This window comes from Microtus oregoni, unplaced genomic scaffold (genome assembly GCF_018167655.1).
Source record: "Microtus oregoni isolate MIOR12 unplaced genomic scaffold, Mior012 000020F_ref0000438, whole genome shotgun sequence".
Classification (NCBI taxonomy): domain Eukaryota; kingdom Metazoa; phylum Chordata; class Mammalia; order Rodentia; family Cricetidae; genus Microtus; species Microtus oregoni.
Genome location: NW_024543079.1, coordinates 18,417,131 through 18,560,477, shown reverse-complemented (window position 1 = coordinate 18,560,477; position 143,347 = coordinate 18,417,131). Strand labels below are relative to the sequence as shown.

The 143,347-nt window shown below is 47.0% G+C and overlaps 4 protein-coding genes across 4 annotated transcripts; 1 reads left to right on the top strand and 3 right to left on the bottom strand.

Annotated features, from left to right (window-relative positions):
- Window positions 1–21,848: 21,848 nt before the first annotated feature.
- On the top strand, window positions 21,849–29,893 carry Cst7 (cystatin F). The gene is made up of 4 exons (XM_041670978.1): window positions 21,849–21,915; window positions 26,958–27,130; window positions 28,579–28,695; window positions 29,442–29,893. The coding sequence occupies exons 1-4, from the start codon at window positions 21,849–21,851 to the stop codon at window positions 29,517–29,519; spliced, it is 435 nt and encodes a 144-aa protein (XP_041526912.1). The 3' UTR covers window positions 29,520–29,893.
- A 3,437-nt stretch (window positions 29,894–33,330) lies between these two features.
- Window positions 33,331–52,550, bottom strand: LOC121460533 (adipocyte plasma membrane associated protein). The gene is made up of 9 exons (XM_041670991.1): window positions 52,393–52,550; window positions 48,578–48,694; window positions 43,917–44,032; window positions 40,053–40,145; window positions 38,801–38,917; window positions 37,554–37,728; window positions 36,935–37,069; window positions 36,338–36,530; window positions 33,331–34,419 (listed from the first exon to the last, which is right to left on the bottom strand). The coding sequence occupies exons 1-9, from the start codon at window positions 52,482–52,484 to the stop codon at window positions 34,210–34,212; spliced, it is 1,248 nt and encodes a 415-aa protein (XP_041526925.1). The 5' UTR covers window positions 52,485–52,550; the 3' UTR covers window positions 33,331–34,209.
- A 15,870-nt stretch (window positions 52,551–68,420) lies between these two features.
- On the bottom strand, window positions 68,421–115,573 carry Acss1 (acyl-CoA synthetase short chain family member 1). The gene is made up of 14 exons (XM_041670667.1): window positions 115,207–115,573; window positions 106,522–106,618; window positions 89,710–89,909; window positions 87,621–87,796; window positions 87,148–87,300; window positions 81,321–81,468; window positions 80,166–80,303; window positions 79,017–79,109; window positions 77,852–77,964; window positions 77,369–77,495; window positions 76,506–76,633; window positions 76,329–76,392; window positions 71,611–71,729; window positions 68,421–70,101 (listed from the first exon to the last, which is right to left on the bottom strand). Exons 1-14 carry the CDS (start codon window positions 115,517–115,519, stop codon window positions 69,922–69,924), a joined length of 2,049 nt encoding a protein of 682 aa, XP_041526601.1. The 5' UTR covers window positions 115,520–115,573; the 3' UTR covers window positions 68,421–69,921.
- An 18,513-nt stretch (window positions 115,574–134,086) lies between these two features.
- On the bottom strand, window positions 134,087–139,489 carry Vsx1 (visual system homeobox 1). Its single transcript, XM_041670024.1, has 5 exons — window positions 139,057–139,489; window positions 136,944–137,022; window positions 136,564–136,687; window positions 135,498–135,675; window positions 134,087–134,379 (listed from the first exon to the last, which is right to left on the bottom strand). Exons 1-5 carry the CDS (start codon window positions 139,487–139,489, stop codon window positions 134,087–134,089), a joined length of 1,107 nt encoding a protein of 368 aa, XP_041525958.1.
- Window positions 139,490–143,347: the final 3,858 nt, after the last annotated feature.

The following is a 143,347-nucleotide window of genomic DNA, read 5'->3' as shown; positions in this document are numbered from 1 at the left end:
GTCACTCATATTAGTTTAATAAAATGCTGATTGGCCAGTAGACAGGCACGAAGTATAGAAGGGGCAACCAGACCAGGAGAATCCTGGGAAGAGAAAAGGCAGAGAGAGTCAATCACCAGCTAGCTGCAAAGGAAGGAAGATGAGAATGCCTTAGTGAGAAAGGGTAGCAAGCCATGTGGCTAAACACAGGCAAGAATTATGGGTTAATTTAAGTTATAAGAACTAGTTAATAAGTCTAGCTAATAGGCCAAATATAAGCTTCTGTATGTTTGTTTCTTTGGGACTGAACGTCTGCGGGACTGGGTGAGACAGAAACTTCTGTCTGCATTTTTTGAACTTAGCTTCTAAATTATAGATGAAAAGTTTAATCCCTCCCTGTAAATAAAGCATTGGAAAGTTCAAAAGAAAGCCCTATACTATTCAATTAGTCCACAAAATTGCTATTCTGAGCTGGTCAGTGGTAGTGCATGCCTCTAATCCCAGCACTCAGAAGGCAGAGTCTGGTCTACAGACTCCAAAGCTACAGAGAAAAGTCTGTCTCAAAAAATGCTATTCCAATTAAATTTACACACTTAACTTCATATTGTTTTGATAATTCAGCAATTTGTTCAGAGGTTGTGAGTTCTGGAGGCTATGATATCCTTTTGATTATTTTGGTTTGTATTTACTTAAAGCAATAAAAATTATATCAAGTTATTTAAATCTAAGAATAATAAGCAGAATAGTGAAAGATCCATCTATTTTAATCTAAATATGTCCTTTTATATATTCACATCTTATATCTATTTTAATCTAAATATGCCCTTTTATATATTCACATCTTATGTGTGATTAAATCACATCTACAGAAGTCAGGCAGCCAGTTAGTAATGATTAAGGTTAAAGTTGGAACTTTAAAACACTTACAAATCTTATTTTTATCACACTTTTTTCCCAAGTGTTGATACATTTACTATAGAAAATGCACAAACTTTGTCTATGTGAGAGGGAGAAATAATGAAAAAGACTTCAGATCAAAATTATGGATGAATTATTGCTGTGAAGATGGTGACCCCAAAATTAACTCTGGAGGAATTTCACCATGAAGAAAACATTATTGGTGACAACTAAAAACACCTTTAAGCAATAGACCAGAGGACCAAGTTGACCACATGAACCTCAACCCTGGGGATCAATTTACAGCTAACAGCGGCTAGGAGATGGAAACTCAGTTTTCTTTAGGAGCGTGCTCCAGGGGACGGTCCCACACTCATGTGTATGTGGGAAGCACTAATTACACTCAATGATTATCTAAAATAGGGGCAATACTCAGCAGCAGTTAGGAGCATTTGCTCTTGCAGAGGACTGGGGTTCAGTTCTCAGCACCCACACAGTGACTCATAACCATCTGTGACTCCCGTTCCAGTGGATCTGCCCTCTGCAGGCACTAGGCACTTGTGGTGCGCATATGTACACTCAGGCAAAACACACACACATTGTTTTCAAAAAGTAAATACATCAGCTTGGGGTTGGGGTGGAAGGAGAGAGCACTGAAAGAGACTACTGGAAAGTGGGGGCATTTCAGGGTTAAGGTAAAAATTTGGTACAAGGGAATGTCCCAGGAATCTACAAGGATGACCCCAGCTAAGACTCCTAGCAATAGTGGGTATGGAGCCTGATCTGCCATCTCCTGGGACCAGGCAAGACTTCAAGTGGAAGGAGTGGAAAATCAACCCAGACACATAACTTTCGATTTACATTCTGTCCCAACTATGGGATGTGCTGGGATAATGGTGGCCTAAAGATTAAGGGAATGGCAAACCAATGACTTGTCTAGACAAAAACCCATACCAGGAGAGTAAGTCTACCCATGAACGGCCTGAAACACCGAGACCTACAGGTTGGCTGATGCAGAGACCTAGGGTAGAACCAACCATGACTAGAGGATAAAATGACAATGTAATGATACCTAACAATATTCTGCTATACACACAGATTGGTGCCTAGGTCAACTGTCATCAGACAGGCTTCATCCAGCAACTTATGGAAACAGATGCAGACCTACAGCCAAATATTAGGTAGAGCTTGAGGAATCCTGCAGAAGAGGGGGAGAAAGGATTATAGGGACCAGAAGGATCAAGGCCACCACAAGAAAACTTACAGAATCAACTAACCTGAGCCCATAGGGGCTCACAGAGACTGAACCAACAACCAGGAAGCCACTTGGGACTGACCTAGGGACTCTGCATATATGTTAACATTGTGTTAAGATTGTTCCTCTTGTGGGCCTCCCGACAGTGGGGTCAGGGGCTGTCTCTAACTCTTTTACTGGCTTTTGGAATCTATTTATACTGGATCGTCCTGCCCAGCCTTAATACATGAAGAGGTACTTAGTCTGACTGCACCTTGATATGCCATGTTTCATTGCTACTCATGGGAGACCTGCCCTTTCCTGAAAAGAAACGGAGAAGGAATGGTTGTGAGGGGCAACAGGGAAAAGGGGAGGGACTGGGTGGAGAAGAGCAAGGGAAATCTACTGCCAGGATGTAAAATAAATTTATTTAATTTAAAAAATAAAAATAAATACATCATATTTAAAGTCAGGTGTGAGCTGAGCATAAAAGGAGGCAGGAAGTTTGCAGGCAGGTGCGTGGGCAAAGACCAAAGGTCAACCTGAGGTGTTGTTTTTCAGAAGCCACTCAGCTTGCCATTGTCCACCTTGTCCTCTGTGGCAGTCTCTCACTGGCACCTGGGTCACCAACTCAGCTAGACTGGCTAGCCAGCTAGCTCCAGAGAAGACTGTCTCCCTCTTCCGAGGGCAAGGACAACCAGCACAAACTACCACACCCAGGCTTTACGTAGTTTCTGGGGATCACATTCAGGGCTTCATTCTCAAAACCAAGAACATTTTACCAACTACCACAGCTCCTCAGGTCCAAGGTATTCTTCATAAGAAAAGCTATTAAGATTGTGTGTTCTTGTAGGGTGAGTTACATGCTCCTGGAACTGTGTTAAACTCTAACTCCAGAACTTAGGGTTGTGTAGTTATTCAGCATAACTGGGATAAGTCCCTGATAAAAGTAACAAGAGAGATGAGTTAGTTAATTATTTCAGCTTCCTAAGCCAGTGTTCGCACTTACTTGGCCATGTGAGCTGAGCGCAGGACGCAGTGGCGGCAGAGAGCAGAGCGTAGCAGACACCGCTGCACACACATTGCAGAGGCCAAGGAGCAGAGGCCATCTATGAGGTATGTCCATGGGTTAGAGCCATTAAGAGCCACTGTCCTATGTCCAGAAGTTTCCAGAAAAAACCAAGGCTGGAGAGAAGAGCAAACAAGAATTCAAAACATGAGTCTGTGTGGGACATTTCAGATTCAAAGCATAATACGGATTTTTGCAGATGTAACAAAGATGAGTTCACGAGATTAGCGTGGGCTCTAAACTGGTGACTTTCCTATGCAAAGTGGAAAAAGACACCCAGGAGGGTTTGACGGGAAGACCGGCTGATGACGCTGTGATGGTGAGTCCACAAACCAAGGGACATCTGGGATTGCCACCCAGCATCTGACGCTAAGAGGAAGGTGCATACTCTCTAAGAGTTCATTTTACCCAACCCTGACAGGACCTGGATTTTAGACTCTTACAACCCCAGTCTGTGAGACAGTACATTTGTTTTACTCCACCACGTTTGTTCCAGCAGCCCTAGGAAACTCAGTCTCTTGCTTCCTCCCCTCTGCCCACTCCACCCCACTTCCGCCATGGAAATGAGCCCTGGGAAAGCAACAGGACTGCTAGAGATTAAACTGCCCGATATCCTTCAGTAATAAAGAAGAGGAAAACACGAGTTAACCTGCTTCAGATGTGCACAGATGGAACAGGCAGGCAAGGCTGTTAGCTGCTTTACAGAACAAGTAAGTGAAGGAGGCAGATCTACACTGTCTCCCACACCTAGCTTAAGAAACTAAGGAGCGAATACAGGAAGTTCACCAAAAGGGGGAGGGCTCCCCTGAAGCGAATACTTGTGTTAAGTAGAAAACAAAGATTTCAGACATCCACTGCATTACCCCCTTTTCACCTAAAATAACAACGGCCCAATGCCCATGCCTCGAATTTCACCAAAGTCTTCCACGCCAAGCAGGAGCACCAACTGCTTCACCCAGAGACCTTTGTGCCGAAGCAGCCGCTCGTCAACGGCTTCACCCAGAGGCCTTTGCGCTGGAATGTAACGTCCACCAACTGCTTTACGCAGAGACCGACTGTTGCTGCCTTGTGCAATGCCCGCCCACTTCTTTACCCAGAGGCCTTTGGGCCCCAGTCAGCAGCAGGAACAGAAGCATGTTGTGCCTATTTCTCCCAGATGCCATTGCAGAGAAAGACTAACGTTATCACTTCCGCCAGAAATGCACTCCAACTTGAGGTGGCAGCGAGCACACAGCGAGCATGCAGCGAGCACACAGCGAGCAAGAGGAATTGCAGTGATGGCTTCCTGAAAACCTTCAGTGACTTGGAATAAAGTTCATGCCCCATCAAGAGCTGTGTGTTCCGATGTTCTCCAGAATTCCAGATGTGCCAACTGCACAGCTGTTTAGGTTCTAGGAAGGAGAGAATTCGCTCATTTGTGGTAGAAAGTGAAATGTCGGCAATCTAGCACAGCAAATGAAGTCTAAAGTTCCAACAGCGTCGCTGAATAAGTGCTGGGCACAGATAAACAGTTGAACACATGCGCTATGCCCAGTCAGCGCTTTCTTCAGAAGAAAACCTAGTTTATCGAAAGCGGAGTTCCCAAACTGTTCAGTATAGTCATTATTCTCAGAAAGGTTCGGAAGATCCAGACACCATGGTTCTCGATTATCACCATAAATAAATCATGGTTTGGAATACAAACACTTGGAGATAAAGGCTGCTGTCACAGCATATTCTCCGACATCTGTGGGGCCTGAATCCTGGGGTGACATTCTGGGTTGTCCACTAAGCAGCTATATGGGCACGGACAAGGTAACTTCCCTGTATTGCCTGGTTCTTCTTTATAATGTCTAAATGTAACCTACCTCCAGTGACATTACCATATGCACAGTGCTTAGAATAATGCCTCATGCCTGTACGGTAGGCCCTGGGAATGCTAACTCATTTTTTTCTTTTTCCTTTAAATAAATAAATAAATCTTTATTAAATAGATTTTTTATTGATTTTTATTGAACTCTACATTTTTCTCTGCTCCCCTCCCTGCCTCTCCCTCCCCCCTTCAACCCTCCCTCAAGGTCCTCATGCTCCCATTTTACTCAGGAGATCTTGTCTTTTTCTACTTCCCATGTAGATTAGATCTATGTAAGTCTCTCTTAGTGTCCTCATTGTTGTCTAAGTTCTCTGAGATTGTGGTTTGTAGGCTGGTTTTTCTTTGCTTTATGTTTAAAAACCACCTATGAGTGAGTACATGTGAAAATTGTCTTTCTGTGTCTAGGTTATCTCACTCAAAATAATGTTTTCTAGCTCCATCCATTTTTCTGCAAAATTCAAGATGTCCTGAGTGGGTATGTCTGGAGCCCTCACTGCTCCAGGCCCTACATAGGCCTGAGGGGGCATTGCATGGCACAAGGAAGGGCTTCGGCACCTGGAGGTTAGAGAAAGTGTGCGCTTTCAGGAAACCTGACATAGCACCTGACATAGTCACTGCCTTTAATTTTTAATTTCCTCAGTGTAAACATCTCAAGTGCCTGAGTTGTCCTCTTTCGTGTGTTCCCAAATGTCGTGACTTTAGAACAACGAACAGTAAGGTCCCTCAGTCTCCTCTGAAACGGTTCAGTAGATAGGCTAGCTGAAGGCCAGCTGTCCATGTTTTATGCAGCAGTTCCCATGGTTTGGAGATAGGTTGAGATTAAAGCTTGCCAAGGAAGGTCCAAGTGCCGGAAACCTAGACCCCAGAGCATGGCAATGCAGAGAGAGATGGAACCCACTGGGGCAGGACGAGGCCAAGCAGTGCCATCTTCAGGAAGGATTGATGTAGGTCCCTTGTTAACCATGAAGTCTTTACCTGAAAGGCTGCTGTGGCTCTGGCTTTATAAGATGGCATCCTTATGGGCTGTGAGAGTAAGTTCTCGGGAAAGGTCACATCTGCTTTGAAGATTCGGCACACAGACTAACTGATTAAATTTGATGATTCTAGAGAAGTGCCTTTGGCCAACATCAGTCCTTTTTATGGACATGGATGACCTTCCTTTGTGTGTGCCCAGGCATCTTTGCGACAATTAGGTCAAATATTTGCAGTGGACGGAGAAGTCACTAGCTGCCACCAACCCTAAGCTCGACTAGCTGTTAAAACAGCATTTGAAACCTCTAGCAGAGTTGTCGCCGCCCTGCTATACCCCATTTGCCTGATGTAGCTGATAACTGCATTGACTTTGGGCCCCTTTTTTTTTTTTTGTAACCATAAATGTTATATAGCCACAGGGGAGTCTTGATCACTTGGGGCAACCTGAACCCATATTCCCTGGGATAATCACTCACATTTGCTTCAAATAAAAGGCTGTTCCTTGTGGAGTAAGACCTGTGTTTTGCTGTGACAACCACAGCCACTAGATGTCAGAGCTGGCCTGAAAATGGCCACTCAGCTCTTGCCGAGACACAGAAGGCCAGACACGTATGAGCAAGCATCCCAAAGCTCTGTCTAATTGATGAAGAGAAAAAGCCACTAGGTGTGTGCTGTCTTGCACTGCTCCTGGGGAGACCTGAGCAAAGGCTGACTCCCCACAGAGAGGGAACAGGCAGCAGATCATAGTAAGGAAACCACCAAAGTCCAATGTGTTCAACCCATGACTTCAATTGGGATGGCAGGGAGGACAGAACCCTCCCATGGAGCAAAAGAGCAAAGGCTCACTTGATCTTGATTTTCTGTAGGAACAGAGCCGGGGAATGTGGGAACCAGCTCTCCTTTGGTACAGGACTTGCATCTGCAGAAGAAGTAAACAGCAATGTGAATGGGGTTCTCTGAGCTCTCTCATCCACATGGGAGTGTTCATTACCCAGGAAGGAGGGATGGACATGTGACACCTGACCAGGCAGAGATAACCCAGGTGACTTCCTAATGGCCGCCACCCTGGGGAGCTTATCTGCATAGTGAGATCCTCTTTCCTTCTCTATTCCTCAGGCCTCTCTAGAGGAACAGACTTTAAACAATGAATATATGTGGGATTTATTAGAATGACTCACAAGCTGGATATTATGCCAGGATCCAAAATAAGTAGATTCTAATGACATGAAGAAATGAACTCGCCAGGAAGAGCAAACAGGCAAAGAAAGAGTAAGTTTCCTTCTTCCTGTCCTTTAAGTAGGCTGCCAGCAAAAGGTGTGGCCCAAATTAAAGGTTGATCTTCTGAAGCACGATTAATAAAAGCTCAGAGACTAATATTGAGGTTCAACCTGAAGACCAGAAAAGCAAAACAGCCAGTAGGTGGCTCTCACCCCTGCCTCAATCCGAAATGGTGATCCTGCCTCCAGGAATCTCAAAATGAGACTGTGTCTGAGAGCTGTCTCCTCCCTTTTTATAATCCTCTCTAGGGTTGGGATTTAAGGCATGTACCACCCGGTTTCTATGACAGTGTGGTTATCAGGATTAAAGATGTGTGTTACCACTGCCTGGTCTGTAAGGCTGACAAGTGGGGCTGTTTAACTCTCTGATCTTCAGGCAAGCTTTATTTATTAAAATACAAATGAAATGCCCTACAATCTTCCCACATCCAAAGATCTGGACTAAAAGTAGATCTTTCCACTTCAAATGATTTAATTAAGAAATAAACTCCTGGCACTGGGATTCATCTCTACTGCATGTACTGGCATTTGGGGATCCTATTCTCTTTGGATGCACACCTTCCTAAGCCTGGAGGTGGGGGGAGGGCCTTAGACTTCCCACAGGGCAGGGTACCTTGTCCTCTCTTAGGACTGGAGGGGGGTGAGGAGGAGGGTGTGGTGGGGGGAGCGGGAGGGAAGTGGGAGGAGGGGAGGAAATGGAAATTTTGATTGGTATATTTATAAAGTATTAAAAAAAGAAATAAACTCCTCACAGGTGTCCCCAGTGACTTGGGTTTTAGTTAACTCTAGATATAGTCAAGTTGAGTGCCAAGAATAGTCATCGCCCCTTCTTATCCCCTCTCCAGCAGCACCAATTTTGAGTTTCTTTGCAGCCATGAATTGCTCTTTTGAATCCCGTGACATATTTATATGACTCTGAAGGTGAGCATATCAGCCTAGACAGAAACCAAGGAGTTGTAACTAGGGTTTTAACCATGGAGACACTGATTTAAGCATCTTTGAACTGTGTTTCGGGGCTGAAAGAAAATGGCAGCTCTCTATAAACTCTAAAACAGGAGTTTGTTCTTGGTATTAAATAAATTAAAGTTAGCATGGGAATCTTATTTTTACCCACAACATAAACCGTTTTCTGGGATTTTATTTATTTTTTTTGTTACTGCATGTTCATGCATGTACCTGTGTGTGTGAGAGAGTATATGTGTGTTATGTTTCTATGTGATTAGTTAACAAAAAAATTAGATTTATTATACCTCGTATGGTAAAATAAAACCTTTATTCCATAAATCCTTTTCATTATGAAACAAACAACCAAATTTTGGACCTGTGAGAAGGCTTAGCTGGTAAAAATGATGTTATCAGGCCATGTGACCTGAGTTCCATCCCCAGAACCCATGCTGTAGAAGGAAAGAACAGAATCTCACAGTGTTTTCCAGCTTCAATATGTGTTCATTGGTCTGGTTGCACATATATTAGTAAACACACACACACACACAAGAAATGATCAATGTGGGCTGGAGAGAGGGCTCAGTGGCTGAGAGAACATACTGCTCTTGCAGAAAGGACATGGGCTTAGTTCCCAGCACTCACATTAGACAGTTCACAGTGACAGGTAACCGACAGTCCCCAGGGAAGTGACACCCTCTTCTGGCCTCCAAGGACACCTGCATGGACAGGCACACAAGAACGCACACATACATTCAGAGACACACAAAATAAAAATACATATTTTAAAAACGCACACTTTAGAGAAAACATTGTGGTTTCCTGTAGCCTTCTTGCCTCCCTTGGTTGTCTCTGGCGCATCCCACCTGAGGAACATTGCTGGAGACACCGGCGTGTGCCGCGCAGCCTCGGAGGTGAGCAGACGAGCAGACTGCCACTGCGGAGCTTTGTGGAGAGCAACAGGTGACGCAGTGAGCGTTCACGGGAAGTGTTTTACATCATCTTGACAACATGCCCTCCGCAAAGACATGGCTGTTAGCGGTCCAGATCACACAAGTTTCAAAAGCAAAGCTGGCAGTCAGGTTGTGGGTAAGCACTGTAAGCACAGCCGACTGTGTGCCCACCGAAAGTATCTTTTCTAATCCTCTCGCCTCGAGTGGAAGGATCCTGGAGGACCCTTCTTAACTCCCTCAGTTGTCTCTGGTGGTCATTCAGGCTGGCAGTCTCACAGTTTGCTATGCTTTGGTTATTTTGTTTTACTTGATGTTTAGGTCTCTGAGGCTGAAATTCCATCTGTTTCTTTCACAAGTTGTATGTGGGCAGAGCCGTGGCATTCCTGAGCAAGGCCTCATCTATGCAGGTACAGGTTATGATCAGGACGTCTTTCCTACCTGGAAGCTTATAGCCAAGGTCACCATAACCTTCAGAATCTGGGATGTCAGCTAGTGAGCCCCCTGGTCCCACTGGGGATGGTGCCTGGAATAGGCCACCAAGTTCTTCTGAACACACCCCAAAGCAGGAGAGAGAAGAGAACAGGGTGCGGGAGGAGAGGAGAGAAGCACTCCCAGCATATTTGACAGCCAAAAGCATGCAATCAGAAGACACCTTGCAGACTGGATGGGTACTTGGGATTTGGACCCTGCTCTGTCTCTCACCAAACTATGCAGCTGAAAGCCAGACTCCCTCCTCCTGAGGGAAGTCCCTGCTCAGATAGCTGACCCTCTGAAGTCTCTCTGAGACGTGTGGGCCCATTTGACGTCACTAGTTTTGTTCTTTGTGAGTTCATGTGGATGTTATCTACAGAGTCACTTTGTTATTTGTAGAATGGGTCCCTTTACTTGAGTCAAGAACTGTTCCTACCAGTAGGTGACGATGAACCTGGCCTTGTCATGCGTCCTTTCAGATCTTTTGTTGTTGCTATTGTCACACACTGGAGTGATTCATTTGGGAAGTGGGACTCTCAATTGAGAAAATGACTCCAAAAGACAGGGCTGTAGACTAGCCCATAAGGTACCTTCCTAGTCAGTAAAGGAGGCCCCAGCCCATGTGGCTGGTGACAACCCTAGACTGGTGGTCTTAGGTTCTATGACAAAGTAGGCTGAGCCATCCATAAGGAACGAGCCAGTACGCAGCCCTCCTCCAAGGCCTGTGAACCAGCTTCTGCCTCCAGGGTCTCTCCCTGCTGGAGCTCCTGCCCTGACTTTCTTTAACGATGAACAGCCTGGAGCCCCCTTGTCCTTATCACACTTCACTCCTCTTTGGGAGAAGGGGTAAGTAGCAACAGCAAAGAAAAGAAAGTAGAATCCCCTCTCGGAACGTTTATAGCTAAAACTCTAACATTAAAAAGCAGAGGTGGCTGAGAAATAGGATACACTTCAAGGGCACAGAAAAGCAAGAACAAACGCATTGGGTGCAAAGAATGAAGGATCAGAGAAGAAAAGAAAGAAAGGGAATGGAAAGGCAAAAAGTCAGGGAAAGGAAGATCTTTATTTCAAAGGACAAAACATTGACACAGCTACTAAGGAGCCCATCAGCAAAGGTGGACTCTAAGTTCAATCAAATCAGAAGAAAGGGTGATGTTCCATCAGATGTCACTCTGACCCAGAGGCTCCTTACGTGTAGGCATATTTCTATATGGTATGGCAGTTGTTGTTTTCTATAATGGTCTCTGCTGCGAAAGGAAGTTCTCTTGAGGAGGGATTATGTGCACTTATCTGTGCACATAAGAACAAATATTTAGAATGTTAGGGACTATGTAGGTTCACCTCCAAGACCTATGACAGCACTAGCCCTGCGCTTTTGGCTAGGTTTGCAGTCCCAGTGTGGTTTCCTCTAGTTGAGCAGGTCTTAAGCCCAATTAGAGAGCTGTTGGCAACTACCAAAGTATGCATGGTACTCCTGCACCTTAGGGCTGGCATGCCATGCGATTGTTGTTATGGTCCATAGGTACCATAGTCGGGAAGAACTGTTGGCTCCTTCCCTTTTTAGGAAGCTTGCATGGAACCTTCTGGTACTGCGCAAGTTAGTGTTGTGGAATATTATTTTAAGATGTGTTACATTCATTTATGCTGTGAGATATTTATCTAATGATACAAAGATGTGTTGCATTTGTTTAACTCTGTGAAGCTGGGTTACTTTTCCTGTCTAAAACACATGGTTAGTCTAATACAGAGCTGAATGGTCAATAGCTAGCCAGGAGATAGATAGGTAGGGCTGCTGCTGGGAAGAGAAAATAAAAAAGAAGGAGAAAAAGCAAAGAGAGGAGCCGGGGAGAGGGGGGCAGAGGAGAGAGGATGCCAGGAGTCAGCCACACAGCCACACAGCCAGCTATAGAGTAAGAAGTAAAAAAAGGTATATAGAATAGAGAAAGGTAAACACCCAGAGACAAAAGGCAGAGTTAAGTTAAGAAAATTTAAGTTAAGAGAAACTGACTAGAAATAAGCCAAGCTAAGGTCAGGCATTTATAAGTTTCCATGTATTATTTGGGAGCTGACTGGTGGGCTCTCAAAAAGCAAAGAATAAAAAAAAAGGAACAAGCTAGTCCTAAAGGAAGAGGTATTCAGGTCAGTTCTAGCTTAGGGTTCTCTGGGCCCTAAGTCTGATGTCTATGGTCTCTTCAGCAACAAGAATCTTCTATCTCCAGGGGTGGGGCATTAGTCTATAATGTTTTGGAAGTCACTTAAACAACCCTGACCAATAACTCAAAAGGGAGCTTATGCTAGTGTTGGGTTTTTTGTTACATGGTCTATTACTCTTGTGGGGAGCATTGTCAGCCCAAATGGAAATTTTTCATTTAAAGTATGTATGTGTACTTATACAATGACTTGTGTGTATTACAGAAAATTTTAGGTAGATAGTTAATGGTATATTCCCTATGACTTTTTCAGTCATTGTTTTTTTACCCTCTTCTCTCCTTCTCTTCTTCTCTCCTTCTCTTCTCTCTTTTGGAGCCTCGTCCCCATTTTTCCCATTTCATTTCTTTTTAAAAAATACAGATTGCTATCAAAAGGATGGCAGCCCTTCACCAGCATTGTGAGGCTGTAACCACACATTTTATTTCCCAAGACAGTAACCAACAGGCACAGGACTATTAGGAAGAGATCTTCACTCCAACCCTTCGCAAAGGCCTCATTAGCTTTCTCATCAGAAACCTGGGGCATTAGAAGTCTGTCGATCTTGGCCGGGTGGTGGTGCAGGTGGGGTGGTAGTGGTGGCGCACGCCTTTAATCCCAGCACTGGGGAGGCAGACGTAGGCAGATCTCAGTGAGTTCAAGACCAGCCTGATCTACACAATGAGGTCCAGGACAGACTCCAAAGCTAAGCAGAGAAAACCCCGTCTCGAAAAACCACACAAAAAAAGAAAAGTCTGCGGGTCTTACATTCAAACTGATCCAGAAGAAACAAAAAAAACAATCTGTCATCCCAGAATCCTACAGATAGCAAACGCATCCTTTCCACGAATATAAGAGGTGGAGTATTTGAAGATGCCCTAGCCCTTCCTTTTCTGAGGCCCAATGTCTGACTCTGGGACAATGTATAAACAACAGAAATTGCTGTATTGTGCTGGGAAGTCAAGATCCGAGATACAGGAAGAGCCAAAGTGGAACAAGGGCTGCTTTCTAGACCTATCATGGCACTGGGTTGTGAGTTGGAACATGGTATTGAGAAGAACTGAACCCTGTCTCTCAGGCTGTGACAAAGAGCCCAGGGGGCAGGGTAAGATATTTACCATACCTGATTAAAAGAGAAAAAAAGCATCTGAGTAAATAATAGGCACAACTGACAGAAAGAAGCTGGCAAATTCTGTGGGAGAATCATACCCGAGAAAGAATGGAGTGCTTTTACAGGTGGATAAGATATATTGTATGCATATATGACATTTTCAAAGAATAACTTTAAAAAATGTAAGAGATGATATCTGACCTTGTCTCTTGTGCCACTTTCGGAGGGTCATGTTTGAACAGAGCTGAGGAGCCCACCACGTTGAAGTAATAATTTCCTACCGCCATGATCCTCTCTGTAACTGACTGGGATGAGACCTCAAGCAGCAACGGGACCTAGGGTCCAACTCTTCATTAAGGCATCACTAAGGTCTGATGGTTACAGAGGGGGAGCTTTGTTCTGTTTGGTTTTTTTCTTTGTGTCTTTTCCCTCTCTATGAAGGTAAGTACTAGGACTGGTGGACACCCACAAGCTTGCCTGGTCTGCTTGGGCAGGGCGGGTAGAAGACAATCACCAGCCCGTTTTTGTGAGTGAATACATGGTTGGGAAATAGGAGAGAGAGAGGCGGAGTGGTTTGTGCGTGGTGGAGAATGAGGGGTCTAAAGAGAAGACGGGCTGATGTGGATGGCCTGCTTGCCTTTCAGGGCCATAGTGATGCTCAGGTCCAGCTGCTTCCAAGGGCCACATATGGGTCTGCTGCCCTGCTCCAGCCAGGGTCTGTATTGATGTCCATGGATCCCGCTACTACTGAAGGCTGCATGGATGCTCAGGATCTGGGCCACCACTGGTGGCCATGTTAGTGTCCAAGGACCGTTGCCAGGGCCATGCAACTCTGAGTGACCTGTGCCGCCACTGGAGATCTGGGCCCCAGCTGCTGCCAAGGGCCATGTCTGGGTTCATGGCCCTGCTTCAGCTTTCAAACATTTGGCAACACCCAAATCCAGCCAAGGAGGATCTCAGGCTGGCACGGGAAAAGGCAAATGCTCTGTCAGTTTGATGCTCCTTGGTCATGTCCTTTCAAGATTTTTTAGCTAGGTCCATTGAGGGGTATCCCAACTGTCATACCCAACTGCTGGTGGCCGTGTCAGAGGAGCAGCAGGGGGCAATTAAATTTCAGATCAGCCCACTCGGAAGAAAAGCACTGATGGGTGGATCTCAGATAGGCAAGGCCCCAAAGGCTTTGGCTCCAGAATGTCTCTTGCTACTGCTGTGATTTACTGCTGCTTTTTTCTCTGGTGTCTGGCATGGTGTGGGTCGGGGGGAGGATCCCCACTACCTTTAATGTAGTGTGATTTTCTCATGGAAATATCCCCATCTACCTACGGGTTATTATGAAGATGATTTCCTCCTAAGTTGTACTATTTAAGTGAAGTAATGATTTTATACATTATAATAGTGTTAGTTTAAGTCGAATTTTTGATGTTTAAGGGTTTCTAACAAATGCAGTAAGGGATTATGATATAGATTAGTTTAGTCAGAAAATTAATATAGGTAAATCCTATATAAGATATATATAGTATTGCCCCCCCCACCCCTGATAAAGCAAGGGCTACAGAGGGTAGAAAAAAAGAAAACAGAAGAAGTACCATGAAGCTAGAAGTTATGAGTTTCTCTTGAAGAGCCATCTGGGTAGGCAGAGTTTTTGTCAGGACCACCAGCTCCAAAATAAAGATATGGAGACTTAATATTAATTACAAATGTTTGGCCAATAGTTCAGTGCGTTACTAGCTAACTCTTATAACTTAATCTACATTCATCACGTGGAATTACCTCTCTTTTATCTTGTATCTCCTGTTTCCTCTGTGTCTCGCTGGGCATTCCTCTGACTCCTTCCTTCTTCTTCCCAGTGTCCTTAGTCTGGTTCTCCCTGGACAGCTACTAGCCAGTCAGCTTCTTTAGTAACCCAATCACAGTGACTTAAGTTCACAGAGTGTGAAGGAATATTCCACAGTATAGATTATGGCTTGGGTTAATGGTTAAGGAAAACAATTGAGCCCCAGAATCTAGGCTAGGTCAAGTTCTTTTAATCTTAATGTTCAGAGATGTGTTCATGGGCTTCAGTGTGTACCATAGCTAAAACAACGCTTTAAATATGATTTAAGTTTAGGTTAAGATGTTTTTGTTAGTGGATTTGAGATAGAAAACCTTGGGGGATAATTTAAAGTTTAGAAAGATACACTTTCAATAGTTGAGAGAGGAACTTGTTAAGGTCAGGGAACAAAAACAATGGCAGCCTGGCTATACACCTTTCTTGCTAGGATAGGTTGATGATCAAAAGCGATGACAAATTCCTTGTACCCATTTCTGCCCTCAGCTTCCCGATATGATTTAATTTAAAAACATGTTAATAAGTGGATATGTGCCCTTGGGACTTCAAATAGAACTGACTGTTTTTCATATGTAAAAGTTTAGATTTGTGACTCTTTCAAGATTTCTTATAAGATTACCTTTTGAGATAAAAAATAAAATGATTGTTCCTTTCTTTGTAACTGCAAAATGCAGCCTGCCAGTAAAAGAACTGGCTAAGGAGAATATCTTGCTTGCTTAAACTTTGTTAATCAATAATGAGTTGCTTGGACATGAATGGATGTGGGTTCTTGGGGATAATTTGTTTTTCACCTGTCATCCATAAAATGTTTAATTGTGTAAGAGATATGGAAAACATGCTGCTTGTTACTTGTATTCATTGTAATCATTCAATTGAAAAAATAGAATGGAGCCACATTGTAATTCTTATATTGCTTGAAAGATTCTGCTGGGGGAAAATAAAGAAGCTAGAAAGAAGACATCAGACTGTGGTGGAGAAGGAAGACATCAGATGGTGGTGGAGAAGGAAGACATCAGACGGTGGTGGAGAAGGAAGACATCGGACAGTTGTAGAGAAGGAAGACATCAGACAGTGGTGGAGAAGGAAGACATCAGACAGTGGTGAAGGAAGACATCAGATGGTGGTGGAGAAGGAAGACATCAGACGGTGGTGGAGAAGGAAGACATCGGACAGTTGTAGAGAAGGAAGACATTGGGAAATAGAAGAAGGAAAATATCAGGGTAGAAGAACAGAATAGAAAAAGTGAGTGGATCAAACCCCAAAAAGAATAATAAAATGAATAGCTAAGCTCGGGCCCTCAGAAAAGTCCTCGTGTGTCTGTTTGTCTGTCTAGTCGCCCCCCACTCTGCATCTCCTCTTCAGTTTCTCTGGCCTGCTGAAGACTTGTATTCATCAGCACCCCAGAGAATTAAGTTTTACTCCCTCAGATAAAAAAGTCACTTGTGTGACTGACCCCTGACTCCACGGCTCCTCTTCAGTTCCTGAGCTGCTGAAGGACGGTCCTCATAGCTACATTCCAATCCTCTGGGATCAGCAAAAAAAGGGGAACACACACACACGCAAGTCTATATGGCTCATCAAGAAAAACCTCGTAAGTCCCAGCTGCATGATACTTCCTTATTCCTATTTTTTACCCTCTGCAGCCCTTGCTTTATCAGGGATGGGGGCAATACTATACCCTTCCTTTACCTATATTAATTTTCTGACTAAATAACCTCTATCATAATCCTTTACTGCATTTGTTAAAAACCCTTATTCATCAACCAGGCGGTGATGGCACATGCAAGCCTTTAATCCCGGCACATGGGTGGCAGAGGTAGATGGATCTCTGTGAGTTTGAGGCCAGCCTGGTCTATAAGAGTTAGTTCTAGGACAGGCTCCAAAGCTACAGAGAAACCCTGTCTCAAAAAAAAAAATGAATTAGTTAAAAATAAAAATATTTAAAAATCTTAATCATCAAAATTCTATTTAAACTCTATTACTGTATAAAATCATTACTTCAATGAAACAGTACATCTTAAAAGGAAATCATCTTCATAATAGCCCACAGGTAAAAATGCCCAGTAGGATGGGATATTTCCATGAGATGATCACACTAGATTAAAGGCAGTGGGGATCCTCCACACCCATTCACATCTTGCCAGGCACCAGAGAAAAATGGCTGCAAGCATGTAAAGTCACAGCAGTAGCAAGAGCCATTCTGGGGACGAGGCTCTCAGAGCCTTGCCTACCCGAGATTCACCCACAGGAGCCTTATTTCCTGGTGGCCCATTCTTACAAAGCTCACTTGCCACCTGCTGCACCTCTGACATGGCCACCACCACCCAGCAATTGCTTCCAAGCAGGAAACAGTAAGGTCAGCCATCATCCAAATTCTCCTTCAGAAGGCTGGTCTGAAAGAAGATGAGAACATGACGTAAAAACTGGCAAGACCCCAAAAACAGCAGTTCCAAGAAGGTCTATGAGCTCATTAGCACTTCTGTTCTTGCCAGAAATGTCAGAAGGAAGTCTGGGTTTCCTGGCCCCTCCACTGTTCCCGGTGTGACCAGGCATTTTACAGGTATGCCAGCTGTGTGAATTCCCCATGCCTCATCCCAGTTCCTTCTATTGGTGCTAAAAAAAAGCAGATGCTTGACGGAACGACTTCTCGGAACCCGCTCCTACCATCTAGGAGGTCTGCCTTCTTTCTCCTAAGCACCCAGTAACAAACCTACTTTCTTAAACCCACCCTCATGTCCATGAGTTTCATTCCTCAGATTCACACGAGAACTTGGAGTTGTCTATGGAAGCTTTAAAGGACCATGAGCTTGCAGCGCTCCTGAGTTAAAGTCCACCTGAATGGAGAGAGAAAGCCTCTGTCAAACTCAAAGAAATCACCACCACTTGTGTCCACTTCAGGACCACGCGACAAGTCAAAATTAAAAGAGAAACAACAGCTAAAATCAAGCAATACAACCTGAAAAGCCCAGTGACCCATCCCAGAAGGTCCACAGTGCAGTGGAGGATAACCTGGGTATCTAGACTACCACAGAGGAACCTGAGTGTGCTGGACAGGGGTCTAGGCTCCTCACCCACCATAGAAACACCTCTGAGGTTGCTGGATAGTGTCAGAGTCATACCCACGTGGCATCTCTCTTGCTGTCCTAAATACAGGAACAGTACCAAAGCAGCTGCCTACAATGATACCTCAAGTGAAGGTGGATTTTTCTTTCCTGCCAGCCAGCTCCCAAATAATACCACACAGAGACTTTTTATTAATTATAAAAGCTCAGTCAATAGCTTAGGCTTGTTCCCAACTAGATCTTATAACTTAAATAAGCCTATATTTTTATTACTCTTCGTTCTACCACATAGCATTTACCTCTGTCCCATTTTGTGTGTCTGACTCGTTCTGCATCAGTCTGACTTCTCCACCCTTCTTCCCAGCATGATGTCTGCCACAAAAATCCTGCCTAACTATTGGCTGTTTAGCTTTTTATTAAATCAGTCACAGTGATACATCTCCACAGAGTTTAAAGGAATATTCCAAAACATTTCCCTCTTTTTGTCTAAAGAAAAAGGAAAGATTTTAACTCTAACATAATAAAACTATAAACAATAAGAACAAGTATCAGGTAAGAATTGCATTTACAATGCCCAGCCCTCTGTATTTGGCACATTTGGAGAAAATACTCCATTATTTATTCAATCTTGATGAGTCCAAAGCTCTGTACCTAATTTACCTTTTCTTACAACCATGCAAAGGCATAACTATATAGTCTTTAACTTCATCAAGGACCTCAGAAGTATATAATACTACTTGAGTAAACAGGAAGTAAAGTACAAGTCATTCCAAAACTATAGAAATGACAGAGACATCTTGCTGCCTGGACAGTCACCCAAAGTTCCTCTGTAATTTGGGGCCATTTAATCTTTGGCTTACAGGCCTAGAATATCTGACAGACTTTTCTATAAAGCGGAAATTTCAAAGGACTGTCTTACATTATCTTGGCAAAGTTTGTCATTTTTCTTTCTGTCTTGCATGTCCAGTTTGTACAGCAAACTGTCAGCATTCAAGGCAAGAGCAATTTCTTGTTCAAATGACTAGTTTTGCCTCATTGAAAGTAAACTCCATATGGAGTTTCTTCAATGCTCATCCTTTTATGAAGTAGATCAGTGATGACAGGAACAAACAATCTCATTGTCGTGAAAAGCCCTATGTTAACAAAAGATTTTAAATATCATATTCTGTAGGTCTTTAAAGTGTTTGAAGACCATCTATCTAAAATATATCTTTGTATGGTCTAGAAGATATATCTAACATGACTCTAAATTTGACTGTTATAGATGATATTTCTTTATTATCCTCAATATCTTTAGAGGACTAACTAATACTTTACATTTTTAAATGAGCTGCATAGGTAGAATATCTTAAACAAGTACCAGTCAGTACTCTGGTGGTCAGTTTGCAGCTTGACCCCTGAATACTGGGCCTAACATAGGGTTCGGTTTCTAGTGACTCTCAGAATAAGATACCTGCTCTGAATTCAGCAAGGAAGCTGACTCCATAGGTACTGGACTTGCCTTAAGGGCATGCTTTTCAGTTTAAAGTCAATACCCAGGTGCCCATGTGCACACTGCCTCCAACTGAAGGCCCAGGATCCAGTAATTACAGGCTGGTCTACTTAAAGCCCAGAACCAAGAGGTACCCTCACACTTTGGCCTACTCCAGGCCCTGTGCCACAAGACCTGAACCTACAGGGTCACTTGTACTATGCAACCTATGCATGTGTAGATCCAGTAACTAGGGGATGACCCACACTGACCAGAATATGAGCTTAGTACCCAGGATGCTATCTGCATGCTGACCTAAGGACAGGCCCAGTACCTCAGGGACTTCACAGAGGCTGACCTTAATTCAGGCTCAGTACCCAGTGTTGGCCCACTGAGAATACCACCTCTTTCACTGGCAAAGAAGACCCATCAGAATTCATGGACTCACTATCCCTGCTCCACTGGACTCTTCCCATATCCTCCATCCCAACCCACAGGATCCCATTCTTTCACATCAGTGTTCTCATTTCAAAAGCTTCCTGCAGGACTGGAACTTCAATCCAGACAACTAGAGAATGAGATTGTGTATTTGATTTTTTAGCAATCTTAGCTTTGCAGCTACAGGAGACAGTTCTCCTCTACGACTCCACAGAAGCTTTCTGGTCCTTTATGTAGCACATGAGCTGGGAACTCAAATCCCTGGATATGTCCTTTTTACTGCATCACACTGTCCAGCAATGTGAAGACCAAGCAGCCAGTCTTGCTTGATCTACTGCCAGCTCCCACTTAGACCACTGATGCTCTGGTTACTACTAGAAATACAAAAGCCCTCTCCTATCCTTTGGGACTATGCTCTGATATACAACCCCACAGTGGATGTTTGAAACTGAGATTAGCACTAGCAGTGAATCCCATATACATTGGAGATCTTGTGTCCCAGACCCTAGCAGCCAAAACTGAGGATCTCAAAGCCATTCAGGGAAGTGGTGTGGGAAGTCCTTCTGTATATGTGTTGTCTTTATTGGTTAATGAATAAAGCTGTTTCAGCCAGTGACTTAGCAGAATAGAGCTAGGTGGGGAAACTAAACTGAATGCTGGGACAAAGAAGGTGGAGTTAGGGAGACGCACTGCAGCCGCCAGAGGAGAAAGACGTGAATTGCCAATCAGAACCTTGCCTGTAGGCCACGAGCTTCATGGTAAAATATAATAGAAATCGGTTAATATAAGATGTAAGAGCTAGCTAAAAATATGCTTAAGCTATTAGCCAAAGAGTAGTGCATATGATATAGTTTCTGTGTGATTATTTCAGGTCTGAGTGGCCAGGAACGAACAAACAGTATCCAACAACAGGGAAGGGCCACGGGGGCTGCCATTACAGCCACCACTTACTGAACATCACCCACTACGCATAGCATGAAATACCAAACTCCCCAAACAAACCTCAATGCACCCAGAAACCTATTGGGACCTCAGACTATATAGCTTGTCCATGTCCCACAGACCCTGGCTGCTCTGTTTGGAATTCAGTAGAACCCAGCAGGACTCCCCTGGAGCAGAGTTTCCCCCTGAGCTCCCGGGATTTGATTACATCTGTATGTCAGGCCGTCTAAGAGGCCCATGGGCCTCCTCAGGAGTGAGACCCAGGCATCCTTCCAAGCTACCTTTCTCACCTAGCTCTAAGAGGTGAATGTGCCTCCACACACTAAGACCAGTTAGAGCTTGCTCCGCTCCTGCTTATACTAAGAAGGCTCCCAATACTCCAGCAGTTTCCTGGGAGGTAACTGAGGCACATGAGTTCCTAGTCTAGTGACAGCAGGTGTCACGAAGCAAAGCTTGGGTTTAGATTTAGACAGTTGGCTACAGGCACCTACACCAAACCACGGGCTGGGCAGGAAGTAGAGTCATGGCCAGAATAAGACCTTTGTCCACACAATTTCCTCTCCTTGCCTGGTTTTGAGCCTACAGTGGGCCGTGATCTCTAACTCAGCTCACTCGGTGCAGGGTTTCTGTCAGAGGTACAGAAGCTACATGCCAATGCTCTCCCTAGGGAACTCCAGGAAGTATGAACAGCTTCCCTGCAGGTGAAGCCGCTCAAACCAAGGGCAACAGGGTTTCTTGTTTCTCGAGGAGGGCTACTCAGGACAGGATGCAGGGGACAGGGGTGGCTGTAAATTTAGAGGAGAGTCAAATGATTCTGCTTCCAAAAATCCCCTGGGTTCTTCACACCAGCATCTCCTGCATGTGGTAGGCGGTGGAAAACTCCCTCTCCCCCTCAGCAGGAGGGAGGGTGCTTTGCTCATGGGTCTCACTTCTCTTCCTCCTCCCCCTGCAAACGATCACAACTTGGCAACTTCTCTATAGGAAGTGGTTGTTCTTGTGGCCCCAAGTCCTGGAGATGAAGTGCTTCTGGTTAAAATGATTCAACAAGAAACCACGCCCCCATCAAGTATATCCCACCCTGCCTTGGTCCTAGGGCTCTGCTTGCCAAGCACGTCTACCCCGTCAGCCTTGGCCACCACATGCTGCCGTTCACCCAGTCAACCATGTGGCTGGCCATTCTGCTTGCCCTCTGCTGCCTGACTTCCGACTCCCACGGGACACACTCCCCAGGTAAGAGAGAGGTCATCTGGTCCTACCTCAGGGTGCTGTCTTGACCATCGCGTAGTAGTGGAGGCATGGGGACCCTAGCCTGCCAGTCTCGCAACTTTTCCAGGACACTAGGCAAGAGGCTGTGGATCCCAGCAGTAGCTACTTCCAAGCTGAGTAGATATGAGAGATTAAACATAGCAGCAGCCGCAGGAATCGGAAGAACAACTTCTGTTCTGTTCTGGGCTGGGGCCCACCAGAGAGACAGACAGAGGCAGAGGTAAGGGGTCTCGGTCAAACAGCCTGTATCTGAAAGCTTTTCTCTCCGTCTGTGACTTTCCTACAGGGACCCCAATAAGACACTCATCCTTCCCGCAGTCAGCATGATGGTGGCCAGTGAGGGTGGAGGCCGCCTGTGTTGTGAAGCTGAGGCACAGGCAAGTTAGCTGACTTGCTAGCCCGGCCATGAATGTCTGTTTGCCCACAGAGAGCTGGATAGTATCTACCCCTGCAAGCAGATTCAGCACATAGATTAAGTTTGGGGGCCCTGCCTCTAATGCACAAGAAGACTGATAGCTGACCATCTCCCGCCAAAGGAGGACAGCACACACATAGGCCTAAGATTTCTGTTATTCTTCCTGTCTGAAGTAGGCTAGGTCTAGTCATAGGGGATCAGGCGGAGGGTTCTGGGAACACACAGTGAAAGGGAATCCCTAAGAGACACCAGGAATGTGGGATCCCCCCTTCATAGCAAATCAGATGTCAAGAAGTCAGTGGAGTGTCTGTAGAGCACACAGCCTCAGAATTCAAGACCCGATGTGTTTGCTGTGAATCGGTCTCTGTGGAAATAGCACAAGAATGGGAGGGGGCAGCTTCTGCTCTGAGACAGGGACACGCATGGCAGGCAAGGGGTGGTTGACAAACAGGTAGTTAACAGCACTGGTGGGAGAGACAGAGGAAGCATAGGTCAGGCCGCAGACCCTGCCTCCCTGTGCCCTGCTCCCTGCAGCCTTCACGCTTGCTAGGAAGCCCTTCCTGCCACCCCGTTCCTTTGTCCCAGTTGTTCAGGGAGAGACATAGACAGAATCTGGGCGTTCATTCTACAAAGCCCTCTTAGCCTATGAGCAAGGTCTGGGGAGGACACTGGCGCCAGCTGTCTCGCCTGTCCCCGGTTTCATTATTCATACTCAGTGTTTGGAAAATGCTGTGCTTGCCTCCTCTGGGACCTCACCGAACGGAGCCGCCACATCTACAGTGTGATCGGTAATACCGGTGGGCAGCCTTTGGGGGAGAGATCTGAGAGCTGCCAGTTCCCCGTCTCTACCAGTTACTTTCCCACTGGTGTGAGGCAGAGAGGAGTCCTCCCCACTCCTCCTGCCCACAGCAGCTTCTCTGGGCTATCCGCTTCTGTCCTCTCCGCTCCAGACCCAAATGAACACCACCCTCACACTGGAAGCTGAGAACACCACCACAGGCCCCCTACATACCAGCTGGGGATTCTTGAACATCCAGCCTGCCCTTTGAAGTGACCAGTAAACTGGTTCTGACCTGAGAGTCTTAGAAAAAAATGGCTCCGTGATAACATTCAAAAGTGCTCAGAGGCCTGGGGTACTCCCAACCATACCCACCCTTGCTTGCAAGTCTGTGGTCAGGCCTTGCCTCTGCTGTGTTAATGAACACCACCTTCACCCACGGGTACCACCCTTCCTGACACTTCCAGTAAGGGCCTCAGCCACAACATGGGGTACACTCAGGCCCCTCTCTCAGGACTCAACAGCTGGGAACCTTGGCTGATGGTCATCGCACATAGATGGGCACACGCGCGCGCACACACACACCACCTTCCCTACTTCCTGTGAAATTCTAGAGCCTTCTATGAGCCCAAGGCAAGGGCAACAGGGAGGCTGATTATGTCTGATCTGAGCACATGGCTTCGTTCTGTGCCCAGGAGTTAAACTGTCCATACCCACATGCAGGGCCCAGGGAGGTATCCCCAGTCTTGAGAATTTAGGAAATTGCCACATTCACTGGCTGTTGGTGAGAATGGAGAGCCTTCTTTCTCAATGTGTCACCGCTTCCAAGAAGTAGGTTCCCTGCTGCTGCTCACCCTCTCCCTCATCCCATGGCTCGCTCCAGCAGGAGGTTTGTTTGCGTAGGCAAGAAACTCAGAGTCATGCCGCCACCTGCTCCGCAGAGCAAGGACTATGGGCATAACTAGGCCTTGGGATGACAGATTCCCCCAGAAGGCTCTAGAAGCTGGTGCAGGCTGGGTCTAGGCCTGAGCAGACTACTGGCCCAGCCTATGTGCTAGGATTTTCAGTGACTACCTTTGTCCTCAGAAATCCCTGCTGTGGCCATATTGTACCTGACATGGTACTGAATAACACTGGCACTATTGCTTCATACCAACTGCCTCGTTTATTCTTACCCTGAGGTCAGTGTTGTCATCAGCCTTATTACAGGTGGAACATGGAGGCTCAAAAAGGTTGCTTGCACACGTCAGCAGAGCCAATAAGAACAGCCGGGATTCTAACACTGGTTGTGTCCCCATTAATAAAGACAAAATTAATCCTATGAAGTTCCAGTGTCCATGCATGAGGCGGCAATACTGCCCCAAAGAAGCCCACCCCACCCTCACAGCTCAGGGTTTCGAAGCATAAGAATGAGCCACAGAACTCATAGCAAAGACACAGACTTGAGGGGGTTTGCTGGTACAGGTGGGGGACCCTAAGAGGTACATTACATGGGTGACTCACCTGCAGCTAGGCAGAGCCCTCCCAGTCCTCAGACTTCCTTTGGCCACTCTATGAACATCATAAACAGCCAGAGAGCATGCTGGGACAGTCCAGAGGACACTGCAGGATCCAGCTATGGGCAATCTACAGACTTGATCCAGTCGCAAAAGCCCTACTGGACGAGCACACTAACACATGCTCCTTTCTTAAGGATAAAGGGCTTTAATGGCCCATGCCTAGAAAGCCTGGCAGCAACAAGCTGTAACTGAATCTTGTGTCTCTAGCTTGGGAGCCTTTTCCTGGAAACCCTGCCTGCTCACAAAATGGGATGCCCCAAAGTCCTGTGTCCCACAGGCCACAACTCTTCTGCTTTTCCACCCTCCCCTCCACCTGTAGTGGGCTGCACAGAGCGGGCTGCAGGTGACGCTTGCCGTACTGTCCCTGCTCCCCCCATTCGGCTCCTAATAAGCAATGGGAACAGCTGTCTCTAGTGCTTCACTCGAGGTTCTGACAGATCGCTGACATCTGAAGGACCTCCCTGCTGACATGAGCTACCTCCACCTCTCATATTCGGTGTGACTGGAGAAGGACCAACAGGCCTGACCAGCTCCCTCTCCCCACACCCTGGGCATCAAGATTCTAGCGGCCACATGAACAGCCTGCTTCAAAGACCATGTTTAATATTAAGCCCGGCTTCTTCCCTGGCCTCAGATCCTGAAACCTTCCCCTAAAGCTCCACAGAGCTTCCAGTGAGGCCCAGACCCTCCTGCCTTCTGATCCTGAGCTGTCATTGACCTATAGTATTAATTCCTAACCCACCGTCCAAGGTAAAAGGCATTTCTCCCTCCACTTCCACTAGGCCTCCGCATCCACCTACTCAATCACTGGGATGGAGGAGCATCTTGTCTTCAAAGGGAACCTGGGATCTACAGTTGCTATAACAACAGCCACGACAGCCAGCACCTTCATCTTGGTGTATCCAGCTGTAGCCACCCACACACTAGTATCTCAGCAAAGTCTTAAAAAGATAAGTTTACCTATGAAGGCCCTCTATCCCATCCCCCGCTAGCTTTGGGCTTTTTGTTTGTATCGCGTTTCAATTGCATTCATGTATTTATTTACGTGTGGGTACATGTGGACGACTACTGGGGTCGGAGAACGACCCGAGTGTCGGTTCTCTCCTGCCAGGATCAAATGTAGCTTAGCAGGCTCCGCAGCAAGCGCCTTGACCCACTGAGCCATCTCAGCAGCCCTTTTTGATTTTCATGGGCAACTCACCCCTGGCCCCTGAAGAAAAAGAAACTCAAAAATCTTTAATAAATAAATAAATTTTAAAAAAAAGAAAGGCAACACACACACACACACACACAAAAAGAGAAACTCAAATTCAAGACGTTAAGAACCACAAGCCACTTTTTGTTGTGGGGAGTCAACTGGTTCACTGATTCTTTTCCTGATGTTAAACCCCAGACTCTGAAGCTAAGTGGGCGAATGCAAACACCTGGCCAAGCCCTGCCCCCGTGACTTGGGCCACCCTGGCAGCTGGGATCCTGGGAACTGATCCTATGAGTGAGCTAGGCAAGGGATGAGTCAGGGTCTCCAGTGAGGTGGGTCTTCAGAACCCGTTAGCTCCATGCCTCTGGGAACTGGGATTCCAGTTGCTCCTGGCCATAACATAGACATCCCTTATACCATTCTCCAGTTTTTTACACACAAATATGGACTCCTTGGTGCAGGAAAACAGGTCTAGGTAGAAAGCAGCTGACCACCCATCACACCCACAGCAAACCAGACTCTAGACCCAAAACTCAAGGGATACGGTTTCCTCAACAGGAGGGAGATCTGTATACCAGTACCCCGGGAGCCAGTGCACAAGAGGCAATGGGGTCACAGGTGTGTCTAAGCAAAACGCAGGCCACTCTGAGAAGGTGGAAGAGTGCAGAGGGTCACCAGGGGAAGTACAGCCAGCCTCAAAACCCAGTCTGGGCATATCAACACATTTCCTGTCTGGAGTTCTACTGCCTGGGGACCCACGTCGAGAATAAACCTGGGTTCTGGAAAAAGCCATGTAAGCAGGGACTAGGAGACAGGAACTATATATGCTATTGCACAGTCCATGGCGTCTGTCCTCAGCATCAGGTAAAGAACATAATGAGTATACACAATATTCTGGTGGCGGAGTAAACAGGAGGCAGGCACCAGGTGAAGGTGGAGGAGGAGCGAGGGCTAAAACGCTGAGAGGAGTGGGTACCACCAGGGGATGAGACATGACCCATGATCTAGTGTTTCACTGACATCAATGTCTTTTCCTGGTTCGTTTGTTTCTTTCAGATTTTTGTTGCAAAGATTTGAACACCAGTGTGAAGCCAGGATTTCCCAAAATAATAAAGACCAATGACTCAGAAGTGCTTAAGGCAGCCAGGCACAGTGTGGAAAAGTTCAACAACTCCACAAACGACATCTTCTTGTTCAAGGAGTCCCGGGTCAGCAAGGCCCTGGTACAGGTGCGGAGGACCAAGAGCTGCCACCTCAGGACTGCTCTGGCAAACTGGGTCACATAACACATTACCTACAGCATCAGGGCAGTGTCCCTCAGAGCTGAGCATTGGGGACCTTTTCTTAGAAAAACCACCAGAGTCCATCAATAGCAACATGAAATGGCAGCAGAGTAATAAGGGCCCTACAAGGGTATGCAGAGGCCGACAGCCCAGCAGGGAGGGCACAGCAGGACGAATAGGAGCTGCCCTACCAAGGTCCAGGGGCTGGGCCATCTCCTGTCTTTATCCCTCATTCATAGTCCACAAAGCCTTTGTACTGTTTTCCCACTGGATCCATTCATTTTCCTCCTAGAGCTGGGCCAACTCCCTTCTCAGACCCACAAACTCACTCTTCCTCCGGCCTGCTCAAGACTCACCACTCAAAGTCAGCCTTCCTAGTAACTGATTATATCCACTCCGAACTTTCCTCCCCTGGGTACCCCAAAGGGGACAGCCCGCCTTGCTAATCCTTGTGTCCCAAAACCAAGTGTTAACGTCAGGAGGGAGATGCCTGGCAACCTCTCATTGGCTGTACATAAAGGCCCCGTGCAGACCCTGCTGACATGTCAAGCTGGCTTTAGAAGACCGTGCTGCAGCTGCAGGGAAAAGGCTACAGAAAGACGCTGCTCTGAGGAGGAGGATGGCTTTACAGCATTCCTTCTTGATCTGGGTTACGGCATCAGGGTGGCTTCTATACTCTTCTTTTGGCAACTATAAACTTTTTAAGAGTGCAATGTTCTATTAGAAAGGGATTATCAGCAATCCAAGGACCAGCCTCAGACAATGAGATCTCTGGGCCCAAGAGCCCAAGGTCCCCCACAAGGGACAAGAGCATTCTCCTTCGTATTCTCGTGATGTTGGAGGCTATTTCACAAACTACTTGCTTAAGACTGGGACTAAAAGTTCAGGGACTTTCCTCCAACCATACAGAAACCACAAACAACAAAAGCACTAAGTCATGGCTGTGTCCAAGAGGAGAAGGTCAAAATAATTAGTTCCCACAGGAGTGGAGAAGTGAGCAGGCTTGACACCCATTTAAACACCACGGCAGGTGACTAGGGGCTGTTACATAGGTTGAGATAACAGAAAAGAGGGAGAGGGCAGGTCTTTCCCTGTGGCTGTGGCAACCCCATCCTCGCGTTTCTCCAGAACGCAGAGTTCCAGGCAGAAAGCAGCCACCTAAGACAGGGCTCTAAGGCACTGCCAGCAGGCAAGGAAGGGGGATGGCTGAAGTCTGGATCTGCTCATCTACAGCCTTCCTCTGGCAAGTCCTGAGCGTGCCTCCCCCGTGCCCAGCTCCACAGCACTCTCCTGACCTCACCCCTCAGCAGCTGGAGAGGCAGTGACCCCCTCCCACCCACACCCCTTGCACTCTAAGCTAACTAATCTAGTTCTTGGGTATTCGGTTTCTTCAGGTGGTGAAAGGCTTGAAATATATGCTGAACATGGAAATCGGGAGAACTACATGCAGGAAGACTGTGCACCCCCATCTGGACAACTGTGACTTCCAAACCAATCCTGCCTTAAAGCGGGTAAGACAGAAGAGCCTGTGTACTGAGTCCTGGTCCCCATCACCCAACTCACCTTTCAGGGCTGTGGTCCCTTCACTAGCAGCGCACCTCCGCACCTCATTCCCAAGAAGATGCTCCCTCCCAGCCATGAACACACGATAGCAGGGGCAGGTACTCTCTCAAGGGGCACAGGGCTGACAGGCAGTATCCTCCTGCCACTCACATGACCTAATCCACCTGGCTTTCACTTCCTGAGGCCTCTGCAAAGAAATACTCTGAATAGGGATAGGGAGATTACAGAAAGTAAGGTTTTCAAATAATTCAGAAATCATATATAACACCTACATACATAGAACATTATATATGATATATACATATATATTAATCATATATACGTACAATTCATGTGCTATATTACTACGTGTGATCTCTACAGAGAAAAAGCAAGAGCTGTGTTGGAAACTTCAACACAGCGATAGATAGATAGATAGATAGATAGATAGATAGATAGATAGATAGACAGAATATTTCATAACTATAGGTGAGAAACATACACTCTTGAATCACTCCAACTTTTAGTAGGTTTGGAGATTTTTAAGATAAAAACTGAAGGTAGGGATGGAGGAAGCTGCCTGAGCACAGAATATGTGTGCACACACAGTCACAGTTCCCAGTTGTCTGACATGCACAAGGGGTACCAAAAGAGCTGCCCTGGGCAGGCAGAGTCTCTGGCAGCTGTTCTCAGATAAGCCCTTTGTTTGTTTCAGGTTCTACACTGCTACTCAGAAGTCTGGGTCATCCCCTGGCTCCACAGTTTCAAGGTCCCTGTTCTCCACTGCCACTGACGTCTGCAAGATCAGGGCTGTGATAAACTTACACACATGTGCCCCCTCCTCCTCACTTTCCACCCCAGCCTGGCCATCCTAAATCCGCAGGGCCTTCTTCCCAATGAGCAGATGGAAGAGCCGGCTGGTCACCAGGTGACCAGGATGGGAGAATGCAGTGCCCTCCTGGCCAGATTAACTGTATTCACATTTTCTTCTAAAATCAACTCTGCTGGTGCTGCACACCCAGAGTCAGGATGTGGGCATGGACAGGCTCCTTTGAGGGCATCACTGGAGCATGGGTAGAGCAAAGGAGACCGTCAACAAGGCAGAAGTCTGGGGGCTTCCTGACACCTGACTGAACAGATTCAGTAGCCATCTCTTGTCTACCATTAGCATCAGACCACTGCTGATGAGAATGGTTTGTCATAAATAAAAAGCTGATCATCTCCAAGCAATGCTGTGTATGCCACCGTTTATAGGAACCCAGGAATGTGGGCGGCCTGTGAATTTAGCCTCGGGAGGCTTCACATACTGATAAGCTGTAAACACAAGTATGCTGAAGACCTAAGCGCCTGGCCCAGACCTGGTCATCAACAGGGTAACAGCACCCAGAGAACAGAGAGGAGGCATTTGTGAAGGAACAGAGCCTCCACCCATGTTCTCTGCTGCCATGAAGGCTAATAGTTGGGGAGTGTTCAACACATGGGGCTCAACACAGAGTAGGGTAAATGTTGGGACCCCTCAAAGCCGTGCACTGGAGACAGATGGAGCCTAGATGAGGGGGGTCTGGGTGGGGATAGACAGGCTGTGTGGGGCCCTGGGAGAAGGAGGAGGCAACCAAGAGCTGCAGGACACTGGCAACTTGGGAAAGCCACCAGCAGAGCTTGATGAGGGGCGTCTGGGTGGGGATAGACAGGCTGTGTGGGGCCCTGGGAGGAGAAGGAGGCAACCAAGAGCTGCAGGACACTGGCAACTTGGGAAAGCCACCAGCGGAGCTTGAGCTGCAAGGTGCACAGGGACAGGGCAGAGGGCAGACCCAGAATGGACTGGCAGCCGGGTCTCAGAGCCTTCATTCCCAGGGAACCCTGACTGAGTACCAAGGAGCTCCAGGGTAGACAGAGGGGCCACTCACTGGACTTCTTCTCTGGGCTCTCCTCAAACTATAAATGCAAAGTAGAAAGATGGAAGCAATACAGACTGGACAGCAACTGGGAAAGCAAATCTGCCTCCAATGCGCTTAGCAATGTAACCACTGTAGCCCTAAGGCAGGACAGCTGTCGTCTGTCCCGTGTCCTCCAAATTCCACCTCCAGGCTATGTTATCTCAGGACAGTGACAACAGCAACGCCACAAGGCTGTGACTTCACTTGGCATTGTGGAGTCACTAAAGCCAATTCTTGAGAAAGGTCCTTGACCCCACATAGGAGAGTCACAGGGCACACAGCCAGAGGCCTTGGGACACAGCTGTGTGATGTCCACGGTAAAGCCATAGGGGAAGGGTCTCACGGACACAGCTGTGTGATGTCCACGGTAAAGCAATAGGGGAAGGGTCTCACGGACACAGCTGTGTGATATCCATGGTAAAGCCATAGGGGAAGGGTCTCACGGACATAGCTGTGTGATGTCCACGGTAAAGCCATAGGGGAAGGGTCTCATGGACACAGCTGTGTGATGTCCATGGTAAAGCCATAGGGGAAGGGTCTCATGTTCTGGTTTTCCCAAGTATCAAGGACAGCACATCAAGGTCTGGAGAATCCTGACAGAGTTCAACTCTGATGTTCCAGAGCTTTCTCCAGCCTTATGATTGCCACACGTTCCTCACCAGATTACACTGTCCAGCTCCTTGCCTGCATGCTTCAAATATCTGCTCAGCTTAGCATCCCTTGCAGGTGGCAGAGGGAGCTGACCTACAATTATTGCTCCATAAAACACCCCTCTCACCCCTGCCCATGGGAACTCCTTGTACCACTGCTGCCAGGCCACCATATGTTATATGATATTTTGTTTGTGTTCTGATAAAGGGCGGAGCTAGCCACAGAAGCCAGATGGTGGTGGCACACACCTTTAATCCCAGCATTCGGGAGGTGGAGACAGGAAGTGAAAAGGAGGGGTGCAGACAGGATCTCAGCCCTTTTGGACTGAGGAATGAGACAGGGAGGAAGCAAGTGGCATCTGCTCCCAGTTCTCTGATCTGTCAGGTTCTTCCCCCCAATATTTGACACTCAACTTTTTATTGATTAAAATTAATTAGATTAACACCTCAACCACATACACTCTAAAGCATCTTAAGGGACTCTGCTATCCATCCCACCAAGGCCCTGGCTCAAGCCTAAAAACTACAGCAGCCACTGCCTCCAAAGCCTTGGGAAAGCCACCTGCCTCCTGTCCAGCCTTCCAGAACACTTTTCAATTAGAACAAGGACTCCAGCTTAGTCATGTCCTGGTTGCGACCCTGAGCGGTCACCAACCCTTGAGCCTCAGCTCTCATCCATACAAGGCCATCCATCCCTGCATCACTGATTCAACATATACAAACTGGGTATGTGCTGCACACAGTTTTAGCTACATAGGAGCTGAGGTAGAAGAATGGCTCGAGCCCATGAATCCAAGACCAGCCTGTACAACATAGCAAGACCATGTCTCGAAAAAAATCGGTAAGACAGTGTATGTGGAAAACTCTTAAAGTTATACACAACCACTCTGTAAGGATGGATAGGTTGACCATAAAAATCTCAAAAGGCATTCATTACAACGTCAGGCAAAAAACTGACTCTTGACAGAGTTTTGAAACAGTATTGAGGCAAATTATTAATTACCTGATTAATCTGAGCATATTAATAACTCTATGAGAAGATGCCCTTTACGTTCACAAGAAAAGCATGCCACATATTTAAACCTCCTAAGACAACCCTCTTTAGCACCTCGTCATGTCAAATAACCAGATGAACACAGGAAATGACACTTGGGAGCTGAGAGAAACAGCTGAGTCAAAATCAAAAGTCCTTTGCTAAAAGTACAATAAAAAAATTATACCTTCACCAGGGAAAATTTAGTCTTAAAGGTAAAATTCTCTTCTCAAACCAACTGAGTCAACTTACAGGGCCAGGGCATGCAGAGTTCTTACAGACTCGGCTATTCATGCATACCTGATGGAGGGGACACATCATTGCTATTAAAAGTATTCATATGATGTTCAACTTTCTCTCCTATAATGTTCTGTGAACAGTACTGACAGTTGTTTAGCTGGTGAGACACAGTTTGCAGTCACTGCTCTGAAGTCCATCTTACCACAAACCTACTGCTGCTTTACTTCTACAAAGCCAGTCCTGGAGAGGTGACGTACGATTAGGAAAGCCTCCAGCCGCTTCTCCAACTGAACATACGCAGTGTGGGGAGGGAAGGCGCCAGCCAATGGTTTTCATTTACTGCAGCTACTGACTCTTTTTCAATTTTTCTATCATTAACTATTCAAACTACCTTCCTATCAAATGATTTCCAACACTTCAGAGAGCCAGTCTCTTGAGCGTTCGCACGCAGGGAGAAAAGAAATGTGTGCTGACAGCAGAGGGTGCCGACAGGAGAGAAGGCCAACACCAACTTACCTGGGATGAATCAAAAGGGGGAGGGGCCACTTGAGGACCCTGGGAGCCCTGAGGGGTCCCCTAGCTTCAAGTCTAAGGAAATCAGAAGACTGTTTGGCCCTAAAACAATACCCTTACCAAAACAGTTTTCATACTGACACTGTTAAACAATTAAAGCAGAAAAATAGAAAATTAAAGTGAGAAAAAACTCCCAGGCCACTTCATCAAAAGGAATAACCAGCAGCAAAGTGAGATTTATATTATTTATTCTTATCAAAATTAAGACCAGTGTATAAACATACTTGCCAAGAAATAAATAACTCTGAGCTTATGACATTAGCACAAACATCACATCAACAGGCCGCTCCTCACATTTGTAGGTCTAAAGGTAAGCGTCAAACTATAAAAAGGACATTTTGTAAGCACCCTGTGCAGGGATAGGCTCGCTGGGTCACCCAATTCCAGTGGAGGAGGCAGTCACAGAAAGAAGCCCAATCCTCTCGGCCACTGAAACAGGAGTCTTGAAAACGCTCTGGCATGAGAAGAGGCTGAGTCACAGCATGCAGAGGCTCGGAGGGAACCCCTTTACTGTGGAGGAAGATCCAAGCATTCTCACACATCTCACATGGCCCTGAGAACAAAGTTTCAGCTTGCGTGACCCCAGCCAGCAACCTCAACACACCTGCACCGGCACTTCCATGCCACCCCCAAAAGCATGACCCCACTTCAGAATGAAGACACTGAATGTGGCAGCCAGAGCCAATTGCAGCAGAAAGGTCCCTGCATAGTTGATCCCCTACTCTTATCACCAAACCCTGAGCCCTGGGACAAGTGTCTGAAATCTTCCAAGCCCTAGAGAATTTGTGTACTTAGCATTATTTTTGTAGAGGAATGGCTTTCCATGAATTGTCTTCTCCGCAACAGATACACTTTCCCTCAAAAAGTGACATCAAGTCCAGGTGAGAGGCACTCTTGGAGACCCACACCTTCTCCAGGTTGCAGCAGCTACCCCCACACGTCCAAGGACTAGCAGGAACACAGGGACAAAGCTATGTCCATGGTGCCCTCCAGGCCGATGGAGGCTGATGTGATTCCTGGCATGCACAGCGGGAGCAGCTGCTGGGCTGGCTAAACGGACTGGAGGCTGAGTCTGCAGATGAAGGGGGATCCAAAGGAACCCAAGTACAGGTGTCCGTCATGTTCATGGGCCTCACTCACATAGGTGACCACCAGTCCGTCAGGATCATGTAGGCTTCTCCGGAAGGCACCGCTGTCACTGACTTCTAAGACCAGGCTATACCGTGGCACAAACTTCATCACCGTCTCCTGACTGAAGAGCTGGAAGAGAAATATCAGGGAGAAGAGCGTATCTTCTGACTGCGAGCAACTTACCACACAACTTCCCATTACCTAAGAGTAGCCGGCATCTGGGGATAGGGAGGTCACACAGGGCAGGGGCAAACTCCCATGCGGATCAGACTAAGAAGTCAAACCTGCATAGGGACAGCAAAGGCTTAGCTAACCACAGAGATGCAAGATCACATTTCAAGAGATCACCACACTGAAGTCAAGCTGAGAACCATCTTTGCTCACCAGAATACTGGGTCAAAATCAGTACAGCTTAACCCCAAATCCTCTAGTTGGGCTTAAAATACTCAAAGAGTATAAGAGGCACTAAATGGGAGTTTTTTGTTTTTGTTTGTTTGTTTGTTTTGTTTTTTAGTTTGGTGCCTGTCCTAGAACTAGTTCTTGTAGTCCAGGCTGGCCTCGAACTCACAGAGATCTGCCTGCCTCTGCCTCCTGAGTGCTAGGATTAAAGGTGCGCACCACCACCGCCCAGCTGAGATGGGAGTTTTAACAGCCTTTCACAGTCACAAAAACGCTGGGAGGTTTAAGCGAGCAAGTCCATCCTATGATATCACCTCTTCCTTAAAGCCTGGTCTGCAGTCCTGTGGGCATGCCCCTGCACAGTGACGGGCTGAGCACCTCTGAGCACAGCTACAAACATTTGCAGCCTTGTGGAGCTCAGGAAAAGCTTAAGCAGAGAGAAAGACCCTGGAGAGGAGCAACCTGTGTAGAGTTAGGACTGGGCTGAGTCTCTCAGGGAGGACAACAGCTATAGCATGGCTGTACTGTGGGGAACTGGTTAAACAGTAAACACATCTATCCATGGCAGCAAGCACCTGTAGCCCCAGCACTTAAGAGACACAGGCTGGTAAAAATGAGTTCTAGTCGAATCTAGGCAATTATGTAGTAAATCCTGTCTCAAAAACAAAAATAAATACATGCAAGATAAGGGGACCCAAGCATCTCACTAGAAGACAAGGAAGGTACAAAGATGGGGGGAACTAAGAAAACTAGAATAAAGCCCACAGGGCTCAGTTATACTACAAGTAATCTGCATGAACTATGGCTTCAAAATTTAAACTAGTAGGATAAATGAATGTAGGTGCAAACATACGCTTGTTTCCTAGCTTGGCCCTGAAGAACCTACAAACAGTGTTGACCAAAAGGATAAACACTTGGCACCCAGAAGCCCAAGTACTCCCCCAGAGAAATGGCCAATTCCAGGACAGAGAAAAATGCAATATAGGTATGTTCATTCCTCAGAATTCAAACATTCCCTTCTGGAGGGGAGAGAGGGGCTCCTAAGATCTGAGAAGCCAAGGAAAGTCACGAGGCTCACAGGGTAGGAGGAGGGCAGAAGCAGGTTGAAACAGCCATTGTAGACGGACAGAAGCAGGACTAACAGGCAGGGGGTGGCTCTGAAGTCAGGAAGGTGAAGAGACAAAAACACTCAGAAGCAAGGAAAACGGAAGAGAGGACGGAGACTCAAATGTTTCACCTTGTATTCTAGGCTAAGGAATAAAACCTGTTTATAGTACTAGGGGAGTCCTTCTGTCAGTAAAGTGCTTACCACTCAAGCACCCAAGTAAAAAGCCAGAAGTGGCAGCACACACCCAATGCTGGGGACATGGAAACAGGAAGAGCCCTGAAGCTCAAAGGCTCGACAGCCCTGCCTACCCGATGAACCCCAAATGAGAGACCCTGTTTCACAAAATACAGTAGACAGTTCCAAAGGACTGACCCGTATGGTTCATATCTAGCCTTCACACACATACATGTACTTAAAGTAGGTATGACAGATACCAAATATTCTGACTACAACTGTAAGTTTGAGTGCTATTCAGGCCAAGGGAAAGAGACCATCAGACTCATCTCCATCTTGCTTTCTGGAATCAGTTTTCATAATTACCTTAAAAATCATTCTCTTAATAAAAGGCTTCTCGGATAAGAAATCCAACATGGAAAATCCAGGGTTAGCACGAATTGTCGCAGCAGCAACCCAGTACCCGCCTGAGCTGCTGGGCCGGATATTGTCAGGAAATCCAGGCATGTTCTCCACAAACATATCTGCCCCTCCTTTCATCAGGCCAGACACATAGACTCTGAAAAACATGCCCAAGTAGGCAATATACAATAGAAAAAAATTTAAGGAAAAAATTTTAGGCAAGCACAAAACTGGTCTTAGTTCAAATATTCATACGGGAAATACTATCCATGCATCTGTCGTGAATGCAAGCAGAGCGGCTGGCACACATCTTGAGGACCACACAGGCAGGAAGAACCAAAGCCCACCGTATAGGGAAATAGACTGCAGGCTACACAGACGCCATGACATCCAGACACACTCTGGACTGTGAGCCTCTCAAAGGCTGGGGCATGAGGAAGGAAGCCCACCAGAGAAGGGACCCGACGCATTCCAGACACTTATTCACCTCGCTCCTATCCCGCCACAGCCACAACAAGCTCTGGAGAAGAAGCAACAGCTCTGTTGATACCACACACACACCTTCGTATCCTGGCCATGGTTGTCTCGGCAACCAGAACGAAGTCTTCCTCAGGAGACAGCTGAACGCCATTAGGGAACCGCAGCTGGTCCAACAAAACCTTGACTTCTTTTGTCACGGTATCATACTCCAGCAGGCTGGGGAAGGCCCGACACCGCAGTCACAAAAGGGAAGACCTGAGACCTCCCATGGGCTTGGGGAAGGGGAGAGTGACTCAGCCTCCCACTGGAGTGATAAAACCCAAGTCAGGGGTCTGTATGGACCTGATCCCAAACTGGCTAGTAAGGGCTCTTCCTGTCCACACTAGATCCTGTATCCCTTTACTGACCAGAGAATTAGGTCAACACAGTGAGGGTCAACACACCAACCTTTAGGGGCATGACCTGAAGCTTAGGCCTGCTGGGGGGCCTCAGCCACTCTGTCCGGAACCCCTATGGACAGACTTCACTGTACTTGCTCTAGAGAAGGGAGATCACCTGACTCCAGAGCCACCACGGTCTTCTTCCTAGACGCTGACACTGTGCTGAGACCCTACTATGGCTTCCAGCAGAAACAGGGTCTGTTGCCCGCCACCCGTGGCTAATCTACTAGCTGAGGGGAAGGCCTGAAAGAAAGACTTGCCGCCCGTCATCAGTGCCCTCCATCACCAGGAACAGGTAGTCCCGCCTCTGCCACTTGCTGCTGGAGTCGGTGAAATAGATCTTCCTCCCATCCCGAGTGACGGTGAGATCATTCACAAAGGACATTTTCTTGCCCTCGATGGGAGTCTCAGAGGACAGCAGCAGTTTCACCGCACCTCAAGTTACAGAAACAAAAAAAAAAAATCAAAGATGTGCTGTTATTTTAGGAACTTGTTCCTTGATAATGTCACAATGTTAATCAACCCAACCAATGTCAAGAGAAAAAACTAAAATGAGCCTTTCTAGTCCCCAGTAAGAACAGTTATCAGCCATTACACGGAAATCTTATTTTTTAAGATGAAACTTTACCAAAGGCAGATTATAAAGATGAAGACACATTTTTAATTGATAACAATAAACTTTTTTAAAAAACTATTAAGAGTAATATGTAAAAAAATCTAGTACTAGGTCAGTTGGAGAGAAAAAAAGTCAAAATATTCTATTCATCTGCTTTTACATTAAGCAGCAACAAAAGTGAGTTTTTCAAACTAGCTAGGAATGAGGGATACAGTGCAGTCCTAGGCAGGAGAGGAAGAGATTGGAGGAGGGTTTAAACTCAGTAACTGGAGGCCAGCTAGGGCAATACAATGAAATCCCCCCGTTAAAAACTCAAATAGCAGAAGGGACATATATTGAGTGACAAACTTCCTAACTACACTATTAGTTAACCTTGTGTAAGAATCCACAGGCAAGGTCCACTTCCCTACGATGTGGAAAAGCAGGACGAGAGGCCATATAACCTCCCCAGTCTTAACCACCAGAAAGTAGAGACCAGCCCCAAGCGCAGATCCTCCATGCTGTCCTCCATGGAGAGAGTACAAAGCACATATTATAATACCAGTTCTGGTAATATCATGTCCAGTGTGGGAGAGAAAGGAGAAGGAACTGTCTAAGGGGGGGAAAGATTCTCAAACAGGAGGCTGAGGAGTAAAAGTTGTCAACTGAACCCTTCTGAAAGGCAGTGGCTGAAACAGATGCCGAGAAAAACTGTTCAGGGATCAAGGCAGGCTCAGAAAGGGAGCTCTCTGCTGGCCAACACAAGTATCTGTAGGCAATACTCATGCTGTTAATGTAGTAAGAAAACATGGCAGTTGTCTGTAGACTATATTTAACAGCCTTATTAAACATGCTTTATGTGTACACTGTTTGAAAGAGTTGAAAATATCAAAGAAACAAGTTGTCACATACGTTTCTGAGGATTCACTTCGAATAATCCCTTGTATGCATCAACCACAAAAAGAGTCCCATTGGGCCCTGCCCGGATGCCCAGGGGTCTTCCACAGGTAGGTTCATCATCTCGGGTTTCTAGGAAGATAAACAATAGGAATCGGCGGCCGCTCCAAGATTCTACCTGTGCCCTCTTCAGTGTCCAAGAATCTCTTCCATACCTCCCTAAACAGACACCATGCTCTACAGAGCAAAAAGACCACAGCGTTAGAAATGGACCTGCCCCTGCAGCAGCTCACTGCAAGATGTTTGGCATGGGTGCTTACTGTAGGTGCTACCACGGCGTGTACTTACAGAATGAGCACACTATAAGGTGCAAAACCCACTGCACCACAAGGGGTGCTCACGGTCCAGTGCTCGATGGAGGCGCTGAGTGCGGGTGTTATGTGTGCGGTGGAAAGGAGAGACGGAAGAAGTAAATACAGAGTGTGAGCATGGGTGTCCATGGACACAACGCTTTCTAAAAAGGTCCCCGTTGAAACGGTAGACAGTACTTCTCAGAGGACCCTAACTGACTTTTATTTTGATTTCATATGCTTATGCTTCTTTTATTTTGAAACGAAAATGCATCATTTTTATAAAACATCCCAGCTATCAAAAATAATAACTAGGCTATAAATTGTAGTGGTAGAACACTTGTCTGGTAAACAGGAAGTCCTGGATTCCACCAGGATACCACAAAAAAAAAAAAAGAAAGAAAAATTTACAGTAATTAAAAAAAAAAAAACAATGGTAAGAAACCTGTGGACCAGTTTTTAAACAATGTGATTGTCTGCTCATCCTTTCCAAGTGTAAATGATTTAAGGGTTCTCAGACTTGACTAACACAATTGAAATCCCTGAGGAGCTACTAAGGAATCACATGTAAGCCCCCGACAGTCACAAAGCCCCTGCCTTTATAGAAAGCAGCACCCACACCCACAGCAATGAACAGCTGAAGTTCCCACAGGGCAACCAGAGACTGAATGGAAAGAGGAGGGGGTACAGCACCAGGAAATACACAGCAGGTTCGTAACCAAAGCCCAACTGGAAAGCTAGGACACCAGAGTCACTACCATGGACTCCACTGGACACTCTGAGGTCAAATGACCACCTGGCAATAAAAAATGGAGGCAAGACCAGTGTGTCCTATCTGCCAAATGGTCAGCAGTTTTCCATGAAAGTGACATCCAGGAGAAAGGGACAACCTTCTGAATGATGTGTCACCAACTTACTGCAAGGGCCTGAACCAAATCGAGCGATGGTCTCCACTTCCCCATTTTCAAGTTTTACAACTCTGCCGTCTGCTGTGCCAGTAAACATCACATCTGTTTAAGAAAACAGAGAGGAAGATCATGAAAGGGCTGGCTGAGAGCTACGGCCACACTCTCTTCTGTACAGCAAGCAATTTGGTTGTATTTCAACAGCCAGAAAGGAAACAGCAATTCTGAAGATGAAGGAGAAATGATGTATGGGAAATTTTTAAATCCTTAAAACTTAAAATAACAAGCCAGCAGTGGTGGCGCACGCCTTTAATCCCAGCACTCCCAAGGGTGTGGCAGGCTGATCTCTGAGTTCAAGGCCACCCTGATTTACAGAGTGAGTTCCAGGACAGCCCAGCTAGGGATACACAGAGAAACCCTATCTTGAAAAAACAAAATAAACAAACAAATAAATAAATAAATGAAGTAACAAAACTCTGGAGGCTCCCTCAAAGGATACAACTGCCCAAAGCTGTACAAAGGCTGTATGAACAGACCTATGTGTGTTATAGAAACTGAATAAATAATTAACAACCTTGCAAGACAGAAGTATCAGTCCCCAATCAGCTGGCTCAATGATGAATTCTCCCGTAAGAAATTACAGCCAAATCTCTAAAATTTGCTTCAGAGGACCAAAGTTGAAATAATACATCTTAACTCATTCTCTGAATTACAACTTCTGCACTGCCCTAAAGACATTAAGAGAAACTACAGAGCAGTATCTCACAAACATAGATCCAAGAGGTTTAGAGAGACTGTATGTTTCTGATGCTGCAACATTCTGAAAGGCAAACAATGCAGAAATTCAAGTCACTAGTAGATGAGAGTTAAAGAGGGAAGGAGAACACAGGTGATTTTAGGATGGTGAAAATATCTTCTACGATGGCATTATACAAGTGTCCAAATCCACAGAGCTAACAATGCTAAGAGTGAACCCTAATTTAAAAAGACAGTGGGAATAATCACCCATTATGGTGGGAGATAGCAACAGTAGAAAGGCTAAACCTGTGTGCTGAACCTAACACCATTCTGATAAAATCTCTACTTTCTGTTCCGTTACTGTAAGTCTAAAACAGATCTTAAAAATAGTTTGCTCTGGTCAAAAGCCCAAGGCTGGGGAGCTACTCACAGGTTCTAGAGGGGAACCTACTATTGTTTTAATAAATAGAAATTGTGTCAAACTGCCTTCTAAGTATGTATGTTTATACACACAGATTAGCGCTGCCCTCAGCCTTGGCCAGACCTTTCCTTTGCAGCGGATGACGGCTAATGCTGTACTAGTGTTAGGAGTCTCAACTGTTCAGACTGCAGAGTGCTCAGCCCTCAAAAGTCATCCTATTACATCCTAAACATCCCAGAAGAGGGGACAGAAAGAATGTAAAGCCACAGGATGAAGGAGAATGCTGTGAAATGCTTTCTTCTGCACGCGGCACGGCTGCTGCATTCATGAACTACAGTCACCTTCACAATCACGGACGAGGGAGGGACTCAGAGTAATTCCTTGCGGAGATACTGCAATTGGTGGCTGCTGAGGGGGGGAGACATTTTCTTCAGTGATGCAGTTATGCCGCCTACACTCTCTCTAGGAAATAACTCCGCCAAACTCTTTAGGAAGCCACCCTAGTTAAGCTCAGTGTATCATTTAAAAAATAAATAATAAAAACACTATCAAAAATATGTGAAAACATCTTCCCAACTCACTGGGAAGAACAAGGCATTCAGTGGGAGTGAAAACAGGAGAAAGAGGGTGAAGGCGTAAAAATGGCATATATACATGTGTGTGTGTGTGTGTGTGTGTGTTTGCAATTATTAAAGAATAGTAACAATAAATATACAAAACTGGAACCATTTTGAGCATCTTTGACAGAGAGTAAACAAAGTAGGTTTTACAAATGTTGGGAGCCTGCAGTCTAGTCTTAGATCAGCATATGAATGCCTATCCAATGGGTTTCCTTGAGGTAAGACCCATGGAGATAGTTTCTCACTTCGCAAGGACCAGTTGACCTGGGGCAGCACAGAACACTGCTGGATTTGCACGGATTGAAGGCTCTTTTCTCTTTCATTATGTTGTTAATTCTTTTGGCAGTTTTTAGTTTCACTTCGTCACATGAAAACGAATGTGACAGCTGTAATTTTCCCTGGAAATTCTGTCCTTTCTTGAATGTTTTCCCCTAAGACTTAGCAAGGGCTAATGCTTCTCAAATTCTTATCTGCAATTATTAATTGCAAGTCCTAATCCAGAGAACTTTTCTAACTCAATAGAGGCAGTTAGGACGATTGGGTCATGCTTTCATAATTGTTCTAAGGAAAGGCAGATAACACCACCTTGTGGAGAAAGGGATTCAGAACAGTACTGGCAGGAAACAATGGTACATATGAGGACACAGCACCTGGAACATTAGCCCCGCCTCACAATCTGGGAAGGTTAAGGCGATGCATACACAGAAAAGGGCAAAGGCCTCGGGGACACACAGTGCCCACTGTTGAGGTTAGGGGCCCTGGATACCAAGCATATGGAATCAATGGTGGGACGTAGTATGTGGCAAGAGGAAAAACTTCAATGCAAACTGTGGAATGAGCAGACCTACCGTTACCATATACAGGAGCTTACACTGGTGGAAGAATAATGGTATGGTGGGATGGGAAAAAAAGCCTTGTCAAAGTCTGCCCTTTATAACTTATGCCAACTGGCACAAGAGCTGCAAGAACAGGATGTGCCTAGTTTGATATTTAGTTAAGCTTGAAAAAATGTTAAACTCTCTATCTGGAATGAGGCTATGTAGGAGGTGAGAAAATGTGTTTAATAAATAAACTTTGAGGTTAAACAAACTCTCAAGGTTCATCCTGGACTCCTACCTGCAAGAATTCAAAATTCACTGTCTAGAAAGAATTTCTGCACTATTTCTGCTACAGAAGTCGATATCAAAGAAGTAACAACTGCTGAAAAACATTTTTAAAAACAGATAAAATAAGGTACGCTAATTGATGGCTATTCTCCTTGAGCGCCTTCCTGAGGTAGTCAGCACCTGCCAGTCTCCCCCAGGATACTCTCCAAACAAAGCTGCACCAACAGCAGCAGCAGGTGTTCTGGGTGCCAACTTGTAGTTCACAACCACAAGAATAGAAGCAGAGAGGTCCCCTTGGGTTCACACCAAAAATGGCACCCAGTACACCCAGCTCCTCAATATGGAGAAAGGGAGAGAGCAGAACAGGTGCACTCACTAATGCAGTGAACAAAGACCACCAAGCAACACTTCCTAAAACAGATGGGTTCCGTTCAGTGAAAACAGTGAGAACCACTCCTCTTCACTTCGAAATAAAACCTATGCAAAACAAAGACAAGGTAAGCAAAGACCTAGGGTGCTGCCAAGTAACACCTATCTAACTAAATAAATGAACTCGATGGCAGTGTCTGCATTGGCCTTTTGCCTCCTCACAACACTGAGCACAAGAAAACATTCTGTGGAAACTTAACTCAAAATTACTCCCAAGTAGCCCAGCATGGTGGTATGCACCTTTAATCCTAGCACTCAGGAGGCAGAGGCAGACAGATCTCTGAGTTTGAGGCCTGGTCTACAGATAGAGTTCCAAGAGTCAGAGCTACTCAGAGACACTGTGTCTTAAAAAACAAAACAAACAAATAAAACATACAAAAATGGAATGCAAACCAGACAGAGAGAAGAAAGTGAGTTGCTCCCTTGAGATGTTCACAATTGAGACACAGCCCAGAGCTCCCCTACCTGGGAGCTGTGTGCAGCTGCAGCTGATCCCACTCACCCTGAGTAACAGCAGCCTGGAAACCAGCCAAGTGCATTCCACAGATCTCTGTTTACTTACCCCCAATATTTACCAAGGACTCTGGCCCACTAAGTTGGTTCTCAAATAGCCTTTCTGCTTGTCGCAACTTTGTATTTGGTTGCAGAACACCAAACAATAAAGGGGGTTCTTTGAAGCTGTAAAACAATACAATTGCAAGGATTGAAGCTGTAAAACAATACAATTGCAAGGATTTGTGTGTTAAAATAGTCATGAAAGAAAACATTTCCTGAGGACCCATGGCATGTCTATCTCCCTGTTCTGACACACAGATTCCTATAACACCCTTGAATATCAGAAAAATAAAGGTTAAGGGGGAAAATTCAAGAATATCAGGAAAGATTATAGTAGGAAATAATTGTGAAAATACAAATATTGCATGCCCCCATACCTCAGACACCCTGAGGATCTCAGGACAGATAGACCTCCTCACACCCTCTGATACAGAGAGCCCTCTAGCGAGTACCTATAGCGTGTGCTGTCTGCCTGACACAGGGAGGGCTCTGCCGACCTTCCACAGCTGATCACCTTCTTGCTTCACGTGTAAGGGAAGAGAGGGAGCAAGCCACAGAACAACATCCAGAGCTTGTGACCTCACACAGGTACATTCTGCTGAGCCCTGGACCATCCTCCCCTCCCACAGAGCAACTCCAGCAACTTTCCTCCAAACCTATCCCATCCACAGGCAAAAGTGCCATAGTTCCCAGTTACTGCTCAGGCCACTTTTAAAGAGAGAGGACTGCACCGTCCTCCCAGGTCCTCTGCTGCCTCTCCCGGCCAGTGTCTTCTCCCCTCTGCTTCCCATCTCTACAGTCTATTCTCAATCAGGCAGTTCACAGCACAGCGCCTGCCTGCTGATCCCTGCGAATGTCCCTTCTCAGAACCAGAGTCCTTGGAGTGGCTTCTTATGCTGCCCAGGCTGGCCCTGTCACCTCTGCTACCTTGTTTCTTCTGTTCCCCATGCCAGCCCCCTTTGTAGGGTCTTGAGCACCAGATATCTTTAGTCCTTAACTCTCCCATAAACTTCTTTCTTCCTTTGTGAAGGCTACTCTTAGCACCCAACTTAAAGTTTGCCCTCCCTTGCCCTGGCCCCACTCCTGCTCTTATCTTCCCATCACACTTATTGCCTTCTCATGTACTTTTGGATTCAGTTTTCTGGTGTTTGCCTCTCTGGCCCACTAGAAAGGATGCTGTGTGGACCAGGGATTCCTTCCTGCTTCCCTCTGCTACATCTCAAGAACCTGGCAGACACGGAGTTCCCAATGCACACTGCTAAGGAGGAGGAAGAGTAGTATCCCCATCCTCCCCACAGCCTTGCCATTCAGCAAAGAGAGGCAGCTGCGAATGTGGGGGATAAAGCACTCTCTACTCTGCCTGCCTCTCAGTTCACAACAATGTACTTTACTCTCTGTTGCCACTTCTCACACCCCCACACCCAGATTAAACTGTCTCTTCTTTCTCCCTTTGCTCAGGCTCTCAACCATGGCTTTCTACCAGCAAAAAAAGACAAACCCTTTCAGCTGTTTAACTAGGAAGTTTCAGTGCCTGCCTGCTTTGGCCAAGGAGTTCAGTTCGGACCCTGACAGGCCCAACCACCAAGCTGAGCTCGCAAGGCAAACCACGTTTGAGCATAAACCCTCCCCCACCTTGGCTTAAGTCCTTCCACTCAGGAAGTTCTCAAGAAGCATTTGCATGTTTATCCCTGTCCACAGGCAGCCTGAGGGCAGTCCCAGTAGGGAAATAATAAGAAAATTTAAAGCCAGGCATAGTGAGTGCCTCATGCCTCTCATCCCAGCACTCGGGAGGCCAATGCTGGAAGATTGCCACAAGCCTGAGGTCAACCTGGGCTAGCTACAAAAGGAGACTTGGTTCAAGGCTTGAGGGCAACAAGGACAGGAACAGGCAGACTTGGATACAAAAAGGCAAAAAGCAAGCAAGTAAGCAAGGTCCTCATAGCAGTAGTTGGCAGCAGAGGACAACCACCAGGAAGCCCAAATAAGACGTCTTGGGGCCTCACCTGGCTAGCCAGGCCACAGGCATCAGTTAAAATCAGACACTAGGTCATCCTTGAGTCTACAGCTGTACTGTTCCTGTCGTGATTTATCTTTCTGTTGGTGGTGGTGTAGTTTCTCACCAAAACCGTGTGTGCTCTCTCCTCTGGGATCAAGCTTACGGAACCCCTTCGCGGCTCTGTCAGCTCTGCGCTGAGTCTGTACTACACAAATGTCCACGTTCAGGACAGTCCTGCGCCATGCCATCTTAGATCTTTGCTCCACAGCCTCCACTGCAGTTTACAGCCCAGGGCCTGGGAAAGCAGATGGGTTTCTGCTCAGAAAGGAAGGAAAGGAATGCTTCCCATAGAGAATACGAGTGGCTCTAGCTATCGAAAAGATAAACTTAGCCCTTCTTGCCTCACCAGGCTCCCCTACAGCACTACCAGTGCTCACCTTGAACACCTTCAAATCCTCACTGAGCTGTTTCTCTGCCTGCCACGGCCACACACCCCTTCTCAGCTAAGTTTCACCGCCATTCTTCCCACACACAAACTGGCCTTCCCTGAGAGCAAAGGATTTCAGTCACCTGCTGTGTGCCGCTCCCCTTCACAAGGCTGGCTCTAACCCAGCTTCTGATCACCATTGCGTGCACTGCTAACTCCTCTGTCTTAGTCAAGGAGGCCTAGGTCAGTTCTGCTGAGAGCAGAATGACATAGTTTTCTACTTGTCAGGGCCTCTGGTTGGGCGGTGGCTGCGCACACCTTTAATCCCAGCGCTCTGGAAGTAGAGGCAGTCAGATATCTGTGAGTTCGAGGCGTGCCTGGTCTACAGAGCTAGCTCCAGGACAGCTAGGACTATTATACAGTGAAACCCTGTATCAAAAACTAAAAGAAAAAATGAAAACTAAAAACAACAAAAAACAAAGGGCCTCTGACCTCTGAGAAGACTACCGTAAGTCCTTAAGCCTGAGGCTCAGACAGGAAGTGTGAAAGAGTACCCACTAGTAACAGATAATTAGAACCAACCCTGCAAGCTGGCTAGGCCAGCATTCCCTCTGGATCTAAGATGCAAGCTAATCCTATGCTCACGGCACTATACACCTTTGTTTGTGGTCAGTGAGTATTTGGGTTTTGGTTTTACAGTGTTCAGGATCAGACTGAAGGTCTTTGCATTTGCTAGGCAAGTACTCTATCCACATCTCCCAGATCCTTCAGTTACTAAAGTTTAGTCATTCTTTCTTTTTAAGATTTATTTATTTATTATGTATACAACATTCTGCCTCCATGTATGCCTGCAGGCCAGAGGAGGGCACCAGATCTCATTACAGATGGTTGTGAGCCACCATGTGGTTGCTGGGAATTGAACTCAGGACCTCTGGAAGAGCAGCCAGTGCTCTTAACCACTGAGCCATCTCTCCAGCCCCAGTTTAGTCATTCTAAATCCAACAAACAGGTGACTCTTGCCCTCATGTCCACCTCACATCAGAACTGAGTCCTCCCTTAGCTGCTGAACATGTTTTAAGTAAACTGATTCCAGTTTAAAAAATCTTAATAAAACCCAACACATTATTCAGTTGTGTTTATTGTCTTTGCTCCATAGTTAGACAAAGCTCTGTATGATGTTCTGAACGTTTTACATGGAGAACTAACTCATCTAAACTAAACTTCAGACTTTACTGCCAGGAGTATCTCCAGGGGGAACCAGGAGTCTTCAAAGGCTTTTGGCATGATGACTTGGAATTTCACTATTGCAGAATCTATGTGAATTCCCTAGGTGAATTTGTCAAACTTACTCAACCAAATGGAAGAGCTAGGATTTCCTTTGATTTCTAAAGGTGGGAGATACAAAAATATTAAGAAATTAGAGGTTAAGGAATTGAAAGAGCTCCTTCACAAAAACCTCAACCTACCTTGTTCCCTTACTCTCCAGGCCAAACCACACAACCCTTCTACAAGCTCCAAGTTCAGTGTCAGCAAACACCACACAAGCCTGACTGCCCCCTGTGATCACAAACATGACTACATGGTAAGGGGTTTTCACCTCACAGACCTCCACTGGTGAATTATAACTCAGCAAAAACAGATACTAATTACACATCTTAAAAATTAATTATTTATAAAAGTTACATAAGGTGATTTAAATCACTGCAGTGTGCTTCTGATGCTTCAAATGAGCTAAAATCAGTTACTTCTAACGCTTACGCTTCTTTAATTCTGATTTTCGTAGCTGGTTTCTGTCACAATGACAGAGACGATTTCACACATATTGAGTTTGTTATTATTCAGGCATCTGTACTGGCTCCCCTTGGGGTCCTGGCAGGATCCGTCCTCAGCTGCAGCCACTAGGAGCACCTCCTGTGAACATTCACTATGTTCCTTTTTAAAAGGTGGGCCTTGCCCACCTCCCATTTCCCTCCCTCTCTCCCCCTCTCACCCATTACTCTTGTCCCCAGAGACCGATCTCTGCGCCCCCTTCTCTGCCCCTCTTCCAATAAACTTCCTGTTGCACAGTGAGACTCCTTCCCACCGTTTCTTTTTTAAATCATAGCAGAGTTATAACTAATTCAACATGAAACTCAAATGCTAAAGAAATAGAGTTCTATACATAACCAAGTTCCAAACCACAATGATTCTATTGCACACTCCTACTTGACGGGGGGACCCTTTCCCAACACTGCTGAGCACTTACCTGAGAATCTGGGGATCTATGGGGGACTCCAATAGCATCATAGCTCCAAGCAGGGGAATGACAAGGGAAACAGCCAGCATCAAGAACGTCATTCGGAAAACTCTGCCACTAAAGGAGCTGCCAGAAACAAAACAGAGTGAAATTCAGCACAGCCACACAGTGACAAACCTGTCTGCTCTGGAGGCCTGCTCTGAAGCACAACCGCTCACCCAGTTTCCCCACTGCAAGGTCACTGGCCTTGTGATTCATGGCTTAACTTTAGTGGTTTGTCAATCTTGGCAGATAAGACTATTTCTTTGTGTACAATCTTGCAGCTGTGTGCAATACTCTGGTCAGTAATACTCCACATATTCTTTCTTTTAACAAAATTTCAAAAGAAAATCTCAAAGAATTGATGAATACAAAATGCAATGGGAAAGCCAGGCACAGCTCACAATCTGTAACACCAGGACTTAGAAGCCCAACAAGGGAGGATTTAAGTGTAAGGCCAGCCAGGACTACATCCCAAGATTCTGACTCAAGAAAGACAGGACAGACTTGCAATGATGCAATGAACATAGTCACATATTCACCTACAGAGAAGATGAGCAAGAGGGGGTATGTAAATTTTTCCTAAGGAAACAGGAGTCCTGCCAACAGAGCCCCTAATTTCTCAAACTTTTATACCTGCCCATTTTAGGAAACAAAGGAAATCCTTGTGCTTCCTTTGGTGGAGCTCAGCATGTGTTCCTAGAGAATGCACATAGATTCTACAGCTAAAATTCCAAAAAGCTTTATCAGCCTAAGAGGTACCTCTGGAATCTGGGCAGCTTCCAGACAAATGACGGGAATGACCAGACCTCCTCACACGCAGTATCAATCTTTCCTGAATTCTAAAAAGCAACAATCTTTAGCTTCTTGCTACAGAAACTTCATAGAATCATTATCTGCTTATATAAATTGTATTGTAAGTTTACTAGCCACTTAATATCCAGATTAACTGAAGAGGGAGGGCAACAGAGGATAAAGGCTCTTGCTGCCAAGGCTGATAACCTGAGTTCAATCCCCAGAACCCACATGGCAGAAAGAGAGAACAACATGCACACTGTGGCACGGATGCCTAACACCTACACATTCACACATTTACACACATATACACACATACACACACACACACACACACAGACTTTTTTAAAACCAGGTTAACTTAAGCAAAAAAAAAAAAAAACAAAACCCTAAAATCATAAACTTCCAAGAAAGTTTCTGTCTGTGAAATTTAAATGTAAACTTAACTTCAAATTTCAAAACCCTTAACCTGGTGATTGAGAGCGTGTGATGCTCTACTTGAGTCACTGTCCCTTCACATCATGGTAAAAGGTCCAATTGTGTCCAAAATAAGTTGAGCCAGGACTCAACACAACAGTGCTTATAGTTGCAAAAGTAGCCAAATTCCAGAAATGGCAAGGAATGGGTGTCCCACGTCTCCCATCTTGTCAAGATCTGGGCAAGCACCTTCTATTATTTTCTTTCTGTGGTCCTGGTGATAGAAGCCAGGGCTTCTTACATGTCAGGCCAACACTCTTATCACTGAAGGACATCACTGGCCCCTTGAAAAAGACTTGCTGGGATCTAACACTACTAGTTTCTTACAGTTAACAGGATCAAAGCTGGAGAAGAATTTAGAAGCCCCCTGTTGGGTGCTCCCAACTGAACACTGTTCACAGTTTTGTTTGTTTGGTTTGGTTTGGGATTGGGGTGTTTGTTTAAATACTTTAAACAATGCCTGGAGATTCTGGTCTATGGGTCCAGAGTGGGCCTGGAAACATATTTTCCCATCAGTGTTCTTATGAGGAGCTGGACATGGTTAATCTTATTCAACTTCCGCCTGGACTTCATTATCCAGCTTCTACGAGTATTTTTGTTGGTCAAGTTTTAAGAAAACTCGGAGCACCATTGTCCAGTCTAATCTGCCACGATGATGAAAATAAAGCAGGCACTGACTAGGCATAGCTACTAAGCACTTGAGATGGAGAGGGTGTGTCACATAAATGGGGCAAACTGTTCTTGCACACTTATTCTGCACTCACTTATTTTGGCCTAAGATTAACATTTTGACCAGCCCTCCTCACTACTAATCCTGGGAATTCAGAGTCCACTTCAAGCCCTCCATGTTTTCTCCAGGTGTCTTTCCTCCGAGCCTGTGCACCTGCATAAGTTCAGCTTAAAGAAAGAACACCTCCAACTCTGCTCTCACTCACAGAACACCACACACTCCTAGCCTATACTCACATAGTCAGGAAAGCTGGCAACTTGTTTTCCAGGTGCCGCTTGAGCAACCTACTTGTTTGTCCAAATTTCTTAAGAAGGGCCTAGAGCAATACTTGCTCCCTTGAGGGGATGGGTATACTGAATTGCCTGCAGTCCCTATGAAAAGGTCACAGTCAAGTGATGCAACCTGTTTTGACAACTTACAAAATCCTCGGCCATTTCACCAGCCAAATCTAAAGGGCATTCTCCAACTCTCTCTGTATTTGCACACCAGACCACAGGGCCTTGAATCAGAGAAAAAGACACCAAGAATCCAAGAAGGAACTGTGAACTCGGTAGGAAAAAAAATCTATAGGCTCCAAATCCAAGGGGTACAAGCAACCTTGGGTGTCAAGAAGCACAAAAGCCCAAGAGCAACAAGTCCCATGGTTTAAAGGAGGAAACCACAAATGCGCTCCTTTTCACACTCCTTCCTCCTAGGATCACTTCTCCTTCTTCACTGCACCTGAGCAGGGCACTCAACTGCTCTATCCCTTTTCCTGGTTCTAGTTTCCACAGCCAGGCTTGGTCGCTCCTTGCTTGGTTACACCGTTAATAAGTAATTAATTCGCAATATCTACAACTAGCAGGGTGAGCAATCTGTCCCCAAATCTACCCACATTTAGCAAGGGGAATCCTAGAAAATGGGACCTCAAAGCAACCTAAAAGGCTGGTCTCCCTAGTCAAGAACCACGCTAGCACTTCCCCGTTCTTTCACAAACGTCTTTCCAAAGCCAAAGCATGGTCTGTGTTTATCTTATCATCATTAGTCAATAGAACCGACCATCAGCAGCAGAAACTGTCTCTCACCCAGTACGTACCACACGCCTCATCACACTGCTAGTGACCAAGTAAATACTTCCAGCATTTCTATCACATAAGCTAACTGCACAACTTCGAGGCTGATATAGAAATTCACAACATGAAATTCACGTCACAAAACTGGAAAGTGATTTTTAAATGTCTTATATTAAGGTTTAAGGAGCATGCTTCAGCTTTTAGCTAATAGAACATTCTTTAAAAAAAAAAAAACTGAAGGCTGGGGCAAAAAGGAAATAATCATCAGTAACTACTGTCCCTATCAGAAAAACTGCTAACAACGTCATGTCGGTTCTCTACTTCGCAGCGTGGAATACACACTATACACACTACGTGGCGGCAGTAGGTGCAGAAGAGGAGCTCCGCAGGAGGGAGACATCCGTAGCTTTTCTGACTTCCCTTCAAGGAAAGTGAAAAATGGGAACACAAAAGCGGCAGGCAGGGCAGTGGCCAGGTGGCTGTCCCGGGAGTACCAGAGGATCCGACAAGGGCAAGTCGGGAAAATGCCAAATGGCGATGGCTCCAGCAGCTGGGGTGCGAGGAGGGACAGGGAAAGGCCGCAGCAACGCGAGGGCGGACAGCCCGGGTGCGCGAGACCTCGCCCCGCAGATGCGTCGCGGAGGTCAGAGCCCTGGTCCTCGGTCAAAGTGGGGTTAATACAGGGGGTTCTTGTCCACAGAGAGGATGGTCCCAGTCCAGTTCCGGCCTACCTGCCCTCCTTGACCTCCGGGGCCTGGCCATCATCCGTGACGACCTGCGGCCGCGGGGGCCGGCGCTGCCGCAGCCCGTCTGCCTCGCTCATTCTGCAGGTGTACCACGGACTCCGCCGCCTGTGCCCGCAATGAGCGGAGCGGCGCGGTGGCCAGAACCGCCCCCACCGGACGCGCGGAAATGACGTAGCGCCTAGCGACAGAGCTGCATGCCGGCCCCGCCCCTGTCGGGAGATTAGCACGGTCGGGCGGCCCAACCTTGGCGGATGGGGAAGGGGGATTTCTTCACCCCACCAAGTCTGGGTGCCGAAGCCGCAACCAGGGTCTCCCGCACCTCTGAGTGTTGGCCTTGAGGTCCGCAGTAACACGCATGCCACTGATTTTTAACGAGTTGTGTGAAAAATTACGCGTACGTCTTCTTGGAGTGCAATAGTCCCCACCTAAAATCGTTCTTTCCTGAAACGATTTCCAGTATTACGAGTCAAAAATACTCCAGGAGTTGGGGTGCGCAGACCACAGGTAAAGCCCCCCCCCCTTTTCTGGAACTAATGGGAGTCTGACTTCAATCAATATACATTTTAATACAGTGATGAGTTTAAAAGAAGAACTTGACCTTGTGGACGGGGATATGGTAGTAAGATCGGGAGGAAAAGGCAAGAAGGAGAAATGTCTTCCAGGCAGCAGAAACCAAGTCCTGTTACTTAGGCCACTGGGAATGATCTCTAGGATACACGTGTTCAAAGTGCAGCAGCTGAAGTTTCCTTGTTGCACGTGGTTTTGCAGAAACAGGCATGACGTTATCTTTTCAACACTAGATGGCGCTAGAATGCCATCTTAGTCGTCTATTTTCCTTCTAGGTTGAGGAAGTGGAGATTCTTACACTTAGTAAGTGTAAGAGTTATATAATTCAGGCCTAGGCACCATCATTGAAGGCAGACAGTATAAAAATCGTATCGTGGGTAATTTTAACAAATGCTGTGTGGTCTGGAACCTTCCTGCTTGCCTGGATGGTTTACCATTTCTGATTCCAAGTCTCTGACCTTGTCATATTCTTTTTCCTTATGATACATTTTTCTTTCACCTCCACCTAAGCCACTTGTTTCTCGAATTCTAATTGTTCTTAATAATAAAAACCAGGAGTCAGATAATTGGAGGGGGAGGGGTTGAAAGACCAGAGAACAGAGCAGCCAGCCACTAGTTCTTACCTCTACAAAATTCTCAGACCAAATAGGGTATCCCGTCTCAGACTGAATGCCTCTCTACGAAACCTCAGACCGAATCCTGAGCTCCTGTCTCCTCTGGCCTTATATTCCTCTCTCCACCCAGCAATATCATTTCCCATCTTCACCTTCCTAGTGCAGGAATTTGTGTCTGTTTCTTTTTTTGACTGGTTCAGGCTCACATTGCCCAGGGTGGCCTTGAACTCACAGAGATCCATCTGCCTCTGTCTCCAGAGTGCTAGGATTAGAGGTGTGTGCCACCACTGCCTGGGTTTTGTGGCTAATTCGTGTGGCTAGTTCTGCACTGTGACCTTCAGGCAAGCTTTATGTGTTCAAACACAAACAAAACATCACCACAGCCATTTTTATCTTCCAGAATTCACTTCAAGTATTGTTGCTGAAAATCTCTTCTTCAGTCCCCGGAGGATCTTCCTCTCTGGAGGCTCTTTGAACATTCCTGAACTGTCACCAGAAGCCTATTGCATCCTTGATGTGTATCTCTGCCCGGAGTGAAATAAGAGCACATGGACCAAAGCAGCCAGGACCATGCACTCTAGAAATAATAAAAGAGTTAAGCATAGTGAACTTGCTACATAACGGAATTCACCAGAGAGTCCGTGTGAGCCCTTCTGAAAAGGGTAGCTATGGAAGGCCGCTCATAAAATTTGGGGCTAAAGTTAGAGATGGTCTTGAAAGAGATTGGTTAGAATATATAAACCAGGAGGGCACCTGGAAGAACCAGCTGTCTGTACAAGCCTTCGTTTCAGTGGACATGGGCTTCATCTTAAGTCCCAGGATAGGAAGTGGTCTCAGCCAGTGTTTCCCAACCAAGGGCTATTTTGTCCCTTAGAGGACATTTGGCAAGGTCTAAAGATGTTTTTTAAAAAAAAAAAAAAATCATGTGTTTGCAAGCTCTTATTAGAGTTCTAGGTTGTAAGAGCCAGAAGCTCCTGTTTGTAAGAGCCTGTGGCCATATCTCTGAAACACAAAAGTCCCCAGAGCGTTACTGGGGGACACACTCCCGGGCTTATCTTGGAGCACACGAGCTGACTGAGCCAGGGTTAGAATAGGCTGAGCTTCACTCATTTGTGTTATGCAACACAGCCTAGGAGGTTTTCTGTTTGCCAGTCACGAGAAAGTCCGTTTTACTTGGGGCTTGTTTTCGTACTCTGTTGTCCCCTATCACCCCCCAGCCCTGCAGCCAATCAGCTTCACTGTCTCGCTTTGTAACAGTTATCTGCAGAAAGAGGAATGGAACCGCCATGCCTGCTTAGGTCAGCTCTCTCAACATTTTGGACTGGATAATCCTCTGCTTTAGAGGTGAAGTGGAGGTTTCCTACACAGCATAGGATGCTTAGCACCACCCATAGCCTTTCCCCTTTCGATGCCAGTAGCGCCCCACCTAGTTTTGTGCTAAGATTTATCCTGGGACTCCAATGTTGTCAACGTTTGGCCCTCGGCCTGGGTGATCCCGGGAGGTAATCACTGTACTGAGATTGGGAGGCCTTAGGGTCACTGGGCGCATGCCCATGATGAGACGTATGGGACCTTTCCCTCTTCTCTCTCACTTTCTCATGTCTCCACGCTGGAGTAGCAATTGCTCCACCACAAACCACAACCATAATGTACCACCACAGATCCAAAGCAATTGTGGCCAACTGCTGATCGGCTGGAATCTCCAAACTCTGAGCCAAAGTAAACCTTTTCTCTTGTCTCCGTGTATGTTATAGTGACAAGAGCTTACAAATATGTAATCATCTTTTTTGACGTTTTTAAATCTTGCCAAATGTAGCCCTTGGTTGAGAAACACCGGGTGAGAGCACTCTCCATCCTGGGACTTAAGATGCAGCTTGCTTCCCCGGAAACACTGGCCTACATAGCATTTATCACAACAAAAGGGGTCTATCCCAGCATGGAAGAAGAAGCCCATGGTATGGAAGCCGTCGCCCAGTGTGCTAAACTAGAAAAAAAAAAAAGCTAAAATAAACAAACCTGAATTTCAGTCCTAGGCTTTACCCTCTAATCCCTTGCTATTTCAATTCCTTATACAGATACTTCCCGAGCCTGCCCCGTCCCAAGTGCTGTTACAAAACAAAGGGTCTAAGATGAGCCAAAACTCATTGATGTGAACAGGGAGGAAAGATAGAAAGCATGATAACTATTGTAAAGGATTATAAATATTATAAAGGGCTGCCACCTTCAGGGAGAAGCCGTGCTGACAGACAGGAATAACCAGAGGTGCTTGTACACCAACTCCACATAAGTGAGATTCCAGTTGGTGAACTGGGAGGATAGAGAAGGGCAGGAGACAAAGTTGGAGGCTTTGTGGAGCCCTGGAATTAGTGACCAAGGGAATGATGACCAAGGGTAGGCTTCAGGATACTAACTGATCAAAGAAAAATGATCTGAAATGTACAAATGTTTATAAAGTGGAAAGAGAGGCCAGAGAGATGATTCAATGGTTAAGCACACTGGCTGCTCTTGCAGAGGACCCAGGTTCAGTTCCCAACAGCCTCATGGCAGCTCACAACTGTCTGTAACTCCAGTTCCAGAAGATCCAAAGCACTTTTCTAGTCTCTGTGAGCACTAGGCACACATATGCCTACATACATATATGAAGACAAAATATTCACATTAAATACATAAATAAAAGGGTTTTTTTTTTTTTTTGGCTTTTCAAGACAGGGTTTCCTGGCTATTCTGGAACTCACTTTGTAGGCCAGGCTGGCCTTGAACTCATAGAGATACATCTGTCTCTGCCTCCCAAGTGTTTGCATTAAGGCACGTGCCACCATAGTCCCTCTTAAATAAGTATTTTTTAAATAGAATAGCAGTGGCCTACTGAGAAAGAGCTTCCAGGAAAGTTGCCATGTCTTAATAGAAAGTTCTGGTTTTAATGCAGGAAGGGCAGAAGAGAGTATGAGGCTAAAGAACATAGAAGTTGTGCCCAGTTGACTGAAACAGACAGTCATACAAACCAGCTTAAGATGAAGTTAGGCTAGGCCTGATGATGCACTAATGTATTCCCAACTAGTCAGGAGGCTGAAGCAGGAGAGTCACTGAAGTCTTGAGTTTGAGTCCAGCTTGAGCAACACATTAAAGTCCATGTCAAACATAAATAGAAAAGGACAATTAGTAAAGTTTTATTAGCAGTACAAGGGGAGATGTTATAGAACCTGGGCATAAAAAGAATAGCCAGGTCTCTTGGAACTGGAAGGGGATATTAAGGGAAGAAGGATGAGGAAGAGGAGAGGGAAAGAGAAGGAGGAGGAGGAGGAGGAGGAGGAGAGAAGAAGAAGAAAAAGAAGAAGAAGAAGAAGAAGAAGGAGAAGAAAGACTACAAAGAGCCAAGTTCCTCCTAACAACTCAACCACCAAGCCCCAACAGGTCTGGCCTCTACATTTTCCCCATGCTTCCTACTTCCTTGGCAAAGCCTGCAGCTTGGCTCCTCTCCTTCTATTGTGAAGCAGTAAAATCTCAACTGCTGCCATTCTAGTTTGTGAAAGTAAGGTGGCCACAGGTATTCATCTTGCCTTAAAGTAAATACAGAGGTGTGGGAGTCCTTTTGAAAAGCAATGTTTTTACTTTGTTGATTTAAAAAAAAAAAGGCAAATGGGACCAATATACCATTGAGAACAGAAAGACCCATGGAATACCAACCCAGTGCCTGCATCACCAACTCTAAGTTCCTTGCCAACTGAGGAAAACAGTTCCTGATGTCTAAGCCAGGCAATAGAGAAATTCATGCTGCCCCTGAGAACACAGCATCCGATACACCAACACCCTTTATGTGGCTTCAAATCTAGCTTTCCATGGCTCTCCATTTCATGTCTCCCACAAGTTTCTACACGAGTCCATATTACTGGGCAGAACATCTTGTTTCGCAGCATCCACAGAATTCTGTGACCCAAGGAACATGCAGTGAAAAACCCATAGAGCAGACAAGATGCTGCCAGTGCAGGCAGGGCTAGGCTGGCAGGCCAAGTGATGAGTGATCCCCCAAGCAACAGGGAGGAGACAAGATGACAATGAAAATGGACTACCAGGGAAAACTGCTACAATTGTCCCATCTATTCTTTAAGTCCGTCCAGTCTCAGCAGCCAGATGCTTAGTTCATTCAGCAGGCGATGTCTCCCAGGGCAGCGGATATTTATGTTTGTTACCTTGTGGAGAAGTGAACTTTCCCAGCCCCGTTTTCTTAGCACTGACATTTTTCTGAATGGCACCACGTCCTCATTACTTGGGTTTAATTACACCAAGAAACCTTTTTGGTTCTGTGTTTTACGGTTTGTTTTCCACAGTGCTGGGAAAACAAGCTGTACCCCTGAGCTACATCCATGGGCCCTGGAAGCCATGTTCTGATTTGTTTTGGAACAGAATCTTTCTGTATAGCCTTGGCTATCCTGGAGCTCACTACGTAGACCACCCTGGGCTTGAACTCACAGAGATCCACCTGCCTCTGCCTCCTGAGTGCTGGGATTAAAAGTGTGTGCCACCACCATCCGTCTTAGAAACTTCTTACAAGCAAGTTACCACTTTTATTTCGATGTTTACTATCCTGCCTTTGATTCTTTCGTTGAACCAATTGATTGACGTCTGTAAGAGTTCAGTGTTTCTGTGATTCCCGGTGATAAAGAGATAGATGGTTTAGGTTAAGTAATGCCTATCTTTAGAAAAGGAAACAGTCCAAGGTGTGTTTGCTCATTCGCAAAACTGCCACAAATTTATAGGAGCAGAGGAAGAGAACCCAACATCACTCAACTGGTGACATTTTATCAAGAAATTCCACCCAGCAGTAGAAGTTGGTGATGCCTGTTCTCAGCAGGGTTCCAGACTCCTCCGCTCCTCACTGGCTCATAGATCTGTAATCTAGGCGGACAGCTAACACCTGGCTCTCTAGCCTTTCCTGCTTATGGGCTTATTGAAGGAGGATTCCTGGCTTGTCACCTCCTTGTCCAGCGTTGACACCTATGGCCAAAGTTCCAGAGTCACAACTCGGTGCTTTCGCTAGCAACTATATGGCAGAGAAAGAGTATGCCAGTGTGACAAACCCAATCACAGACTCGGAGATCTGATCTGCGCCTGGCCAGTGTAAAGGGTGACAGCATGCCTCCAGCAGACTCACTGGGGAGCAAACCTGGGGTTCCCTGAATCTCCCCACATTCTTAGTAAAGGGAGAAGGGGAAGCCCAACACCTATCAATGTGGTGGTCCTTGTCCCTACCCTAGAGAGAGAAACTGAGGCTTCTTCCTTGTTTCCTCCCCCTCTTTGCCCTCCAGAGAACAAGGCAGGTGAAGACAATAGGTTCCCCTTTTGAGCTGATGAAGCAGACAAGAAGGTTTTGGTGTTAAGCAGCTAGCTACCGGGCTTTGGTCCAATCCTTATGTCCTTCACATGCCCGCCCTGTTCTCTCGTACAGTCATTCCCCTTGTATTGTCATATGATCCCAGTTCTCCGTACTAGGGTCATTATCTTAAAATAGAAGCAAACGGACTTCTTGTTGAGCTTGATAGGTGGTCATCAAAAGCTGGTTCCCAGCTGTGTGGTTCACTGAGGAGTTGTTAAAAACACAAACTTAGAGACCCCAGCCTTGTGAGATTCGGTCTCAGTGACTACGATAAACCAAGGAACTGTGTTCTCTTAGACAGACAGGGGCCTCATATGATCCCTAAAGATATCTACAAGCTCCAAAGACATCTGTACTTCAGGACCAACTAAAGGACTTTGGCCTTGGCAAGCCCATGGACCCTAAATGCCTATAACTCCAAGAGCAGTAATCACTGAATAGCTGAGTTAGAGCTAGTTTGGGAAGGAAATGGAACTAACTGTCATCAGTGTCTTAGTGACTTAAAGCAGAAGTCCCCATCCAAAGGTTCAGAGGACGAAATGGAGAGAAAAGTCATGGGCTAGAGACTGATCCTCTTACATATTCTCACCTCCTGTACAGCTGATGGCTGGTTTACAATGAGCCTAACTTTGGGGAGGTTGAGGCTGGATAAGCCCTGCAAATTTGAGGCCAGTCTCAGCTACGTTAGTAAATTTCAGGCCTGCCTGAGCTACAGCATAAAACCTCAAAAGAAATCAAAAGTCCAGGTTACGTAACCCCTTCTCCTTAGATGACAGAGAACAGATAATCCAGAGTCATGTGATGGACAAAATATTTTAATCATTCACTTAAAGATGCCAGAAAAGCTGTAGGGTGGCCTTGATCAGAGTAGGACCTGGGACAGGCCTGTTGTTTGGAGCCACCTTTGCCCTGAGGGTCCAACAGCTAGTTCTGAGAGAGTTGGTTTGAGATATAGTTGATAAGATCAGGAGTCTAGCAAAATGGAGCCTTGGCTAGGTTTTCCCTCCCTATCGACAAGCCCTCCCCTACTCAGTCCTCTCCTATTCCGCTTCTGCTGTGTGTCATGCTTGTGCCTGGAATTGTATTCTTTTGTTTTCTTTTTTTTTTTTTAGGGGGGAGGGGTGTGGTTGAGACAGGGTTTCTCTGTAGCTTTGGAGTTTGCCAAGCCTGTCCAGAAACTAGCTCTTATAGACCAGGCATGCCTTCAACTCATAGATCCACCTGCCTCTGCCTCCTGAGTGCTGGAATTAAAGGTGTGAGCCACCACCGCCTGGCCTGGAACGATATTCTTAAATTGCTTACCTACATTCAAGCCTTTATCGCAGCATCTGTTTTCAGGGCAGAAAGAGATAGAGAAAATAGAATGTGATACTTTCCAACTACTGGAAATCAGGGGTCCTAAAAACAGCAGGAGAGAATAACAATAACAGTATTCAAAGAAGTGACGTTTAAGGCATTTCCAAAACTGACATACATAGATATCAAGCGAGAGGTCCAAGAAGCCCAAAGCCTAAGCAGGATAAATAAAAATGAATCAAACGAGCTGTAGAGATGGGTCGGTGGTTAAGAGCATTGTTCTTTCAGAGACCCTGGCTTTAAGTCCCAGCACTCAGGAGGCAGAGGTAGAAGAATCTCTGTGAACTCAAGCCTAGCCTGGGCTATATTATATAGTGAGCTCAAGGGCTACATAGGGAGACCCTGTCTCAAACAAATAAACTAACAAATAAATAAATAAAAGGACAAAGAGGAACACCTCTTAAAAAGAAATAGTGTTTTTTATCAAGATTTTAATAATGGTTTAAAATAGCACATAATATACAATAAACTATATATATATACATAAATAATAAAAGGAAACAGACAAATCCACATTCACGGTGAGAGGTTTTGATTGTGTTTCATTCAGAAACTGCAAATGAAAAAACCACAGGCAATATGATTGGCAAAACTCACCTAGTAGATGTGTACAGAATATTTTCCCCAGTGGTTACAGAATATACTACTTCCTTTTCATCTCAGCTATGACTGTTATTTAAAATATTGTCAGTAGAGATTGCATATGGTAATGTGATATGGGAGAGAAAGAAAAAGAATTTAGAAAAAATTTACTTTTCTTCATACCTATTTTTGTCTCTATCATACCTTCATTGCATATATATGTCTGTATATGTCTATACAATTAACGTTTAAGTTTTCCACAATGAACAATGAATTTTCCTGTGTTAATCTTTGAAGTTTCCAGGAAGAACATGGAGCCCCACAACAACTCCACCTGGTTGATAAGATGTCATGGTTCTGATAGCACTACTATAAGACCTGTTTTGAGTACCAGCTGCTTAAGATGGTTCCAACTTGATTAGCTGAAACGGTGCACTTTTTTACAACGTTCTGGTCAGAACTCTAAATAGGAACCTCAGAAAAGCCCTACTGAATACTCAGAGACTATTTGCAATTATACAAGACAGTAATCTTGAAACTTAACCATCATTTTACTTTCACCGGATCCCACAGAAAGAACATCGCCCCCTTGACACCTGGAAGTAATTCTAGAAGACGACGTCCCCTCTCCCAACAAAGTTTGTACTCAGGGTTAGGGACATCATTTAGGGGTTGATTATAATTGTTATAGGATTGGAAGTTGAAGAAAAATTAGGTAAGCTCAGGGATCTCTTTTTTAAAAAAGGGAAATTGGATGGGATAATAGATTAGTGTGAGCTCACACACACTAATAATAGTGAGTAATAGAGTGAATACTTTTGAGCTATTATTTATAGGCAATTTACATTGGTATAGATTCTTGTATATTGATACAAACTTAAGTTATATTGAATATATTCCTATTTTTGTCTACAATATTTGTATACTTAGGCAAAGTTATTTTGTCATATTGTATGCATGCATACCTTTGCTTAAGACATTTTGTATATTCATACAATTTTAAGATATATTTATCATATTGCAATATACATTTCTACATCTGATCAAGATACTTATACACTGTTTACATTTTGAGGTCATTGTCCTCATTTGTTGCACAGTTGCTTAAAGACTGTTTAAGATTCTAAAATGAAGTCTGAATCTTTAAGTTATATAGGTATTAAGAATTATAGGTCAATAGTCATACCTATAGTAAGACTAATCAGGTTCTTTAGATACATAGAGATTGTATTCTGCATAGATAGGTAATCTTCAGCCACTTAAAAGAGCTGTAGTATATGGCATTTAAATAGCTTAGTGTTCTGTTGATGTGATACACAATTGCTCCTGGCAGCACAGCTATTCCCCAGAGAATGTTGAGCACTGAAGACACTCCACTTGGAGCTTGTTTTCTTCTTAACAAACCTGGCCTTTGGGCAAGGAACTGCCCATGCATCGACCACTGACAAAATGCATTGATATCCGGACAGGACAAGAAAAAAAGACTGTCAAATCTTGCCAAGACAGGGTAAGACAGTTTTGAAAACTTTTCTGCCTCTGAAAATGATCTGTCAGTTAATCTAGGCCTTCCTTAGCCAAAGTTGGTTGTTTTAACGTTGCAAATGAGACTTTGGGTGATTGCCCAGGTAGCCAGTTGTCTCTGTCATTTGTTGCACATTTTGGAAGTTGCTTGATTGTACTTCCTGCTTACTCAAGTAATATTATTTCCCTTGTTGGGTCTTCGATGGACTTGAAGACTAGATAGTTGTAGTAACTTTCCTCTCATGACTTTGCCAAGTTATTTATTATACAAGACTTAAACTCGTTAGGACAGGATAACTATTGAAACATTTATCACATGTTTCTTGCTTGATATTGTTTATGCTGGTTGTAATTCTAATGTTTATGCCTGATATTTGTTCTTTTTGTATATAATTTTGTATTATTAGGCTTAGAACTCTCTTATCTAAACAAAAGGGGGAGGTGCTGTAGGAATTCCTACAGCCAACAGCCTTTAAGTTACCACCTACTTGGTATACTATATATGCCGATGTAATGCACACATCCGATCTCTCTTCTGGTGGCATGATTCGGTTCCTGTTCCCCATTTGTGCAGAGGACTATAATCTGTGAGTACACACCTAGATAAATAACCCTCTATTATACTCAGTTCTGAGCTAGTGTGGGATTTCTTTTAAACGTCCATCTTCAGTAATGTGTACCTGTAATCTCCAAAATAGTAGCGCATGCTTGTAATCCCAATACTTGGGAGATGGAAGTACAAGGATCAGAAGTTCGAGGTCTTTCTACACAGTATACACAGTATAAACAGTAAAATCAAGCCCAGTCTCGGCTATATCAGACCCTGTGAAGCACACACACACACATAACGCACACATGTGCACACATGCACGTGTATATACATACACACATGCACACACATATTCACACGCATACAGACACAAACACACACATAAATGCATGCACACACACAAAGAAAGGGAGGGAAGTAAGAGATGGTTGTCGGCTGACACATAAAGGAAGCCCCTACCAGCTTCAGAGGACTGAAACCCTGACACTGTATTGTCAGGACAACATGTAAATGAGCTAAACCACTGTGACAAAGGCTGGAAAATAGTCAGAGCTAGTTACACGCGTCCGAGGCAGAGGTGAGAGGGTCACGGGTTCCAGGAAAACTTATGCTGCATATCAAGATCTTGTCTCAAACAACAACAGAGCCCTGAAAAATGTACACACTTAGAAATTTAGATGCTCTCCACCTGGTGATCACACCTATCTTAGCACTTGGGAGGCTGAGGCAGGCTGAACAGGAATTCAAGACCAACCTGGGCTACCCAGCAATTCCACACCAATCTAGGTTAAAAAGCTTAAAAAGTCAAAAAAAAAAAAAAGAGAGAGAGAAAATGTTGTTTGGGTTTTTCCCCTTAGAATAGTCACCATATTAGTTACGTTTGTGTTGCTGTGAGAAAATGCCCCCCACAAAAAAAAAATGGGAGAAAAGAATTTATTATGGACTTAAGGTTCCAGAAGGATAAGAACCCATCACAGCAGGAAGGCACAGCAAAAAGCAGGTGTGGCAACAGGAGTGGGGAACTGAGAGCCACAGACTCAACCTCAGACACACAGGAACTGGGAAAGGGTGAGGGAGACTATGGAATCTCAATGATGGCCTTAAAGGATGACCTTCCTCCATCAAGGTTACAACCTCCTAAGCCTCCCTGAACAGCGCCGCCAACTGGGGCCAAGTGTTCAAGTACATGAGCTTCCAGGGGATATTTTCATTTTGACCCCCATAATCGCCTTCTAAACAGCCGGTGGGGCCAAGAAATCGCAATGCCAGTAGAAATTTCAGAAAGGCCAGGTGCCTCTGCTGGCTGGGGAGGCTGGAGACCAAGCAGCTCCTCTGTAGAAGGGCAGAAGAAGGGCATCAATACCAAATAAACACAGACAAGGAATCCTGGGCACTAGAAGGTGGAACCATGCCCAGAAGCCCAGAGCCTCTGTTGATTAACTCCATGGTAACCAAAGGAGCCCTGTTGCAGACCCCCGGAATGTAAACAGTCATCCAAGTGTACATGCAGTTTGCCCGATAACTTCCACAACGTCTTTGTATTGAAGTCCTTATCTATTTAGAGGGAGGCAGCTAGCTTATCCTCAGAATTTGAACAGTCTGGAAGCCATCTCTCTTTCCAGCAGCCCCCCTTTATTCCCAGTACGGTATGAAGTAAAAACATTGGGTTGCTATAACAGAATGCTGTACACTGGGTGGCTCAAATGGTGGTCATCTCAAACAGTTCTAGAGACACTGGCAGACTGCATGTTTGGTAAGGAACTACTCCCTGGCTGGCCTGTATCAGTGTCTCTGCTGTGTCCTGCGCAGGGAGGAAGTAGGTGCTTTTTATAATGGCACCGCTCATGAAGGTGTCACCCTCCTGACCCCATCAACTTCCTCCTAAGACCACCCCTTTAGGTGTAGGGCTTCAGCGTGAGCATGGAGTGGTGTCACAGACACTTGGTTCTTAGTCAAAGTTGTTTATACCTATGTTTGATACCAGAATTAAAACTGAATTGGCAGGGGACCAGGGCTGTTATTCACTAACGGAGGCTTAGTGAACCAGGGACCCTGGGTTCCATTCCCAGCACCAAAAAAGGAAAGGAAGATAGGAAGAAAAAAGAAAGTATCAACAGACTCAAAAATATCATTTAATCGGTTTAATCCTGTTACCCAACAAAATATTTGAACAAGATGACAGTGGGGATTCTATACATCAGATTAGAGGTAGCTGATGCTCACTGGCACATTTTCTCAAAAAATAATTAATTAATTAAGAGAAAAATCACCACGTGTGGGAGGCATCCTCTTGGCCTACATCTCTAATGTGGCCTTTTGTTCTAGAGCTAGACTGCATTCCTTTGGTCCAGAGATAAAGGACAGCCCCTCAGTCTAGACCTAGAAAATACTCCCTCCAGTCTAGACCTAGAAAATACTCCCTCGGTCTGGACCTAAAAACTGTTCCCTTTCGTCTAGATCTAGGCTACTTTCCTATCCAAATTAACCCATTCAGAAAGAACCTCAAAGTTCATAACAAGATACCTTTAAAAATCAAGCTATTACTAGGGAGAACTGGCCCTGCCCCCCACCAACTGCGCCACTCTGGAGAGTGGGCCCTGCACCTCCCCCAGGGCAGCCCAGTGGAACTGTCCCTGCTGGTAGGGGTGTGAGTGAGCCAGCCCGGAATACACAAGAGTGGGAGAGCTAAGCCCACAGACTGTCACAGGGTGGTATGGGAGAGGGAGAGCGATACCACCCTTCTCCTCCTGGCTCACCCCTTGCCACCTACCACAGGCGGGAAAAGCTGGTCGCCGGAGTCACGAGAGTGGGAGAGCTGATCCTGTCCCTCACCAGCTGTGGGAGAGTGGGCGCTGCACCTAGCGCAGGCAGCATCAAAGAGCTGACCCTGCTGGCACAGGTGAGCGCGAGTGGGCAATCCGGCCCCACCCTTCATCTACCATAAGGGGGGAGTAGAAGAGGGAGAGGTGGCCTCCCCCGCCCCGCCCCTCGCTGCCTGCAGTGGGTGGGAGAGCTGGCCCTGAGGTTATGAGAGTGGAAGAATTGGCACTGCCCGCTCCTGGCATCAGCACTAAGGAGAGCAGGCCCTGCCCCTCGCCTGGGCAGCAAAATAGAGCTGAATCTGTTGTCGAGGGGGAGACAGGTGCGGGGGTGGCCATGAGAGCAGGAGGACTGACCCTGCCTACCCCTCATCTGCCACGTGGTGCCATGGGTAAGGAAACAATGACCCCTCCCCTGGGCCCTCATCACCTGTGGCAAGGTGAGAGAGCTGGCCACCAGGGTGGGAGAACTGGCTCTGCTCCCTCACCTCCCCCCAGTTTCAGCACATGGGGGAGAAGGCATGGCACCTCGCTTGGGTAGCACATTAAAAATGACCCTGTTGGCAGGGGTGCAGGTGAGCCAGGCCTGTGGGTGTGAGAGCAGGAGAGCTCCCCTGCCCCCTCCCTGGTATGCCATGAGATGACAAGGGTCAGGGACCCTGCCTGGGCAAAACAGTAGAGCTGGCCCTGGTGGTGAGTGCTGTGAGCTGGCCCTGAAGGCAAGAGAGCAGGAGCACTGGCCCTGCTCCTTGCTGTCTGCTACACTGGGTGCTGGAGAGCTCGCCTGGGTGCTGAGGACGAGGGAAAGCTGGCAGGCTGACCACCTCGGCTGCCATGCAGGCCCAGAACCAGGACTACAAGGTAGCCCACTCTCTATGTTTTATGGCCAATAGAATCTTCAAGGGAGTAACTGCAGGAACCACAAACCTCTTTTTCACCATGACTTCAGCTGCTGTGAATATGCCAGGGATGGAGGCGCCCCGGCATTTCCTGTAATTTCCTTTCGTGTACCTCTGGCAGTCAAGGCATAAGTGATAGCCATTTTATCGCCATATACTTTTGACTTTTCTGTCCATTTGCATATGTGTGTCTCTGTGTGTGCACCACAGTGCGCATGTGGAGGTCAGAGGACAACCCGCAGAGGTCTGTTTTCTTCTTCCACCATATGGGCCCTGGGACTTGAGCTCAGGTCATCAGGGTTGATAGCAAGCACCTTGCCTACTAAGCCATCTCTTCAGCCTCCTTTATTAAATAAAGCCATACATTATTAAAGATTAACTAGAATTGTTAGTCATGTTTAAAAAGCTGTATTTCCTGAGTGTAGTAGCTTTCGTTTTAGTGACTTTAAATGAAACATCTCAGAAGGCACAGCTGCTTCCTGGGTCTGACTTTTTTTTTTTTTTTTTTTTTTTTTGAGACAGGGTTTTCATGTGTAGCTTTGGAGCCTGTCCTGGAACTTGCTCTGTAGACCAGGATGGCCTCGAACTCACAGAGATCCACCTACCTCCAGAATGTTGGGATTAAAGGCATGCACCACCACTACCCAACCCGAGTCTGACTTTAATTTGCCTTTATCGGTATGAACATCAAACACATGCTCTTTTACACTTCTGAGAGAACCTGTTGAGACTGACCAATATCAGTGTACCCACCTCTACCAGCTGCCTGCTCGTCTCTCTGCACCGCAGTACCAGGAACTTGGATCTTTGTTGGGAATTTCAAGGAGACAAAAACCCAAGAGAGGGAGTTCTCAGAGAAATAGGCAGGTAGCTTTCTAAGGTCTTCGCTAATCCCTGGGTCTTTATTCTCCTTCACACAGGCCACATCCTTTCTTGTCAAGCAAGTGGTAGATAACAGGCAGCTTCCATGCTGTCTTTATGCGTTTCTTGGTGGCCCTGACAGTGTCACACGGCCATACTTGAGCTTGTCCCTAAGGCTGGGTCCCGTGATACTCGGGAATGAGCATTATAACCTCACTCCTACAGACAGATTTGGCCACTTAACAAAGTCAGAGGGTGGTTTCCCCGCAGAAATGGTGGCTTTTCCAGAAGCAGCGTGATGATAGCTTGACTTCCTAAATTGTTTGCCTTGCAAGCATGGGGACATGAGTTCAAGCCCCAGAACCCATAGTAAATAGGCAGGCATGAATAGAATAGATAGTTTTCACTTGTAACACCAGCAGTGAGGGAGTGGAAACAGATTCTCTAGGGTTCACTGCCCAGCCAGACTAGTCACTTGGTGAGTCCTGGCCCCAATGAAAGACGCTGTCTTAAAAACAAAAGGTAGATGGTATTACAAGGTTGTTTTCCGGCCTCCAGGTGCATCCACACGTGCACGTTTGCACATCCACACACACAAGTGCACCTGCACACACGTAAACAAACACACACCCACATGAACACACTTAACCAACCCACACTTTTTTGTGTGCTATCTTTTGAGTGAATAGACCCCTTATAGTTTTTCCCTTAGGATTGTATTCAGGGAGGAAAAGAGACATGGAAGTCTGAGGTGAGTGCTGGCCTAACAGTCACTAATGTCCATCTCCAACATCAGGAAGAAACAAAATAGAACAGCGTCAGCTAAAAAAAACAAAACAAAAACAGCAACAACAAAAGAAGTCCCTATAAAAAGAGAGTGAACAAAATAAAGCTTTATTTGAGTGTTTCTGTAGATCATTCTGACAGCTTGTATCAGTCACCTGGAAACCTAGGCCATTTCCCAAAGGGTATAGTAACTACAGCCAACCAAGTCCATCACAAGACATTTTTTATTGCTGATTGTAACAGAGGTCTATTTATTTGATATTTATACATACTACAATCTCTCCACCTCCCGGAAGTGTCAGCGTATTTACCCCGTTACCCAAGTCAACACAGGTTAAACTCACAGTAGGTGTGCAGTAACTAAAATACCCCTGAAATACCCACAGAGCTAAGTGCTATGGACCAGATAGAATAGTCTTCCTCCACCCCCAGGGGCCCTGCTCACAGAGCTGTCACACACTCAGGCCTCCCACGCTTAGCCACACCTAGCTACAGAATAAGCTTTCCATGACTTCACAATCTGGATCACCCACCAACGTCCAGGGGACGTAAGGCACATTGGGAGAGGACTTGCTAGGGAGCATCAAGTGTCGTCATTGGACCACAGTGGTTCTTGCTGCCCCAACCATAAAAGATAGTGGACAGGCAGAGTCTTCAGGAGCCCAGAACCTTAGTAAGACACCTGAGTTTTAGCTGACTCCCACGAACAACCTCACCTAGTTGAAGCAAAGGCAATCTCCTACTAAGAGGCACCTTGGGGAAAGAAGCTCCTTCCAGATCACAGCTTAGAGAAACAAACCCAAATGATTTCACAAGTGAAAGGGAGGACATTCGCCCTGTCGCTTGGGAGTGAGAGGAGCTGGTGTGTGGCTCAGAGGTAGAGTGCTTGCCTAGTGTGCAGAAGGCCCTGAGTGCAAACCCTAACATGCGAAACAGAAGAACTGTCGAGTTTGTTCTATGGCATAAACCAAACGAACCGAATATGAAACAGACACCGGAAGCGAACGTGGCAACTAGGACTAGCAATTGTGTGTAAGACAGAGGCACAAACATCTCCGATTTGGACTTCAAGCACACCAAATTCTAATAAAAAGTACACTCTGTTATCTTCATGTTTCCCTGGGGAGACAAGAAGGGAGAATTTTCCTAATTCCTCTGTGTGTGTATGAGATAGAGAAAGAGAGAAAGACTAAATGTTAATGTTCACATTACACTCGAGTGTTCTGCTATTCTCCCCAAATAGAAAAGTACAAAAAAATAAAACATCTGCATTTTATATCTCAACACATCTGGAGAAGGCATAAGAGCTTTGGAGCTAAGCGGTGAATAGTCCTCTGGCGGCCCTGTGCTGGCTCACTGCCCGTTGTGACTTCACTCTGGAAACCAGATGTAGAACAAAGGCCTCCCCTACAGAAGTGGCCCTCTGGGCTGCAAAAGGAAAACAGGGGCTTTGGCCCCACATAGGGACAGCAGAGGGATCATAGAGAGGTCATGTGCTCAGATGGAACAAGACACCTTCACAGGTCCTTTCCCTGAGGACTGCCAGGGATCTGGCGCAGCCTTGTCTGAGCAGAGACACAGGCACACCTCACTTGGTGGCAGCCCGCTTGTCTTCATACTTCTGGAAGGCGCTCAGGATTTCTGAGATAACACTGGGGTCCTCCAGGGTGGTGGTGTCACCTAGATCCTGCCCCTTGCTGGTGATGATCTTCCTTAGCAGCCTCCTCATCACCTTCCCAGATCTGGTTTTGGGGAGACGCTTCACCACCTGGCAAAGATAGGTGGTGTTATTAGGATTTGGACAGCGTCCCCTGTGCCGGTGTCTCCCTGTACAGAGATAAGAGTTCTCCCGCGGAGGCTGACACTTCTCAATGAGAACTCCGCAGCAGCTGCCTGATATATGAGCCAAACAAGGTCTTAATCCCCCTGCAACCTGATGCTGAAGCGGAAATAAACCCAAAGGACATGATCTAACCTGTGACAAAGCTTTGCTGACCCGCCCCCCACTCCAGGTCTGACTGCTGGACCTCCTTTGCCTACCACTATACTTGAGTGGGTTCCTCCTCATCCCGAGCCTGGGACTTAGTTTGGGTAAAAGCCACTAAGTAGTAAATTTTGTCTTACAGTTTGATGCAAATGGTAATACTTCAAGAGCTGTGTTTGGGAGGGGGTGTGTGTGGTGATGGCAGTACTAGAGGAGACTAAATCCAGGGCTTCGAGTATGTAAGATTTTTAATAATGACTGTCTTTGAAGATAGTCCATGTCACAAGTCCAGCTGGTAGGCCAGCAGTGTGGGCAATATGAAGGGGAGCCTCACTCTTCCTGCCTCGGAGGATCCCAAACCCAGAAATCACTATGGAGAGGTGTCAGGGAAGGAAGGAAAAACCTGAAGAGACTAAGGGGTGGCCTGGGCCTTCCTGCAGGAACTGACCTCTTGCTGGGAAAAGGAAACCACATGGGGTTGGGGGACTCTGGTGCTTCCCATGTCTCTGGAATCTTTCGAATCTGGAAATCGGGTGAGCATAGCTCAGCAGTGGAGCACATGCTCAGCATTCGTAAGTTTCTGGGCTCAATACTCTCAGGATTTGAATCTCAAGTGCCCTCCAAAGAATATGTTAAAGGTATGATTGCCAGTTCATGCTGTTATTGGGAGACAGTGGAACTTTTAGCAGGTGGGGCCTAATGAAAGAAAGTTAGCTCATTCAGGAGAGAGCCTTTGAAGGACACGTTAGTACCACAGCTCCTCCCTCCCTCTCAGCTGCCCTGATTTAAGCAGCTTCGTTTTGCCCCATGTTTCACACCAAAACAAGCAATGTGGGCACAGGCCAAAACACAGCCCAACCAACCAACCACAAGCTGTCACTGTGAACCAAAATAAAACCTTCTACCATTTAAGTAAATTATCCCAGGCATTCTGTCATAGAGATAGAAAGGAAATACACACCTAGCCCCACGAAAAGAAAAAAGGAATAAAATTCAATTCTCCTTACCTTTAAGCCCTGTACCTGAAGCCAGCCTTCAAAGGCTGACATACAAAAAGAATCTAGCCTTGCTTAGGGCTGTGCCCTAAACAGGTGTGTGCTGTAAACTTCAAATGCTATGACCCTTTTCAGTCTCGGGAAAAACATGCAGGAAACCCGAACCACTGGGGACAGTTTTGACATTGGTGGAAAAGGAGCCCTAGGCTTGTAAAAGTTCAGCATTGTTTGCCATTTGTGGAAAGCAGAGGAGACTTGAAGAGAGCCATGCTATCCCCCCCCCAGGGGGTTGACTCACCAGGATCTGGTCAGGCACTGCATACTTGGCGATCTTGGTGGCCACCGCCAACTTGAGTTCGTTTACTACCACGTTTGTGTCACTGGTGTCGTCTTTCAGCACGATGAAGGCAAACGCAGCTGGAAAGAGAGCAAAGACTCAGTGTGCTAGGTCCTGAGTCCGCTTTGAATCCGTGCTCACAGCTGCTGTAACCTAGAGGGTTGCCAAGTCCTGAGACCGTTACAGAGCAGCAACGGCTTCCCTTCCTGCAACCCTGAAGAAGCATGCCACAGCACAGCAAGTGAAAGCAGCCCCAAGAGTAGCTCCGCCTGCGTCCTGCATGGGTAGTCATGCATGCTTGAGAGTGTGACACAGCAACAGAGCTGATGGCTATGTGTGACCTCAAACATGTGACCTAACGTTCTTTCCTCCACTGTGAAAGAAGGCATGGTGTTCCGAATGGGGACCCGGATATTAATCCACACATCTTCAAACACCTGATTTTTGTTTTTTTTTATTATTATTTATTTATTTATTATGTATGCAATAGTCTGTCTGTATGTCTGCAGGTCAGAAGAGGGCACCAGACCTCATTACAGATGGTTGTGAGCCACCATGTGGTTGCTGGGAATTGAACTCAGGACCTTTGGAAGAGCAGGCAATGCTCTTATCCACTGAGCCATCTCTCCAGCCCCCCAAACACCTGATTTTTGACAAAGAAGCAAAAACTATCAAATGGAAAAAAAGAAAGCATATTTAACAAGTGGTGCTGGCAAAACTGGATATCAACATGTAGAAGAATGAAAACAGATCCCTATCTATCACCATGCACAAAACTCAAGTCCAAATGGTTCAAAGACCTCGACATAAAGCCAGCCACACTGAACCTTATAAAAGAGAAAATGGGAAGTACACTTGAATGCATTGGCACAGGAGACCACTTCCAAAATACGACCTCAGCAGCAGAGACACTGAGAGAAACAACTAATAAATGGGACCTCCTGAAACTGAAAAGCTTCTGTAAAGCAAAGGACATGGCCGACAAGACAAAATGATAGCCTACAGAATGGGAAAAGATCTTCACCAACCCCACATCAGACAGAGGGCTGATCTCCAAAATATACAAAGAACTCAAGAAATTGGTAATGAAAAGAAAAAATAATCCAATAAAAAAATGGAGTACAAACCTAAACAGAGAACTCTCAACAGAGGAATCTAAAATGGCTGAAAGACACTTAAGGAAATGTTCAACATCCTTAGTCATCAGAGAAATGCAAATCAAAACAACTGTGAGGTTCCATCTTACACCTTTAAAAATGGTCAAGATCAAAAACACTGGTGACAACTTATCCTGGAGAGGTTGTGGGGAAAAGGGAACAACTTAAAAGTGTGTTCCCTGAGGCAGGGGAAAATGGCTCACTCAGTAAAATAGGTGCCACACAAGGATAATACCCTGAATTCAAATCCACAGCACCTGGATAAAAAGGCTGAACAGGCAAGGTGGGGCATGCCTATGGTTCCAGCCCTGGGGAAACAGAGATGGTGGCTCCCTGGAGCTTGCTGGCCAGCCAGCCTACCCAATCAGTGAGCTCCAGGTTCAGTGAAAGACCATGTCTCAAAAACTTCAGTGGAAGACAACTGAGCAAGACATTTGACTCTGACCTCTGGCCTCACATGCATGTGCACTGTACAAACATGCACGAGCATGGCACGCACACGTGCACACACACACACACATTCCCCCGTTGCACCTCTTGTTGAGCATGCTGGGGCTACTGTGTTAGACAGTATCAAACGTCAAGCTTGAAAGACCCCATCATGGAAGAAAGTTCTGCCAGGCTGCAAGGCGAACGCATGTGTCAGCACACACACTAGACAACACTTTTCAGGGTCCTGGAGAGGTCTAGAAAGGATGCACCCTGGGTCCTACTGCCACACAAAGATCTAACTTTACTGTTTCCCCTCGCCTGTCCTCCTGCTGCCCTGCAATGCCCCTCCCCTCACTAAGTGTTTGCATACTGTGCAGCTCTTCCAGCCACTCATTTGTCAGCTCTGCACCGGGTCCCATCTCCCAAACATTTCCTTCCCCTGGGCTTCTTGAACATGCTGCACTGTGGAAAGTCCTTAGTGACCGTGCTTACGGTTCAGTGCTTGTCTCTCCTTTCTGTTCCCTGCCCGTCCCATCCGGTGAGCCCATGATGGCAGAGGCCTCACCTTCTTCACATTCACTGGTGTGTCTTCAGCACCGGAAATCACGCCTGGAGTATGTTAGCTGTGTGTTAAGTATGTTGACTAAAGGTTGCTTCCTGCACACACTATGTTTGATCTCCATGTAGAGAACTAAGCTGCTACTAGAGAGGCTCCCCGTCTCCACCTGAAAAGCTCTTATTCATCCCTCAAAGCCCTGCTTGGTTAATTTAAACTCTGTGACCCTTTTCCTGACTCTGCCCATCAGTTAGAGTCTTTGGTCTCTGAGAATGGCTGATAGCTTCACTATCCCCACCCTTTCAGGTTGTGATGTCTTCAGAGGAAAGAATTGCATTGTTTCATCTTGGCAGTTGACGTGACATTGGAGAGAGACCTGGATTATTGATTCCAGAGGAGGGATAAAAGGTGGTGGAGGAGCAAATTAAGACCCAGACAGAACTGTGCAAGGTCCAAGCAGTCATAAGCCAGCAAGGCAAGAGACTGGCCAAAGCCCACAATGTTCAGGCCCTAGGCAAACTAGACCGAAGGGCTTCATCGTTCAGAGGGAGTCGGTACAAGCATGCAAGTATATTCAAGCAGTTTGACATTAACTTCAAACTGTGAATGGGTTACCTGTGAATTCCAAATCTGTTAGAAGCCAATGAAACACCTACCTAGCATCACACATACTATATGTAAATTTTCCTCACAGCCCTGTAAGCACTGAAGGACCGATACTACCTATGCTGAGAGCGGCTGCCAGAGCAGGAAGAGGCCAGAGGACCCCGGGAGCGTGTCAAGCATCAGGCACCACACTGGAAATGCCCCTGAAGAGCCCACATGTAGGTGGAGCAGCTGAGGCAGAGCACAGCCCAGCATAGCCTGCCCAATCTAAAGCTCTCCCTCTGCAATGCAGTTTCTTTGACCTTGTTCATATTTTCTAGGGTTCATCCGGGTACTACTGATAAGTCCCCAAAGGCAAGGCAGAAGGTGTCTGGGTCACGGGCTGCTTTCAGCAGTTCCGTGCCCTCTCAAGTTCAAGACTTAATCATTGACTCTGTCTGGAAATGCAAACTGAACCTTCACAGTTTCCTAATGCTGGGAGCACGCCAGTGCACTACAGATCCCTATACCACAGAGATGTAAAATGCTAGGGCCCCAAAAGTGGTCCAGGTCCCTATCCAAGTAAGGTACCTTCCCAGCCACACATGAGGAACCGTTCTCACTGCTAACCACCTCCCACCCTGCTGATATCTAGACACTGCCTCTGCTGGAGGCTGTCCCAACAGCTCTCCCACATGCCTGAGTCCCCCTAACAGAGCCACGGTCACATCAGCGATTGGTTCTCTGGGAATGAAGGACACTGTACTTAAAGCACTTAATTGGCTTTTAAATTTTGTGAGATGCCAATTCAAAGAAAGTATTTGATGGGGCTAGAGATGCGTCTTATCTCGGCAGTTAAGAACACCAGCCACTCTTCCAGAGGACCTAGATCCTATTCCCTATGGCAGCTAATAACCATTTGTAAGTCCAGGCCCAGGAACTCCAATGTCCCACCCCAGTGCATCCCTATCCCCTGTGGGCACTGCACACACATGGTGCACAGACACACACGCAGGTAAAACATCCATAGATGTAAAATAAAAATATAAAAAGAAAAGAAAAGGCAATGTCTGAGGGGATATGGCACAGTAGAAGACTGCAAACTTGGCACGGCTGAGGGCTTGGGTTCCGGCCAGGACATGAAAAGAGAGAGTTCAAATGTTTGAGTGAATACTGGGACAGCAGCACACACGTGTAGACAAGAAGCAGGTGACAGTTGGAGCAAGCTGTAACATGGAATGTCCCCAAGAGGAGAGAGAACATTCAATCCCAGGCCAATGGGCAGGGCAGACAAGGTCATTTTGTGGGGAAATGACTTTACACAGGCTTAGGATGTGGCCAGGTCACACCAGCGTGAGTGCTGAGGGCCTACCGTTGCAACACTCAAGTGTCCTTTCCAGACACAGCCCCTTAGGAACTGGCTGGCTCCAGAGAGAGGGGAATTGAAAAGGGGAGGGGTATCACTAGTTTAAGACCATTCTCATGCCTATTTTGCCCTCCCTCGTTACGTCAAAATGCACTACAGTCACAGGACAAGTTTCCCCAGTGTCGCAGGGCAGCGGGGCAGCACACAGCCTGCTGTAGCCCAGTGCACAGGTACAGCTGCAGCAGAGCTGACATTAGTGCCAAAACCAAGCAGGGAGGTAGGCAGGAAAACGTGCATGTGGCTTAGAAAGTGCCCCGAGATATCAGGAACAGAGGTAACTTTCCAGGCTTAGTCGGGGGCAGAATAGGTCATGACTTCTTGGGGTCTAGTATCCTTAAAGGTCAGCAAATCTGGGCATTTCATAGCTCAGACCCTTAATCCTTACCTTGCTCAGTTTTCTCACCAGGAAGGCAAGAGTGTGGCCCCTAGGGCCTGTCACTGCATCCTCAGAGACCTGTTGTTCCTACTACTGGGGCATCCTGCTAAGAATGAACCTCCACAGGAGGGAGAAGGGGACACTTACCTTCTCCCTTGATGTCATGTGGGTACCCAATGACAGCCGTTTCTGGAACAGCAGGGTGGTCAGCCTGTGCAAAACAGAGGGCAAACGGCCCTGGGGTGACTTGGGGTGTATAATCTCGCCCTGACTCTGAGTGTATCCTTAGAGTACCAGGCAAAGTAAAAGGCAAGTTGAGTTTACCATTGCATCCTCAATCTCGGCAGTCCCCAGGCGGTGACCACTGATGTTGATGACATCATCCATGCGCCCTGTGATCTGGTAATAGCCACCCTCAGTCCGGTGAGCTCCATCTCCAGTGAAGTAATAGCCTATACCATAGTAGGGCATTCAGTGCCAGGGACTCTGACCCTGCCCCAGCACAGTCCAGGTCCCAGCCCCACTCTGGAAGCTAACTCTGAAGGTGACTGAGTTATTCTTGGTCTGTGAGCTCCCTCCAGCAACTAATGTAAAAACACCTCTCTAGGGGATGCCAGGCTGTGCTCTAATGAGAGGGCAAGTGGCGCTGAGACTACGTCCCACAAATGATACCAAGGTGGCAGTGTCCAGAGAGCCGAAAACAGACAGCAGCACAGCTGGGATGCCCCTCAAGATGAGTGTCCGCTGTAACCTGGAGACTGGAAGCTGCTAGCTCCCGCTAGGCAGAGATGATAGCGGTCACACCAACCTCCAACCCAGGACCCAAGAGAAAACTGAGAACAGGGATATATACCGTGAGAGCACCCAGCCTGTGTGACCGTTTCCAAGTGTGTTTCTTCCCTCGACTCTCCCAGTGTACACCAACATGTCCACCCCAGACTAGACCCATGAGTGAACAAATGTACTCATGTCCACCGAGGTCCCTACAGAGGCTCGGCATGGTCACCCTGCCCCCCAGTCAAGCTAAGGAAGGTTTGGGAAGTGGAGGGGGGCTCAGAGCCAGGCTCGCTTCCATAGAATCATCACATTACACTCAGTTGCCATGAATTTAACGGGCTCCCCTATTTATGGAAACATGATTCCAGGAATCCATGGAGAAGGTATGGGGGTCCGCCCTAGCTTCTCACCTGGATATGCTCTGAAGTAGGCATCTATGAATCTCTGGTGGTCACCATAGATGGTCCTTGCCATGCCTGGCCAAGCTTGAGAAATGCACAGGGCCCCGGAGACATCACCACCCTCCACAACATTGCCCTAAGGATGAAGGGAGACATTCGTTAGAGACCTGGCTAGCTCTGGGAGAAAAGCAAAGAACTGACCATCAACACAGTCCTAACTGCTTGGCCTGAGGCAGAAACTAGGAAGCACTGACTGGAACTGGCCAGAACTTTCCTTCTGGCAAAGTCCGATGAGGGCCCTGACTTGCAGCAGACATCAGCAGTGCTGCTTGAGAAGGGGCTCCAGAGAGCATGCGAGGACCTGGCCTTTACGCTAGGAACCAGACCCTGCATCTTACTTAGCAAAGGACAGAAGGCATGGCATGTGGAAGGCTTGTCAGATGAGTAGCAAGGCAGATGTGCAGGAGACAACCTCTGCAGGATCCCACACACCTTCTCATCCATGAGTGCTGGGACGATGCCGAAAAAGGGCCTCATGGCCATACCCGGGAGGATCTCCGCCCCATCTTCCGAGGGCCGTGGTGCGATGCAGATGCCGCCGGTTTCTGCAGAAAGGATGAAGAAACACCAGTTGACGCGAGAACCAGGGACGGGTAGGTTCCAGAATATGTCTATCTAGGCTTGGACTGCAGTCTCCTCCAGTGTGGGCACAAGCAGAGACCCTCGGCTGTGCATTCTGCAGACGGGCGAGGGGATACCCTCAGTTTAACAGACCCTCACTGGGTCAGGCCTGTGTTTAAGATAGGGAAGGGGGGAAAGCCACCAGCTTGCCTAGGAAGGCGGAAGAAATGAACTGCTTGAAGCCAGGACTATTTGACACACAACAATGAATAGTGAATCCCGTGGGGCATTTCTCTGGGACCTGCATCTATCTGTATGTATGGTGGCATCTCATGAGGTCCACTGTGAAAAGATCTCTGTCCCAAGTCTTCCAGCACAGGCAAGAGCTACTCTTTGAGCCTGTCTCCTGATGGCTACTTGCAACACAAGACTAACGATGACGGTGTTACTGTGTAGTGGTGGCCTCTTCCCCTGAACATCCCAAGCAGCCAAATACTCAAAAGATGACAAATTAAAACAAAACAACTACAGGAAAACTTCCTTTTCCTGCTAACATTTAAATTCAGACTCTGAATCCCTCGAACGAAAGGACTTGTCCCCCTCAGAAATGGCTGAGCTCAGTGGCAGGAAACTATCGAGCGTCTATGAGATCCTGGGCTTGACTCCCAGTCCTGCACCAAAATTAAAAAGGACGGAAGCAAGCCAGGAAAGGGCCCCCACCTGCAAAGGAGAGCGAACTCCAAGAACTTGTCAGTCCACTGGCCTTAGGCCACTTGGCCTAGTGTGTCACCACACAGTGTCCTCACTCTGGGGCTCACACAGAGGCTGTAAGATGCACTTGAAACCAAGGCCCAGGAAAGCATCACATGTCCCCTAGAGCCTGGTTGCACCTCCGAGCCTTCTCCTCTCCAGCTGCGTGCTGAAGGGGCACAGGCCTGGTGAGTGCCAAGACAGTCCCCTGAGAACATGAAGAGCCCCTCCTCCAGCCCCTGGCTGGTCCCCAGGCCTGTTCCAACCACCCCTCAGGGACACTCACCAGTCTGCCACCAAGTGTCCACCAGCGTACATCTCCCATCACCCACAACCTTGTGGAGCCACTCCCAGGCCTCATGGTTGATTGGCTCTCCCACTGAAACCACACAAAAGCAAAAATTACTTTAAAATTAAAAACTAACAGTCTTCAGGAAAACCTGAAGCCAAAAGGGATAAATTATTAGAGAGGAAAAGCTCTGTGACCTTGCTAAAGGTTACATCAAAAGACCTGGAAAAGCTTGTGTTCCTGTGTCCATAGTCATCAGAGTAATGTACACTATGATAAGGTAGTCACCATGACAGCCCATGAGGCAAAGAAAAAAAAAAACAAAATTTAAGAGTGTGGTAAACAGAATATCACCCACAGTGCAGGACTGAAATCTGGCACAGGGCTTCTGAGGAGCAACTGGCACTTTTGCTGTGTTATTTAAGGGAGTAGATATCTCGTACAACCACTCTTAACAATTGTCAGGGGCAGAACCTATTAAAGCTAAAGATGTTTTTACCCCACTGCCTGAATTTTGTCTCCTGACATTTATTCCATAGAACTGAGAGTAGACACCAAAAAAAAAAAAAAAAAAAAAGCACATGTAGCAAGGATCCATCTGTGCCAGTCTTGCTCATCACAGCCAGAGAGAGGCTGCCTTTAAGGGCAGAATGGATAAGGTGTGATATATCTATACAGTGGAATATCTTACAGCCATGACATTAGCAAGCCATTGCTACCCGTGACAACACACTGTGCGGCCCCATCCACATGAAGCTCAGAACATAAGAATGCATACTGCGAGAACTCCTACAGAGGGAGCCGTCATATTCTCTCCTACCATCTAGTCTATATTCTTCTCTAGTTGATCTAGGTAGTGCTTGGCTGTGCTATGTATGGAAGGAAGTCTTTATCACCCTGGCCCCTTGGCATCTGTACATTTGAGTAGATATCTGTTAAGCCTCTGAAAAGAGGTACCCTGCCCTTGCATCCTGTAGCCTGATTTCTCAGTGTCCATCTGGAAAGCTCCCAGGCCTAGCACGCAAGCCTTGCCCATCAGGTTAGAGCCACCACTGCTGAGACAACGGGGTGTTCCTCCTCCCCAGCCAGCACAGCCTGGCCCTCTGAGCCCCAGGCCCATGCTGAGCCACACAGCGCTATGCTCACCTGACCCCAGTGTGCGCAGGGAGGAGCGGTCATACTTTTTTACCCAGGCATCCCCATACTTCAGTAGCAGCCGGACAGCTGTTGGGGCACCATAGAACTGGTTGATCTTTAACCTCTGCACTGTCTCCCAGTAGCGACCTACAAAAGGGTTACAGTCAGTCAAAGATCCCACTAAGCACGGCCTATTTTACACACATTCATGCTAAGCTCAGAGTAACTAAGTGCTGGGTCTCTGTGTGTGATCACAGAAAGGGAAGCTTCTAGACCCAACTGTGGATGACAGCCTCATATAAGGTGTTTGTTCCACGTGAGCCAGCCAGAGATCAGCTTGAGACGTATTTGCTGCAAGTTTCAAAAACTGACATGGAACTTTGATTGGTGGTATTTAAATGGACCCTAAAGAAATGACTCATCTTCCCTGGGTAAAAACATAGCCACTCGAATGTGTGCGGCCATGTCTCCAGAAAACACACACCTAATACTCATAACTCCAAAGCTCACACCATTCCCTGAATCTGCATTTAGGCAATGACCCTCAATCCCTGCTATCACCCCGTTATGCTCCCTTGAGTGCTGCTGGCAGGATCAAGAGGCATCAAAGAGGAAGTTCATGCCCCAACACTGGAGCGAGAGCCAGCTGCAGAGCTGCTGCAATTTGACTACATTAAAGCAAACATTTGGGGATAGTGTGCTGTGTGAGAGAAATACCAAAGAGAGCAGCATGAGGCCATATCCTCAAAGTGAATGAAACCTAACAAGGGTGGCTGCAAGTCATGTATGGTCCGAGGCTTGGGCAGTGAGACTGAGGAGGGTGGGAAAGACGGGAGCTGGCCTGAGCTTCAAGGAAAGGCTAGATGTAGCCAAGTGGGGTGGTCCAGATATGAGACGGAGAATGTTAGAGTGAAATAGGTGGTTTTGAGATAAAACTGTTCTGTGACCAACTCCTTCTGATCTTTCTGCACACTGCCCTAGGCTCCAGTTCCCCTAGTGGGGCTCAAGACCTGGAATCTCTAATGTCCGCTTGGCATCTGGTCAATGGAACCCAAGAACAGTTAGTTCCCTTGCCAGATCCAGGCTTCCGTGACTCTTTCCTCCAGCCTTGAGATCCCTCCCACACTACCCAGAGCAGGTCTCACCAGAGTTCTTGGTCCTCACCAGCATCAGGGTAAACTGGGGTGCTCTCAAAAAGCACCGTGGTAGCTCCGTTGCAGAGGGGTCCATACACCACATAGCTGTGTCCTGTGATCCAACCGATGTCAGCCACACAGCCAAAGACATCACCTGGCTGGTAGTCAAACACGAGCTACGGACACAGGAAAGGACGGACCCTCAAGGACTTGCCTGACCCAAGTCACCTTTTTCCTACCCACCACCAAGACATGGTCATTTGCACAGCCGTCTGTAACTGTGACACAGCCACCACAGATGCCAGGAGTGCAGTGTGTGATGGCTGCAGGGTTTTCCCACAGAGCCCAGCAGGAGACAGAACCACCAACACAGACAGCAATATGGCCATCCCAAGTACCAAACAGTACATGGAACATGTGCCTAGAAAATATACTCCAAACCAAATAATGCTGAGCTACAGAAGAAATTTGCTCAGGAGTTTATCTGTGAGCTAAAGATGGCCCATGTCCTGAAACAAGCATGTACCCGGTGGTGACATTTCATCCCATTAGGTAGTTAAGGGGTGGCAACTTGAAGTGGGAACGTACGTTGGCAGTTGTGTACAGGCTTGTCATAGACCTCAAGAGAAGAAAAAAAAATATGGCATATTTCTGAACAACCTTATACCACTGTTTTTTTAAAAAAAAAAAAACATTTAAAAATTTTTAAAAAGTCAAATGCAAGCACCCACTGAACACCATCAACTTCCCTCACTGATCTTGGGCTCCTGTTGACCATTTGAGGAAAATAAAGCTTAGAGGGACCCGGCGACAAATGGCTAGCAGCCATAGACAGACTCCAAGGAAATGAAAGGGAGGAAGGGGATAAAAGAGAGCCCACGGGTAAAGAAAACATCCATAGTGGTTATCACGTTCGCCTCACACGCGAAAGGTCCCCGGTTCGAAACCGGGCGGAAACAGCTGGTCAATTTCTTGGGCTGGAGAGATGGCTCAGAGGTTAAGAGCATTGTCTGCTCTTCCAAAGGTCCTGAGTTCAATTCCCAGCAACCACATGGTGGCTCACAACCATCTCTAATGGGGTATGGTGCCCTCTTCTGGCCTGCAGGCATATACACTGACATAATATTGTATAATAAATAAAAAATAAATAAATATTAAAAAAAAGAAAAGCCTAGAAAAAAAAAAGAAAACATCCAAATACTGCAATGAGCAGGAATACGTATGTCTAAGGATGTGGTTTGGGGGTGAACCTTGAAAGGAACATGGGGCAGTGATGATCACGCCATAGAGGATGGGACTGTAGAAGGGGCTTCCGCAGGACTAATAGACACTCCATTCCCTCACTACTGTGATGCTCATTTTAGAGTAACTCATGGAACACAGATTGGGTTTTGTTAAGATTTGTATATTTTCGAAAAAGGCCTGAGTTTCCTAGCCATAGAAGTCTGAAGGTCTCTACACCCAATACTCAAAAAAAAAAATCTCTTAATTATTGAAAAAGATGCCCCCTTCCCCATCTTTGTACCCCTTTTGGTACTTTGGGTAAGAATAGCCTATATATTGGAATGTGTAGTTACCAGGGAGTGGCACTATTTGAGAAGAATTGGGAGATGTGACCTTGTTGGAGTAAGTGTGGCCTTGTTGGAGGAAACATGTCATTGGGGGTGAGCTTGGAGATATGAAGATTTCAAAAAGCCTACACCAAGCCCAACACCTCTCTCTCTCTTTCTCTCCTTCTCTCTCTCTCTTCCCTCTCGCTCACTCACTCTTACTCTGACTTTGAATCAGGATGTAAATCTCTTAACTACTTCTCCAGTGTCATGAAAGCCACCCTGCCACCATGCTCACTGCCATAGTGCTGATAATGGACTAAGCCTCTGAAACTGTAAGCCAGTCGCCAGTTAAATGCCTTTTTATATATACAAGAGTTGCCTTGGTTGTGGTGTCTCTTTATAACAATAGAACAGTGACTAAAGACAGAAACTGGTACCAGACACTGGGCTATGGCTATGACAAGCCTCACCATGCTGTTTGTTGGAGAAATATGGAAGACTTTGGGACTTTGGACTAGAGAAGCACTTGAATGCTTCAAGCAGAGTTTAGTGGAACATTCAAGCAGAAGCATGGAGGACAGTGCTGAGGGTGATTTGAACTGTGATGGGCCCAGCTCAAGAAGTTTCAGGGGGGGAAGAGCATTAGTAAGTGGCCTACAGACAGACCATTTTTGTGATATTTTGGCAAAGAACGTGGCTGCTTTTCACTTTTGTCCTGAAAATCTACGTGAAGCTAAATTAGAGTTTCAGATTAGTGGCTTTGGCGGAGGAGATTTCAAGACAGCCTATTATTGACTCTGTTGTGTTTCTTAATCGTGTGTGTGTGTGTGTACATGTGTGTGTAATGAAAAGGAGCAAGCTGAATGAAGAGAAATACAAAATGTACAGTCTGAGGGGGAAAAGCACCGGAAAGGTGATGTTGTGCTAAGTCCAATGCTCAAGGAGACAAAAAGCTAAAAGAAAAGCCTGGTGCTAAATAGAACAGAGTGGGGACCTTAGGGAAGACCCCATCCAGATAAGCTTCCCATCTGTGAAAAGGAATTAAGCAGCAAAGAGAGCCATCAACAATAGAGAGCTGATGCAAATATAATTGAAAGAGGAGGACAAGTTCCAGTGCCAGCAAGCAGCAAAGTTAGCAGCATCAGACACCCACATGGTGTTGGTTTTAGAGTCAGGGACACCAAGAAAGGGGTTGTGGAATCTCCCTCCAGCTAAAAAAAACTGCTGAGGCCAGGGGTGTGTCAGGGGTTTCCCTGCATGGAGATCCAGAGTGGCCATTGCTTGAAGCTGTGAAAGTGTAGCCTGCCTTGTGTTAGAGCTTCCAAGATGTGGGAGCTGCTGGAGATGGGACACTTGCCAAAGAGAGCTGCTAACAGGAAACAGAACCAGCTCAAAAGAGAGAAGTGTATTGTAGTCAACAAAGCTGGAAGGATTTCGAGATCTGAAAAGTGCTTTGACAACAAGCAGGGGAATACAGAATTTAGAGTTTGCCCTACTGGGTTTCAGTCTTGCTTTGGTCCAATATTTCCTCACTATGCTCCCTTTCCTCCTTTTTGGAATGGTAATGTGTATTCTGTGCTATCATAAGTTGGATATATGTGATCTGCTTTTTGAGTTTTATATTTTGGGGATTTATGATTAAGATATTGCCATGTGTCTCAGAGACTTTGGACTTTTAAACAGTGTTGAGACCATGATAGACTATGGGGACCTTAGAAGCTGGACTGATCTCACTTTTGCGTTATGGTGACTACAATCCTGTGGGGACCAGGGAATGGAACGTGGTGGTTAGAATGAAAATGGCCCCCATAGGCTCATATATTTGAATACTTAGTAACCAGGGAGTAGAACTCTTTGATAGGGTTAGAAGGATTAGGAGGTGTGGCCTTAATGGAGAAAACATCATTGGGGGTGGGCTTTAAGGTTTCATAAGCCTTTGCCAGATCCAGTCTCTCTCTCTCTCTCTCTCTCTCTCTCTCTCTCTCTCTCTCTCTCTTTCTCTGCCAATGGATCAGGGTTTAGAATTCTCGGTTACTTCTCCAGCACCATACCTGCCCTCTCGCCACCATGATCATGAACTATACTCTGTAAGTAAGCACACAATGAAATGCTTTCCTTTACAAGAGTTGCCTTGGTCATGATGTCTTCACAGCAATAGAGCAGTGATGACGAAAACACCAGCCAAGATTTCTCTGGGACTCAAGGTTCTTTCTGGAAGCCTGGCTGGAACTCTGGCCTCATGAGGACAGACCAAGCAAGGAAAGTTGCTGTCAGCCAGAACAGTGTCTAAGCCTGCTCACAGAGACATGGGCTTCCAGGTCACCTGGCCAGAGAGTTCCCTTTGTTATTGCCACTAGTCCTAGCTGAGTTTCCCTTAGGAATAGGGCATCCAGTCCACCAACGGAACCCAGAAACTCAACCCTAGCTGGGAAGTGTCAGCTACTCGCTGAGGCAACCAGGGACCCATGTTAAATCCCAGCCCTCTACCCATCAACACTTTATACACGTTTATTGGAATAAAGCATCATCTGTCATTCCACATGCCTAAAGGGTGTCCCTCTGGTGTCCAATTTCCACTTACTAATTCAAATTTCTTTATAAAAGTGTTTTAAGTTTATTTTTACTTTTGAAATGAGTAGTACACAGAATCAATTTTCAATTGCTTCAGAGACTCAATTTTTTTTTTCTTTTCTTTTTAGGGTCAGTGGGAAGCAAGGCTTGCTGATACAGGTCTATGATCCCAACTCTTGAGAAGCTGAAGCAGGAGGAGGACACAAGTATGAGGTAAGATTCTGTCTTCAAAAATAAGGCAAAGATTGTAAGTGCCAGGGGGATGGGTGACTCCAAGGAGACAGTGCCTTCCAGACGAAAGACTGGGAATGATATGAACTCTGACTGTGGCAGCATGAACAAGGCCTGCATGGGTTCCCAGCACCAGGAGGAAAAGCAGACACGAGGTCTGTCTTAGTCGGGGTTCTATTGCTGTGAAGAGACACCATGACCACAGCAACTCTTATAAAAGAAAGCATTTCACCGGGACTGATTTACAGTTCAGAGGTTTAGTTCCTTATCGTCCTGGCGGGAAGCGTGGTGGCGTGCAGGCAGCCCTGGTGCCACAGAGGTAGCTGAGAGGTCTACCTCTAGATCTGCAGGCAGCAGGAAGAGAACTAGCGTGAGCTTCTGAGGCCTGAAGCCCACCCTAGTGATGCACTTCCTCCAAAATCACTTCTACTACAAGGTGACACCTCTTACAGATCAGGTATTCAAATGCATGAGTCCATGGGGGCCATTCCTATTCAAACCTCCACAGGGTCTCTCACCCTCAGCAAAGACATTATCTGCAATTGATACTCACTGGCAAAGGGAAAATCAGTTTTTTCCAACAGAGTATCACTCAGTATATCAACCATAGTCCGGGGCAGGCCCCATGCTCAAGCATAGCTGATGAAATAGTATGAACTCAATGATATTTTTGTGGATTGTTCATTTTGTTTTTGTATTTTCTTCTTCGTCTCATTGGTATTACACTTTTTTGTTCTGATTTTTATTTTTATGGGGGTTTTGTGCTTTTTAGTTTTGTTTTTTTATTTTGATTTTTGTTTTTGTGGGGGGGTTGTTTTTGTTTCTTTTTTAAAAGAGAGAACATAAAGTTGGTTGGTTAGAGGGTGAAGAAGATATCATGAGAATTGGGGGAGGGAAAACATGATCAGACTATATTGTACAAAAAAAACTTTAAATAATATAAAAACAAACAAAAAAGCCCTCAAGCAAACAGAAAGTAAAAATCGGAAGGAAAGGATGAACTATAAACTTCTGAGTGGAAGAAAATGCATATTTTAATATATAATAGTGAATGTATTCATCGTTATACCAGGACAGAACTGGGTTTGGCTTGGCTTTGATTTTCTGCTATCCTGGAGCTGAAAGCCAGGGCTTCATGCATACCAAGCCTGTATTCTACCATCCCAGCCCTGGTAAGTTATGCTGTTCAGATCCTTTCTTTTTTACAGTGCAGCTGTAAGGTATATGTGTAGGAGCTCAAGAAGTCAGAAATGAAAGGGAGCCCACAAGGGTTCCATCCCCCACACCTCGAGCAGGAGCTGGAGCAGGAGAGAGGGGTTGAAGGGCCACAGCAGGCGCAGGTTTCTTCTCTCTTTCCCACATCCACCCTACTGCACCATAACTCACATCAGCACCACAAGCCTGCATCTGCGAGATCACTATGGTTCCTCCTTGCCCTACCCAGAATCTGCCAGAAGCGTAGCACCAGCCATCCTCCACCCCTTTCCCCTGGGTTCCTACCTTGTGCGTCGTCGCAGCATACAGGAGATAGCCTGCCTGCGTATGAACGAGTCCCTTGGGTGACCCGGTGCTCCCAGAGGTGTAGAGCATGAACAGCATGTCTTCGCTGCTCATGCTTTCAGGAGCGCACACAGGGGCCTCACTGGCCATCTCCTGGAAAGGACAGAGCACGTCACTGGGTCAAGGCATTTAGCCACTCCCTTCCAGCAGGCCCCTGGAGAGTACCATTTCCCTAGCTGAAGTCAGGACACTACAATTCAAGTTACAACTCAAAAAGATATGGATTGAGGCTGGTAGTGTAGCTTGGTGTTTGAGCTCCTACTTAACATACAAAACACTAGATTCTACTCCCACTGTGGTGTAATGAGTGGCGGGGGTGGGGGGGCACATCCAGGAAACCCAGACCGAGAGCCTAACAATTTCCCAGACACAGGTGATCTAATAACAATCTGTATCACATGAGGTAAACCCACCTGCTCAAGAGGGATGTCCAGCTTTCCCATGTGAACCTTGGCATCTGTCCTGTGAGCCACCAGGACGTGCTGGACCGTCGGGCAGTTCTTCACAGCTTCATCCACTATTTTCTTCAGCTCCACCACACGCCCTCCCCGGAGTCCTTGGTTGAAGGTGATAACGACCTTGCACTTGGCTAAGGAACACAACACAGACTGTCTGGTCAGTGTAGAACCTCACGGCCCGAGCTGACTTTTGTAGCTGGATAATCCAGGCCTAAAGAGTGCGACAGATGAAGTCCAACCAAGTAAAAAGAACCCACAGGAAAAGAAAAGGTCTGCTTGCGGTGGAAGCTCAGGGTGTCACAGATTAGTGCCCCATCTTTCTCAAACTCTGAGGGTGAGTGGGAAAGAACCAGAAACAAGCGACCTTGAAATAAACTCTTCTTGCACAAGTCAGCAATATAAAGGCAGTTTCCCAGCCAGGCTTCGACCCTCTCGCCTGCCCCAGAGTGAGCGGGAGAGGCTTTCCCCAAGTGAGGGAGGGTCACATTGCCTAGAGTAACCACAGTGGCAGAGAAACAGCAAGAGATGGAGACCAAATCCCAAGGCTTCCACGTAGCCAGCCCTGCTAGTGACTTCTGTAGGCCAAGGCCCTTTGCTGTCTGGAATACAGAGCCAACACCTCCAAGTGGGTGTCCTTGCCTTCACGAGGGCACTCCTCTCCCTGTCACATTCCTCTCTTCAAAGTTCCAGCTAGGCTTCTCTCAGGACTCTCCCTGGAAGCCCACACTTCTACAGCCGAGCTGAGGCCCAGGGCAGAGTGTGAGAGACACAACTTCTGAGGGCATTCCCTTCACACAGCATTAAGGGACAACCCGTATATGGATGAATTTTCAGTCTGCCACTGTGTAAGAGTCTAGAACGAATACTTGGCAGTGATGCTGCCTGCAGGGGTTCCCCCGCACCCTGGGGGTTATGGATTGAATTTCTCTAGTGCCTCCCAGTTTCCCAAGCTGGGGGTGATATTTTTGAGAGGTTCTAGAAACTCAGGAAGGAGAGGCAGACTGATCTTTGAGAATTGAGGCCAGTGTGGTCTACATAGTGAGTTCCAGGATAGCCAGAGCTACATAGTAAGACCCTAACTCAAAATAACAAAAGCGGGGTGATAGTAACCCCTTCATAGAGAAAAGACCAGGATCAGACAGGTGCACCGGCAAGTGAAGAACTGACATTTAAGAAGACCTTGAACCTTGGACAACTAGCACCAATCCTCAAATTCTTTCAGAAATGGAAGGAAGGTATGCTTCCAATTTCATTTTATGAGGACAGCATTATCTTAATGCCAGTGTCAGACAAAAGCACTCGCTGGATAAATTTCCCTCCTGAACAGTGTTGAAGAACCCTCAGTGCTATTAGTAACAAGAGTTTACCCGGCAAGGAAGCAAGGACAGCTCAGCAAGCAGAGCCCAACAATGTCAGACACAATATTAACAGAATAAAGGAAAACCTATGTTTCAATGAGTGAATGGGAAAGCATTTGAAAAATCCAGCACCTTTCATGCTAGAAACATGAAACAACAAGGAGGGAATTGGATGAAAGGTCCTCAGCCCAGTAAAGAGCATCCATGCAATGCCACACCTGACAGCATCCTCAGACTGAAAAAATAAAGCTACAGTGTTCTCTCTAGGATCAGGACCAAGATGAGCATGCCAGCTTCCCCCACCCCTAGTCAACATGGTCACAGGACTTCCAACCAGTCCATTAGAGAACTACACACAAACCATCAAGAGTGGAAAGGAAGAGGTAAGGCTATCTCTACCCATGAAAGGCAAGGACTGTTGGTAGGAAATCACATGAAATCTATCTGAAAGCTATGGACATTAATAATCATTAAATAAACTTACAGGATATAAGAATAAAATTTCAGTTAGTTTGATGGGCAAAATGGTGTTCACCTAGAGTCCCATCTGAAGAGACTGAGGTTACTAAATTTCAAGTTCAGGGCCAGGGAGAAGACTGTCTCTCCTGAACCACAGGTGGGGCTGTGTTGACTCATCACCAAGACCTGGGGACTCCTGAGTTCCTCCCATGCCCACCCATGCTCACCATCATTGATCCTCCCAGCCAAGGAGTCTGCACTAAAACCAGCGAATACCACTGTGTGGACAGCCCCAATTCTGGCACAGGCCAGCATTGCTGCCACGGCCAGTGGAGACACAGGCATGTAGATGGCCACACGGTCCCCTCGGTGCACTCCATGCCTCTTCAGCGTGTTGGCCAGGCGGCATGTGGTCTCCAGAAGCTCCCTACAGCATAGAGAAGAGAAGGCCGTTAGGAACAAGAAAGAGCCACAGTACAGCACAACACAGAGCGGGACAAGTCACGGACTACAGGCACTGTCTTCCAGCCCAGTGCCGAGGAGAACAGCTGAACTTGCAGCGTGGCAAGATGGCAAGTGGTCAACATTTGTTCATGATCAGCTGCATCGCTAAGGCTGACCTCACAGCCATTTCAGTTTCTGAGAGGTCATGTTCCCAAGACTTCTTAAAATGTTGGCTTCCAAAAAAAGTCAGAGTTTTGGCAAGAGAAAAGGAGACTCCCAGTTTTCTATATCAACAGAAGCCAAAGCACCAAGAAACTCTTCTTCCAGCCTAGACCTTGGTGGGACAGGCACCAAATTGGTGAAGCCATAGAGACTGGGAAGAGAAAGCAACAGAAAGATGACTACCCTGCTAGTAACCAACCCCCTGGGCAGAGTTGACAGGCAGAGATCTGTATCAAGCACTGACTGGGCACAAATGACAAATTAGCAACACACACACACACACACACACACACACACACACACACGTATACACACACACGCACGCACACGCATATATACACACACACGTATATACACACACGCATACACGCATATACACACATACACACCCACCTACATCTACATGATTTATGAGTTCCTCACCAGGTCATAACACTTAGCCAGCTAATCAGAAGATAACAAGTTGGTTGACTCAGAGTTAAGTAATGATTCTTTCATAATCATAGCCCTTGATATAATCATAGCCCATGATACTAAACTCCAAGAAAACCAGGAGTAGCCAGATGGCGGCGAATGCTTTTAATCCCAGCGCTTGAGAGGCAGAGGCAGGTGAATCTCTGAGTTGAGATTACCCTGGCCCACCGAGTTTGTTCCAGGAGAGTCATTGCTGCATAGAGAAACCTTGTCTCAAAGATAGATAGATAGATAGATAGATAGATAGATAGATAGATAGATGCAAGGGAGAAAATTAAAGGAAGGAAGAAAAGAAAGCCAGGAGTATAGCATAGGAAAGTTGTCTCACTAGGAAGGCAGAAGAGGAGAAAAGCAGAGTAGGGGACAGAAATAAGCTTGAGGCTGTTCTAACACCTTTTATCATCAAACTTGGACTTGGAAAATGGATACCCCAATCATTTTTCCTCTTTTTCTGTACATTGTTTGATATTAGCTATTTACAATAAAAAGAACTAACACAGAAAGCTAGAGTAAGCAGGAAAACAAAGACCCCCTTTTCTGGGTTGAGGGAAGCTAAGCATGCGCCACATTCCTGCCCTCTGAATCTCACGAAGACACTCCAAACAAGGCACAGCCAGGCCTGCAAGCAGGCCCAAGGGGGAACCCTACTACAAACCCCTCAAAGCCCCTGAAAAGCATAATTCCCTATCCATGGAACTTCAAGAAAGGCTGAGCTCAACAAGAGGCCTCTCAGTGAAAATGCAGCCCCCATCTCAGGCAGTGTTCAAGGGGCCCTTTGTTTCTTCTGAAACCACCCTGCACAGGCGTCCAAATGAGCCTAAGCCCGGCCACCCTGCTATTGGCCCAGCTGCCGGCCACTCCTGGCCTGCTCAGTCCAGGGCCCCTTGACAGCTTCCATCTTTTCTCCCTGAAGCTCTAAAGAGGACAAAGGCAGCATTCAGTGGTATTCTGCCCACCCTTTCCCTAAGTTAACAATGAAAGAACACTCCAAGGCCAAAGCCACAGAATCTAAGGCCCAGAAACACCCCTACGCCTCTGAGATGCCCGCCCAGTGCTAAAAAAGCAATTGTTATCAGTAATGCGTGAGCAAACCAGGGCCCTCCCATCAACTCTGCTTTCACAGCCCTGAGGCTTATGCCCTGGGCAATGCTGAGAGAGGTGAGTCTAAAGTGCCAGGCCTGCTCACCAATGATATTGAAAGCCAGCCTTTACCCTGCAGCCAGCCTGAGGCAGCAGTTTAAAGAAAGGACTGTGGCCTGTCCTTATAGCAAGACCTTTCTATAGCAGACACAACCCTACTATACGTTCTGTAATCAACCTGACACTTGCCTAAAGACACACAAAGTAAACGCACCCTTCACCCCCAGCAAGAGAGTCTGAGTTGAGCTCTAAAGGAAACAGCTAGAAAGAGAGTTCAGTGGAAGGAGGAGAAGAAGAAGCTGTATCTATGTATTCAATTTTCTTTCAATCAAAGTTGGGTGTCGTTGTCGTTGTTGCTTGAGATGGGGCCACATAGCCCAGGCTAACCGGAAACTCTCTATATAGCTTAGGTTGGTCTGGAACTCTCCACCTCCTGTCTCACCTCGTGTGTGCTGCCAAGCCCAGCCCAAAGCTGTTTTTGTTCGTGTGTGATATTGAAAGTTTCTTTCCCTCCTACTTATTTCCTGATGTCAGCCCAAGGAAGGAAGGTATTGGTTGGTGCGTGTTGTGTTTAGGAAACAACAAACTGACAATGGATGGCTTGTCTATTTCCCACACTGACTTTGCCTATCCACGTTCATGAAATAAACACAAGCTTATTCTCTTCAGTATCTGTCCCACTAGAGTACAAAGATCGCTTAGACATAGCATTGAGTCTTACTCATTGCCTTCTGCTCAGCATTTTATAATAAGGCTGGTTCATAAAAGATAGCCAGTAAATATCTATTAGATGACTGTATAAATGAGTACAGCAAGTGAGCATGAAGTGAGAGCCGTACTGGTCCAAGGCGATGAGCTACACTCCCTGCAGCCTACTGGCAGGATCTCTACACCTGCCAATCCTTGGAGGGCCACATCCATGACCTAAGCAGATGCAGAGGACTCTGCTACAATCTCTAGAATATAGTATTCCATTCAGTGCACTTGAGAGAAGAAAGGGCAACTTTTAGTGATGTAGAATGGTGGTGTGGAAAGTCCTTCTGTATACATGTTGTTTTTATTGATTAATAAAGAAGCTGCTTTTGGCCTATGGCTTAACAGAATATAACCAGGAAGAGATTATTATAGAGAGTGGGCAGAGTCAAGGAGAAGCCATGTAGCCACTGGGGACAGATGCATCCGCTGGATCCTGCCAAAACTTTGCTGGTAGGCCGCGACCTTGTGTTGATGAGCAGATTAATGGAGATGGCTTAGTTGAGGATATAAGAGCAAGCTAGAAATATGTTTAAGTTATTGGCCAAACAATATTGCAATTAATACAGATTTCAGTGTGATTATTTCTGGAGTCTGGGCAGCCGGGATACGAACAAACAGCCTCTGCCAACAGTATGGGGCAAGACTGGCCTTCCTCTCCCAGCAAGGCGCAGCAGGTCCCGCATCCCATCTTGAGGAACCAGCCCAGTAGAACAGTTGCTGAGCCATAAAGCCTGGTCTCGTGGAGAAGAGATTCACTCACTCTGCTGTTCATAACCCCAGAGAACTGAAGCCACAGAAATGGGCTGGACAGGCTCAGAAACCAGCTGTGCCATCAGGGGCTCTTGTGACCACGACCTTCAGCACAGAGCTTTGACGAAGATATTGAGCACCATACTTCAATGTGGAAAGCTCCCAAAGCTGCTGCCGTTTGCCAGGGAAAGCCTGAGACACCATCAGGGATCCCACGAGACAGCAGCTGGGTGGCTGTGAGGGATACCAGGACGTCTGCTCACTGGGCCACTCCAGCCATGTCTTCTAAATTCTCTCAGAAAACAGATGTGCCTTCCTTGCGGTGCACTACACTCTGGCAGAGGTACTGACCTCAGGCTTTATCTCCCAGAAGGGTGTCTCCCTGGACACCCAGTCGTGTCTGAGCAAAGATGAGGCTCTGTTGTGGAACAATGTCCTCTGAGCGTAGCCGCCATTGCCCTGTTAACTGGAGCAGCTGTGGATACCTGCAGAACACCCTCAAGACTTGGTCCCAATGCTTTCTCATAGAAGAGGATGATATCAGACCCTCGCCAGAGACTCCAGCCACTCCCTCCTACACCACCACCCCTTCCCAGCTGTGGACAATTCTGTTCCAGGTGCTTGTGCTAAAGTGTATAAAGATTGGAAAGTAGCCATCCATACTGGAGGGGGTACTTTTCAGCTATGCAACTGTTTGGGGGTGTGGGGGAGGCTGTAACCAACCCCTCTCCCATGCTTCTGAAAATAACTCTGATAGACTTACTGGTTCACCATGCTAGCCTGGCGTGGAACTGTTGTACTGTTGTTCTGCCCATCTGCCTGAGTAGACATATCTACCCAAGAGAAGCATATATATATATATATATATATATATATATATATATAGAGAGAGAGAGAGAGAGAGAGAGAGAGAGAGAGAGAGAGCGCAAGATCTCACTAGGAATATATTGACTTTATAAAAGAGCCCACCACTAAAGGAACTACAGGACCTAGCTATGATGTCCCAGGCACCTTTAAGGGTATCCTACAGATGGCAACTATAATCATTACAGAAAATGAGCTAAGAGGTAGGAAAGGAGTATGAACACAGCTCCTTAAGTGCCCTTTTCTTTTCTGCACTGCGTACTGCACCCAGGACCTCACACATGAAAGGCAATCACGCTATCACTGACCTACACATACCCAGTGGAATAAAACTTTACTTATTGAGACAGACTATTTTAAAGATATATTTTTACACTGTTCTGGAGAGAGAAATCAGAGCCTTACACCTTCTAGGCAGCATTCTAACACTGACACACACCCTTAATTCTCTGATTCTTTAGCAGAGACAGGCACCTCATGTGTCTATTCCCGGGAAAAAGAACATAAAATGCCAGTGTGTCCTATGTAAGTTGCAGGGTCTGATCCTTGGCTCTGAACAAATGTGACCCATGACAGTTCGCTTGAGTCGTCCACCTCCTACGTGACCAGCGGCCAGTACAACAGCCGGTCTAAGAAGGCTACAAGATCACCCACAAGCACAGCTGCTGCCCTCTGGGGGGTCAGGCACTCACCGGGGCCTGAGGTTTAGGGAAACCTAGAGGAAGGCCGGCCCACCCTATACCATCTGTACAACCACCAGCCACCTGCCGTGTGCCACCCCTCCTGCTCCAGCCACACCTGCTAGCCACAGCCACCTTCAGGCCCGTTGTCTCTCATCGCCTCAGGCTGAAGTGGCTGGCGCCCTTCCACAAATTCTCATTCCCCTCCTATGTGGTAGCAGCAGTAGCTAACAACTGTAGTGAGCCCAAGATTGCTCCGAATCCTTCAGATGGAGGAGCTTTTGCAATAGCTTTCTGTCGCTGAAACAAAACACCTGAGACAATCATCGTAATAAAAGACAAGTTTTGTTTGGGGCTCATGGTTTCACCCTAATTTATTTTTATTTATTTATTTAGTATACAATATTCTGTCTGTATGCATGTCTGCAGGCCAGAAGAGGGCACCAGACCTCTTTACAGATGGTTGTGAGCCACCATGTGGTTGCCGGGAATTGAACTCAGGACCTTTGGAAGAGCAGGCAATGCTCTTAATCACTGAGCCATCTCTCCAGCCCCTCACACTAATTTATTATCTCGTGGTTATTTCTACTGCTTTGGACCTGTAGTGGAGGCTCAGTACTTCATGGTGACAGTATGCAGCAAAATCTTCTCACCTCAGGGCGACGGGGAGAGAGGGGAAAGGATGGGTGGGGATGGGTGGGGGGCACACTAAAGTCCCAATATCTCCTGCAAGAGCACACCCACAATGACCCAAAGACCTCCCAGTACACTGTACTTCTTAAAGGCTCTACCACCTTCTAGTGCCACAGGCTAGACACAGCACTGTCAATATACGAGTCTCTCAGGGTGGTGGTGGGGGCAGGACAGTCAAGACCTAAACTTCAACTACCAATCTATGAGCTCTGTTTCTTCTTATGAGTGTTGTGGGATATTTGTAAACTGTGTGAAGATGTGTCACTGTGATTGCTATAAAAAAAAAAATCTGGATGGCCAATTGCTAGGCAGGAGAGAATAGGCGGGACTTCCGGGCAGAAAGAGAGAATGGGGGAGCAGGGAGGATCTAAGTCCATGATTTTGTCATCAGAGCAAGTTGGATATACCATGCTAAGAAGAGCCACGTGGTAGAAAGTAGATTTTAAAAAATATGGGTTAATTAAGCTACTAATTAACAATAGCTAGTTGGGGGAAAGCCGAAGCTAAAGCCAAGATGTCATAATTAATACGTCTCCAGGGCATTATGTGTAGGCTGGCAGTCCAAAGATAGTCCACCAAGAAAGTTCTGCTATGTATGGGGAAGTGAGGCACATGAACGCTAAGCCACATTTTCCTCAAGGCTATTCAATTAAATTAACCAGGGCAAGATGTAAAGCCAAGAATGAGTTCCAAAAGTCCAGCTCTTAACCAGCTCTTCTCATGAACCCCAGTATCCCAAAAACTTCTTTTCTTTCTAATATAAAGCTTCCCCCAAAGTCGTGATTTCCCCCATCGGCCATGTTAATGTGCTCACCATCCCCTTGAGTTAGTTTGCCTTTAAATACCTGTTAGTTTTGAAGAGGACTAGCTGAGAGGACAGCTCAGCAACAGCCTGTGCTCGGCATCTGTGAGGCTCTGGGTTCCATTCCCAGCACAGGAGATGGGGACGGGAGGGAACCAGAGGCTGACTTGTTCAAAAGGGGATTAAGGGACTGGAAAAACGGCTCAGCAGTTAAAAGAACACACTGCTCACACTGCAGAGAACCCAAGTTCAGGTACCACTGTCTCCACCAGACAGCTCACAACAGCCTGTGACACCAGCTCCAGATGGGATTCAAAGTCTCTTGACCCCTGGGTCACCTCCACCTAGGGGCATATACGTACACAGAGATGCACGCAACGCACATAATTTAAAAACAAACCTTTTTGAAAACGGGGAAAGTAGCAAAAGAACAGATCAAAATCCACTAACTTGAATGTTAAAAGAAGCCTTTCTTTGTATCTACAGAATGGAGAAGAGGTGCTGGGGCGGGGGGATGTAAAACACCATACTCAGCGCCTTCTACCCCCGGTGTTGCCCCAGCCATGTCCAGGTCAAATCCCACAGCAGCCCTGACCAAAGTCAGCAGCCTGCCAGCCAAAAATATCCCCCTGCAGGATAAAAGTAACTAGTCAGACCTGAGAAGGACTCTGTTCTCATTAACGCCTGGTTTCCCTTTGGCCTACCTCTTGCCTCTGGAGAGGAAGTTCTCTCTCTCCCAGGCACAAAGCGCAGCTCACAACCCAGAGCAGGCAAGTGCCAAAGCAGTGAGCACTCTGAAGGCTCTCACTGGCCGGAGGCCCAACGAGCTGGTAGAATCCCAGCATGGAAGCCAGCAAAAACAGCTGGGCCTGGCAGAACACTTTACCCTGGCCTACAGACATGTTTCCTGCTCCAAAGCCATGCAGGGAGTCCTCTTCCTGGTGAGACGTGAAGAGGGATGTAGCTATTAACTTTCTGAAAAACGTTCACTTTCCCTGTGGTAACGAATAAATAAATAAATAAATAAATCGCCCCAGGACATGTCTCAGGTCCTGTTCCCGGTTTGCCTGGCTCCTGTGCCACCTGGTGGATTTCCAGCACTCACTCTGCACCGGTCCATGTGGCAAAACAGAGAAGCTGAGTTCCCACAGAAAGTTCCAGACTAGACACAAGCTGGGAGCCACCCTCTTTCGAGGCTTTTCGGTGAACTCCGCGGAACACTGCAGTTTGACACTTAGAGAATGACATTCCAGCAGACATGGTCACCAGGATGCCACCCCAGGAGCCACAGACTGGGGTGCTTTTTCCTTCTTCTGGGAGCAGCTTGGTAAAGCATTTTACTGTGAGAAGGAGAGACAGCTCCTGTGACCCCATCATGTTGGCAAGCGTTCAAAAACCAGCTTCCTTGGGAAAACAGTCCTGTAGCGTGTGCCAGTGCTCACAGCGTTAAGTCTTGCCTCTCTGGCTGATTTCAAACCTCCGACATGACTCCCTAAACGAGGTGTTGAAGGCTGAGCATGGCATGAATGGCGTGGGAACTCAAGCAAACTTGCCTTGCGGCAGCGGGCAGCCCCTTGGAACAGCCTGTGCCCTCCGACCTTCCTGAGAATGTGTTTAAAATTAACTTAAGCTGGTTTTTCTTTCCCTTCCCTAGAAACTGTCAGTCATGTCATACTTTTTGTTTAATGCCTGGAATGTGGGGAAGAGTAACTGTATTTATCCCAGCCATGTTAACTCCTTTTCCACATGCCTCCTCACCCCGGCTTTCAGATACCAATAAGTTCTGGAGATGCTGAGAGTTTGGACCCACTGCATTGAGGACATAAGTTCAAGGGCAGAAAGCACACTCACACGGTTCCCTTGGGAAGCCCTGTTACTTTTGTCAAGCAGCTCATCCCTGCTGAGAGGCACTAGCCCCTGAATGCTGGAAACTTTATCAGATCTGGTACCCTTTCTGTGGGCTCAAGGCTTCCTTGCAGTTCCACAAAAGCATCTCCACTTGCACCGGTGGGGAAGGCTCCAACAACCTCACACAAACTAAAGACCCAGATCTCTTTTCCAGGCTTCTCCAGGAAGCTCAGCCGGCTTAGCAGATGCGAAATGTTGTCTCCTCACCAAATCAAGGCAGTGCCAGGCAAAGACAGGCCCCTATTCTAAGAGAAAGCCACCTGACAAGGCCCACTTCTGCCCAGACACTATGAGCTCTGTTCTTCCTGACTTACAAAACCCTCTATTACTCCATTGGTAGAGTGACCTTTGCCCTCTCCCACATCCCATTCCTTCTCCAGCTAGCTCTCTGTCCTTTTCCGATGTCTCTCAAGTCCTCTGGTGCCATCAACCCTGCTTACACCAACTGCCCTCAGTGCCTGCTTCTTCTCCAGACAGTCAGAGAGCAGGACACTATGTGCACACAGGATGCTGACCGAGGGGTATGGCCAGTATGCTAACTGTTTTTCTCATTGCTGTGGTTAAATACCTGACAAGAAGCAACTCAGGGATGGAAGAGATGGTTTTGCCTTACAGGTCAAGAGATTACAGTCCTAGCAGGGAAGGCACAAGGCGGGAGGAGAGGAAGCTAGAGAGGCACTGCGCCTGCAGCCAGAAAGCAGAGAGGAGTGTGGTGTTCAGCTCCTATTCTCTTTATACCCAGTCTGGGTTCCCAGCCTGGGCAACAGGTCTGCTGTAGTTAGGGTGGGTCTTCCCACTCTGATTAACCTAATCTCCAAACTTCCTTACAGACAAACCCAGAGGTACATCTACTAGGCAATTCTGGATCTTGTCACGTTGACAGCCAACACTAAGCAACACAGGCAGTACGTCCCTAGGCTGCAGAGCTGCCCTGAGAAAGGCAAGGGACACCAGAAGAGTTCTCTATGCCTTGCAGAGGTCAAGCTGAGCACAAACCGAATAATGGCTTTTCCAGCTGCCTGACACTCCAACCAGCCCCAGAAGCTCGCTGGGAGTCCGGGCTGGAACCTTGAATAGTGACCTGAGGTCATCCCACAGTGGGGGCATAGAGATCATAGGTTACAAGCAAGCGGAGGAGAGCAAGACTGGACACAAAAGAGATGATAAGAGACTTCTGGAGGCCAGAGGGCCAGGTGGCAGAACTCTCACGAACTGCCCTCACCTTCCCAAAGCTGCACCCTACGGCATGGCATGCTGTGTACCCCACGTATGAGGAAGGCAAGAGCGAGGGGGATGAAAAAATGGCCCTGGAGGTGGAACAGAGAATGCAGCGCAGGAGGAACAGTTTCACACTTCTCGACAAGCAAGAGTCTGTCTCATCCACTCATCTGCTGGCCTAAAGGGGACCCCGCTGGCAGTCACAGGAAACCACAGCTGCACACAGCAAACCTGCCAGTCGGTTAACTCGTAAGCTATCGTCTATCGTCTATAGCGGCTGCAGAAAAAGGAAGAAAAACACAAAACAGGAACAAGGAAGCTCTCCACCACAGGCTTCTCAAGCAAGGGCAGAGGCCATGCCCCTCCCCTTGAGAACTGAGTCCCTCTTCTCTCCCCCAGCAGAAGCTTGTCCATCTCCTGCAAGCCGCTTCTGCCACTTAGCAGAAGGGAGCTTGCAGTGTGGAGACCCAGCTGCAAGGGAGCTCTTTGCTTCTGTGTGCTCTCCAAACTGAACTTTGGTCAGGCCTGCCCCAGAGAAACCTCAAAAGGGTTCCCTCAAAGAGGTTTTTCCTAAGACATAAATAAACTTTCTTAGTGGTCCAAAGGTCCTTCCATCTAAAACATAAACTTCTGAGACCCTTCGTGTCCAAAAGAACGACAAACAAAATACAGCAGTAGTCACATATAAGATTCAAAACATCTTCCAGCTTCAACGTAAGAAACCAAGGTATGGAAGAAAAGTTTGAAATCAGTATATTCAAGACTGAAGAGTTGGCTCAGAGGTCAGGATTACACACTGCTCTTGCAGAGGAACAAGGTTCCATTCCCAGCACCCACATGGCAGCTCACAACTAATTGTAACTCCAGTTCCGGGGGATCCAATGACTTCGTGACTTCCATGGACTCATGCACACATAGTGTAGATATACATACATACACACACACACTAAACCATCACTTGTGGCACACTCAGCACTCAGCTCCATCAGACAGAAGCATGATCCCACTTTGCTACCGAGAAAACCGAGAGTCAGGGGACTGATGTGCCTTGGGTCACACATAGTTGGGGAAAAGGCAGAGCATGGACCTGGCTCTCTGAAGACCCTGGCACCAGATTACCTGTACAGACCCCTTCACTGTTTGTCTTCCTCTGTCTTTCAACCCAAGCCCTACCAGAACCTCCCCGATTGATGTCCAAGGAATGACTTCCTGTTTCCTATCATTTCAACCCAAAGAGACCAGTCTCTTCTGGTCACATTGGAAAACACTCTGGTCCAAGACATAACAAGTTCTTAGGAAGGTGGCTCCAAGATGAAGGTTCCCCCATCTCCATGCTGACTCCAGTATGTGCTATCTGTCAGTCCTGCCACCTGGATAAAGGGAGGTACCCCCATGGCCCAGACACCATTCCGCACTTCCCTACGACCCTCTACAGTAATTCCCAATGCCCAGGCTAGCATGCCAGAAGGACACCCTCCCCTAGATGCTCACTGAGGCCTTGGAGGCAGGCAAGCAGCATCCTATTGGCCCCATTGCAAGTTTGGACCCTGCTGCCTCCTCAGAGTGTGTCCTACCTGCTACAAAGGCCCAATATAGGACCACAAACATCAGCACCATGAAAACCATGGCTTCTCCACATGCACCCTGAGTCTCTGCAATGCCCACCTGAGGTGTTTAGGGTTGTCACATGAGAAACGCCCAAGGGGGGTGAGAAGGGACATTGTTCAAATGCCATCTGGCCACCTGCCTCAGGAAGGACCAGATTATCCACACTCTGCCTGGTGACGTCTTTCAACCGCTATTCACAAACATAAGGGGAACTCAGCCTGTTGTTTCCCTATGGTCACACTGCCAACTTGCTGGGAGGTGGACCCAGGACATCCAAGCTGAACTCCAGTCTCAGGTGCCCTGTGGCAGAATGTGCCAAGGAACTGGCTCCATCTGCCTCACTACTCACAGCTCTGAGTTTATGGCCACATACAAAAGGCCACGTGAAGTGGGTTATTATAGGCCAGGGTGCAGAATACATATTCCTGAAGGGCACAGGTGTGTCCCATAGGCCAAGGCTAATAAGGCACACAGGGTGTGTCCTCTCCCAGGATGGTGACACAGCCCACACAAAGCACAAAGCAGCTCTGGAGCTATGCTGTGGGGGTGGGTCTAAAAGGTGGTGGGTGGGAGTGTGTGCACGTGTGAGTTCACCTCCCCACAAGGCACACTGTGGTGGTGACTCCTGTGAGTTCCCAGGAGGGTGGTGTGATTCGGTGTTGAATCCCACCACCTGGGTAAAGGAGCTGCTAGTTCACCAAACCAGATTCCTCAGAATTACACTTGTCGAGAGGACTCATTAGAACCAGTGGTGAGAGACCCTGGGCACCTGAAGAAGGCAACACATCGGTGTCCATCCTTGACAAGCTTGATCCCAGACCAGATGCTGACACGGCTCATTCTGACGGGCTTCATCCCAGGATCCATCAAGCCTCAGAAACATCTGCTGACGTGGCCCTTAGCACTTGATGTGGGTTCATGGCACTGAACTTGCTGATGCAGGGCCTAACTGTGGCTCCCCACCCACACCAGGCATTTGCCCATAAACAAACAATATCTCTCTGAATCTCCCTCTTATCTACGGGGTTGGAATAAAAACTATGTCAGAAAAAAAAACCTGATCAACAGTATTTGGGGAGCTAGATAGAAGAACTAATAATCCCTGAGGAGTAATTTAAAATAGAGGTTTGGGTTACACAGCATTTTCCTTGGCGTTTTCCTGAGTCAAAATCCAGCAAATGGGTTCATTGCCAGTAAATTTCATATCAAAAGAGAAAAATAAGCGTGTCCTGGCTATCCTCTGGTTAATCACATGCAAGTTGGAGAGCTTGGGAGGAGAGCACCCGACAGGCTCGAGTGACTATGGCATCCCCCTCAGAGACTTGTGTATTTGGACCCTTGTTTCCCAGCAACGGGTGCTGTTTAGAAACATTAGAAGGCAGAACCTTGCTGGGGGAAGTGGGTCACTCGGGAGCAGGTCCTAAGGGTTATAGTCTGGCCCCACTTCCTTCCTGAACTCTCTCTCCGGCCTCCTGACTTCCACACAATGTGACTGTCTCAAGTTCCAGCCCCCAAACAACAGCCCACCGCTATTCCTTCACCAGCACGAGACTGTATGCCCTCAAATTGTGAGCCAAAACTAAGCCCCTCCTCCCCTCCTTTGTTTCTTGTCATATATTTGGTGGTAGTGATGGCGGGGGGGGGGGGGTGGCTAATGCAGTACTGATGTTCACAACTCACTCTGAAAAGCGCCAGAAAAGAGGATGGATAACAGAAGACAAGGGATAGAGATTCCGCATCACAACACAACTGCAAGATCTGAATGACAAGTAGATGGCTGCACTGTCTGAAGTTTTTCCATAACAAAATGTTGAAAATAATAAAAAAAAGTGGCATGATTATTCTTATCTAATCAAATCATAGTCTTTAAAGCAATCCTGTCATGGTGTTTTGAAGGATACTCACTGGCCAGCTGTTGCGCGTAACCATGGCTAGCTACCATGGGTATTTCTGCAGTGCTAGGCATATGCTCGGGCCAGCTTCCGTGGGTCAACCTTGTAAAGTCATTTTCACTCCAGTTTATAGAGAGAGAGAGAGGTAGTGCTCTGGGAGACCACACAGCTTTGTCAGATCATTGGCCAGGAGGATATTTTGAACCAAAAAGGACCAAGATAAAAACATGGCAAAGACCACCGGTGCCAGTCAGGGAGATTCTCTCTACAGATCACCTGAGACTCCCAGGTTCTGTTTGTAGGCAGCCATCTAAGCCACCTAGAAGATTCGTGGAACCAGAAAAACATGTTTCCATCACCATTACCTGTAATAACTACAACCCCTCTGGGTTCTCTCCTGTTTTCTTGGCAGTAGCAGATACTAAATTCAGGGCACGCTGCTCCACCACTTAGCTGCATCTGCAACCCTTGTGTTTTCTTTGTGTATTATTTTGGGGTGGTGTGTGTGTGTGTGTGTGTGTGTGTGTGTGTGTGTGTGTAGACAGTGGCTTTCCGGGTAACACAGCCTGGCCTCACACTTGCTGTTTTCCGGTTCCTATGTGTTGCGGTTGCGGTGTGCACCACCATCCCTAGCGGCATGGCATATCTTTAAATGGCCAGGGGTAGAGTGTAGCTCAGTGACAGGGCACTTGCCTGGCCTGGCATAACCAATGTCCTGAATTTGATCCCTAGCAGAATAAAACACACACACAAAAAGTCTAAGAGTCTGGAGCTTGACCTTTGAGTCTACGGGGCTTGTGACTATCCTGAAGCACCTTGAGTGCCAAAGCCACAGGAACATCTGGAAGGAAATCACATTATTTCCAACGGAATATGGTTAGCACGTGTGTCTGTCTGTCTACTGGCATGACAACCAGAAGCAAGTCAAGCGCCTAAAACGTCCCTGGAAAGCACTAACCGATGGCCTGCACACACTTGCTGCAATTACAGTGTGTGTAGCACTTTGTCCTAACGACACACACAGCCTTCCAGTCCTAAGCCGTCAGAGACCAACCAAAGCACTGTGAACAAACTCTGCATGTTTATAGAGGGGCAGCTTAGCAAACACTTCACTCGTACCTAGTAATGCGTCTGGCTGGCTGGGAGCTGCTTCATTCCCGTCAACCTCAAGTCTCTCTTGACTTTAATGAGCTGGCTGCAATCCTGAGCATTCCAGGTGGTTTACCTTTAACTTTCAACCACAAATTTCAGCAGCTCACAGATTGCCAAGTACCGCTGCATCTGGTCACAGGGCATTCTTCGTGGCCTGCCTGTCCACCACTCTAAGCATACGTGGGATGAAGAGGCAGGGAAACACTAGTCCTTCAGCCGGCATCGGGGCAGGACCCCAGCTCTCTAGTTAGTGCCTCTGGCCTGCCACACATGACAGCACCAAAGCGGCTGCCTCTGACCTTTATTAGAAGGATGTATGCGGATATGCAAACGGAGTGGACCCAAAATCCTCACGAAGCAGCAGCTGACCTAGCCAGTTCCCACAAGCAGGGTTCCCAATGAGCCCCTGTACAGGAGCCACCCAGGAATCTTTTCATACCAGGCTCCTGGTAGTAAAATGCTGTTGGTTAGTGGGCCACAAGGAGGCTGAAGCCAGGTACCAGAGGATAGAAACAACACAGGCCCCGAACTCAGCCCAGCAAGGGAGAGAGCACCAAAGTCTGCTACAGCCCTGTAGCTATGAAGGCTACAATATGCCTGAGGACTGGTGGGATCAGTGGATAAGGGATGAGTGGGCCAGTAACACCACCAGGGGCTACACGTGATTGAAACTGTCACCTTGGGACTGGAGAGTTGGCTCAGTGCTTAAGAGTGGGCACTGTTCTTGCAGAAGCGTTCAGCTCCTAACATCACATCAGGTGGCCCCCAACCACCTCTGCTTCTGGCTGCAGGGGATCCAATGTCCTCTTCTGGGGACCTGTATTCTCATGCATATACCCACACACATATATACATAATTTAAAAATAATTAAAATGCCAATTTTTTTAAGTCACCTTGCTTTCTACAAAAGGCAGCCTGAGCACTTATACCAGGATTGAATATGGTCTGGAATAAAACTAGAATTCCAGAAGCAAGTGGAAAATGAGTGTCTGGTTGCCCCTCGGTCACCTGAGCATCCACAAGTAACTGCGATGCTCAGAACCCTGGCCTGAAACTATGTCTATGAACGCTCCTTCTGTGTCCCCCCTCTACCAGCCCACCTCCCTGCCCCAGCCCCCAGGACATGGCCTTCTCCTCACACATCAGATGAATCTCAACCTAAACAACCTCACTCTGCAGCCCGGGTAGTCTGCCATGCTTTGGTTGTTATTGCAGGCTACTCTAGCCAGCAGTAACTGACTAAAGGCATGAAACAAATTCTTGCTAGATGGCTGACTGGATTTAGAAAGTCTGAAGCTACCTGGAGGAGAATAATCATACTCAGAAGACCTGATGAGGGAAAGACACAGAACCCAGGGCTTGAGGCACATCACCAAACAATTAAACTGTGTCTTTAGCCAAAAGGATATTTTCTTCAGTGCTAGGGATAGAACCTGAGGTCTCATATCTGCTAGGCAAGCACGCTCTCGTTGAGTTACACCATCTTCAGCTAATGAGACATCAGTGAAAAGGCAATCTCCTCCCTGTTGTACCACGGCACCTGTGAGCAAGACAACCCAGGAGTGGCAGCAGCTTCCCATAGGCCCATCTAAATCACCATCAGTCAGTGGTCATACTTCCTGAATGATCCCTACTCTCATCAAAAACCTTGATACTTCATCACATTCTTGGTACTCGGTGCCCAGATAGTGAATAGGCTCCACTTACAAAACCAAGGAGCAATATCTGCCTTTGAAAACTTGTACTAATTATCATCCCAGTCACCACCCCCATCATAAGGTACATAGAGAAAGGTCAGTAGCTGGCATTGCTGACAGAGTAGTTCTTGGCTTCCAGTTTAGACCATTACAAGATAACAAAAGAGGGCAGGATGGTGGGAGGGATCCAGGAGCTAAACTGAGTCAAATCCACGTCTGCTACCAAGTGACTGACCTTGGGCAAGCCACTTAATCTCTGTGTTTTTCACCTCTGTGACAAGAGATACTGATAGTGAGTGCCCCGAGGCTTCCGCCCACACCCAGGCTCCCAAGGATGACTTTGCCTAGTCTCTTCTGGGTATCTTCAGCCCAGGGATTCTGTTGGGCAGATGCTCTGTGTGCTTTGATTCCTGCCACAGCCTGCCTTGCCCACAACTCCTTTTCCTGGGATAACAGAACATCCCCAAAGCTGAAACATCTTTCAATGCTTAGACAATCTCACATCCTGAGACAGACACAGCAACAGAATTGGGCCCATGCCTCCCCAGTCCCTAACATTGCTACAGGAGTCTTCAGACATCAGATAACACCAAGCAAACACCAAGTCAGGGTCCTTCCAGACTGGAAACCCTCTGAGTTAACGGCTGCAGCAGGGGTCACATACCTTCCCCAAAACAAAATTATAGAAAGGTCCAGGACCCCCCTAGAGTGCTTAGAGTCCCAGATGACACACAGTACCTGTAAGTGATCCTCACTTCAGTCCCAGGCTCATCTCTCTCCCAAATCAAAGCTACGTTCTCAGGGGACTTCTGCACGTGCTGATCCAGGCAGTTGACTACGCAAAGAAAAGTTAACAGATGTTATTCCAGATGCTTTAGAAGAGGGTGAAGTGGGATTTGGTCTGCTGTGGTTTGCTATTCCTGCAGAGCGGGGATCTCCTCCCTCAGATAGGGTGATTGCCACAACAGCAAAAAACGGACACAATCAAGATCTGTTCTACAAAGTGACCTTCCCCACAGACTCTAAGGTCATCATGTCATTCCAACGGTCACCATATTGGCTGCACGTGGCATCACCACCCAAGACTCTGTGTGGTAGGTACTAACCTAAACATGCCTGGCAAGAAAGTTCTGATCCCCTCCCCCTCTGTTACCCAAACTCAGTTCACATGACTTACTGGAAAAAACACAAGGTCAGTGGGCTGGTTTACGGTAAACCTGAGGATTAGTGGGCTCAGTTCTGCTGACGTCCTATTCACTGATTATTTGATTGTAAAGGTGAGCTAATCCAAGCTGGTTCAAACAGTGGCCCCTTCTCCCCAGCCACATTCCCACTAGTGGCCTCCAATCGTCTGAGGTGGACTTTTTCCAACAGAACTCTGGGTCTGAAGTTACCCAGACTAGACAAACCCACTCACAGAAGCTAAGAGCAACTAGCAACAGTAACTGCACCAGTCAGCACCTGGATGTAGACAGTGCTCTCGGGGACCCATTGCCAGTATTTCTCATCACCGGCGTGAAAAGTACAGATTGAGCAGCCTGTCCAAGGTCACACAGTCACATCTGGATTTGACTCAGACTAGTTCCAGGGTCCTTCACACTGCCCTCCACAGTCTCCTTGTAATGGCTCAAACAGACAGTCAAGAACTGTTCTAGGCAACAGATAGAAGCAAGCTGAGCCCAGCCTGTGGCAAAGCGGGGATGTGAAGAGGTATGATTCCACAGACAGATGAACCTTAGAACTGTGGAGAACAGTGAAACAATGGGCAGATGAGAACAGGTGCAAAGCTGTTGGGGAAGAAATTAGCAAGCTAGCTTCAGAGGGCAGCTGACTGTGCTTCCAGGCTGAGTCTAGCTTACCAGTGTGGTGCGTTGCGTGCGTGCGTGTGTGCGTGTTTGCGTGCGTGCGTGCGTGTGTGCTGACAGTGCCCCAGGCTGAGTCTAGCTTATCAGTGTGGTGTGTGTGTACATGTGTGCGTGCATGTGTGTGTGTATGTGTGTGTGGTGCGTGTCTGTCTGTCTGTCTGTGTGTGTGTGTATCTGTGTGTACATGAATGCCCAAACACCAAGAGTTTTCATTCTAAACTCAGGGTTTTATGGTTTCTAAGCAGCCAGCGAAGAGGTTACCATTTGGTACAGGGCCACGTCCTCAGCTGCCTGGCCATAGAGGTGACTCTGAGCTGGTCTTGACAAGTTGGAAAGGGTCACCTGAGAATCAACGCCACAGAAAGTCCTGAGAGAAAATCAGGACAGGACTGGTTAAGAGCAGGAAGTCTGGGCTGCTCTAGACACCAGGAAGCTAGCGACAAATTGAAGTTCTTCACCCTCCTAGCTGTGTTGAGAAGCCACAGGAGATGTGTGCCCATATTCTCTCCAGGGAAGCTCTGCTCTAACCCACCCTGACTTTTGTCACCCTGAGGAGTGGAGTGGTCAGATCAACAGGAAGCAACCTTACAGAGGTCCTGGTGTCCTAGTGAACCTGCCCAGAGGTAGGGGCTCTGACACCACAGAACATTGCCTGCTCCCAGGACAGTCAGGGTATTACGCGTCCTTCCTCCCCAGAGAGTGACTGACTCTGAATTGAGACCCTCACTCAGCATTGCAAAGCCCAACAAGTTATCCCGCCTGTTTTATACCAAGAAGGAAGGTGGGTTGAGAAAGGGGATGAAGGAGGCCTGGCACAGGTGGTATAGCTGGGTGGTCCCCTATACCCATCCCTGGGGCTGATGGATGGCACAAATCTAGGCAGCTCAGAATAGATCCCCAAATCCAATGTTCCCCCAGAGGAAACACAGGAACATTAGCCTGTCCCAGTTTATGCACCCCACGCTTCTCACACTTGAGTGGCATCAGACTCCCCAAAGAGCTTGGTCCCACGTAGGGGCCTTGGCCCCGTGAAGCACACCAGCTTTAGCAGAGTCTGTGCATTTTAAGCAAACAGTCTTGCTCTAGCCTGTCTTAGGACCACACAGGGGCAGCTGCCTGTGTGTTTACATGTACACCCACTACATATGTAGCTTCCAGAATCAGTGGGGATTCCATTTCTTTCTCTTCCTGGTTGGGGGTGGGGTGTAAGCAAAGGTCCTTGCTAGCCCTGTGTGACACCTGGCCATGCCTTACTGCCTGGTAGCCTTGGAGCTGCCTGAAAAAAAAATCCGTAAGTTTGGCCCCTGGCCAGCCACTCACTAACTATGGACAATGTCCTTGTCATTTATATCAAGCCTGGATTATATTTTAATCCAGGTGATACAGAAACCCCTGACTCTAAGAGAGCCTAAGAATTAGTTGCCCCCAAGTGTGTCTTAAGATTGGGTCTGAGGAAGTCACAGTATTCCCGAAGAATGTACCAACAGAATAATCCTATTCCTTAGAGCCACCACAGTATGGATCTGGCAGAACCATAGCCCTAAAATGCCATGTTTATGATGGTTTTTAGTACATAGTTACAATTCCCTCTGCTTCCTCAGTTACAAGGGAGAAGAAAGAAGGGAGGGAAGGGGCAGAGAGAAAAGATAAGGAGCAGAGAGGAAAAATAGGAGAGAGGAAGGTAAAGGGGAGGGAGGAAGCAAAGGAGGAGAGAGAAGAGAAATGGGGAAAGAGGGAGGAGGGAAAAGGAACTCATGGGGAAGGGAGCTGGAGGAGTGAAGGAAGACATGAAGGATTTACCAAATCTCTATGTTTAAAATAAGTAACAATCCAAAGCACTGGGCAGTCAGACAAGAAAATTTCACCTTCAAGCATTGACAGGAAGATTGGCCAGGACCTAGTACAACTCAAGGCAGAACACAAACCCCACCTCCTGCTTTGAGCCTTTCACGTCCCCAGCACACAGTGAGCCCCTGTCCTCCCTCTTCTCAGTGGCCTACACCATGTAACACTTCCTTCTTCTGCCCAGGAGTGCCCATTCCTCCTCCCACCATCTGGGTCACAAGGGCCATAAGATTCCTTCATCATGGGGACTGGTTGAAGGCCACAGTTCTCCCCAGTCCTGTGGAAATCTTGAGCACGTCATCCCAATACAGATTTACTTGCGTACTGTATTAAATAAAAATTACAGGAGACCACTATTTTGGTCTAAACTCCAGCATAAACCAGACTAGAAATCAAAATAGAGTTGTTCATGCTAAAGTTCACATCACCAAGCTAAAACATGACCGCTTATTAGCCCGTTGAAGAATTCCAGATGGGAGACACAAAAATTGGAGCCAAACTTTCAGTGTGCCTGGTTGTGAAGTTCCCCCACCTATATGCTTATACACAAAAGGAAAGCCGACAGAGCCTAGGTGAGCTGTTCATTATTTTTATATTATCCTATCTGCCTGGTTCTGCCTTTCAAGGGAAGTGGCTGAAAGAGCCAATCAGTTTTCTGATCTCTGTTGGGCTTTTCTCAGCCCTTCTCTATAAAAGCCAGCTCTCGCCGGGCGGTGGTGGCGCACCCCTGTAATCCCAGCACTCGGGAGGCAGAGGCAGGCGGATCTCTGTGAGTTCGAGGCCAGCCTGGTCTACAAAGGGAGTTCCAGGACAGGCTCTCGAAAAACCAAAAAAAAAAGCCAGCTCTCATTTGATACATTTTACAGACAAAGTGTTGTCCAACTGAGAATGTTAAACCACATCATTGTAATTCCACCTTCCAGCCATAGATTTGTAATCTGTTTCAGCTCAGGTGCTATGACAATGGGCATTTTCCACTGTTTCTGAGGTTGGGCCTTTGTGTCTCCATCTATATAACAGGACACCAACCATTCCATGTTTGCACCATCAAGAATGGAATATAGTCCTTGAAAGTAGGAGAGGCACCCTACTACTCAGCCATGGACTGTCTCAGTCACTGCAGCACATGGCCCAGGCCAGATCCTAACACAACCTCTAAGCCGTTAATACTTGTTAATGACTCAGAGATTTTATTTTTATTTTTTCATTTGGATGTTTATATTTTATTTCTTGTTCTCTTTTGAAATAATTTGCTTAACACTGACCCTCTAGTTTCCTGGCACTTCTTTTTTCTTTCTTTTATTTATTTATTAAAAATTTCCATTAGCAACTCAAAAATTGCAGGAGTGCTGTTACCGCCTTTAGAAAGATGACACACAATAACGTAGGAATTCTCAGACTCCCACCCCTGACTCTACAGGGCTAGGAATGGAATCCAGGGTTTCTTAGTGCTACTGAAGCACTAAACTCCTAAGCCACACCCCTAATCCAAAGGCTCTGATTGGTTGTTTAAATATATCCCCCCCCTCACGCCCAGCTCAAATTTAAGTGGCCCCAGAACACAAAGCTTCAATCGTCATGAAAAGAAACTGGAGTTATTGCCACACTGAGAATTCACAATGGCTTTCTTTAAATAGCGAGCTTCCCTGGCACATTTTGAGAACTTTCGTTCTGAAAGTTGCGTTTGCCAACTTTCCAGAAGCAACTGCTATTTAAAGCAAGTCCTGCTTCTGACAAGCGAGAAGAATTCGGATTCTTCCAGAAGCTCCACCTCCATGAGATTGGAGCTACATTTTCACTTGGAGTTCCTTAAAAAACTTAGACAAGCTTTGTCTGCCATCGCAACATCTCAGCAACAGCATGAAGTCTGAGTCACTGCCATCGAGGAAAGAACCTCAGCAACGTGACTTCTATTTGTTCAGTGTTCCTAAAGCATCGAGAGTGCTGTGGGTAGCACTCAGTGGCAGAACACCTGCCTAGCCTGCCTGAGACCCTATGTTCCAGTCCCAGCATAGAAGAAGAAAAAAGAGCACTCAAGAAGTCTCGGTATTCAATGGTTAGTTTAAAAATAGTTTATTTAAGCCAGGCGTGGTGGTGATATGCCTTTATCTCAGTACTTCAGAGACAAAGGCAGGTGGATCTCCAGGAATTCCAGGCCAGCTTGATCTACACATGAGACCTTGTCTCCAAAAAGTTCCTGTGCATACTCTTGCTAGAGTAAGAAGGCACACCTTGAAATAAGTCAGACTCAAGGTCTGGGATTTAGAAAACAGAACTAAGATGTGTAAGGTGAAAGCAACCATAGACACCACGACCTCTGGTTTTGAATTTGCAGTTTCCTGGCATCCTGGGTGTACATACACAGAGCAAAAATAACTGTGGAGCCCCACAGAGAGCAGAGCCAAATGATCAAGGCCAGAAAGAATCCCCTTTACAGTGTGACTTTCCAAAGACCCTACTGTGAAACACTTTTTTTTTTTTTTTTTTTTTTTTTTTTTTTTTTTTGGTTTTTCGAGACAGGGTTTCTCTGTAGCTTTGGAGCCTGTCCTGGAACTCCCTTCATCACAGCTCACTGTCACAGCTTGGGGTGGATGCAGCCTGTGGCTCCTTGAGAGCCATTCAGGCACTGGCGCATCCTCCAGCCTCCTGCTTCCCACTCACCCCAGGCTATGGGACTCGAACACACGGGGTCCAATACAGTACTCAGCTGCATTCCTGAAGGACAAACTCAAGGTCACTGCTTCCACCAAGGGTTTCATTAATGATTAACAGCAATAGGTGACTAGGGTTGCAATGTGCTAAGGACAGTGTCAAGGGATTTACAGGCTTCATCTCCTCTAATCCGACCAAAAGCCCCAGCTGGGTGCACTGAGAACCACATCTGATAGGGAACAAGTGCAAACAAGTTCCCTCCCCACCTTCAAAAGGCTGCTCAGAAGAAGCCTTAGCTTCTGCATGGTTCTCTTAGCCCTCTGGATGCAGAACCTAGCCAGTAAACTATGAAAAGCCTTGTGTGATTAGGGGAACAAGATTCAGTTGAGCCTGAAATTTCACCTATCACATCTGTAGGAGTCCATTCCCTGAAGCTGTGAGAACAGGGGCTGACTACCTTTACAAAGGGAAACAATTATTTACATCACAGTTCAAAGGCCTGCATCTGATGATTTTTTTTCTGCCGACCGAGGGAGTTCTAAGCCAATGCTTCAAACAGCATGAGACATCAATTTTTCTTCTGGCCTCTCCCTCTTATTAAACACCATGATCTGAACCTTATGCCTCTGCCCTGATTACCTCCCTAATCCTGGTTACCTCCCTCATAAGACCTGACAAAGGGACTTTACTGCGGAGTTCAGGGGATGAACTACGTTCTAAGCGGAGCACCAACTCAGGCCTGGGTAGGAAGTGAGAAGCAGGCAGGCAGATGGCTCCAGCTTGAGCCATCAGGGAGAGTTGACCCCCGAGGGCCCTGTCCAGAGTCCTGACCTAGGACCTCCGAGGGTAAGAGATGGTCTTGTAGCCTGCAGCACCACTAAAGAGAAAGTATGGAGCAATGATAACTACCACCGGGGTCCAGAACACACTCCTCTCTTTAGTTCACATATAAGGAAACATGGGAAGCCCAGCACAGTAAGAATTGAGAGGTCAATGTAGCGCAAAAGGCTGAAAAATAGCTGAAACCTCCAAAATCTACTTCCAGCACCTGCAGCTGGAAGATGCCCAGCCACACGATTTCTAAACCTAAGGGGCCCCAGAATTTGCATTTCTAAAAGCTCCCCGAGAAGGCTACTGATCCAGTACCAGGCTTTGAGAAGCATTCATCAGTCTGGAGATCCCTGAAAGGATAATAGTGTCACTCCAGACTTTTTGGAAGAAGTTGGCACTATCGCATGTGACAACCAGATCAGGCCCAAACAGTTCAACCACTTCACAACTTTCTAGGTGACTCCCAGGGCAGCTGCAGTCTGTCCCCTTTTCACACTGTGACCTCTGGGCTTTGCAGACTGGTAAAGGACAAAGATGCTGCTGACAGACAGGCCTTTGGGCATGTGGAGAAGCTGCCTTCCCGCAGGTCAGCTCACTGAAGCTCAGCCTCTGGCTCACACAGCTCTAAAGGTGGAAGAACAGAGGCCAAAGAATCCCTTGAAGACCACACCCAAGCCTCACCAGAAGGTCGATAGCAATCCTTATCAGCTGCAAGCTTGGGTGTCCCAGTGCCCTTGGCCTCTTAGCCCTGGGAGGTTTCCAAAGAAGCTGTAGCTTTCTGCCCTCCCCTGCAGCAGGCTACTTTACTCACTTAAAAGGCACATTCCATCAGTTCTGCAGATCCAAGAACTTCTTCCCCCAAGTTCAAGATGTTGCTGACTCAAGTCTAAAGGCAACGCTTATCTAGCAAGAGACTCATTTAAATTAAACTTGTTAAGTAAAATATAATATGAAAAAAAAAGGACTGGTCCAAAGTTTCTTTAAGGTGTTGTGCCTTGAAACAAAAAAGAAAAAGACACTACCTATAACTTATGAATATAGTAAATCAGAATTGATACGGCTTATTGATTACCATTAAGCCTGGACAAGGTTCAGTACCTCCCAGCGCTGTTAGCATTGCCAGCTTAACAAGTGAGTATTACTCTAATTACAAATGGGGACATTGAGATGCGCCAAATTTAATTCCAGTGAACCCGGCAGACAACAGATTCCGCCTCTAACTCTGGTCCTTGAACAAAGCCTGATGACCTTCGATTCCTTTCTGAAGCATCTCTGACCCACCCAACCCTCACTCCCACCCCGTTGGAGGCAGAAGTCCCTGAACCCCTGCTGTGCCCCGGAGGCTCAGCCTGCCTCTCCAGCCCCTCCTTCAGTTCTTGGGTCACTCAGTGCCTCAGTGAGCTGTGTACGCCCCTGCCTCCAACCTTAGCAGTAGGGAATCCAGGTTCATCAGGAAACAGACACCTAGCGACTGGTGTGTCTCTTGGAGAACGAGGAGGAGGCTACGTGGCCCAAACTGGCCTTCAGTCAGCTTAGCTCTGCTCCTCCCGACTCAACCTCTAGCATGCTGGGGTTACTTGCCTTTGACACTGCAGACGTTTGTTCTTGGGGTGCAGTTCTGAGACCCAGAACTTCCTGCCCACGCACCCCTAAGGGAGGAGATAAGCAGTTCCCTCCCAGCGGCTGGCGCTTTCTTCTTCCTGCACCCACCAGGGCACTGTTTACACTGCAGGGCTTGTCCCCAGGGGAGCCGCTAACGTTAGCTAGCACCCTAGCACCGTAGCTGATGGTAACAACCTACACAGTGCATTTATCCCGCTGACCTAGAGGCTCCTGAGCAGAAAAGTCTGGCCTCTTGGAGCATTTGTTCTCTCTACCGAGGCCTATCTCTGGTCGTGAACTGTGTGCCCACCGAGCTGGAGATCTTTGAGGTTAAAGTCTGAAGAAAGTGCCCCCAGAATCTGCGCTTGAGTAGGCCACTCTGACCTCCAACCTGCTATCCTCAAGTTTTCCCGCTTGAGCCAGCCCTGCAGGTTTGGGCGCGTAGCTGGTGCTCCGCAGGCAGCAATCTCTAGCCGGGTGGGATGCAGAACACGGTGACGTGGCACAAGGATTAGAGTGGGTGGTGAAGCATACTGGAGAAAGGGACCACGGCCTAGGGACAGCTGCTATTGACAGGGGGCCTCCCGAGTCTCGGCGGGACTGAGTTGGTCCCCAGCAACCCACTCACCAGATACATTCAACTGGCCTCCCAGGAACCAGCCGATCTTGCCCGTCCTAAAGTCGCAGTCCCAGACAGTGTGGTAGGGGGTGTCCCAAACTAGTGTGTCACGGGCCAGAGGTCCCCAGAAAGCGGCTGGCTCCTGGGCCGCCTGAGCGCTCAATGCAGGGTACGAGCCTGGCTGCGCTGCCGGGGTAACGCTGCCTAGAAGCCGAGTGGCGGTCGATCGGGACAAGTTCAGCAACCACCCCGATTGTCCGGAGCGCCCGTGCAGGCCACGCAGCAGTAGCCCCACACCGCTGCCCAAGCTGCGCGCCGCCATCTCGCCCGACGCCCCACGCGGGTGCGGGAGCCTGGGCGCCCCTAAGAGTCTCCACCGCCCCGCCCAGGCTCCGCCCCCGCGGCCACCACCCACTACTCCCCGGCTTCAGGGAAGCGTTTCCTTGAGCCTGCCCCGGCCCCACCTCTTCTCCGGCCTGGAGAGGGGTGCGCGCAGTGTGGGGGTAGGGATTGGGGGTGGGGTTGCTGTGCTCCCACTGTCAGGCCAGCCCTCGCTCTCGACTTCAGGTTCCTGGGTTTCTGCGATCGCTTTGTGCAAATCAGAGAACTTTCCCCGCTCGCTGCTGCAGCGGCAAGTACTTGGTTTGCCCAGGCTCCCGACCTGGGACGTCGGCTGCGCTCAGAGCTAGGAAGGACCGGATTGGAAAAGCGACTAAGGAGAGCCAAGAGCACAGATGGTGTGGCTCAGCATTCCAGAGACTGAAGTCGAATCTTTCCTCCCTGGGTGATCTCCTGAGACCAAACCCCTCTCCCAATGGTGTGGGCCTGTACCACCACGCCACTCACACAGAACTGACCCCTGGAGGGCTAAAGGGCTGATGAACCAGCCTGCTGGCTTTCAAGTCCGGTGACAGTTACTCACGTTACCCAGCTGCCGACCCCTGTCCTGGCAGGTGTAGCTTTTTACTCTGGAAACTTTTGGTGCTTGGGGTTGGTGGGAAGCTATGGTGAAGACTAAAATCAATGTCCACAACACGGCTGGCCTGGTTAACACTATGCGCCATCAGCTCTGTCATGGAGAGGAAGGTTTTATTATTGAAGAATCAAGACTAAAAAGAAATGTGTCTCTACTAAGTACTTAAGAAGTGGTTTTCCAATTCTTTGGAGTACGGGTTTTTGAAGTATGGCTTAATGATTCTCTGGATTTTCTCGTGTCTGTTGTTATATCCCTCTTTTCATTTCTGATTTTGCTAGTTTGAATATTCTCACTCTGCCTTTTAGTTAGTTTGGATAAGGGTTTGTCTATCTTGTTGATTTTTTCTCAAAGAACCAACCAAGAAATGAATACATAACAAAAACAAACACTAGGGGTGGGGGATTTTCAAAAACTGGTTTGTTGAGTTCTTTGGGCTGGCAAAGACTCCTTCCTGTTGGCTGACAGCTGTGGATAGGTCATTCCCTTGGAGGGGGGATACTGTGGATGAGCTGCGGAGAGAGGAGGGCAGGCACTTGCCCTGCCTGCCCTCAGTCAAGCACTTGTCTCTAACTAGTTGGGCACAGTGGAGCACCCGTGGGGTGCCAGCTATTCAGGAAGCTGAGGCAGAATTCACTCACTGGAGACCATGAGTTTGAGAGTAGCCTGGACAGTATTGAGAGACTCCGCCTTAAGAGGCAAAACAAAACTAAAACTTGGCGAGGGCCAAAAACAAAACATAGTAGAACAAAAGGTTATACAGTGCTGGAATAAATAAGGAAACAGTCCAAACTAGTAAAAGAGACTTACAAAAGAACACGTGGCTGACTAGTGGAAGAAGAAGGTAACACCCAGCACCCCCAACTACACCATCAAATCCTCTTTTGAAATGGACATATAGAATGACAAGCAGGAGAAAGATCTGGCTCAGCCAGGCAGTCTGAGAGATGCCCGCCAACACTTCCCCTTCTAGTGTGTACTTGGAATTTTCCTGTTCCATCGGGACAAGGAGGCTGAGTTAGGGGTGTGGCCCAGTTACAGAACTTGTGCTTAGCATGAATTCAATATTCCATGCACCTAACCGTCTAAAAAGATGAGGATCAAGCCTTCCTCCCCCTAAGTCTGGGTTGACCTAGCTTTACTCCATAGGACCTGGCAAAAGTGATGCTTTGACAGTCTTTGGATAGACCCTGAAGCCTCAGCAGCCCTGAGTACCACTTTTTTGTTTCCCAGCTGCCATGCCTTCCGGAAGCAGCGAGTCCACAGAGAGGAGAGATAGCGCTAGCTCATAGCCAGGACCAGCTTTGAGGCTCTATACCAGGTCTGAGGGCCTCGCCCTCAGCACAAAAGATCTTCCAGGCAATTTGCACGGTTGGAAGAAATCTCAAACAGCCTTCGCTTTCTAACGCAGCCATTGCTAGCTGACATAGAGATACTCCTAAAATGTGAAGCTCTTTTTTTTAACCAGCTTCTACATCTCATTCCTGCACTGGTTGCATTTTCTCTCCTCACCCTCAAAGTGCTAGCATGTCAATTTCCAACTGCCAACTTTCCCTCCAGGTCCCTGGAGGCAAGAATTAGCTCTCATTCTCTGACTTTTAAGCTGGAACCTGGAACCAGAACTTTTCCTCCAATTTCAGTCCGTATTCAGATGTTAGGTTTTGGTTTTGGTGTTTGGGGGTAGGGTCAGCCTCAGACTTGAATGACCTTGAACTTCTAGCCTTCCTCCCTATCTATATTTCTTGAATATCACAGGTATATGTCACCATACTTTGTTAACGGGATATTGGCAACCAAACCTAGGGCTTCAAGCATGCTTGACAAATGTTCTACCAACTGAGTGCATCCGCAGCCCCTATTCAAATGTCTAATCAACTTCTTGGATATACAACATCCTGAAGACTCTTTCTCAAACACTGGGCTTCCAGATTCTGATCTGGAAGGAGAATATATTTTCTCATTCTTCAAGAGGCTTATCCCCTTGTTATCCTGGACTCCTCTCTCATACACAGCAGTAGTACCATGGCAGCAAGCACCCCCCTGGCACCCTGCTCAGGGGATCAACTTCAGAATAATACCCCTCACCCTCCCTCACCCCCTACCTCACTCATCCCCCACATGAACCACACTCAACATTTTGTTTGTTTGTTTTTTCGAGACAGGATTTCTCTGTAGCTTTGGAGCCTGTCCTGGAACTCACCAGGCTGGCCTTGAACTCACAGAGCTCTGCCTGTCTCAACAATGTTTTTAATTATCATTCAGTGGATTTCTAGTTGTGTTCACTCCTTCTCTCTATGGCCTAGTCACCTAATGCAGCTTGTTTAAAATAGAAGCTAAGGGCTGGAGCTGTCTGGAGCTGTGGCTCAGTGGTAGAGCTACTGCCTAGCATGTGCAAGGCCCTGGGTTCCATCCCCCTTATCAGGGATTTTAAAAAAGAAAGAAAAGTAGGATAGAAAAGGAAAACAAGGGTCAGATGAGGTCTATCTGAACTCAGAACACGCCAGCGTCTCCTCCCCTAACTCATAACAGCATGGTCTGTTTCTGTGAAGTCTGAGACATGCGGAATGCCAGACCCCATCACAGACTTAAGGTTTACACCCGGCACGTTTCCACATTCCCAGAAGACATATGTGCACAGTCCAGTATGAAAAACACCATGCTGCCCAGGGACAGAGGGTTATGCTTATAATTCCAACTATTTGGAAATCTGAGGGAGAAGGACCTCTTGCCAGCTGGACAATGTAGCAAGACCTTGTCTCGAAACGGAAAAGAGAAGAGAAGGAGAAAGGGAAGGAGTGTAAGAGAAAGGGGGAAAGGGTCTACCTGCTCCAGCCTTGCCTCCTCAGGGATGTGTTTTCTCTACCCTCATTCTTCTCAGGCTGCAGCCACACTGGGCTCCTGTCCTCCAAGCAGCAGGCATACTGCTACCTCAGGACCTTTACACGTACTAGCTGTCCTGCCAGGATCACTTTGTCCTAGAAATCCACAATCCACGCAGACTACCTCCCTCCATTTCCTTCAGACCTCTTCAAATGCCCTTTAGCCACAGGTCTTTTCTGTCACCTCCATGGACTCAACACTTTCACCCACGTCCAACCTCTGACCTCACTATGTTCTGTAGCATGTGGATAGGAGCTTTTTGTGTGTTTCTCTCTCTCTTCTTGGAAGTGGGAGATCTAAGGAAAAAAGATGCCAGTTTCTGTGCTTCCAGCACCCAGAATCTTCCGGCACATACTGCGCAGTCAGTAGATATTCGTCGAACAAATGAATGAGACAGTACAGACGGCTTCTCTGTGACTGGTTGCCATGGGACCCTCTACCATCTTTGCTTCCTAAGAAATGTCTTTTAACGATAATAAAAGTATGATCTCTCTCTCTCTCTCTCTCTCTCTCTCTCTCTCTCTCTCTCTCTCTCATTTTCACTAGGGAGAAAACCCAAGTTCTTCTGTATGCTTACCATGCACTGTAACACTGAGCTACAATCTGGCCTCTGGCTTTATTTCCAAATAAAGAAACACCACACGGCCCCTGTTTCCTCTTTTGATTGGATGTGCACATGAAGCAGAATCAGCCAGATGGGGCGAAATTGCACTTTCTACTGCCCAAGTGAGAGGCCACGTGGGGCCCTTCCTCCAGAAGACAGCCTAAGGCCTAGGTTGTCCTTCTGAAACTGGAAGAAGGGTGAGCCTTACCCACCCTGTGTCCACAAGTTTCTTTCCTGGGGCTCTCACTTGTGAGAACGTGGGTCATCCAGGCAGTGTTGGCCACACTTTTCCCCTTCCAGAGTCTGGCTTTGAAGTCAGCAGAATCCAGGCCTGGAAGCCTCATGGTGCAGGCCACGAGCTGCAGGAAGGGAACCTGGGGCTTGTCTTGCTTCTCAGCACTGGTTCTTCCAGCAGCATTCTTCCCTAACCTTCGAGCCCCGGAGCTAGATGCACTTGTTCTCACTCTGCCTGGCGGCAACAAGGCCAGAAAGGAGGCAGGGGTCACTGGCAACTCTAGGCCTCCAGGGCTCATTGGGTAGTTTTCAGAGGTGTGCTTATCTATCTTGGCTCCCACTCCACATCATAAAGAGAGGCGAAGAATTCCAATCCACTTAGATATGAAAGAACAAAATCACAACAACGTAAAGATCTCAACCAGCTTTATTTTCAATTCTTGATCTCTCTTTCCGTGAAATACACCAGTTTTTCCAATGGGCCAGGCAGAGAAAGTAGGTTATATGGACAGAGAAGAGCTGGAGAAAAGCAAAGACAAAATTCAAAAGGTAGATTATCTTTTCAAAATCCCTCTTCTTGTAAAATAGGGACAGGAATAAAGAACAATGGGTAAATGACAACAGTGGTGCACCCCAAGCCCCTTCAGCTTCCTGTTGTGTGCAAGGAAGAATGTGGATGGAGCTTCACCACCAACCCCGCTAAGAATAGCCTGGGGTGGGACACATGGTTGTTTGCTGGCTGCTTCCTCTGAAGATCAGATTAGCAGCCCCGTTTCATCTTTGTGACATGAACTTTAGCATGAGTAACTCCATTTAAGCGTATGTAGGGCCGTGGGTGTGTGCGTGTGCATGGTCAGGCAGGAGTGATGCACATGCGTACAAGTCTGCACGTGGAGGCCCAGAGCGTAACTTCTGTCATCTTCCAGAGCATCATTCATCCCCTCTGAGACAGGGTCCTTCATTGGCCTAGGACTTAGGAGTTAGGCTAGACTAGCTGGCCAGCAAGCCCAAGGAATTCTCCTGTCTCCCCAGCTCCGACATGACAAGCACACACAGCACACACCACCGTGCATGGCATTTCTATGTGGAGTCTAGGAACCAAGCACATGTCTTTGCGTTCGCAAAGCAAATGCTTTAGGGACTGAGCCATACGTGCGGCTCTTTGGGAATTTTAGCTTATCTACTGTGCCAGTGCAAAAGAATGGCTTCCTGTGCTGTTTATGCAATGTCAGAAACAATCCTAGGCTAAGGATATAGCACAGTGGAGAAACACTTGCTGGCACACAAGAAGTCCCGAATTCCAGCACCTTGCAAAACTAAAGAAATGATCAACCATTTTGGTTACTCATGGATTCGTTACGATCCCCCTCCATTATTAAGGCCTAGCATGGAGTCACCAAATCTGCTCACTCTCGAGTCAGCGACCTGCAAAGAACCTCTAAAGCTCCTACCTCTTCTTTCCTGCATGTCCTCCATCTTATTCACCCCCCCCCACTCTCAGCCCACGTTTCTTTCAGTCAACACTCATAGGACATCTATGGGGCACTCCTATACACAGCACCCAGAGCTGAGGGGCACCCACCAGGCAAAGGTCCTCCACTAGATGAGGTCATAGTTCATGTTCAGATCATAGGGGTGCAAAGCAAAACCAAAGCAAGGAGTTCATGACAGAGCATGGGAAGGGGTCCAGGGAAGGAGAGAGCCAGAAGCCAGCATTCTGGGCGCCTTCCAGTTTCTCACAAGCTCCGTGATGATGTGAAGGTGTGAGGTCACCTTATATACATGTGCCCTATGGTACTGGAGGCCTGATGGTCCCCACCCAATGGTAGCAGCCCCAGGGTCTCAGCGTACAACACTGTGGGAGTATATAAGCTGTCTACACTCTGCAGGTTAGCCCAACAATGCTCAGATACACACAGGACAAGAGAGCTGAACATCCAGAGCAGGAGGAAGCAGGAGATAAAGAACAGAAACAACTTCAGGGAGTGTGACTGAGTGATGCCTCTCTGGGGCCTGAATTCCTCGTCTTCATGCACTTCTGCCCCTGAGGCTCTGAGAATATTGCATGAGACATTCCATGGTGAATCAGCCCCAGCTCCAGTCACACGCTCACAGAAGCTGGACAACACCAAAACAAGCTAACTCTGTTAGCACTGGGGTGGGGGAGGGGTGGTGTGTGGTGGAACCCAGGCATTACACACGCTAAGCACATACTCTCCCACTGAGCTACACCTGTGCATGGGAACGCATTAGCTCACTAGCATCCCAATCAATCTATTCGCTTTGTTTTGTTTCTGTGTAACAGCCTGGCTGTCCTGGAATTCCATTTGTAGACCAGGCTTGCCTCAGACTCACAGATATCCACCTGCCTCTGCCTCCTGAGGTCCCGTGACAAACTAAAATGTCACTCCCCTATTCTGAAGACCTGAATGTCTCCAGAAGTCGAGACCTTCATAGTTTTGTACTGGGGGTACGCTTATGCAGCAACCTGAACACGTGATTTTTTCTGAGTCAAAGGTTCTAATACTCACTGCACCCCAACCCCTCACCTGCCCCACAGGTACACTACTCAACTCTCTGGTAGATTCTTCTTGAAGATTTTTTTTTTTTTGCAACAAATTCCAAGGTTCCTGGGCTCCTCTGTGACAAAAGACTATAAAGGGAAAGAGTTGACCCAGAGAATGAAATTTTGACAGATCTGATCTACCAGGTCAAAGTCTTGCCCCAAGTGGTAAAGGAAGCTGGAACCGCCGTCATCTTGCAGCCTCAGAACCTTTGGGCCTCCTAGTCTTTCAGCCAAAACCCAAGTAGGAAGATTTATATAGTGTGGGCATGACTTGAAGACAGACCACAGACATGGATTGCCTGCCGGTTTTCTGGGCAGTCCCAGCAAGAGATTAAACATGGCCGAACCCTAACGACCTCAGCTGGAAATCCCTAGAGGATGTATATTTGCCTATCAGGAGCTAAACAAGTTGACATTTCCAGCCACCAAGGAATTGTAAAAATGACCAACACTGCCCCCAGGTGGTAGATGTCCACCCTTGCCTTCAAAACTAGCTGTGTCCGCTAGACAAATCAACCGAAACATAAGGCATTCATTAAAGGATGCCACCATCAAAAGAAGTCCTGGAGAACTACCTTAATACTAAATGCCCTGAGAGAAGGCAGCTTGACAGTTCTGACCTCAAGAATTGTGACTGTGGGTAGCAGATGAGGGATCGCTTCTCGAATGCTCAAGACACATAGTTAATACAGTCGAGTGAGTATCTGAACTTTATCTGGTTAATAAATAGTTCGTTTTATGCATGAATAATTGGATTTACTTTAAAACATGATAAAATGGGACATATGGACTCTGAGGTTGAAAAGAAACTGGGGAGAAATCCCCAGTGGGTGACAGATATATTTGGTGGAAAGAAAGAAAAAAGTGCATCTCGAGATGCATGGAGAAGCTACATGGAGAAGTGGTTACAAAAGGACAGAGGTGAAGAGCAGCAGAGGGCTTGGGGAAACCTTCAGGCTTTTAGCTGAAAGTCTGGGAGAAGAAGCATGCCAAATTACCGGATGAAGGCATGGTGTGACTCCCTTGCAGCTCTAGATGGTGGGAGGAACAGGTTTGTAGGTGAAAATATATGCATAACTCCTAGAAAACTGAAACCAGTTCACAACTTCCGAGTGGCCAGTGAAAGGATAGCAGCAACTGTTTGTAAGCAATAACGACTAGTCAGAGCCAACTGTGCAGGGGGGCTGAGGTCAAAGGGTCCCTTGAGCCCAGGAGTTGAAGCCCAGCCTACGCTTCACAGCAAGACTCTGTCTCAAACACCAAACAAGAAACTCAAGAGTGGTCAGATATGGTGTCACACGCTTTTACTCCCAGCACTTGGGAGGCAGAAGCAGGTGGATCTCTGTGAGTTTGAAATCAGCCTGATCTACGTATCAGTCACGTATCAGTCCTGGCCTCAAAACAGCAACAGCAACACAAAAGAGTAGGTGTAATGGGACCGAGAAGAAATAAGGATAGTAAGTTAGAAAATACAAAACAGGATTAAGAAACACATCCTAGCTCTAGCCTAGTAGTAACTATGAACAAAATAAATTTCCCCATCAAAGTCAAAAATATAGCAGAGTCAAAATGATAGAAACTTTGAGAAAGAGGACACAAGACGCAGAATGTGGGACATACACATGCACACACATGCACACGCGTGCGCGCGCGCACACACACACACACACACACACACACACACACATTTAGAGTTTCCAAAAGAGAACACAGAGACGCTGAGTTAAAAACTACAAAATGTCTGCTATCAACAAAAGACTTCAGAAATCATGGGCATACGTAGAGTGCAAGCAGGTTAAACACAACGGGAACCACAGCCTACACACAGCCTGGTCAAAGAATCTAATGAGGGTGTAGACATAAATTCAGAGAATACAGACTTCCAACCCAGAAATGGGAACAGGCTGTCAACCTTAAAAGTATAACCGTATCTTATATACAGAGTAATTTCATTTCTCCAGAATATCTATGAGGCACATTTCCAGCCAAATAAAAATTAATGGAGTTTCCCAGTCTAGACCCTAACAATGAATTACTTCAAAAATAAGAAAAATATGCCGGGTGGTAGTGGCATACACCTTTAATCCCAGAACCTGGAAGGCAGAAACAGCTGGATCTCTGAGTTCAAAGTCAGCCTGGTCTACAGAGCGAGTTCCCTAATGGCCAGCACTGCACAGAGAAACCCTGTCTTCAGAGAATAAGAAGAAAAGGGAGGAGGAGGAAAAGGAGGAGGAGAAGGACGAAGAGGAAGAGGAGAGGGGAGAACAAGAACAAGAAGAAACAAAAGGAAGGGGGGCCTGAAATACGAGGGGATGATGAGCGAGGACATTGCTTCACTAGTGGATGAACATAAACCAACATTAGTGACAGGAAACACCTGTCATAGCCACCGGGCTAAGTAAACCAAAACACAGCAAAACCCTGGGCAACCCAAGCATAGAAGGTGACAGGTCAGAGCGAGCTTCCTAGAATCCTTTTACAATTTGGGGAGTTCCGATCTATACTTTATAGTTCTGTGAGATCAACCACATCTAATATGGAATGAATGAATTCTAATCTAGCAGAGATGGGAATGAAGGAGGCTGTAGAGTGGAAAGAGGAAGAGATAAATGTAAAAGAAACAAAGAAAGGCAGGAAAGTAAAGTATGCATGTGCACACACTCGCGCGCACACACACAAGTTGAGAAAAATAAATGTTTAAATGTCAACACTTATAATTTACATGACTGGACTAGGTTCCCTTTTCAAGGTGAAGTTATTTATAATAGTTTTTTTTTCTTTTTCTTTTTTGGTTTTTCGAGACAGGGTTTCTCTGGAACTAGCTCTTGTAGACCAGGCTGGTCTCGAACTCACAGAGATCCGCCTGCCTCTGCCTCCCGAGTGCTGGGATTAAAGGCGTGCGCCACCACCGCCCGGCTTCCAATAGTTTTTTTTAAGTCCTAACTGTATACTTTATAACTAATTTAAGGCCTATTACGAAATGTTAGTGGGGTTGAACAATGGTGGTGAACATCTTTAATCCCAGTACTCAAGAGGCAGAGCCAGGCAGATCTCTGACTTTGAGGCCAGCCAGGTCTACAGAGCGAGTTCCAGGATAGTCAGGGCTACACAGAGAAAGCCTTGTAATACCTGTGTTACTCTCTACCATACAGTTCATGCTACTATGCTGTGCGCGAGCCGGGCAAGTGGCTGGAGATTAAAGTAACACACAAGAGAGTGGGCCATTCGTGAGAAGAGAATGTCGAATGCCATTTATTCAAACTTAGAAAAAAAAACTTATATACCTAGCTGCTGCACAATGGAAATCCCCCCAGGCAGGTGGGAAATTACCAGGCTCAAGAGTAAACAAAACTTCTAAGCTAACCACCAGTGAGGGCAGAGGGAACCCAAGAACAAACGGGATGTTTAGCCGAAAACTTCAACAAGACATTCGGGCAGAAACTGTTCTCCAGATGAACCCCGGGAGGAGGGGTAGTCTGTGGGCCCTACAACCCTATCTAGAACAACCAAATAAAAAAGAAGAAGAAGAAGGAGGAGAAGAAGAAAAGAGGTGTTAGCATAAAGATGGTGCGGTAGTTTGAATGAGAGGAGCCATTAGAGACTCACGTGAATGCGTGACACCAAGTTAGTCGACTGCTTTGGAAGGACTGGGAAGGGTGGCCTTGTCGGAGAAAGTGTGTCTCTGGAGGTGGGCTTTGAGGTTTCAAAAGTCCCCCCCCCACCTCTACTCTCAATCTCCTGTCTGCCTGTGAATTAGGATGCAAGCGCTCAGGTACTGCTCCAAGGACCACGCCTGCCTGCTACCAAGCTGCCCACCATGATGATCATGGACTAACCTTCGGAAGCTGTGAGCAAGCCCCAGTTAAAGTTTCCCTTTTATAAGTTGGCTTGGTCATGGTGCCTCTTCACAGCAACGGAACAGTAGCTAAGACAGACGGAGAGCGTATACTAAACAAAGTTAAATATCCGCTCTGTAAGAGAAAACCTAAGAGGAGAGAGGCTTGGAAGCAAGGCACAGTGAATGCTTACTGGGCAGGCCAGAGCCTCCAACAAGCACCCTACTCGAGACCAATGAGCAGAAGGTGACAGAAACTCAAGAAGAGATCTGCAAATTGACCCTCACAACATTTCATAGCATGTGTGCATAATCCCAAAACTGGCCGCTGAAGCCAGACAATGACAGTATCAACTATCCTTCCAGAATTGGCTGACTCGGTGGGTTCAAACTTGGCTGACAAAACTGAATTAGTTCGAATTAGCCAACATGCAGGTAGGAAGTTAGGCCTGATAGTCCCAGCAGGTTCTACGATCCCTCTGTCATGGCCAGGCTTACAAACCAGCTTCTGTTTTACCGTAGTCCTCTTCCCAATCTCACCCCGTCTTTTTCCGAGACTGCTTTAGGAGGGGTGGCTTGTGACTTAGGAGGTGACTCGAGAAAAAGAATGGGAAACAGATGTGTGATCTGGGAACGAGGGAGCACCAAGCAAAGCCCTGTTCTGCAGCTTCTTACCTCTCTGCTTAACTGGAGCTGGGTGCCACCAGAGCCTTCGCGCCCGCTGTGTGCCATGACATCTCCAGAGCGCTCACCGCAGGATTCGCCAGTGGGCTTCTGTGTTGTTTTTGTAAAGACATGGGAGTCCAATATCGGGGTGAAAATGTGATAGATCAAAGAAGCAGCAGAGGGGTAACCAGTTGACCTCTCGCCACACTTTCCAGATTGAAGAGACCATGAAATCTCTAAGTCCCTCCCTACTCCTTCCTGTGTGTCTTCTCTATCCATATTCCTGGCTTCTCTATGACTAATTCCAGTCAGCCAGTCACTAGCTCTGCCCCCTGATTCAAGGTTAACCTTATTAAAACAGTCTTAAGGTGTCACGGTGCAACCAACTATCCCACAACACTCACATGCTGCACATTTTCCTCAAAGAATTTCTTCCAGGACACTCTATACTAGCATCCTCTAAAGGCCAAGAAGTCAGGGCAAAAGTGGACCACTGCAGAAGTAGCTGGAGTGACAATTATTCCTAAAGATGTGGTAGAAAGCTTAGGAATGTTCCAATCAGAAGCCACGTGAAGGAGCCTTCAACATGTTCACTGATAAAATGAATGAGGATACATATACAATGCACACACAAACACACACATACACATGCAAGCAGAGGTACATACATACACACATATACACATGCACAAGCTCATACATGCCCGTACACACACACACACACACACACACACACACACATATATGCACAAGTACATGTTCATAAACATGCACACACAGTAATTCCTCTGCAAAATTGGACTTATCTGGTAATTGTTACTGAATCTTTGGACCTATAGGAACTTCCCACCAAAGATACGAAGAGATTTTCCAGAATGCCTCGCCCAGTAACTTGGTCCCTTTGCTCGTTATTAAATGTTACTTTAGTATTGGCACAAAACTGGCGGTGTGAGCCAGGAGAGATGGCTCAATGATATAGGTGCCTGTTTGACCTGAGTTCCAGTCCCAAGATGCACATGGAAGAAGGAGAGAACCAACTCTGGAAAGTTGCCCTCTGACCTCCATATCATGTGTTCAATGGTGTCCACGTGTGCGTGCACACACACACTAAACACGTGTAAAGAGCAATCGTATCGAAGAGGGAGGCACAAGAGTAGCGGTGTGCCTAGTGAAAGGATACATAACTGTTTACGCTGCAGTAACAATAGATCCACTGCACACTGCACAGCACAGCAACTGTAGATAATAAACACCCATGCTCTCGAGATGACCACTGCTGGTTACTGTTCTGGCTGCAGTTTGAGGGTACAGGCCATCATGGCGGGGAAGGCATGATGGTAGGAGTGTCAGGTAGCAGGTCACATTCTGGCTGCAGTCAGGAAGCAGAGATCAGTGGTGGTGTATGGCTCACTTTCTACATTTTATTTAGCCTGGGACCCCAACCCACCTTTAATGTGGGTCTCCCCACACCAGTTAAACAGTTTAGAAACTCCTTCACAGACATGCCCAGAGGGCTGTCTACTAGATGATTTAAGGTCTTGTCACACTGACAATATTAACCATTATATGACCTGATGTGGATTTTAAATCATTACTATAAAATATGATAAATATTGGAAGCAGAATTTACATTACTTTATTCCCTACAGGCAATCTGCATTGTACATATTTTGAAGCCTCGTGCTTTCTCAAGATTAGATAATTTTTATCCTTTAAAACTGTGGTGGTTTGAATAGGAATGTCTCCCATAGACATTTGCATGCTTGGCCTATAGGAAGCAGCACTATTAGGAAGTGTGTGGCCTTGTTGGGGGAAGTGTGTCACTGTGGGAGCAGGCTTCGGGGTCTCATATGCTCAGATTATGCCCAGTGTGGTACACAGTCTCCTTTTGCTGCCCGAGGTCAAAATGCAGAACTCTCAGCTCCTCCTCCAGCACCGTGTCTGACTGCACACTGCCACGCTCCCCACCATGATGCTACGGGACCCAACCCTATGACACTGTAATCCAGCCCAATTAAATGAGCATGGTGTCTCCTCACCCCATAGCCACCCTAACTAAGACAGAAACGTAACTAATAGGTGGTAAGGAGTTGGCTGGATAGTTGGCAGCACCAGTTCCCTTGCTCAGTTCCTAGCACCTATGTAGCTGCAACTCCAGCCTCAAGGGATCTGCTGCCCTCTTCTGGCCTCTGGGACACTGCATGCATTTGACACAGATACACACATAGACAAAAACATTCGCATAAAATGAAAAGTAAATTCAACTAATTGAATTTTAGAAATAAAAAGAAAAAAAAGGTAGAATAGAAAGTCTTTGCAGGAAGGGAGTGAAAGAGAAATCCTGAAATGCCAATATAAGACTGAACAAAATCTGCAAAGGGTGGAGGGTGGGTGATAGGCCACACGTGGAAACCAGGATGTTTCAAAGCCTGGGTTTTGAAAGCAGGCTTAAAGGAGATCAGGGCTCAGAAATAAAACATGGCTGGTGGTGTTGAGGGTGACTCGGAGGACTGGTTAAAAAAAAAAAAAATGTCAGAAATTTTCCCTAGTGCCAGAAGTGCGACTTTAGAATGGACACAGACAGAGTTAACTGGACTGGCCAGCAGGTGGTGCCAGTGTGCCATTTGCGACAAACTGGGTCCTAAGGCTTCTTCTTCCAAATGAACCTGCAAGATATGGGGGCCCAGGAAAATTCATAGAAATCTGAGGCTGTCTGTTTCTCCCGTCGCCTTCTTGGGTCTGGGTAGCCCAGGGCTATGGCCACTGAGAGGCGCTGCTCTCCAGACCAGCTTCCTGCCTGCCTCTTTGTCAGAAGTGTGGTTCCATTCAGGCAACAAAGTAACACGAGTGGGAACTAAAGTAAGAAAACTGAAGTCCCTGGCTCTCCGGTCTCAACCCGGAGACCCTGCAGCTATTTCGGGAAACCGCACAGGGAAATCAAAGGTAACATGAGAGCAGGCAGGACAGAGCCCCAGAGCTCCAGTGAGCTAACTTCAGCGGCATTCAAAAGCTCTCTCTCCCAAAGGTGACGACCTTGTCAGCCAGCTAGTCTCTGTGACAAAAATAATATACATCATCAACATATGGGAAGGGTAGCCCGTTTCTGCCTCCTGGGTGCTGGATTACAGGCGGGCCGCCATGCCTACCCAGCTTTTACACAGAGTCTGGGGATGAGCTCCAATCCTCATGCTTGCACAGGGCACATTGTACCATTGAGCAATTTCCTCAGTTCCCTGTTGAATGCTTTCAGTGTCTACCAAGATAACCTTATTTTATAGTTTGAGATGCTAATAAATCTATAAGTAATTTCCTTCATAATTTTAAAATACCTTTGCATTCCTGGGTTATGTATAACAATATTAAATGCCTTTGTGTACCTGGAGTAGACCTTCTGCAGTCCAACCAAGCACATGCCTAGCGTTCTATTGGGTTGCAAATGTTGAGAGTTATTTGCAAATTTCACATTGCCATTTACGGAGCTAAATAGAGCTGGGAGGTGGATGTGTTAACTTTTGGGGGTTCTAGAACTGGGATGACGTTAGGGTTAGAAGTCCTACATTTATTTCTGTGTACAAGAGTAAAATCTATTTGGCTTTCAAGAATTTCCATGTGACTTTGTCATCCGTCCACAGCCGTATCACAGTGTGATGTTTATGGAGTCCCTGTTAACTGATCTTTCACACTGTCTTAGTCATGGTTCTATGGCTGTGAAGAGACACCATGACCACAGCCACTCTTGCAAAGGAAAATGTTTAATTAAGACTGACTTACAATTCAGAGGTTTATTCCATTATCATCATGGTGGGACATGGCAGTGTTCAGGCAGACATGATGCTAGAGAAGGAGCTGAGAGTCCTCCATCTTGCAGGCAACAGGAAACAGTCTGAGACAGTAAGTATGGCTTGAGCATGTATGAGATCTCAAAGCCACCTCCACAGTGACACATTTCCTCCAACAAGGCCACACCTCCTCTAACAAAGCCACACCTCCTAATAATGCCATAATAATGCCTAATCATGCCTCTAGAGCTTACGGGGGCCAATTACATTCAAACTACCACACATACTTTGTACTTTTGTCAATTCAGTGTTAGTAATATGTATTTTCTCAGAAAATGCACCATTTGTAGAGTTTCCCATAATAAAAGCCTCATGTGTTTGAATTTTATTATTAATTTATTTTATGTGTGTATGTTGTCTACAGATACCTCTGTGCACTTTGTGCATGCCTAGTGCCCACAAAGGCAGGAGGAGGGCATTGCTTACCCCACAACTGGAGTCACAGATGGTTCTGAGCTTTTGTGTGGGTGCTGAGATCCAAACCCAAGTTCTCTGCAAGAGCAACAAGTGTTCTTAACCACTGAGACATCTCCATGACCCATTTTTGATGACTTTTAAAGCAAATTAATGAATATATATACCAGTCATTTTAGTTGTGAATAGTGGCTTGATTTGACTTTTTGAAACAAGACCTCATGGCCAGGCCTGTGATCCCAGCACTCGGGAGGCAGAAGCAGGCGGATCTCTGTGAGTTGGAGGCCAGCCTGGTCTACATAGAGAGTTCTAGGACAGACTGGGCTACATAGAGAGTTCTAGGACAGCCTGGTCTACATAGAGAGTTCTAGGACAGACTGGGCTACATAGTGAGAGCTGTCTCAAAAAAAAAAAAGGAAAGAAGATCTCACTCTGTAGCCCAGGCTAGCCTAGAACTTGAGATCCTCTGGCCCAGTCTCCCAGATACCTCACTGGGCTATAGTGTTTTCCTACACATTTAACATAGTTTTAGCTGGATGATCGCACAGTTGTGGTACAGCTACTGAGGAGGCTGAGGCAAAAGGATCTCTTTATCCATGAAAACCAAAATAGCTTGGGCAACATAGCAAAAGTTCATGTCAAGGAGAAAAGAAATATATTTATACATATATACATGTATGTATGTGTGTATGTATGTATACAAATATATGGTTTTCCCCTTTTCACACTTATCTTCTTTTCCTTACAATATTTCAGAGAAATTTGTCCATTGTTCATACGTTTATTCGGAACCAGTTGTCAAATGTTACTTATTTCATTTTCACTGTTCCTTAAGCATCTTTATTTCTACTTGTGTCTTTCCCCCCTCAAAGGGATTGCTCACGCAGCATTCCACCACGATCTCACACAGGTATCATGGGCAGCATTAATACTTTGCTAATACTTCACAAGTGGGATGCATGCAAGTTGCGTGGGTGGCATCCCGTTTCCTGGGAACATGTGAGCAAGCTTCTGTTCATTCCAGAAAGGTCACTGACAACAACCATGAAAATGATTCCACCCAAGTCTAGCTTAGTGAACCAGTGAGTTTATGGGGATCACTTACAGGCACGGGAGGACCCAGAGGCAGCGCCGTGTAAGCCAAAAGCCCACTGGGCATGCACATTGACTCATAGAAGCTGCCCTCTGTGTTGCGCAGGCAGACCCTGCTGCCTGGACAATCTCTCCTTTCCTGAAACTATATACAGTTTTCATAACCCGCGGAGGAGCTGCGTTAATTTTGTAACTTCCTGGGCTTCTGGTATGTACTTATTTTTGGGGGGATCCCTAGACAAGAAGCAAGGCCTCCTTCCTTCTCTAGGAGAGAATGCTTCAGTTCTGAGGGAATACGCAACTGTTACTGGATTCCTTCCTCAAAAGCAACTTTTGATAAATTAGATGGGAGCAAGAATCTGAGGACAGTGCATGATAAAAGTGTGTGAGCAAGGGCTGGAGAGATGGCTCAGAGGTTAAGAGCACTGCCTGTTCTTCCAAAGGTCCTGAGTTCAATTCCCAGTAACCACATGGTGGCTCACAACCATCTGTAATGAGGTCTGGTGCCCTTTTCTGGCCAGCAGGCATACACACAGACAGAATATTGTATACGTAATAAATAAATAAACAAACAAATAAACAAACATGGGTTAAAAATAGCTCAAAGGAAGAGACTGAAGAGATGGTTGAGTGTGTGTGTGTGTGTGTGTGTGTGTGTGTGTGTGTGTTAATTTGCTGCAGAGGAAGCCACCCCAAACAGCCAACAGCCAACCCTTCTTCAGACAATGAACTCCAAAAGGTAACCCAGCCAGGGCTGCCGCTGGCTCATAGTCCCCTATACAGGAGCCTGAAAGACAACCCGTTGTACATGCTCCTAGGCTAAAAGGGACAGGAGGGAGAGCCCATCAAGGGACCAGCAAATAGTCTTGAGTCAGACACATCATGAATTTATTTTTAAATAATAAATAAACGACAAAGGAAATACAGGAAAGAAAACATTCATAAATTCAACTCACTAAAGTGCTTCCAAAGATAAATTCAAAAGGACCAAGAAATCAGGTCTGACCTTCAGACAGTCCTCAGATATTTAACAGTTGCCTAAACATGGCTCCAGATGATCTCAGAGGAGGGGAGGGGTATGGTTTTCTTTGCTGTTTATGCATCAAATATCCGAGGCCTATCACGTGACACTCAGAACACAAAATTACTGTGAGAACAAGAATGTCTAAGAGCCGGTTACAGGAAAAGTGATACAGCATTCATTCATTCATTCACTATCTGTTTAGAAACTTCTGGTTTGTAAAACAACTGTATTCACACTTGTAATCCCAGCCCTGGAGAGGCTGAGGCAAGAAATCATGAATCAATAGGGTCTTACAGAGTCCAGGTGGACCTCAAACCGAGATGCTCTTGAACATCTGATTTCTTGTGTCCACCTTCTGAGTGCTGAGTTTACAGGTGTGCGCCACCCACATCTGGTTTATGTCGTGCTGGGGATTGGCCTCAGGCCTGTGTGTGTACTGTCAACTGAGCTACATCTCACTCCATCCCTAAAACTACCTTTGAATTTCAAATCTTTCCTGCTCAAATTCTACAATGGAGAAACAAAATTTTAGACCAAATTGACTGGTTCGAGAGGTTATAAAAAGTGTCCTCCATTCTAGAATTTAATGGACCGTTCCCTAGATTATCATTTATCCAACATAATGCTGCCTTTCATCCAGGTGTTTCAGGAAGAAAATCAAACTGAAGGTGTTTGTCTTAGACCATTTTTGTCTCCTAAAAAATTGCTGGTGAGAAATATACATATATCCAGTTTTAGGGGGAAGGGAGCAATCTGTTGGCCTCATGAGGCTCCCAACTTTGGGGGCTGGAGCACCTGCTCCCCTGGGGCATGGGAACATCCCTGAGCACTGGACCCTGGGGACATTTTCTTTGTCTCGTGCCTGGAAGAGCTGGACAGGTCGATGGCAACATCTTCCAAGCTGTCTTCAGGGTTCAGGCTCATGTTGCCTGGGCCCCCTTCAAGTCCATCCTGATCCTTACTAGTGCCTTCCTTGAGGTGATCAAAGCCCCAGAGTCCTGCCAACTTGTCTTCACTTTCTGGTTTCTTCATCCCTGTCGACTTTTTATGCATCCCTGGAAAGCAGAAAGGAACAGCAACAACAACAAGTTTTGATTTGTTTTGGGACAGGGTCCGTCTATGTAGTCCTGACTGTCTTGGATCTTGCTATGCAGACCAGGCTGACCTCAAACTCACAGAGATCCACCTGCCTCTCCATCCCAGGGACTCAGCTCAAAAGCTTGTGTCACCACACCAGGCTCAAAAATATTTTTAAACTCAGCAATTAAGTGCATTCCTTCCTTTTATCACTGTTCCTTCTGTCTTTAAAATTTCCTTTGTCAGTGTCCCTCTAGGGCCTAGGAGAGCCACTGGGGCATTAACTCCCAGCACTAAGGCTTAGAACTGTCCACCAGTTGTCACTCTTGCAAAACTGCTTTGTTGGGTGACACGGTGATTTCACGTTTGTTTGGATAACAAAATGACCCTAGATCAGCACTAAACCCAGTGGCTTGTGTGACTGAAGTCCCGTGCCAACAAGTAGCCCTATTGGTGTGATTTCGGAGGACTGAGCTCGGCTCTCCATCCCCGCTTCTCTCTAATCTTTTCGGTCCTTAGGCAAAGTCTAGGCTGTATCTCCGGTTCTCAGCACAGCACATTGCCGGAACAGTTTGCTGAGCTTTCCCCACCTAAAACCCCTCTATGGTCCACCTAATTAATTTTCTGGTAGTGATTATCTTGGGACCCAAGCCTGCAAACTCTGAACCCAAACAGATCAGGAAGGGGTAAGCGCACCAGAAAGGGCACATTTGCTAAATCAGGACCAGGACCTGGCCTGTTATTTCTGCAGTGCAAACAGAAAGGCGTGCCCTTGACTCTCCCTGCTCGGCACGGCCCTATTGCCCTTGCTCTAAACTGTCTCAGTTTCTAAACTTCCCAACAGAACTGACCTCTTTAACATACATATCAAACACGAGGCAAGCCTCCCTGTCTATTTACATTTGTCAATGGGAATAGCCCAAAAGGACTTTCCCACACTCTGCCTCCACACTTCCGATGAAAATCAGGCTAGGAATTAAAGAGAAATTAAGAGTTCAGACTGGGCCTAAACCTGAGACCTCTCCAGGTTTGCTCTGTAAGTCCACAGTGAGGACCCCGCCCACCTCCCTGGTCCGGTTCTCAGCCAAGGGCTTACCCAGAAGCCAGGGCGCACAGGAGCCCTGCAGGCTATCCGCAGAGTTGAGCACGGAATCTGGCAGCGGGATGCAATGGCGCACCATGGCCCCGTAGAGTCCGTACTCAGCCATCACGCTGCTGCCGCCCCAGCGCTTCTCTCGCTTGCGCCACTTGGCCCTCCGGTTCTGGAACCAGACCTGGTTAGAGGCAGAGGAGGGTCTCAAGGAGAGACCCTATGAAAAGTAATGCCTGGAGGAGCGCGTGCACTCCAGGACTCTGGGTCTACAAAGGGCCCATTCCCCATCCAGGCCTGCGAGCCAGCCAGCGTGGCAACAGCCCTCCAAACCCGCAAGGACTCAGTATGGTGGGGATAAGGCAGAAGTCGCTTCCTCTCAAGTTTTCTAAGGCGTCAGGAAGCAAAAATAAGGAATGAAAAGAACCCTTTTCTGCAGTGTGTTTATAAAGGGGCTGCGCACAACAAAGTTTCCTGACTTTCCTATTGAGAAAGTCTACAGGGGCAGTGAATGGTCCCTTTAGACTTTCAGGGTTGATACACTGTGACACCTACTCAGGCTGTATATGGTGATTTCTTTAAAAGCTAAAGAGGTGAGCTAAACATGTTTACTAATGTGCCTTCATGCAGTTTCCTAGCTCAATACACAATTGTCTGATTTCCTTAAACATCACTTTTATTAATTTTGTGTGCATGCGTGTAGAAGCTTGTGTGATGCAGCGCACACACGGCTGTCTGAGAGCAACGTGCAAGAATTAGTGCTCTCCTACCAAGTGGCTCCCAGGGATCCAACTCAGGTGGAAGTCATTTTGGTGGCAGGTGCCTTAACCAACTAGGCCATCTCAATGGCTCACCATTGTGTAATGTTTGAGGATAGGTCAAAGATAATGATAGAAGAAAAAAAAGCGCAAAGGCCAGAGAGAGCCTTTTAGTGCCTTTAACTAAGCCACTCTCAGCTCTCAAGTGAAGAGGACCGTGCAGGGCTGTCCTGAGTAGCTGTGGCTAGTTCATGCGTGGGGGAATGACACGTTCTCTACCGTGTCTTTAGAAGAGAAAGGGCACCACTAGACACCTGTATTCGGTCTTCAGGGAGCTCTGTTTTCACAGCCAGCATTTCCCGGGCATACACATCCGGGTAATGAGCCTCACCAAATGCCTTCTCCAGTTCTTCGAGTTGATGGGCAGTGAAAACTGTCCTGTAGAGAGAATTACACATGAAATACGCCAGAAAGAGAAAACCCACTTACCAACCTACCAAATTATGTCTCCAGAACTGTACAGATTTCCCTGTAGCCTTCTGAGTATTAGATGTCAACTTTGAAAATAGATGTGTGGTTCTCACTGGCCACCATAGGACTGCTGGGCTCTCTATGCATCCTTAGACGCTGTTCTCAAAGACAGTAGAGTTGTGTCCCTCTGAGGAAAGACAGGCCAAGAAGCCTGGATCCCTACCTGTGCCTCCGCTTCTTCCTCTTGCCCTGGGCAGGGGACATCTTCAGATCACTCTTTTCTTCAGACGGACTGTCCCCATCTATTGACACGAGAAGAGAACTCTCTGAGAATTTTAATATTTTGAGCTATGTATTTTGCTATATTTTAAATGTCAAGGTTAACATCATGTGCTAAGAATGTACTTAGTAAGCCAGGAGGTGGTGGCGCACGCCTTTAATCCCAGCACTTGGGAGGCAGAGGCAGGTGGGTCTCTATGAGTTTGAGGGCAGCCTGGTTAAAAAAAAAAGCAAAACAAGAATGTACTTAGTGATATGCACAAGCAAAGAGAGCAATTCCCACTCCCAGATGCTGTCTGCTTTATTTCTATTACTCCACATAAAATAAAAGGACAAAGGCAGCTGGTATTGCTGCCCCGCCAGGTCACAAAAGGTCAAGTTGCAGTGATGAAGTTGGGATCTAAATCTCACATTCTGGAAAGCCAATGCTTACTTGGCTACTTACTGTCTTGTTAACCTGAGTCGGCAGGCAGCTGACAGTCCCCCCTGCTCCAGGTGCCTCTCAGTTCCCCTCAGTGTCCATGCGGACATTTCTGAGATTCGGGACATCAGAATCTTTGTCAGAGTTCACCCTGCTTTGGTGTGCCCAGGAAGCTTTTACATGCATGACATACATGTTCTAGTGATGTGCAGATTTCCTTGGAAACAATACCATCCGACTGTTCTGTTCTCTGCCCGTATTCAACACAGCAAAAGTTCTCAGGGTAAGGATAGCTAGAAGCCAAACTATTACCAGGCTCATCATTCAAAAGTAGAATTGCCCCACAAATATTTTTTAAATGAGTAAAGTCAAAAGCAATGAAAGATCGTCAGTTTTGTTTCTGTATCCATGACATCACCACAAAATGGCATCCTTGGATTGTAATATTCTGTGCTGTGCTGTGGAGCGTCGGGAAGTCACTGGATACCTGGGGTGAGGAAATGCACGAGAAGTGGCTACTAAGACTTGCGGCAGATAGAAAACACTTTGTCAGTCTGGGAAACTTAATATCCCCCAAAGCATAATTGTCGTATATTGATTACACGGAAATAATAACATTTGCATATATTGGAGTGACAATTTAGTATTTAAATACACTTCAACTGTGTCTTTTTGCTTTTTTAAGGCGACAGAATTTCCCACCAGTCACATAATGCTGTTTCTGCATGAAATGCCCATTCGGGATAAAATTTACTTGCATTTTTTACCTTTCCTTGCATTTTTTACCTTTCCTTTTATTAATATTTGGAGAAGTCACTCTGTGAAGATAGCCTTTGGATCTTAACGACACAACAAATGAGGGGCTCCTTTCATACTAGAGAGGCGAGGAGTATGCAATGGACCGTTCGCCGCTGAGAGCCCCAGAGAGCGGCCCGTCTTTGCTCACCACACTCCACTCTGCCTACCCAGCCTGCTCTGCAGGAGTTTTGCTAGGTCCGCGGTCGATTTTTCCGCGTTATTCTCTCCCCCTCCCCGTCACATCTCCAGCCTCCCAGTTTCTTGCCCGGTGGAAGAATGTCTTAGGTTCCTTCTCTTGCCCCACAATCCAAGACTTTTTTTTTCCTGAGAAAAATAGGTGAACTCCGAACAAAACATGAGTGGAAAAAATAAATGAGGGGAAGAGAGAGAATGGTTGGAGACCCGGAACTCCCTTCTCAGCACCCGGAGAGGCCAAGAGTTCCCGGGGACACCCAGCCCTCTTCAACTACGGGTCAGTTCGGTCGATTCTGCCTTAAGGATAGACAAACAGACCCTGGTCTTCCTAACCACGAGCCTCTCAAAGACGCGTGCTAAACGCTGAGAGAAAGGAGCCTGCGGGTCTGGATTACACAGGATCCATCGGAACCCACGGTGACTGTCCCCACTGTCTGCGGGGCGGGGGGGGGGGGGGGGGGAAGCTTGGGAGGAAAGGCTGGGGTTTGGAGACCAGCAACGGCAGGAGGTACAGCGGATCCCCTTGTCAGGACTGGGTTCTCTTTGGGATTCCAATCTCTCGAGATCTAAGGTGTCTCGAAGAGAGACCAAGCATTACACAGGTGCTTCTGAATTGGGGTCGGAAAGCGTTGCCTAAAATTACCCGACGTGGAGACGCTCTCGCTACGCTGCTGGCGGCCAAGCGCAGGCGACGGGAGCACGGAGCTCTGGGCGACAGCAGGCTCGGGACCCGCAGGTGGGAGAAGCCTCAGATCGGCGGCGAGGAGCAGACAGCGCGCACGAGCAGCGGCCGCGGAGGGGGATTGCGCCCCGAAGCCACAGAAGAGACTCAACCCCAGCGGGAGAGCCCCACGGGCAGGGCAGGAACCACAGAGTCCTGGCCCGGACCCCGCGGGCTCGGCTGCAGTTTCACAGCTGGATCCTAACTCGGGCCCCGCCGGAGTAGGCAAGTCCGCTTCCAAACCCAGCAAGTCGTTGATGGCGAAGCTTCGAAGGCGAGAGCCGGTGCGAGGACAGCCTGGCGCCAGGGCTCTACTCTTAGAGCGCCCATCCGAAAGCCCGTCCCGTCCAGTCATGCTTCTCAGCTCTTTAGGCCAGGCGCCAGGCGAGGGGAGTTGAGTCCCTCCCGGTCACCTGTGCAAAAGAGGCTAGCTCAGGCGAAGGCTTTTATGCTGGGTAGGCTGTCCCTGAGACCTAGACGACCCAGAAGGCACCAATCAGCAGGGAGCAGACTCATCCAGGCTCCCACCAGCGAGGTGCAGACGCCACCAGCTCCCTTCCCCTGAGTTGTTGGCCTCCCAACTGAGGTCCTCCTAGTCACCTCATTTCTCTCTCCAGCAGTCCCTTATCCACCCCACCCCCATGCTCTGGAAGGAAAGGAAAAGTGAGCAAGCAACGAGGAGTGTGTTGCCTGCCCACTCCATGAAAACCACAAGTTCCACATCCATCCTGATGAGCTATCTCCCTTCTGGACACTCCTGGCCTTCTGAAACCTTCTCGCATGCCCAACCGCCCTATAAGGCCTTGGGCGGGTTCCCAAACACATCCCCCCTCACTACCAAACCACGCAGACCCGCCGGTTCAACTCCAGCGCTCAGCCTGAAAACCCTTGCAGGAAAGAAACTGACATTTTGTATCTAACTCAAGGCCAGCAACTCTCCCTCCAACCATACCCTTCCCTCGCTAGATCCCCAAGGGCTGGAGAGGAGAACGCAACAAATTCGCAAATTCATAGCAACTACGAAAAGAGGAGAGGGGAGGAGAGGCAGATGTGGAATAGGAGGGCTAAAATCGTGGGCAGATTAACAAAAATACGCGCTACCCAGTAAAATGTTAATTTCTCGTAAGCAATGGATATTGTTTTAGTGTACCGGTATTTGATTCAGCAATCCTAAACAGGTGGGGAGCGTGAGGTAAACAGGTCAACTACTGGGACTCCTCACTGAGACTAACAAATGGCTGTCAGGTTTTATGATTATCCAAAGACAATCTGATTGGCAAGTAGGAATTCCATATTTGTTGAAATTAGAGCTAATTAAAACACGTGAGACAGCCACTCCTGGCTCAGCCTCCAGCCCAGACCCCCATCCTCTCTTGGGGTCCTGCTGTCAGGCGCTTCTCAAAATCTCCTGGTTTCCAAACAGTTTGAGGCCACCAAGACAGCGAGCCACAACTTTTGGAGACCTGCGGGGCTCGGCGCGGCTTCCTCCCCCTCCCCAGGAACCGGGCCAGAGCCCAACCCAGCACGTCTCCGGTGCTGTCTTCGCGGTGTGAGGGGCGCCACCACTAAGCCAGAGGATTAAACAAGGGGCTCTAAGAAAGACAATAACAAGAGGCTGCGCATTAACTTCCCATTATTAAAGGAAGACCCAAATCTCCCTTCCAAACTGTTCTGCTGGATTAGCAAACCGGTAACTTTCCTTCAGAATAATTGTCCTGAGTTGCTGGCGGGTGGGGAGGGGTGCGGAGTGGGGGGTCTTTTCAGTTCTGCCAGGAATGTTGCCCAAAATTCACCTTTGAATTTAGGGGAAGACATCAGAGATACAGAGCCCTGCGTGGTCCTTTGTAAATTCGGATTGGGGCTCGCAGTTAAGATACCCAGTGGTCTGCAGCTGGGGTAGGTGATTCAGAAATGGTCACCAGCAAATAGAAGAGGCTCCAGCGACCTTGCCTTGGGTCTATAGCTAAGGTTCAGATCTCTGGCTGCCAAGATGACAGACTCCCCACACCGAGTGTATGCCAGAGATACAAAGAAACCAAAAGTTTGGGGATGGGAGGAATGTCTGGCCTCAGCCACCCGGAACAGTCCAGAGCACATCTGATTCTAAACCCCTGAGAAAGATCTTACCTAATAAACCCACTTTGCAGATGAGAGGTTACTCATATAAATCAAATGGTCTCATGGAACATGGGAAGAGAAATGGGGAAAGTGAGGCAGAGCCCGACTGAGGAAGGCTTAAGGGTCCCGTTATTCCTGGACAAGGGCACCCCAGTGCTGCCTGTTTCCCAATTGGCAGGGACTCTGGTAGGAGAGCTGGATCTCTGGGCACTTTACTGGCAAGGGAAAGTGATAACAAGGAATCCTTTCATGGGGCCTTAGAGATGGCTCAGAGGATAAAGGTGTTTGACTCCATGCCAGACTACCCAAGAAGTCCAGAATCACAGTAGTGGAGGGAGAGAAGTCACTCTCTCAAACTGTCCTCTGACTTAGCACACATGACCCCCTCCAACACACAAAATAAGAAAAGAATTTGGTTTTCATGGTTGCCTTCCTGCTAAGGAACCTGTGTCACTACACCCCCATGGCTGCAGCCATCCAATAGCTGGTGACGTAGGATGGAGACTCAGGAGCAAGAGAGGAGGAAGTGCTTTACCCAAATGACCTTCAAAGTGGAGGAAATCACTTCTAGTAACTTAAGGGACCGGGCACAGGAGGCGGCTCTGTCTACCCACTCTGTATGTCCACCCTATCTCCAGGCAGATAAAGACATGGGCCGGAAGGTCTGCACCTCATCTTGAAGCTGTGGCAGCCTGGTGTGGCCTCCTCTTGGCCTCCTCTCACCATGCGCAAATCTAGGGCCACTGTCTGCTTCCCCTGCCACCCTCTTTGGAACCCTAAATCCATTAAGGAGTCCAGATCTGCCTTCATCAGCCAGGATTATTTAGAATTTAACTAATCAAAGTTTTTCCTCCCACTATTTTCAGGGAATGTTTCCAGACCCTCTCTGATGCCAGCCACAAATGTGCCCGTCCATTGCTTCTCCTGTTTGCCCAGTTTAGATGTGTTGCAACCTTTCACGGAACCAGACTAGGCCTTGTTTGATTTGGGCTGGTCCACAGACACTACTTTCCATCTTTCCAGAACTGCTGCTGGCCTGGCTAGCTGTACAAAATCTTCAGATGTAACAGGAGTGGGATAGAGCATGAGATGCTATCGTAGTTCCTTCTCTGCCCCTTCTTAGATGCTGTTAGAGCCCAGTATATTGGCTCCTGCCTGTGATTCCAGCATACGGGATGCTGAGCCGGGAAAATCACAACTCGCTGGAGACCCGGAGGCCACCTGGGCTACAGAGTAGAAATCTGTCTCAAAAACAAAACCAAACAAACAAAAAAGTTGTAGAAGAGCTACTTTTCCTGTTCCTGTCCCTTTCTGTGGTTGGTTTGCCCACCCTCCTTAGTCTCCCAGTCCCATGCCTTAGCTTCTTATCTTTTCCAGGGGATTCTCTTGGCTCTGAGTCTACCTTACTAGCTAGCCACACGTGCAAAGAATTAGTCTACGTTCTGAAAAGCCCTGGTTCACAGGACAACAGAAGTGGATGGTACACACTCTGTTCTACCACAGACATGTGCAGTGCGCTCTACTCTGTCTCTGCAGGGTTCTGGTAGGACTGTCCCCAAGGTCCTAGTAGGGCTGTTCCTACTAGGAACAGTTACAGTTACAGTTTGGTTCCCAACCCCCATGTCACGTGGATCACAACCTCCTATGACTCCAGCACCAGGGTGTCCAGTGCCTTTGGCCTCTTCAGCCCCAGCATTTATGTGCACAAACCCCAACCCCCCCCCCACACACACACACCTAGGGTGGGGGAGGATTTTTAAAAATAAATCTTTTAAAAAACATAACAGATTTGGAGATTTGGGGTGTCAGTTGGTAAAGTGACTACCACACAAACAGGAGGACCTGAGTTCAAATCCTCAGTACCCATGCAAAAAGCCAGGAACAGAGGAACATGTTTGTAATTCCAGCACTGGGAAAGTAGAAGCAAGCAGGTCCCTGGAGCTTAATGTAGCCAGCCTAGGCGGCTTGGTGAACTCCAAGCCAGTGAATGATCTTGTCTCAAATAATATTCTTTAAAGTGGATAATGCCTGAAAAACAGTAAAAATGCACACACACAAACACAGAGAGAAAATTACACGGGACAGTTCCAAGATA

Coding starts and splice junctions, on each gene's coding strand:
- Cst7 (XM_041670978.1), top strand. CDS start 21,849: ATGTGGCTGGCCATTCTGCTTGCCCTCTGCTGCCTGACTTCCGACTCC. Junction 27,131..28,578: donor TCAGCAAGGCCCTGGTACAG/GTGCGGAGGACC, acceptor CGGTTTCTTCAG/GTGGTGAAAGGCTTGAAATA. Junction 28,696..29,441: donor CCAATCCTGCCTTAAAGCGG/GTAAGACAGAAG, acceptor TGTTTGTTTCAG/GTTCTACACTGCTACTCAGA.
- LOC121460533 (XM_041670991.1), bottom strand. CDS start 52,484: ATGAGCGAGGCAGACGGGCTGCGGCAGCGCCGGCCCCCGCGGCCGCAG. Junction 44,033..48,577: donor ATAGATCCCCAGATTCTCAG/GTAAGTGCTCAG, acceptor ATTGTTTTACAG/CTTCAAAGAACCCCCTTTAT. Junction 38,918..40,052: donor ATTTGGTTCAGGCCCTTGCA/GTAAGTTGGTGA, acceptor TTATCTTCCTAG/AAACCCGAGATGATGAACCT.
- Acss1 (XM_041670667.1), bottom strand. CDS start 115,519: ATGGCGGCGCGCAGCTTGGGCAGCGGTGTGGGGCTACTGCTGCGTGGC. Junction 89,910..106,521: donor GAAGTGAGGATCACTTACAG/GTACTGTGTGTC, acceptor TCTATGCTGTAG/GGAGCTTCTGGAGACCACAT. Junction 76,634..77,368: donor CTACTTCAGAGCATATCCAG/GTGAGAAGCTAG, acceptor ACTATGGTATAG/GCTATTACTTCACTGGAGAT.
- Vsx1 (XM_041670024.1), bottom strand. CDS start 139,489: ATGACTGGACGGGACGGGCTTTCGGATGGGCGCTCTAAGAGTAGAGCC. Junction 136,688..136,943: donor AGGAAGAAGCGGAGGCACAG/GTAGGGATCCAG, acceptor TTCTCTCTACAG/GACAGTTTTCACTGCCCATC. Junction 134,380..135,497: donor CTGTGCGCCCTGGCTTCTGG/GTAAGCCCTTGG, acceptor TCTGCTTTCCAG/GGATGCATAAAAAGTCGACA.